General features: G+C 38.0%; 7 protein-coding genes and 2 non-coding genes across 9 annotated transcripts; 3 read left to right on the top strand and 6 right to left on the bottom strand.

Moving 5' to 3' along the window:
- Positions 1 to 584: 584 nt before the first annotated feature.
- Positions 585 to 15,016, bottom strand: LOC139718216 (phospholipase B1, membrane-associated-like). Its single transcript, XM_071629695.1, is given in 12 exon segments — positions 585 to 671; positions 1,091 to 1,156; positions 2,647 to 2,742; positions 6,277 to 6,381; positions 6,707 to 6,779; positions 8,148 to 8,239; positions 8,746 to 8,944; positions 10,746 to 10,860; positions 11,538 to 11,581; positions 12,295 to 12,362; positions 12,681 to 12,739; positions 14,944 to 15,016. Coding segments are annotated over 12 exon segments (1,077 nt in total).
- Positions 15,017 to 22,879: 7,863 nt separating this feature from the next.
- On the bottom strand, positions 22,880 to 64,487 carry LOC139718184 (ADP-ribosylation factor 1-like 2). The gene is made up of 4 exons (XM_071629664.1): positions 63,721 to 64,487; positions 37,056 to 37,232; positions 24,983 to 25,120; positions 22,880 to 23,734 (listed from the first exon to the last, which is right to left on the bottom strand). Exons 1-4 carry the CDS (start codon positions 63,827 to 63,829, stop codon positions 23,517 to 23,519), a joined length of 642 nt encoding a protein of 213 aa, XP_071485765.1. The 5' UTR covers positions 63,830 to 64,487; the 3' UTR covers positions 22,880 to 23,516.
- On the top strand, positions 43,989 to 44,060 carry Trnad-guc (transfer RNA aspartic acid (anticodon GUC)). The gene has a single exon. It is a non-coding gene; the product is annotated as a tRNA-Asp (tRNA).
- A 6,643-nt stretch (positions 64,488 to 71,130) lies between the features above and the next one.
- On the bottom strand, positions 71,131 to 94,479 carry LOC139718185 (uncharacterized). Its single transcript, XM_071629665.1, has 4 exons — positions 94,024 to 94,479; positions 81,018 to 81,194; positions 76,160 to 76,297; positions 71,131 to 72,477 (listed from the first exon to the last, which is right to left on the bottom strand). Exons 1-4 carry the CDS (start codon positions 94,112 to 94,114, stop codon positions 72,293 to 72,295), a joined length of 591 nt encoding a protein of 196 aa, XP_071485766.1. The 5' UTR covers positions 94,115 to 94,479; the 3' UTR covers positions 71,131 to 72,292.
- A 5,144-nt stretch (positions 94,480 to 99,623) lies between these two features.
- Trnad-guc (transfer RNA aspartic acid (anticodon GUC)) lies at positions 99,624 to 99,695 on the top strand. Its single transcript has one exon. It is a non-coding gene; the product is annotated as a tRNA-Asp (tRNA).
- A 1,811-nt stretch (positions 99,696 to 101,506) lies between these two features.
- Positions 101,507 to 104,822, bottom strand: LOC139718217 (uncharacterized). Its single transcript, XM_071629696.1, has 4 exons — positions 104,747 to 104,822; positions 104,423 to 104,605; positions 103,148 to 103,285; positions 101,507 to 101,667 (listed from the first exon to the last, which is right to left on the bottom strand). The coding sequence occupies exons 1-4, from the start codon at positions 104,820 to 104,822 to the stop codon at positions 101,507 to 101,509; spliced, it is 558 nt and encodes a 185-aa protein (XP_071485797.1).
- A 4,254-nt stretch (positions 104,823 to 109,076) lies between these two features.
- On the bottom strand, positions 109,077 to 112,228 carry LOC139718218 (uncharacterized). The gene is made up of 4 exons (XM_071629697.1): positions 112,153 to 112,228; positions 111,633 to 111,803; positions 110,470 to 110,607; positions 109,077 to 109,237 (listed from the first exon to the last, which is right to left on the bottom strand). The coding sequence occupies exons 1-4, from the start codon at positions 112,226 to 112,228 to the stop codon at positions 109,077 to 109,079; spliced, it is 546 nt and encodes a 181-aa protein (XP_071485798.1).
- Positions 112,229 to 116,244: 4,016 nt separating this feature from the next.
- On the bottom strand, positions 116,245 to 119,336 carry LOC139718219 (uncharacterized). The gene is made up of 4 exons (XM_071629698.1): positions 119,261 to 119,336; positions 118,735 to 118,911; positions 117,665 to 117,802; positions 116,245 to 116,402 (listed from the first exon to the last, which is right to left on the bottom strand). The coding sequence occupies exons 1-4, from the start codon at positions 119,334 to 119,336 to the stop codon at positions 116,245 to 116,247; spliced, it is 549 nt and encodes a 182-aa protein (XP_071485799.1).
- A 4,226-nt stretch (positions 119,337 to 123,562) lies between these two features.
- LOC139718186 (uncharacterized) lies at positions 123,563 to 126,411 on the top strand. The gene is made up of 4 exons (XM_071629666.1): positions 123,563 to 123,678; positions 124,593 to 124,769; positions 125,292 to 125,429; positions 125,847 to 126,411. Exons 1-4 carry the CDS (start codon positions 123,585 to 123,587, stop codon positions 126,020 to 126,022), a joined length of 585 nt encoding a protein of 194 aa, XP_071485767.1. The 5' UTR covers positions 123,563 to 123,584; the 3' UTR covers positions 126,023 to 126,411.
- Positions 126,412 to 144,179: the final 17,768 nt, after the last annotated feature.

Here is a 144,179-nt window from a genome sequence, read left to right on the forward strand (position 1 = left end):
CGACTTAGTTGAAAATAAATGTAGTAGTTCACAAAATAGAGTACAGAAAATATCTACATGAGTAAGCATATTCCTTTACTTCTTGTTCCCCGAACGTCAGATATTTTGTTCTAGATCTGTGTAAGACTTCAATTTCGCGATGATATAAATGTACTGCGATGTTCCTTCAAGGCTCCTGTACAGTTGGTTGTTGAATGCAAATGGGAACCACTGTGTACTACCAGCTCCCCTTTCACCTCAATCGATTCTCCAACAAAGTGGGGGCCATACTCATCTGCGCAAGCTATATTGCAGGTCATCGTACAAAATAATTATATGAGTTGAGACGATAACAGCACTTGATATTGTTATCGCTCTGAACAACGGGATAGTAATTCAAATAATGGCTTCAAACTTCTTACATTATTATCTTTTTATTTTTTTTTCACATATGACCATTTCAATCACCTCTGACTATACGGAAGAGGAACAATTGTATATACCTGTCTCAACTTACACAAGGATTTTGAATTTGTGTAATGAATACTTAATAAGATAAACGTCCCGAGAGCTCAAAACACCATGGGGATTGTCCATCAAACCTCTCACTTCCACGCTGGAGAGGAACGATTGAATGGCTGCCACAGGAATCCTGGTCGGCTGTTCACGTTGGTATACATGAAGGGGAAGTCCTGGAAAGATATGAATAATGATAATATTTTAAGATTCCTTAAGATGTTTCATAATAGCACAGTATCGCCAAGAACCAGTGTAACCAGGATTCTTGGAATGTTCTTGTTTTGATATTTGTCTATTAGACTCATAAGCCCATGTCGTTTATTGTCTTATCTTCTGGTGTTCATCTACATTAACATTGATTTTACAAACTTAAAAGAGATTGGAAATCAAAATGCTTCTGCGTTGGGACACTGATGATTGCTTGATCAAGCAATAAGAACATTCAAAGAAGTAGTAGTAATTGTAAAATATTTGATACACTGGAAAATACAAAGCCCGTATCATATTAAAAAAAAAGTTATATTCCCGAACTGCATTTTCTGACTTTTTTTTTTCTGGAGAAGAACACAGAGGGTCAAGAAGAGGGTCTTACCGTTGACGGACAATCTAGCGTTTCTCCTGGAGAGTAGGCCGGAGATTTGGAGCCAACTGGCTGAAACTGCAAAGTGGTAAAGGATTGTGATAAGTGAGCCTACTTTGCATATTCATAACAACATACGTTTTATAGCTTATTTAATCATCTTGAACGTTTAAGATTGCGATCAATAGTTTCTTCGAAACTATTACGATGAGAGCCAGTAGGACCCAAAGTCGACCGTTGCCGTATGGACGGAGATGAGGGGGAGGGTTTTCATATCCCCTTTTCTTTAGAGTCGGATTTTGTAAATTTTCAAATGATTTCATCAGTAAATAAGAAAATCACGCCACAGAATACATATTTTTCATTTCAATTTCCTTATTACATTCCCGTTATCCTATTTTGAAAATAGGACCTATACATAGCATTTCATGATCTGTCACCATTTCATTCACTTTCGTTTACTCTGTCATTGCCAGTGAACGCTATCTGCCTCCATAGACTTAATGAAGACGCACATTATAGTACGAAGCAAGAGGTTACAGATGCATGCAGTATCCCCCTCCCACATCCTCCTCCTGCTTGTTCGCTGCAGGCGCTTGATCATCATTCTTTTTTTTTTAATCGATCAGTAAGAAGATCACTAAAAATAGCGAATGTAGTTTGTTCTGCATGGGGCTCATTCTTGCAACGTAGACACAATGTATCATCTCACTGTTTTCATTGACAATTTTGCAAATATTCTACCAAAGGAATGGAAGGACACTGGGATTAGATATACTCCCACATCTCTCCTCCAATTTCTGTGCATACGTAATTATCATGTATACATTTTCAAATAATGTATTCGGTAAATGGAAAAATCATAAAACAATTAAAGAATGTATATTGCCGCTTTTATCATTTAACTTGCATATATTTTAACCAAAGCATCGTCTTACTTTTTCTGATTGAATGTTTTCCAAATATTCCACCAAAAGCGCGCACCAGATCGTTAGATTTCAAATCTTTAAAAAAAGTCCCTTGTGCGGAAAGGGGTATCCCGCAGCCCCTTCCGCTTGGTCGCTGCAATTACAATGTACTATAAGTGAGAAAGAAAATCACCTCACAATTACAGCATGTACTTTGTTTGGAACTTTATATTGCAACGTATAAAATAACGGCTGTGAGTCTTACTCTAATGATTGACAATATTCTGCAAATATTTTACCATTAGTGTGCACCACATGATCGTCTGAGTGTGTGTGTGTGTGTGTGTGTGTGTGTGTGTGTGTGTTCATCCGCCTTCAGCGATTTGATAATGAATTTTCATCATATTCGACATGAATATTTTGTCTAAGTAACTATACACTTGTGAATGACTTGTAGTTCAAATAACGAAAACAATAGGGCATTGAATTATTTTGAAGGGTTCTAGCTACACACACACACACACACACACACACACACACACACACACACATGCAACTGCTTGTTATTAATATTAAGCATATTACTGAAATGTTACTGCTTAGGAATTATTGATATGTTATCCTCGCACAGCACTGAGAAAATAAAACCAGCATATTTACCAAGGAGTTCCAGTTGACGATGGCTTGGGCCGAATGCCCCTTCTGGCTGAAGTGAAAACAGTCCGGCGCAAAGTAAGATCTGTCTACACTACCGTCCTGAATGCCGCAACGTTGCCAAGGGAACCGTAAATAATATGGAGGAAATCGAGGAATGATTAAGATTGAAAGACGCAATGTGTACTGAATCCTATTAGAGCTATTGTGATTGAGGGGGTTTATTTAGAGGGATACAATCGTCACATTAAGCATTTCACTTTACAGGAATAAAACGTTTAAAGCCGTCAGTCAACTCGAAATCATTTCTTAACGGTAGGCTAGTTTAGCAGTCAAAGTGGGCACATTTCCTCCAAGTAGCTAGGAGCATTTCCATCCACCTGCATGCTATCATAGCACTTCAATACCTGAAATGCACCCAGCATGCGCTCGATATTACCTTTTCGGCAAACCTCAGGATAGTCTAGCACCGTGCGACATTAAAATACGTCTTAGGGTGGGATTTCACGGAGCACGCGAACGATTTGCGAAGGACGCGAATGACAAAATCCAACATTCGGAAAAAGTTTTTCTCCGAATGCGTTCCGACAATGAAGCCGAAAACTATTCTTGCGCAATTTGTGCGAAGTTTCCACGACGTATGTGCGAATGTCGTGTGTATCATTACTAAAGTACAGCATGTTACGTACACGAAGAACACGCGACGGAAATGCGAACAACGACAATTTTTCAATAATCATGGGATAAAATGTACCCAAGGAGAGGTGGAAGCTGTCTTGAGTTGATTTTTTTTTCTTTCCTCTATTTCTCCTTTCTTTTTTCTCTCATTTTCTATCGTGTGCTTGCCTACATTTTTTCCCTAGGACCTATCTCCACTAGTAAAGCATTTGATTTTTTTTTTTTTTTTTTGCAGTTCCTCCAACACATAATCTCTATAGTTCAAATGAAATTTTGCATACTTTAGATTAATATTAAGTGTATTCTGCGGGTTTTTTTTGTGTATATCAAACATTTCTTTCTCTTTGCTAGTCTTTAATTTCTTTTGTTCCTGTAGTTGTTAATAATTGTTTGATGTTTAGATGTATGCTACGATTTTTATTTCTAGAAAACGTATAGGTCATACATCCACCAAACGTGCGCTAAACGTTCGCGAGAATATCTCAAAAGGTACGCGAACAGTTTGCGATTACGTCGTAAAATGATCGGAAAAACTTCGCAGATTTTGCGTAACATACGCGAGACATTCTCCAAAGTTTCGGAGTCTGTTTGGGGTTTCACGAACATTTTGCGAACATCGCGCGTGTCTTGCGAAGGTCTTGCGCATATGACTCAATTCAATTCAATTCAATTCAATTTTTATTTTCCACTCATGGGGTGGAACACCCTCGTCAGCCAAAGGCTGGTTTTCAGAGGGGTCCACACATTGATTAAAAATACAAACATTATACGTACAGTATGACAAGGATATGACGAGGCTTTGAAGACACTTTCGAGAACAATTCACGAGCAAATCACGACCAAGCGTGCGGAAAAGGTTCGCAAAAAATTTCAAACTTTTTTGAAATTCTCGCCGAAGTAAAAACGACATTCGCGAACAATTGACGACGCTTCCGAACCATCACGTTCGTTTGGCGATCTTTTGCAGACTAAAATACGAATGCTGGAATTTACCATTCGCGTCCTTCGCAAATCGTTCGCGTGCTCCGTGAAATCCCACCCTTAGGGTGGGATTTCACGGAGCACGCGAACGATTTGCGAAGGACGCGAGGTTAGGGTGGGATTTCACGGAGCACGCGAACGATTTGCGAAGGACGCGAATGGCAAAATCCAGCATTCGCATTTTGGTCTGCAAAAGATCGCCAAACGAACGTGAGGGTTCGGAAGCGTCGTCAATTGTTCGCGAATGTCGTTTTTACTTCGGCGAGAATTTCAAAAAACTTTGAAATTTTCTGCGAACCTTTTCCGCACACTTGGTCGTGATTTGCTCGTGAATTGTTCTCGAAAGTGTCTTTAAAGCCTCGTCACATGCGCAAGACCTTCGCAAGACACGCGCGATGTTCGCAAAATGTTCGTGAAACCCCAAACAGACTCCGAAACTTTGGAGAATGTCTCGCGTATGTTACGCGAAATCTGCGAAGTTTTTCCGATCATTTTACGACGTAATCGCAAACTGTTCGCGTACCTTTTGAGACATTCTCGCGAACGTTTAGCGCACGTTTGGGGGATGTATGACCGATACGTTTTCTACAAATAAAAATCGTAGCATACACCTAAACATCAAACAATTATTAACAACTATAGTAACAAAAGAAATTAAAGACTAGCAAAGAGAAAGAAATGTTTGATATACAAAAAAAAAAATCGCAGAATACAGTTAAAATTAATCTAAAGTATGTACAATTTTATTTGAAGTGTGTATAGAGATTATGTGTTGGAAGAACTGCAAAAAAAAAAAAAAAAAAGATCATATGCTTTACTATAGGGAGATACGTCCTAGGAAAAAAATATAGGCAAGCACACAATAAAACAATGAGAGAAAAAGAAAAGAGAAATAGAGGAAAGAAAAAAATTCAACTCAAGACAGCTTCCACCTCTCCTTGGGTACATTTTCTCCCATGATTATTGAAAATTTTTCGTTGTTCGCATTTCCGTCGCGTGTTCTTCGTGTACGTAACATGCTGTACTTTAGCAATGATACACACGACATTCGCACATACGTCGTGGGAACTTCGCACAAATTGCGCAAGAATAGTTTTCGGCTTCATTGTCGGAAAACATTCGGAGAAAAACTTTTCCGAATGTCGGATTTTGTCATTCGCGTCCTTCGCAAATCGTTCGCGTGCTCCGTGAAATCCCACCCTTAGTACGAAACGTCGGAATAAAGGCGTGGAGAAATCGGGTGATGCTCGTTATTCCGAAGGTGTGCTACATCGAAAATGAGATAAGCTTTGCAATTCAGACATTTTGTGGCGTTGTTCGGACGGTTCGTTATTCTGAAGGTTCGTTAAACCTGAAAATGAAAAGTTTTTTTTTTAATTCGAACATTGTAGCGTTATTCCTATAAGGTTCGCTATGTTTACTCTTAATGACAACAATAGGCTTACCAATAATGAGAAAAGTGGTCATATTTATCCAGGGGAGCCTCTCTATGAGTACTGGCAATGCATGATGGGATCGCTAGCATGCGACTTTTTGTTAATAGCCATAATTCATCTTTTTTGGATCATCAATAGATGGCGCGATTCTAAGGATCTGTTGGCAGGCATCGGTGTGGTATGCATTTAGTCGACTACTAGTAAACTATTAATACCACACCGGCCAGCAGATCTTTATGATAGAATCACACCATGCATGAATTGGCAACCAAAGAATGAAATAATTTTAATGGCTAAACAGACACCACATGATAGACTTTTTTTTCACCAGCAATGTCATGTTTGCTAGCTACCCATTATTCTACACCTTGGTCAGGCGGAATATTGTGGGGAAAATATCTTGTCTAAAAACGATGCATTGCATGTATGTAAAATACAGAGGAAGAGAAGAGTGAGAGAGAGAGAGAGAGAGAGAGAGACAGACAGACAGACAGACAGACAGAGAAAAGGGGGATATGGAGAGGGAGAAATTTTTACTCACCGGTGATAGAGGTGGGACAGAGTTCTCAAAAAATGGCTGGTAAACTGCGGCGAAGTCTTCTTTGTCGTCGTATTTACCACTCTGAATTGTCGTCCGAAGCAAATCCTATATAATATTGAAATGAGAAAAGAGTATATATATATATATATATATATATATATATATATATATATGACTTGTCATTCCTTAAGCTATTATGCCTATATGTTGCTTGGCATGTATACAATCATGCACGGCAGCACCTTGTTGGAATGTCGTTATCAGGAACTGACTTCGCGGTGGGTCAGAAACAAAGCCGAACAATGGATCCTTGTTGCTCATGTTTCCTTTTCCTCGCCACGCAAATATATATATATATATATATATATATATATATATATATATCTATAACAAGGTAATGATGTGGAAGCTTGGTGTCAGAGAATATTACCTGATATTCCTTGGTCTTGAGGTACAAGAGCTTTTCTGCCTCCGGGCCTCCCAAGATGCAACTGCAAGACAATCTGTTGTGACTCACGAGATAGACAGAGAGAAAATGGCGGGAGCAAGAAAACATAATGAAGTGAAAACGTAGTGTCAGTAAATTATCTTAAAAAAACATATGACGCACAGAAACACGTACATATCTACAACAACACACATACATAATCATTATTGGGCATGACAGTTGGTAAGCAGCGGTAGAGTGCTCTCCTGCAGCCTACGTCGTCAAACTGTGCTGAAGCTGCTACAACTGCTTCATCCTCCTTCTTCATGTCCGTCCTGCCCCACTACCACTGGGTAGCATGATGGAGGGAATAGTACTCTTCTGGGGTTGAAGCTGTCCCATAGCAAATTAAACAGATGGGGCCTCTTCAAAGCCAGTACAAGGAGCAGCATCAATAGTGGGAACAAGACCACGTTATGAAGACCTGGACCCTGGACCGGGATGTACGTGACTTGGACCACGAGTGGAGGCGACCCGGTGCCAGCACGTACGCTCTTAGCAATAGTCACGTGGCCTCTAAAGTGTTTCCAATAGCGTCGCGGAGTCGTCGTCGCATCGTCGCCGCAACGTCTTCTCCGTCCTATTGGCCTCCAGCACATCTCAGAGACGTCGCGGAGTCGTCTCCAGGACCTCCTGAAGACTAGAAAAAGTCTCACAAAAATCGAAGTTGTTTGAATTTTTTGAATTTGTAACCTTGTTGATTTTCCTTCAATGCAAAGGATTGATATCCCTCTGTCGTTGCCACATGACTTCCTCATGTATGAGGTGAATAATGGAGACGTTTTTAATTCGTGCGGGATGACTCCTTGTGTTCTCATGGCCTTGAAGAGCATTGGTAGCTTGTCACACGTCTGGGGGCCACCATGCTTGTAGACCTCGACTGGATCGAATGCAATCTTTAAGGGGCTTTACCTCTCTACATCAGTTGGTCTATGGCTTTGTCTACTTCAGGCAGCATGGGTGGGTTGTCTAGCGCGTGGACATAAGATGGAGGGGTTGTCTAGCGCCAAGGTGATGTCCACCTTTGGTAGTCTTGCGATGACTTCTTCATGAATGTGCGATGCCCTGTTGAGGACATTCTCAAAATGCTCAGCCAATCTCTCTAGGATTTGGGATATCTGAGTGAAGAGTGTTGTTGCTGCCATGGGACCCAAGTCCTGTGGCCTTGGGCGAGCAGCAAGCATGGCAAGTGGGGATCTATTACTGGAAGCTGTAGCCGTGGACCTACACACATGCAAATATCAATAGTCACGTAGTACAAAATGTACTAAGATGATAAATAGACCAGTCCGACATAATCAAATATCCCTTTGGATGATGTAAATGAGCAATGATTGAAATATACGACATTCTTAGGTGATTCATAACCCTCGACGAGACTAACCCTGTCATGATGTTACAGGTGTAGGGACCCCTGAGTTCTGACAACGTGCTGACGAGTGGAACAGTGAGCACGTTGAGAAATGTTCGCGGAACCTGTGTTAAAAAGAGAAATGGGTGAGAAAGGTCTAATGGGATGGTATAATTTTGGTTGAGATGGGAGTTGAGATTCTAAGTCTTTGCGTGATAATTACCAACCACTTATATGAATATTAAAGAGCATACCATTCTGAGATAAATCAAAAGTTTATTTGATGAAAATCGGTTTACAAATGGCTGAGATATCTAAAAATAAATGAAAAACAAAGTGCCCTCATAAAAGGTGGGACCCACCGTTGAATAGCATTTTATTACATGCTCTTTTTTTAATCCCCCCCCACCTCCAATCCCCGAAAAGTTCATATGTCTGTATCACAGATAGCGCCGTGCAAGCTCTTATATGGATGCCTCTTTACAAAATAGCGCACGAAGCTCTATGTCCACACAACATGTTACGTAGTCTCCTCTAGCTCTATTAGTAATGACCTGTAACCAACCTCTTTGTTCTCTATACATGTAATACTATATATATAATATATATGATGTATATATATAATATTTACCTCATCATGAATCGTTTGGATGGCGCTCTCCACGTCCTGGACGAATTCCTCCGCTGTATTTTCGTACGATGAAATGCAACCACTACAAAGATCGTTGCCCCCAATGAAGAGCGTGATGAACTTCCAGTCCTTCTCGAAGTTCACCGAATTGTCAGCTTTCATCATCGTGACAAGTTCTCTCGCCTGCTTCTGTACGTCTCTGTGGAAAACGATGTCAAAGAGTAGCCATAGGTGTTATTTAATAGGGAGTTGACCCTGAACATGTATATATGAATGCAGAAATGATATTGGAAAAATACATCAGGGAAGTTTGAGAAAAACCTGGCTATCATTTCAATAGTTATGCGTAATTATTTTCAAGTTTTCGTTAAATCCATGTGCCGTCAAAGCTGGCAAAGAAGTTAACAACAGTTAGTGATGGCAAAGTAGGAGAACATGGTAAGATACAAAGAAAATATTAATGGTAAAAAAAAAATCCACAAATTGACGTCTCAATGAAAAGGACGTTGACATAATTCGTTAAGGAAAACATCTTTATTACCCCTGCCTTCAGAGAGAGAGAGAGGCAAGTCATGTGCTAGAAAAATTAAAATATGTGGAATTCTCTTTATACTTCCTCTAATTCCCCTATTGTAACATCAAGTATTTTTGTATAGCCTATATCCAGCAAATGACAGCACACGTTTTTTCTGCATTTTTAATCAGCAACTTGTTTATAAAATCAATAATGGATAATTCGATATTTAGTTTGGTTCAGAATGGCTTATTTTTGCATTCCATTTAAGTTCAGTACAATATACAACAGAATTTAACAAAATGTCATGATTTGTATGAATTACTCCAATGCATTAATGCACACTTTGGAGTTCTATCATTAAGGAAGCATACAAAGAGAACAAATGTATAGAGCAATGTCAACTTAAAGGTATACTGTAATGAGAAGAAAGCTTCGAATTTAGTTTTGAGAAAGAAAAAATGTACATAATTGGAAATGCAGGCGACCATCTTCATAAGCAGAGATTGACTATAGGAAGATGGCCCAGGTATGAGGGGCCCACATTCTACAAGCTTTGTCTTTTTAGTGGGCCCCTCCATTTTTCGATGCTTGCGTATTGTTATTTCGTCTTTATCACTTCTGTTCTCATGACAACGTGTTGTCAGCTGCTACCAAAGACAGTTAAATGTCTATGTTCTTTTCGAGAAATGAAATAGAATTTGAATTGAACTGAATTGAATTGGAGCTTACGACACAAAATAAACCGTCACAATGTCCATGAAATAATCTATCATAAATATCTCAAACTTTATTGGAGTTCTGCTAATATTTCTGCATCCTCTGAACCCACATAATAATCGGGAATAAACAGATAGCAGAAGCTGCAAAATCAACGATTCTTTGCTTAGATCTGACATTGATTTAAAGACACTTTTGTTTTACTTTTGATGTTTTTTTCCAAGAGAATGTGTTCTTGGAACATGGTGAATCCTTATGTCCACGTTTGGTAAGCCTTTATACATGATATTAGCTGTCCTTTAAAAGGATTGTGTTCACACCATGTTTCCGGAGGAGAGCGATAACGTCAAAAAAAAAAATGAATAAAAGTATCCTCCGGACAGAGGGATCTTTCCAACATTGCACCTATACATTACGTAGTATACAAATAATTTGAACTTCATGAAATCACTGTCAGCTAAAATAGCACCAGATAGTAAGAAATATGGATCGAACTCGCAGAAAAGAAAGAAAGAAAATAAAAACACTAGCCAACAATAACCGGAGGGCATTTTTTTTTTTTTTTTTTTTTGTGATGTTTTCTGAAAATCTTGGCCGGTCATTCATGGGATCACTTTCATATCAAAGAGACAGAACAACCATGCAAATATAGACATGACACATGATAAATTATATCTTTTCTACTGTAAAGTAGCATCAGGTATATTCCTTTTGCCAATGAAAATTTATACTATATATTATTATTCAATTATCATGTTCTACTAACCTTGCTACCGCGCCGGATTTTGCAACATTGAATTTTTTATTGCTAGGATGGGTATAGACCCTTGACCGCCCAGTGGAGAAACCGTAGATGTCGCTGTTGTACTTTCTGAAAATATCTGAAGAGAGTTGAGAAGGCATTGGAAGAGGCAATTTTGATGGGACGATATTCTTCCCACGTTTGAAACTGCTGGATTAGGTGATAAAAAAAACATACTGACGTCTGTATGTCATGTATTGTGAATAACTCAATTGTTGTTGTTTTTGTCATAGACGCTTTACTCACATTATTACGAATATAACTTAGATTAACCATCCTCATGTGCACTCATTACATTCAACATTAATTAGTGGGGAAGGGAATAAATGACGTATTACAGAAACAGCAAAGTAAGTAGTATCTATTTCGAGAAGATTCAGTCCAAAAAGTGTGGCAAATGCTTATAGTATATATCGAGTAAAAGAATCCAACAACAGATTGGATTTTAAGAAGCATGAAGACGTTTACGTATATAGATAATGCATAACATGTCTACAGAAATATCCATGCCAAGTGAGATACATGTACTTTATGTCACCTGATATGATTTGTCAGAGAATGCGAAAGATCCATACTCTTTTGTTCTCTACAAAACAAGCCCGACAAATAATTTTTGTTATTTTGATATCTGCACTCAAATGAAAATCAGTTGACCGGTCTTCTGGTTACCGCATAAATGCACTGGTGCACTTTTTAACAATGAGTCAAGCGAGGACGACAAAAACTCTCAGATAAAATAATATCGATCACACTTACTTGGTAGTGTAATGACTTCTTCGAGATTTTTGTTACCTCCAATGCTGGGATGGAAGGGAGGGAGAGAGATAGAGAGAAAGAGAGATTATGTCTTATCATACACAAGTTAGCATAACTATTTGCACTTGCAGCAACCACAGCTATGGGTTTCACTCATATATATTTAGTTATTAAATATTATTCATAATTATCTACATATCACCCCATCATAATGCATAGAGCGAACTTACGTTTTGTCCAAAGGTTCGTTGTGTGCATGCTTACTTCTGAGCCCATCTAATTTCTGATACATCATACGTATAATACGTTCAGACAGGTAGACTGACAGACAAACACACACACGCACACACACATAAGCCTACCTACACATACATGTCAATGTGTATTTTTCTGTAAATATTGATATAGATCATAGATAGATAAACAGAAAGACACACACACACACACACATATATATGTATTCATATATATATGTGTATTTATCATACAGTGTACAAAAATAAATTGACTGATATATAGGTAGATAAAAAAGTAGATAGATAGATGAAAGAATCAGAACAAAATGAAAAGGTAGATTTGTGTAAAAAGGGATTGACGTGTGTCAAGTTCAAGCAGTTGCTATATTCGAGACCCACTCCCTACGTGTTCAAGTTGGCATCTCACCGCTGCCACTATAGTGTAACGAAAATGGTGAGCTACTATACACAATGTAGGTCAATTTGTGCTATTCTTTTCTTCGAGATTTAGCGCGGCTTACCTCGCAGAAACACCAGGATATTCCCAATACACCAGTTGGAAGGTAGAAGCTTTTGCGGCGTAACCAGCCTGAGGCAATGGATCAATATTAGGAGGAAGAAGAAATTCAGGATTGTTAGGTGTGGATTCAGTTAATATCAAGAACACATCAGTGAAGTTTGAAGAAAATCGGATGATTCGTTATAAAATTTTTGATTTGTTTTGTTTTGTTTTTTGTTCTTTATACGTTTTGACAAATCAATGTTTCGTCATCACTTGATAAGAAGGTTACATCATTTCGTGATGTCAGTGGAACAGTCTGAGTAAAGTTTAAAGGGGAAAACAGTATAATGACAATACCCAGAAGAAAGACAAAAGTTCGGAAACATTCGAAACGGAGATACCAACCGTAAGTGAATCACCCATCGCCGCTACCACTTTGATGTCACCAGGTCTCAAGAGATGCACTGAATGGTGTGTGGTTGTAACATAAAAGCAAGCATATATAAAGACACCAATCAGTGTAGCATCGGATTATGGCACTTTGCAGATAAGAAGCCATTAACTCCTCTAGTGCAATATATAAATGTAAATATGAACATAGATATAATGTGATTAATATAGAAATATACTATATCTTTTTTTTAAATTATTCTGTCAAAATGAACGAAAGTTAGAACGAATATTTCCATTAAAATAATATTTAATGATATCACAGATAGCAGCCAGGTTGTTCAATCCCGTTCATAAACTGATTCACAATTTTGGAAGTTTGCTTATCATGATAATTGTGAATCAGTTTTACGTAAATTCTGCTAAAATTTCATTAAATCATGTTTATGTGAATTAAAATGTGAAACTATTCGTTTACTTTCAAATTGCTCCCTGGCAATGAAGAGGGCCTACATAAGTTTCGCAGTACTGTAATGATTTGATGGCTATGACATATACCTGGGCCCCGTTGCAAGACACTTCGCGTATACTAGTACAAGCAACTCGAGTTCGTCTAGCAACGGGGCCCAGAAGTTGTCATGAATGTTGACATTTTGATCTGCGTTAGTCAGAATATTCTACCATCTTCTGTTCTCTGCAAAATCGCGTATATATTAATGGGAAAACATGCGTTACAGAGTACTTATATCTTTTTATGAGTCTGTTACGATGTAAGTCTAAAGTCTGAATGAATATAGGCCTACTCCATCGGACACTACTGAAAGTCATTATCGTAATTGATGTCATAATAATTATAACAAGGAAAAGTAGAAATTACGCGGTGCGTAATATATGTCCCCGGCGGAAGTAGCATTTTGTAGCAAAATGTACAATACAGGTGAAAAATCAAGGTCAAAGGTCTAAATTCCGTGTAGAAGTTTTGAAGCCCTCACCTAGTGCCATCACATAAAGCAAACGGAATCGAAATTGGGTTAGAAATGGCGAAGGAGTAGCATTTTGTAGCAAAATGTATAACATCGGTAAAAAATCAAGGTCAAAGGTCAAAGGAGTCAAAGGTCAAAATTCTGTGTAGGAGTTTTGAAGCCCTCATCGAGTGCCATCACATAAAGCAAACGGAATCGAAATCGGGTTAGAAATGGCGAAGGAGTAGCATTTTGTAGCCAATGTACAATATAGGTCAAAAATCAAGGTCAAAGGTCAAAGAAGTCAAAGGTCAAAATTCTGTGTAGAAGTTTTGAAGCCCTTCACTAGTGCCATCACATAAAGCAAACGGAATCGAAATCGGGTTAGAAATGGCGAAGGAGTAGCATTTTGTAGCAAAATGTACAATACAGGTCAAAAAATCAAGGTCAAAGGTCAAAGAAGTCAAAGGTCAAAATTCTGTGTAGAAGTTTTGAAGCCCTCCACTAGTGCCATCACATAAAGCAAACGGAATCGAAATCGGGTTAGAAATGGCGAAGAAGTAGCATTTTGTAGCAAAATGTACAATATGGGTCAAAGGTCAAGGTCAAAGGTCACAACTGAAATTCTGTGTAGCAGTTTCAAAGCTCCCATGTAGTGCTATCATATAAAGCAAACAGAATCAAAATTGGCTGATAAATGACAGAGAAATAAAAATAGAAGATTTTGATCAAACACCGACGCACACACGGACACACGGACGCACGGACGGACACACACACGGACACACACACGTACGGAGCCCGTTTCATAGTCCCCTGCTCGAACTCGTTCGGCGGGGACAATAAATGGGGCCATAAACGTTCGCTTGTCTGTGTGATGTCAGGGCCTTGCCAGGTTGTGGGGTTAGGATGGGGAGTGCTCTTTGCCTGGTCATATGGGATAACTCTCTCCTCTTCCCCCTCCCACCCTCTTCCTTTGCTCGGAAGAATCCCGAGGCAGAACTTTTGGCAAATCAAAGGAATTTCTTTCTTTTATATGTTTCTTATATATCTTGGACTTGTCACAGGACAACTCTCTCCTCTCCCTTCTCCCCCCCCCCCCACCCCCACTCCCGTCCTTTGCTCAGCAGAATCCCGGGGCAGAACCTTTGGCCAATCAAAGGAATGTCTTTCTTCTATATTATATATGTTTGAAATATAATTGTTATAATGATTATCCATAACATATTATCAAAAAGTGTCTGCGGGGGTCCGTCAATCCTGTATGTCATCATGACTGTATAGTGTAAAAGTTTCAAGACATCATCCGGGCTTACCTGATGTGGGTATTGTCGGCGAAGTAGAAGGCGGGCAAGAAAAGTTGGATCCAATCTAGGCGATGCCATGCATGGTGATGATAATGATAATGATGCAAATTATGACTTGGTAGCAGTGTATCTTAAAAAATGACAACCCCCCCCCCACACGCACACACATCTACGATGTACACACACACACTCTGGTGTTCAGAGCAAACGAATTAAATTGCAGGTGGTCGAAATCGTTATATTTGACAGTGAAGGCAATTTTCACATCCTTTCAGGCAGTCAGGTAAGGTAAATTAAACAAGGTCAGAATCAAAATTCTCTTTTTCCAGATCATGTTGTCTGAATTCATGACGACAAAGAATTCGCCATCATTTGATAACATAAGCATCCTTTCGGAATATACTGTTCATTTACAGATACAAATCACTCATTTCCTCCTTGAATCTGAACCTCAGTATGCTCAAAGATTTCAATAGGTTATAGCAGTCATAGGACTTCCTTTAACATTGATTGGTGCTGTAAACCTTATTGATTAAAGGTATTATTTACCATTTGCAGATGAATAAAAAAAAACAGCCTTTACTGCTTCAAAATCATTTTAAAATGATAGTTAGGTATAGAAACAACAAATGTAAAATTGTTAGATATACAAAATGTTAACGATAGTTATAATAAGATTATTCATTCCTTATGTTAGGCTTTAGTGCGAAATTCTTTAGGATTTTTTGTGATTCAACTGACCTATATACACGTATGCACCAAAATGCGATAACATTTTCTTAAATCACTGCTCCCGATGGGAAACAGTAGGCTTAATATCAGTAAAGAACAATTTTGTGTTAATTCTTTCAGAGACATCACATTTCTATTCCTTAACCTCACGATGACTCCAAGTGAGATTCAACAGATATAACAAAATAAACTCGGAAATATCCTTGACAACTGCTCGAATCTTGGGCAGATTAGTTCTTTTCCAAGTACTCGTATCGATGTGATGCCGCAGGTGATCAGTGTTAAGTGACGATAAAATTCTCACCTCCTTGACATCAGCTCTCGCTTCGCTCTGGAAATGTGTCAAGTTCAAGAAGTGCTTCTCTGCTCTCTTTAGAGCTTCTATAAAGCCGTCACTCAGGTTTTGTTGGGCTGACAGACAAGAATGACGAGATAAAAAGAAAAAAATAAAGGAAAGCCTACCGCATTAACTTTAGAAAGTTACCGAACAGTCTCCAGAGATGTGGTGGACTTATAACAATCTATCTATCTTGATTTATTTATTTATTGATACGCACAGTAGAAAAAACACGGTGAACATCAGGGGTGAACATGCATAACATTATTGAGTTCATGTCATTGATTAGAAAAGAGATCAAAACATCAGCCATCTCATGTACGACTTAAGGTATACACCGTGAAAAAAAAAAAACCCAACAACTCAAGACAACATTTTGGCAGTGTCGTATCCGTCACATCTCCCCACGGCCCATCAGAACCAGACAATAAATTAGAATAAACGACGCAGGTGAGATCCTGTTACACGTCGCTTCGCGATGTGGTAGGTGAATTAATGTTTCCACGCTGAAGAGAATCATTGCTCATAGACGTAGATATCATGTCGTGTCTTATGACAAGTCTCATGTTACTTCTTGCAAAAAAAAAATCAAAAATGAAACAACACCAACAAACTCCTTAAATATAAAACTTCCAACAAAAGAAATTTGTGATACTTTACGCAACGGGGCGTCAAAGGGCGCCACGTAATCCTTGAGCCTTCTTACCGAGATAAGCGCACTTTTGTAAAGGCATCACTGGTGTATTATAGTTTTAACACTCTTGGAATCAGTGGATTACAGATGCTGCAAAGTACTTTCACGTAAGAAGAGAGAAAATGGAGTAGAAGACGTTAATTTTTTCCCTTTACTTTTCTTCTCATCTCTGTACTTCTCTTCTCTTCTCTCTGCTTTTCCTACTCGGGTTGTCCTTATTCTTGTCACTTATTCCCGTTTTTTTTTTTTTGGGGGGGGGGGGGGATTATGGGTATCTTTTTGGGGTCTTTTTATTCCACCTTGTATTGTCCTTTTCGGTCAAATGACATTTAAAATACTTGAAAGTTTTATTTATTCTATATGTGTATGTGTTCTGTTCCTTCAGTTAAAAAAAAAACAAAAGTAGAATTGTTCCAAGCCGTAATGTTTAGAGGCCGTTGTCCAAGTCAAGCGATTTGCTTATTGACAAACGGTCTCCTCCACCTGTATATACTTAAAGATTTGTCGTCATGAAATATATGCATTATTCATGTGATTATGCACTGAGAACTCCTGTTTATAATATGTCCATGACTTGTGAAATTGTTTGATATTGTCATACTTATTTTTGTTTAATATAAGTGGATATATAAAATGTACTGAAACTTACACTGAAACTGAAATTGCACGATTCGCAACACCTACTACTAAAGTCCACTGGTCTCTGAATCTTACTACCGCTCCCCTTTCTCTTTATTCATATCACTTCACTTTTTTGTCGGGGCAAAATGGAGGATGGGTTGGATAGAAGGGCTGAATTATAACTTTCCAGTGTCATTTGTCTGCGCATCATTCTTTGTTACTTCTCCCGGGCGTTATTGACAGTCATCGATATCTATCAAGTTTTCTCATGTCGTAAACTCGCCCCCATATTCCAAGAGAAATACATTTGCATTTTGCAAAGGAAGCACGTAATGTTTATTAGGTCAAATAGTTACTGGGTGGTCTTGAATCAAGTTTTATTTACTGTTTCTGATTCAGAATACTAGAGACATATATAGAAGAGAGAAAAATAAGTAACGTCCTTCAATTATCACGAAAATTCTGCTTAGTGCCCATCTGACCAGCAAAAGACGACAAAATCCAGATTGCAGTTGCAATGCGGTTTATACTGTATGTGTGCAAAGTTGATCAGAGCATGCAGAACTATCACTGGCCATTACAAAAATCCGAGGTGTGTAGACAAGAACAAGCATAATTTTGTTGATGGAATATGGGCTTTAGTGGCAGTGCTCATTGTGGAGTAGTTATTTTTGGCTTGGTTTGTGTTTCAAGCTTAAAGCAAAGCCGCAGCCTGAAAACTACTTCATGTACTTTGTGAACATTCTCGCCGTTTTGCAATGTCCCAAAGATAATGTTGTGTTTCTTAACACTTTTTATACCGCTTTGCGCTAGATGGATCAATTTCTCGTTCAGCTACAGGGATTGGCTTTTTGTGGAGTTGTAAACTTGAGTCTCACTTCGAGACGAACCTAACTAAAAAGATCGAGTGTTTCAAAAAATCATTATACTTCTGGGGAGCGGAAGAGAGATCGACTGATAGAAAAAGACTTAATTTGTCACCATAAACATAATTTTTTTTAAGACTATATATACTACAGTCATTAACTGTATATTCTCGAAGCAGCGTATACTCATCTCCCTGGTATAAACAAATCATTGTCTCATCATCAACGAAATTGAAAGACCTTGTAACTGTGTTTCCTCCTCCCTCTCATTCTCCTTTCTCGTCAGCTGCTCGTCATCTTCTTCTACGGAAGGTCCTTCACGGTGCTTTCGTTATTACTCATAGCCCTTTATTTCAATTTACATCACTCTCTAATTTGAAGAAAGCCCATATGAATGACTCTACTCTTAACATAATATCAAATGCATAGTAAATATCTATACAGCAATCAAATTATCTCTTTCTTTCTTTCTTTTTCGAATGCTGACAATAAAATGGCGCTTACCTGCAATATCCAGAGAACTTTGTGACGATGGTACAAATACAAGTAGAGGTATACCAATCTTTAAAAACCACTTCACCGCCATGTCAAACTTTCCTTGAACGCTGTAGTATGCCCACAGAACGAATGGATTCTTACTGCTTTTTTGCACCTGTCGTCTCTGGCCGGTGGCCCGTCTTATAAAAACAGGGAGACCTGCAAGAGTTATCTATTCATTCACGTCGTAATTTGTCTTGTGAGCAGCTTTCAGGTTTTTTTTCCCCTTAAGTCCTATTCGAGACTCACCATGCGGGCTTTATAACACGCATACAAAGGGTCTAGATACACAGTCAACCTCACCTAGTCCACCCCACCCCTTACAAGTCGAAAAATTGGCTAAGTGAAACATCTCTCCGGATGAATATTCGAAAAAAAGGTGGTAATTCTATTGTGTAGGTCGAAATTCACGTAAGTCAAAGGTTTTTCTTCAGTTCTTTAGAATTCGATATATAGGCGAGGCTGACTGCGTTATATAGATCCGATGAAGCCAGTAAAGGTGCGGTCGTCTCGATTAAGACGATAAAATCTGTAATCTATTTCGATGAAGGGCTGGCCAGACTTGGGATCTTGATCGTCTACTGGCTGCATTCACCAAGGTTGTGCGTACCCATCCTCTTGAAGGAGCCCCAACTGTTTTTTCTCCTTGTTTTTAAGTTAAATCGGGGACACCGTGGTGACACAAGACATTTAGATATAAGACTCCGAGTACTCGCTGAAAAAAAAATAATAGCAAAATTGATTTTAATATTTTTGTGATTTAGGGAAGAAGCGAAGCACTGAAAAGAAGGGTTTAAGCTTCTTTTAAACACGTTGAAGTGGGCGATTCTGGTGCACGGGATGGTATTATGACTTTCATCTGACTTTTGGCTGTTTTCGCCTTCTTTTTTTTTCTGCCCAATGAATGCTCCAATCATAGTCTCGATACATTCATATTCACAGTATACAAAGTATCACTATACGGGCATTTAGAAACATAAAAACGTCCTAGCTCATATATGTCAAATGTACAAAGGAGAACTCTCTACAATCAAGGGGGGGGGGGGTCCGTCACAAGGTTAAGGGTGATCACAGGTTCATGATAGTAATTACACGATAGACATGCATCACACCCACACACGCGCTTAAAGGCACAAAATTACAAATATAATATACACGGCTTACTTCCTATCGTATAGTCTATAAAATTACGTATACTCCACAACCAGTGTGTTCCTATAGGCGTCACTCTCCTCTCCTTTATCCCTGCCACTGCCATCGCCAACCTATAGTATACAATTTTAAGGTTGTGGGCGTGAAAGGGTTAACGGCCTGACACGTGCATCATGTTCATGTGTGCGGGCGTCCACGTGATATAAATATCCTTTGGTTCAAGAAGACGCCATCAAAATATATATCAATAATGTATACTTTCAGTACACATGGCGTACTGCTGCACTTTCAACTGATACCTATTTCAGCTCTTTATCAAAGATCACTATCACGTAAAATGCAAATGATAGTTGGCTGCTTGCGTATGATTACTTCTTGTTGTATCTTTAAAATTACGTATAATATCTAACCACTTTCGTGTGTAATGTTAGCAAAAGTAATGCAGACATGCACTCAAACTCAAAATTCAAAGTGACCACGCCGGCAGAATACAGAGTAGACAAAACACGATATTTCTTTGATATTTAAACTGGTGAATGTTTTAATGTTCTTATCATCAAGAGTTGCAATTACACAATTGGCATCTGTCGTCGTTTTCTGAATATTGAACATTCTTTGAATGAAATGTATGCTTCGTCACAAGATTGAAATACTGCTAAAAAACCACGGACCAATTAACCTGCATGGCAAGTGTTGAATATAATTTTTTTCATGTCATTATTATGACTTCCTCTGTGATCGAGGACCGAGGGAGACCAATATGGAGACTCAGGTGGACATAAAACATGTACGTTGTATACATTAATTTTACTGAGAAAGGGCACTGGTCTCTTGGAGACGCAAGACATCGCTGAGATTATGAAAGACAATAGAGAATGCTGGAAAGAACTTATTCAGGGATCTCGTCAGTTCTACATGACTTAACTGATTGATTGATTGACTGATTGATTGAATGGCTATAGTACGCAACATCTCCGAGATCAAGATAGACAATTATAGAGACTGCTGGAAAGAACGTATCTATGGATCTCGTCATCAGTTCTACTCGACTTAACCGAGTGATTGATTGACTTACTGGTTGATTGATCGATTGATCTGTGATGATTTTCGAAGGCGTATGTGCTGGTATCTAGGTCATGAACAATACCTTGAGGGTAATTCTAATTTGAGCATCGGAAATTAGAACAAAGGAATGAGACGATGAAATCATTGTAAGTTGGAGTTGCATGTCTCTATATTCCACATGTAGCATCCACAGCTCTGCCTAAGTATTTGCGTTTTGTATGTTCCTCTCTATTCAAAGGAAATTGTCCATGGGAACAAGAACGAAAATGAAAAAAAAAAACCAAACAAACACGCAGTTATGAACTAATCTCACTTGACACTAACATTGGATTGAAAGTAAAAAGAAACGGAAGCATGAACAAGAGGAAAGATCTTACTACCTTTTGAAAGAACAAAAAAAAAAGTTAATCCTGCAGTGGTCATCTTGTTGTTGTGTTAAGAGACACATTCTTTTGTCGGTACAGAGCAGCACACATAGACTCTGTCTGAGCGTTCAAAGCAATAAACCCAAGCTCCGTGTGTTACCCCTCCGGTAGGTAGGGCCTAAGATTCGAGTCTTTGATTACACACTTTGACCACTCCGCTTCAAAGAAACAAATAAAAAAAATCAACATCAAAGAGAAAACAAAACCCTCTAAAACATAATTATACTTACATCGTAAGACAAATCCGATATTAGTCAATCTCATTCAGGAGTAGATCTTAACATAAGGTTGTATGTACAGCAATCAAATCTACTCTTCGTCTATTTACAGGTAAACAAGCAGAGATCTCAGATCCACGAACAGGACAACAACATATATTATTTGAAACATAAACGTGCCATTCATTTCACATTTACTCGATGAGATCGAGTCCGTACAATTATTCCTATAAAGTTTCTGAATCATACTCCTCACTGAACACAGAACTACACGTAATGTTATGCAGCTCTTGCGCCCTCTTGTGTTAGAAATGATAATACCATCGATGAGGATGCTTTAAAATACAAACACACAACAGATGACACTCAGTCTGGCGAACATTTCTAGGTTAGAATGAATGTAAGAATACTTTCGCCACGATTGTCTGGTCATCACTGAATCTGGTCATCTCTCTCTTCATTCTTTCTATAAAACAACAACAGCATCACTGAATAACATACGACAGTATTATCAACACATAACGATCACACATGGCTTATGATTTTTTTTTTTTTACTAAGTATGAACTTAATCGAGGGGCACCAATTTGTAAGAACTGACAAAGCAGTTGAACCCACTGTTCTTCGACTGCTGTGTCATTCTTCACGAGGCCTTCTATCTCTGACTGAAATTTCTTGTTGAACTAGAACAGCGCCCAGAGAGCACAGACCTTCGTCAAGTAGCTCAATTTCACCCATATTATAATTTCCACCCTATATTACAACCCTACATTCATATCATCTCCATTGTTAGATTCCTTGACAATGAAAACATACCCCAACTGCGGACCAGCCGTCGCTGCCTCCGCCGAACTTTCTGGCCAACAGCGCAGAGGCTCTGAGGGTCGCAAAAGCAAGTGCGCCATCTAGAGTTCATTTTGCACCCTTTGGCAATTATAAACAATCAATTTTAAAAAAAAAAATCCTGAAATGAGACAGTTGATCCGGATCACTACCAAAATCTAATTATCTGCTCCTTGTGTCATTATCAACCTTTTCCGAAAATTTCATCAAAATCCGTTCATAACTGTTTGAGTTATTTTGAAAACAGATGACATAGCCAACGCCAGCAAAAACATATTATAACCATTTCGGCGGAGGTAACAAACTTATGTTTCCGCCCCCGTCCCCCCTCCTCCCCCGGGCCCCCTTCATACTAGATTGTGGGGGCGCAACGATGGCGTTTGCACAATGATGGCGCAATCACTGGAGGACGTTTTCTCTATGAATGCAAATCTACCTGTAGCATACAGTGATAACAGAAATCCATATTTACCTGTTAATATCAGACAATAACACAGGGTGAAATGAGAGCGAGTTTAAAATGCTAGCTCCCTTCACGGTACAATGTATATTGGAAGAACTCGATGCGTTTTGAAAGAGTGTAGTTCACAAAAGGCAACAATACATTGCACGTATATGGCGAATCTAGACTGTACACGTCCGTCGAGGCCTTTCAGTAGGCCTACCATTATTTGTGAATAGCCGACATCAGACATGCTGACAAGGCCTAATAAAGTCTGCACTTCTAGTGAGTGTTCCATCATCATAATGAAGACCGCTTGGTGTAATGACTTTCACTTCCGGGTTCTTCTATCGCCATTTCCATTCCAGACTCTCCCTGACACTAAACAGAGCCAGGTGACATGCAATGCATAACACGTAAAACCTCCGGAAAGTCCCGAGGCAATTCGTCTCTGAGCACAAACACAAGGTTTCTACAGACATGTTCATCTCCCACTGTTGTCATCAGGCTGTTCCATCAGCAGGGGAAAAAAAATAGTTTGAAAAATAAAGATGAATATTTGATATTTGGAAGTATTGATTTCCATCTCGTAGATTGCTCCTAAGACTTGTCTGTTTTAATGAGTTTGTCCGAGAATTTTCGAGCCACTATCAGACTTCTGTCGCATCGGGTCCACTTTCGTGTCGGTTTATCAGCTCTGCCTTGGACAAGTCCTTGTGAAACTGCTTGACCATCCGGGCGAGGACCTTGAACGCGTCGTGCAGTCCCACGCCTGTGTTTCCCTGTGTGGGCTGCACGTACCACGGGTGGTTTGGAGAAAGTCGTTTAAGGTCCATTATATCCGTAATCTCTGAAGCACTCAGAGCACCTGAAAATATTCAAACAATGAAAGAACAAAATCATGACATTCGCATTCACGCAGATACATCGGTTTGACAGTTCTAAATGGAAGAGTATTCTATATATAGCTTAGTTTCAACTGTACAGTGACATCAGGATAATGGGCGAAAGACAACAAAAAGTAATATCAGTAAATTCTCACGGAACCAGTGCGGAATTGAATACATTGTTTGAATCGATAGTTTAAAGGCCACTGGAAGACGCAGTAGGAATTGAAAAAAAAAATCAGTCATGATAATATGTTGAATTCATCTGGAGAACTGGTATCTAGAAATCTGCCACTCTCTGATCGGAGGTATAGATGATAACAATTCTATAGTGCGGAAAGCGTAACAAAGTATCAAGCACCTACTTTTGATGTCGTGTGCTGCAACAATAGATCAATAGCGATGAAGAAGGAATGGTGATTCGATTTGTGAAGCAAAGCAACGTATGCCAAACGTTTCACTTTCATTGTTAGAGTTCAGTGGGGGGGGGGGGGGGGAGGGGGAAATATAATAATCCTAACATTCACCTGCTATAAATCAGGAGTACGCCTCTTACCTGTCTTTTGTCTAAACCTATACAAACCCCCTAGAAGTATCTCATACATGCCATATGAAGAAAGAAAAGCGATACCGAAAATGCCAACTTTAGTACAACAGAAATATGCGCGCAGCAGACTTTAGTCAAGCTTTGAGGGGAAGTTTTGATACGTGCACGTTCAGAATTTGCGCATATAATTTATCATCTCCAGAGTAGATGTTTCCTTTCACGTTTACAAATAAAATCATTCCTTTTGAATATTCAGTGTATTACTTCAAAAATGTATTTGGCATTAAAATACACCTGTTTCTATTCAAAAGTAAATGTACAAATCGCTGCACAATGTCCATGTACTCAGGCTACTTTGGTCGCTATCCTGATTTGATGTGTATTTTTTCCACGCCAATAGTAACTGGACGTGAACTTTTGGGCATTCGTTCATTGGTTCTACGATGACCACAGGGATTGACTCTGCGTGGAGTAGTGTGGTGCATTTCATTTGTTATTTTGTTCCATTTCTTCTTCACGGTCGTTTTTCAGGGTGAAGGGGAGGGGGTACGCAAGATTGGGGCGAGATCTAGCAACAAATCTCTTCACATAATTCCACAAGAACCAATGTCTCAAAAATGGCACGGCTAGTCTACATTAGGATAACATTCGCTCTGGTATAGAGGTGATGTCGATGACGTACCCGGAAGATCTTGTTTGTTCGCGAGCACGACCACTGGAATACCAGGCGTCATGTAGGGATTGGTTAGCGCCCTCATTAGTTCGTCTCGTGCTTCCCATAGCCTCGCCTTGTCTGCGCTGTCTACCACGAACACGAGCCCTAACATGGGGAAAAATATACAATGTACAAAATGTGATAAAATATACAATACATCTGTGGAGAAAGCTAAAGAAGACAGTGTACTTAATCGTTCTTTTCAATGAACAACTGGACAACAAAAATCAGTAACTCAAACTTGAGGGATTTAGAAAGTTGCATGCATGTGGCATCATTTTGTTCCAATGTCAACTTTGCTATCAGTTTTTGTTTATACATGTATTTGGCTTGAAACATACGTTATTGTCGGAAGAGATATAACAGTGTCAGCGCAGACTCTAAAAGCAGATAAATAATCTGCCACACGTGATAACATTTTCAGGAAAAGAAATTCACCAATGCCCTTAACATAAGGACAATCACGAGTTGTGTACAGGCTTATATACGAGCCCCTGACACGGTCAGTGACATCAACAGATTATCCAAAATCAGCGGTTCACGCTTCAGGGACCATTGCGTTTGCACACAAAAAAAAGAAAAAAAAATGAGTCGGACGGATAATGAATAAACTTGACTCGTACCCACAAACAAGCTTTTCAAACCCTGCGCTAGATCTCATCACCACATCCGGAAAGAAAAAAAAAAATCATCATAATTTGTGAATGACCAGAAAAACCCACGCACTGCGATGATAAGCATGTAGTATTATCTTGGTTTGATAGAGTGATTACTAACACGCGCAATGTAGTAATGCGTAATAGATTGGAGTATAACGATACGAAATTCTGTGTCCATAAAAGTAAGTCAGTGTATAGGCCTACTGTAGTCGAGATCCAGTTCACTAGAAAATTGATTAATGTAACGTGAGTGTATCTGCGAATGTGTGCCATTGCTCTTGTATAATATACACGCATTATGTTGATGACTGTGTAGTAAAGAGACCATTTTATCAAACAAACAAACAATCTAAGCAATAATGGAGGGAAATCGTACATGTGACTGGTGTTCACACCCGGTTCGGAATTGTTTTGATTCACTCGGCTAGTGAAGCGGAATGTACGGCGGAAATTAAGACACGCTCATGCTTTATTGCACCGCTCTTTTTTCTCTCACGCTATTTATTTCATATCAGGCAACTACAATAACGACACCAGATGAAAAGAGGCAAAGACAGTATAAGGAACACTTATTACGTAGGCAACGATTGAGATTTTGTTTTTCGGCACAGAAGCTACAGGAAATTGATGCGGGAGTGTGAATCTAAAAAAGAAAAAATCCAACAATAACAAAAGAAAACTCGAATTTCAATAAGTCAGACAAACGACTATTACACATGAAATACGCCTCCATCATTTATTTGTGTTTAGCTATAATATGGGATAGATGACACTCCCTGTTTAGAAAATAGGCCTTGACAGGATAAACTGAAATAAAATAAAATCGATTTCATGTGTGTCACATACTGTACAATCTGGTTCCGAAGGATACTTTTGAGGTGGAGATTTTGCTAACACTGATATCTCCCGGATGCGTACCAAGAAACTTTTGAAACAGATGCACAGTAATGATCTAAAAGTTGATTGCTTTTATAGTGCATATACTAAATAAAATGCCTACGATACTAAAAGTCAGCTCCGTGTTACCATTGAATGCTAGATCTGCTACAAGCAGACTTACAGCATGTGTATTTGACAAGTTCACCGGCAGGAGCAAAGGGGGTTTCTAGCATCGCTTTTAAAACATTGCTCACACAGCATGGGCGTTTGAGAACATGTGGTATCGTACTTTTCTCTTCTCAGTATGTGGCGAATACTGCGGTCGTGCTGAATTACTACAACATGCAATGCATTTCTTTGCTTTGCTGTATACAGGATACAGACGGCCGGTTACTAAAACCATAATAATTATTTTTCAAGAGGTCATGACTTTTAAAGGGATGGTAGGGCCTACAATTTTGGTTGAAATGAAGATTCAGCTTTTAAATTTTGTGAGATATTATAAAAACCCATTTAGTCCTAAATGAATATTAAAGACCATACCATTCTAAGAGGAATTAAAAGTTTGCTTCATGAAAACGGTTTTGAAACGGCTGAGACATCCACAAACAACACGAGAGTTCATTATCATTGACATATTTTTATAGTAATTGTGGTGGTCTCATGTATCGAATAGCTGTAGATGACTGTCCATTACTGAATCGTTACTACAGCCGGGTCCGTGCTGTAGCAAAACCCTCTGCTATATTATAGTCTGATGCTTTGTAAGTATGTTACATTGGTTACTATTAATTAGTATCTTGCTTCATCTGAAGTTCACGGGGAAGGAAAAAAAAACTCGGGCCGATGTCTAGATATTTGTTCTAGAGTTTTATTTCTTTGTCGCTGGGTATGATGAACTACTTTCCATACGGGAGCCATTACTTGTTGGATGTCTCAGAATACGAGTTTGCTCTCTCGTAAGGGGTGTATCATACACCCTGGGGATGTCTTCGCTCAGCCATGGGTGTAGGACCTTCAACGGTCGGGGTAACTTGGCCTCGGCGAGTCGGAAATGTTCGTTTCCCATCGTCAACTATCGAAAACGATACCATACGCTGGTATGTTCACCTCTCTGTGGGGTCAATTTGGGGTCACTTAAATGGTAATGTGAGTGTGTGTGTGGGGGGGGGGGTGGAGGGGATTGCGGGACGGGGCTAATGACTGAGTATGCATGAACAATTTTTGTATAGAACGGACGAGGATAACCCCATTTCATATTTTCTCTGAGGGGAAAATAAGAGAGCTCCATATAGCGGACTACCTTCCCCCTATGGCTAAAGTACAACTTTTATTTAGGGCCTACATGAATTCGACTGTAAAGATGAATCCATGTATATATGAGCTTATTGCTCTTTTAAATGATACAATGCAAGTGCTGTATTGAATCCTGCAATTTTGGCAAGTGAGTTAAGAATGTAGATGCCGTTGCTGACACAATGGAAGCCAAGTTGTTCCCATACGTTTCAGATGACTACAAACGTACAAATTGAATTTATAATGTTAAAGCCACACTTGAATCAAGTAAACTTGAGAAAAAAAAATAAATAAGAAAGACTGAACAGTTTTTAGAGCTACTCTAATGAATTGAAAGGAGTCGACAATAATAACAATAGTAATAATAATAAAAATAATTATAATACTACTACTACTATTACTACTACTACTACTAACAATAATAATAATAATTATTATTATTATTATCATTATCATTATTATTATTGTTATTATTTATTATTATTATCATTATTATTATTATTATTATTATTAATATTATTATTATTATTATTATTATTATTATTATTATTATCATCATCATCATTATTATTTCAATTAGCTGTTGTAATGTACCGTTGTAAGCCTACCAACGCATTGTAAATACATTTTCCCAGAAGCCCCCCCCCCCCCCCCCCCCCCGGCCCATCCACAATGTAGGGATCTTTGCATAAAGGGACATTGTATTTCCATATACAACGACTTCAGAAAATGTAACAAATCTTGATCCAGCACTGTACGTTAATTAGTGATGATGACAAGGGTGTGGTAGCATCACCCGGCTGCTCTTGTATAATAAATGCCAAAAGATACCAAAATACCCTCGAAGCCTCGCTCCTATAATGACTCACAGTCCCAAAGTAACAGTGACAACAGCTGGATTCCTCAACACGACTTTCCGACCAGACTACATGTATTGTCAACTCACTACATCACGAGCACTGAGCATGCTAAGGCCGAGCGATTAGTCGATAACCCATTGACCATTCAATATGCCATTCGACAGTGTATTGGTTTTCAAATTTTACATTTTTGGCCGGTAGCTTGCAAAAATAAAGGTAATAGGTAGGCCCCCATAGGAATATCTTGAAACATATTACAACTTCTTATTTCAAAACTGTCGATTAAAACCATTCCCACCCACCCACTCCCCCTCCCCCCCCCCCCCAAAAAAAAAGAACTGTTATCATAATTTCCATAATTGCAATAACCCCCCAAAAAAAAGAAATTGGGGGGACTAAAGCGGTTAATGAGCAAAACTTGAAGTATCTCCCCTATAATACGAAGTCGTATTCACACAAGTTTCATGAAGATAGTGAAAGGCATCAGCGCAGTATCTGTTTGGTATTCATCCGACGCTATTACTAGTATATTTCCGCGTCATCGATCAGCGAAGATGAATTGGATTTTGTCGCCAGCGATCTGAACTGAAACTTGCGCTTAGCCGAGATAACAGCTACAATTTATCTAATATGACACACTTTACATACAATTAGGCCCTATCACGTGGGAAGATCATCATTGAATTTACAAGCCCCGTCCAAAGCTAACAAATCAGTTATCTTGATAACCGGAGTGGAGAGCCAACACAGCCTCCTCGAATGTAATCAGTGCATTCTCATGTTTGGAGGATGTGAAATGTGTAAGGCATCAAAACTTGGCAAGTGCTCATTAATCGGATAGGATTGAAGTGTTTCGATGCATAATCATGGTGTATCGGTATCATCAGACACAGTGGCGTATCTAGGGAAAACGGCGCCCGGGGCAAGCGCGAAAATTGCGCCCCTAATTTCTGAAAAAGACTAGTGTTCAACCCCAACGCCATCCCGGTAGGGACTTTAAGCAAAGTCCACATGATATGCTTTTCAAGCCCTTAAAAGGGGTCTTTTTGAGGGTGATTTAAATGTAATGAATTTTGATACATTTTGGCGAGCGAGCGCAGCGAGCGAGCCGAAAATTTTTGTATTTCAGCTGACAAAACATGGCATTCTTGTCATTTTTTGCTTATCAAATCTTACAATTCTAATCAAGATAGTGACGGCCTTATAGATAACGATTTATCTATACCAACAAACTGAGTACTTTAAAAAATATTCTAAATGGGGGGGGGGGGGGGGGACGCGCGAGTGAGCCGAAATTTGTATTTTTATTTCCGCGTCATCATCACGTTTTGTTCTTGATAAATTTTGGTGAGCGAGCGCAGCGAGCGAGCCGAAAATTTTTGTATTTCAGCTTACAAAACATGGAACTCTTGTCATTTTTTGCTTATCAAATCTTACAATTCTAATCAATCAAGATATAGTGACGGCCTTATAGATAACGATTTTTACCAACAAACTGAGGACTTGAAGAAATACTCTAAATTAGTGAGCCGAAATTTGTACATTTCCACGTCATCAGTACGTTTTGTTCTTATCTTGTTTGATTTTTTTTGCGCCCCCCCCCCCCCGTATGTTCGAAACCGTTGGCGCCTTCTTTTGATCCAATTGGCGATCGCTTCAGAACGAAAGAAATTGCAGCCGCTGCTCCGTGAAACATTTTGCCTGCTAAATATAAAATGACATGTGTGAACACAATAGACATTGTCATTTTGTCCGCGTCATCATCTCATTTTGTTCTTACCTTCTTCTTCTTTATGAAATTTAGAGAGCGAGCGCAGCGAGCGAGCCGAAAATTGTTGTATTTCAGCTTACATAACATCGAATTCTTGTGTGAACACAATAAACATTGTCATTTTGTCCGAGTCATCGTTATGTTTTGTTTTTATCTTTTTTTTATTTCGTTTTCTGCCCCCCCCCCCTTTCGGTGAGTTTCTTCTTCTTCTTCTTCTTCTTCTTCTTTTCTTTTTCTTTTCTTTTTCTTTTTTTCTTTTTTTTTCTTCTTCGTTTTTTTTTTTGCGCCCCCAAGGAGTGGCGCCCGGGGCACGTGCCCCCCTTGCCCCCCCCCCCCCTAGATACGCCACTGATCGGACAGGTACGTTATCAATCAATCAGTCATAGGCATGTTTATAGAGTGGGATGCAATATCTCCTAAAGGTGTCCGAGAAATATTGATTTACATCCAAGTGAAGTAGATCTGAAATCAAACATTAATATATCGTACAGTTTCTCTCCAAACATTTATAGCAAGTTACTTCGCTTGTACTTATGCTGTAGTAAAAGTTCCACATCGTGATTGCCTATTGCCAACTGCGATTATTAAAAAACGAAACAAAACAAAACAAAACAGTTCGTTAAATCATTAAGAGAAGTCGGACAAAATATCAAGCATTTTCAAAGCATTTGTAATATCTGTGATTAGGTTGATGGTATATGAGATGAAGGTGATCACAACAGCCCTCTGGAATGTGTTTTGAAGAGATGTCCTACAGTCTGTTTTAATGAAAACGAGAAGATTTCGGCAACAAAAAATGAACAAAAGACTACATTTTCTTTTACCGAACTCCCGAAACAACTGTCACATTTTATTTTGTTCAACACAACTCATTGCTCATTCGATCAGAGTGATATATGGATGTTTAGACTTTTGACAGGTTTTTACATCTTGACTTACTCATAGTCTATAGGAATTATATTCTGCGAAGACAGAAAACAGCAGAGAAATACCTGACAGCTGCCTGATAAATTTGTTTGTCCTGAAATATAAGCTGCAGCGTTGTTTCAAGCGATGATTTTTCCAGTTTATAACCAGACATTTTATGTCATAAATGACATTTGCTTCATGATCTTCGAATTTCTTCGTTTTGGCAATTGTGTAAAACGAAATTAAGAAAGGACATCTTGTTTCCAGTAAGTAGATTAATTCAGTTATGTATAGACGAAAGAGAGTGAAAAAAAAAAAAAAACACAGCGTATTTGGGTGACAGCATGGACCTACAACGAGGTCCATGATAGTATAAAGAGACCCAACTCCTCTGTGCCTGTCTCTTTAGCAATGAAAAGTATTTGCCTAATTTTTTTTCCTTAAAAGTGCATAATGAGGCCTTCCAGTCTAATTACAAAAAAAAAAAACCAAAAAAAAAAAAAAACCACACAACTATAGAATTGTAGAAGTATTCATTAATACATGCACTATTTCCAATGATTTATAGCATCGGTTCATCTTGTAAAACTTCAATGAGGATAGTTCCATAATTACATAATAATATACAACAGACAAGACAGGTACAATACATGCGTATTCTTATGTATATGAAGAGAAGACTAAACTCTCTATATAGTTTTAGTTCATTATGCAAACCATATCTCCCTTGTTTGCGTTTACCGCAGTGGATTCGGTGTCCAAACATTGAGTCAGGGACGAGGGCGTGTGCTTGCTCTCAAGTTCCAGTTCATACTGGGTAACAAAACCTTTATTTTTAGACACAGACACACAGATACACACAGACACACACGCACGCACTGTGTCTGCGTGTGTGCTTTTGTGTAGGAAAACGTAAGAGGATGGTAATAAATCAGAATACCGCAAACCAAACTGGCCAGAATGTCTGGGTGATATACCCAACGTAAACTCCACGTTCTAAACAAACTTTATCGTTTGGTTTCTGTTTTGTTTGTTTGTGTACATTTCCATGCATCATAAGGACAAATTCCTTATCTGTGAACAACAACATGAAGTTTCTGTTTTCTAACAGTAACAGCAATTTTCCATGATGACTTACAGGCAATTTGTATTTTCTTTCAAGAATTGTTTAGCGTAAAATCAGAAATTTTCGCGTGAATGAAATCTTCGCAAATTTCGCGAGGAGCCAAGATTCGCGTTAAACTGCACGTGAAAGTTCTTGTCTGCACTCTATGCACTGAATGCCATGGCAGTGACAACTCGCGAATATTCCTGGTTTTACAGTATGAGATATCACACCGTACCGACATCATTATATTTCGTTTCGTTTCATCTTTGACCTCTTCTGATGTCTTTGAAAATTAGTGAAGCACTTCAGAGGGCCTACATATCAAGGATGGTTTATTTCCGGTCAAGACATTGACCGGATGTGATACGTGCTGACATAAAGGGTAAAATAACTCTACCTTGGAATGGACCGATTGCACTGTTATCTGTCCATATTGTTGAAGGTTTCCTAGTTGACGATACTCATCTATTCCGCGCTCAACATTTGTGACAGTAGAAAAAAAAAAGAAGAAAAAATAATAATTCTCATTGTAATTTTGGGTGCCAGACTACAAACAAGCAGTGGTGTGTTGTTGTCTCCATATATGATGTGCTTATTAGTCTTTGTTGTATAAATGTTTCACTTAAGATTCTTTTGTGTTCATGGCAATATCCAACCCTTTACCTTCATAACGATGAAAGTCACGTATACCCCCCATGAAATATAAAAATCAAACAAATGAATAATGAATAACGGAATTGAAAGTAATTAATTAATACAGCTTTTGGTGTATATATGCTCGCTAAATTTTAGGATCAAGATATCAAAAAAATAAAAATTCCTGGAGGCTCCCTATATGGTCCTACAGTCAAATGCGACAAAATAAGAATACTGGTATTTTAGATGTGACGAAATAAAGTTATTAGTACGAATAATTACGAATGCCACTCAAACTCATTGCAGTAGAAACAACTGTCCTTCTGAAAATGACCCATCATGATCAAGCTTCTTTTGAAACGACTGGCAACAGTATCTTTAAAAAAATAATTTAACGGTAGAATACTAAAATAGGCCTAAACCCTCACGACAGTGAATATCTAGCTCGGCTCTGTCTGTGAGATTAGCAGGGTCACAACATTGAAGTGTCTGTGCAATTACCGCCATACAGAGATATCCCTCCCCTCCCCCTCCACCCCTCCCGACGTTCTGAAGAAATATTGTCTCCGGTGTATGGATTAACATTTATCATGCAATTTAAGACGCGAATAGGCGAAATTAATAAGTAGAGGAGTTAAAAATTAAAAGACATTGCAAAATTAACACAGACGATGCAGTAGGACAATCATTATCTCAGTTAAGCGTACGTGGCGCTCATGAACTCTTGGTTGACGAAATCACTTCCCGGCAATTTGCCAAGTGATTTTTGACAGCGCCAAACTCATTTCTTCGTGATAAAAATACGAAATGACTCAACTGGCTTGGATGACAGGTAATCCCCTCTTTCTCCTCCATAACTGATCCCAGACGTTTAATATTTGGACCCGGGCCTCGCCTATACGACAATGACAACCCGAACAAACCAACCAATGACCTTGTTACTTCCAACCGTAATTAAAAGCGCATTTTCCTCTTCTTTCTCTCCCCCGTTTTTGTGTAAGGTGGAATGGGGGGGGGGGGGCATCGAGTAAATTGAGAATGTAGAGTATCGTGACAGAAAAGTACTGATCTAAAAGTGTCACGTCCACACGTCATAGGATATTGTCATGCATCTAAACGTGGTCGAGATGCGGTGTAACATGGATCCCTAAATGTCACGTCAACATTTTTAACCTCCCATTCAGCTGTTCGATCTCGACAACATATCGTTTACGGGAAACAATAAAATGTGTCGTTTCTCATTTGTATGTCTGAACACAGCGAAACTTTCATTGCTGTTGTCTTTCTGTTGTCGCATATAAGCCTGACATTGACAACATCAGCACAAATCTGGGGTTCAAACGGAAACCGGCATTTCCGAGAATTCTTGATGAACTCCGCCATCTCATGGCACCCGTAATGTTCTTTCAAGTTCCCGCTGGTAAATAATTGCGGAAGACAGCAAGAGGTTCCGACCTCCTACATGTAGCTTAGCGTGATAATTTCTTCAGGAATTCACGGTTTTACTGGTGTCAATAATTCGACGCGAACTTGTACTAACATGCTTGTACGAAAGGAAATTTATGACTGTAACTAAAAAATGAATAGCATGAAGTTTTTCATATCACTAGGGATTATAACAATGAAACTAAATGAGTTTCAAGAAATAATTGTAATATGTTTCAGAAAAAAAAAGATGTTTGCTCAGATACTTGTTTTCTTGATATGTTCTGTGACACGACAGTTCATTCTATGTTTCCAACTGCCTTTTTTGCTGAATAGAAATATGAAAATGTACATGTATTAGATGTTTTGTACTGATGAAAATTACACCTTGAACAGTGGCGGATCCAGAGGGAGGTGCACCCGGCGCACGCCCCCCTACCTTTATTTCTCGTCAAAAACAAAAGAAATAAAAAGAAAAAAAATGAAATGAAACCCGAAAGTGGCACTACAAATATTAGTTGCGCCCCCCCCCCCCCCCCTTTACAGAATTCCATTCCTGGATCCGCCCCTGTTGAAATAGAATGACGAATATCCCAATCGGAGAGAGAAATAGTATTGTGATAATATCAAGGAGCAAACTAAACAACGTTGATGTACGTGCGTGCTTACGTATGTGATTCTTTGCGTGTGCATACAATCCATTACTCTTGCTCTTAAGTTTTAGTCCATTTATTGCAGATCATCATTGCATATTAAAGTGTTGAAGTATAAGTTGCTTTAAAGTGCAATTATGTAATTGGATGTTCTGAGGTAACCATTCGCCCACCCAATTGTTTCCATGTCTCGTTCTGTCTATACCCTATAAAAGCACACGTTATATCTACCAATCTACTCTTGTTATCTGCATAGTTTTTGTTATCACTTTTCTTCTAATTTGTACATTTATATGTCTATGCATGTGTATCCATTTGATATTTCTCTCGAATTAGCAAAACAGTGACCGATATTGTCATTTGTTCCTGTATCATTAATCAATTTCTGTTCATCTAAATACCTCCGACATCTATCCCCATACTTCTGAATGTATCTCGCATACATCTGAAATCTTTTGTGGCTTTTCCTTCGAAAGGAAAGCGCTCTAAAACAGTGTTACGAAAGGTCATGGGAAGAATGTCTGCTACGGTATAAAAAAAAGAAGAGCAAGGGGCATCTGAATCTTCACCTCGACATATTGTTTTATCTTTTCTTTCTATTTTTCTTCCAACAATGGCATTATTGAAACAGAAGGGCACATTACTTTTTCATCAGCTCCACTCATATATTTGAAAGGCATGTAAAAGGGGGATAATCACCCTATGACAGGAAGCCTTCGAGGAATTTATGGGATGTCTTCAACAAGGGGTAGGAGGTTTATCCAACATCAAAGTTGAAACGCCTTTGACTGCAAAATTCCAGCAGCCGATTGTTGGCACACTTTTCATATCATGATGAGGGGGGGGGGGGGGGAGGTCTTATGACGGTGAAGTTCGTTTTGCCGATTAGAGCCGAGGAGGTTACGAAAAGTCACACGTCAAGAAGCCTCAAGCATCCAACATTGTTTGTGCCAAACATTCTATCTGGCCTGCGTCATATCTGGTTTATTTACTCTTCAGTAATCGTCCTCAAGGGGCGCATGTCTCCGATGTCTGACCCTTGAGAAGAGTTCAAGCAAAGAGGGGAGGAGGGAGGACGGCATCTCCATGACGACCAAACGACACGGAGAGAGGAAGGGATCAGTGTAAATCAGGTATGGTGTAAATGCTGTAAAGAGGGTGAAGAGATGAGGACAGAAAAAGATGAGAACAGACTGAGGGAAGGAGAACGGGGACCAGCAAAATACTTGGCTAAATGTTGGAGGAAACAGAGGATGACAAGTTAGATGAAGAGGAAGATATAACGAAGGGAAGAAGAAGAAGAGGGGGAGAAGGAAAGGAGGATTTAGCAGAATGGAGAAAATTTGTGGAGGAACAAGATGACAAAATAATGGTAGAGGAAAAATACAGGGGAAGAAAAAAAGATGAAAAAAAGATGGGAATAGGATAGATATAAGTGACGGCAAAGCTGAACGTGTGATTGTAGCTTCTGTCTGCCTAGGAGGAGAAGGACCGAATTTGGAGCATAAATGGAGCAAGATACACAATAACGAGAGAGGGGGAGTTAATGGACTCAGATTCCTACTCAAGCAGCTAGCATGTTGTATCCTCAAAGGATGCAATGACATGAATTATCATGGTGTCTTAACAAGAAGGTATAAACGTGGTTTATTACGATGGAAGACTCGTGTTCTGGGAGATAATACTTGTCAATATAATTCTCAGTTCCCTTTGCAGTCTCAACATTATGCAGAGAGGGTAACTGCCACGATCTTGGTGCAATAACACTGATAGAAAGATGGTAAAATAGCAAAGATTTTATACTAGAACGCATGACTGAATGACGGAGTGAAGTGCAGTCTTACCATGTGTCTCGCAGAAGTAGTGCTGCCACAGCGCGCGAACTTTCTGTTGTCCGCCGACATCCCACACGCAGAGTGTGACGTTGGGTACAGGTGTGACGGTCTCGACGTTGAAACCGATCGTGGGAATCGTCGTCACGGCCTCGTTGAACTTGACTCGATATAAGATAGTCGTCTTCCCTGCGAGAAACAATGAAAGACAAACATGATATGCACAGTGTGGTCCTGCAGCTCCATAGAAGAAATGTATCATCGAAGTTTTGTTTTGTGATTTGTTTTTTTTTTCTTTCGGAGGTATATCTATGATATACTTTTCATGTATATCATGGATTACACTCATTTCATGGTAAAAAAAATACTGACAAAATATCCTCTCTTTTTTTTAAACTATAGGCTCATGCACAATAAAATGCATTTTATCACTTGACCACCCTTCCACTCTTATGTTAGCACTGTGAATAGTGTGTCACCCTCGACACTTCCGTCCAACAAAGACGGATTTTGTCCACGTTTGTAAAGAATTGACAAACAGGCCGACTTTTGTGGTCGTAATTTAACGCCGATTTTAGAAAACGAACGCTTTGATCTTTAAAACCGCTGATAGGTGCCTTTGCGGTATGAACATTTAATCTTATAGTACAAGGAGAACACAGAGAACATTTTTATGTGTATCCCTTCAAACTCTGTGGGCAGATTGTAGCCAAAAGGTGGCTTCTTATCTTCTATAGCGTGTGGTTACATGTAAGTTGTACAGTGCCTCCAGCACTGATATCCATATGGTAGGAATATATTATGACGTATAAACTGTACCATCGTTATTCATATCGTCTTAATTATTATCGCGATTTTTAAGGGTAAGCCACAAAGTTGAAAGGAAATCGGGGCTTGCGAAAGAGGGCAGCATCCTATCGGGTGGCTTTGACCTCGGCGCTGAACAAAGAAGATAAATGGCGTTGTGATCACCGCAGATAAGCGCAAGTTCTGAGAATATTATGAACACCTTCCTCTTTGTAAAACAAAGGAGCAGGAAGCTCATTAACATGTACATTAGTGAGCAATTTGTTTCGTTATTGTAAAGGCGTCAAGGTTTTGCTACGCTGCATTATACATTCTCAAAGGGGGCGGGTACAAAAATATCTCGGCAGACTATCCAAAATAATGAGACAGACGCCAAGGCGCAGTCTGGGTGATTCAAGAGCATTTACACAGACTATCAGATTGCCTAATTGACAATGATGTTGATGAGGCTAAAATGTTGTGGAACTGTTAACAGTTCAGGTTCCGTAGCTTTCTTGCCGTGCGTCCGATTTTGTTGAAACTAGCATCATTTGGCTTCTTCGATTTATGGTGCATTTTACTGCATCTTACAACGCAAATTTGAACATGAAGTGGAACTGCATTTAAATTGTGCAGAGTTCGGTATGGATTGAACTGAATATTGACTCGGTTGGGATTAGTAACGCAGCAAGGAATCTGTGGACCATTTATGAATCAAACACGGTATATAATCATGCGTGGCGTGCATGGTGTAGATTCAACAAGCTGAAAATCTTTTGATTACAACTTATTTCAATATGATTTGTTCAGAAGCGCGTATATAGGTAACTGGAAGGTTTCAACAAGTGATCATGGAGATTTCGGGCTTAGCACTAATATTGTCATAATACTGATCGGTAATAAAGTGAATAGCCCTCGTCGCTAACGAACATACTAAAGTTCGACTAACTCGCTATAAAATGTCAACGATCGGTATAAATATGCCAGTTTTGGCGTAGCCCGAATCATACATTTCCATCACCTGCTGCACGTGTTACGGAGTCAAAATGTCGGGCAGCTGTAGGGACATGCGCCTGTCGATTTCCCGTCTTTCGTCTCAAGACCTCGAAATAGAAACTGAAAGGTGGCACAGGTGACCTCAATCTACCCCTGCCGCCACCTCTCCGGCGGCTATGACTCGCCCCCGGCGCCCTGAGCCACCAGTGATATGCACCTGCAGAGCGACTTATAGCTCTCGCGGTATTTCTGAATCTCGATGTGTGTGTTTAATCTGGGAAAGAGCACGGATTTAACTCCATTTGTAGTCGAATGAAAGAGGACATCACGTACCTCAAACAAAACAAAACAAAACAATACAAAACTACAAAACTACAACAACAACAAACAGATTAAGGTGATGAAATCGCTCCGAAGCTAAGCAGTATCATATGCTTTCATTGCTATGAAGAAAAAAAAGAAACATAGAAAAGCATTGCTTTTGTGTGTAAATGACAATTTATTGTGTTCGTTAACGTATATTCATAGTGTGCAGCAGCTGTTTGTAATTTTGTTTGAATGGACTGCGATACACATGATCAATCATGCATCGAAAGGATATTTGCATGACAAACTACTGTATCCAGACACAAATTCAATCAACATTAGCGCAACCGAAACAATAGTGCGTGACCGAAACTTTTCATGATGAATGAGTTGACCTCTGCTACTTTTAAAGGAAAATCATATACAGCGAGCATGAACTGAGACTCAGTCATTAAGAAATATAATGACCATTTTCCCCCTCATTAGATTCCCAGATATTCCTGGCACTGCGTGGTATATAGGCCTATATAGTTTGATGATGGTAATTCGCTTTGTAAATCTCCTATCATTATCCTGTAGTAAAACAAAACAACAGAAAATCTAAATATTATTATATCAAGTGACACTGGCGTTTGTGCATCGCAGCGTATGTGAGAACAGAATTCAAAAGAGGGCCTTTCGGCTTCACGATAATTCATGACAGTCACAATGTTTGTCTGGCGCTGTGCTTTAGGACATAGCCAATGAGAACACGCAGTTATCTCTCAAGTCACGTGATGATCTATATCAAGATCTTAGAAATGTTTTTTTTTTTTTTTACATTTTTAAGACTCTGTTAGCTAAAGTTATAAAAAAAACAAAAAACGAAACAGTTATATTTGCCAAGCTTTTCGATGATTTTGAAGCTGATGAAGAAACCGGGAATACACTAGTACCAGATTCTGGTAAACTTACTGTCACTGTCATTATACCTACCACTAATATCACCGTCCTTGTATAAGCCGTTATCCAACATGGCTTTTCCTAACATACTAGTATCTGTCTTTGGGAACACTGTTGAGCACAGCGTATGTTCACTCAAAGATTTTCAGTACTTTGACTCATTGCAAAATCATTTTAACCGCTTTTTTTCCATTGTTCATTCTCATGCAATATTGGAGACAATCAGTGTCGTGCAGCTCAGATTTTTTCCCACTAGAAACATTGTCAAACAATAGCTATTAGCTGTCTTTCTCGATAAAACCTGATTTGAGTGTCAAAACGAAACATGAAAATGCACATTCCATTTTTATGCTTTATAAGTTTAGCCCATAACGTCAGCTGCATCCCCATGCGTACCCCTGCTAATGCGGTCACAATTCATAAAACCGTATATAGAGCACAGACCTATTTCACTACTGATTTTATAAGCTCGAGATAATCTATGCAACTGGTGGTGGCAATCATACATTGACAGAAACCAAGGTTCAACATTGCCAACTGGTGCCTGTCATGTTACTGTTCAACGATAAAGTGCCCGAAAAGGAAACCCACGACAAAACGAAACAAAATAGGCTGTCAAATTATCAACAATATGTGTTGCTACCTTATCTCACTTCGCCCCCTTCCTCCCCCCTCCCCCACAGTACAGAATCTGTAATGGATGAGCACATCGCTGGCCTTTTTGTTATAATAAACATGTTTTCACTGAAACACATCATTTCACCCTACTATACTACGTTAAAGGCATAATTTACCATTTGCATATGAAACAAAAACCCAGCATTAGTGCTTCAAAATAGTTCTAAAATGTGAGTTAGGGATAGAAACAACCAATGTAAAAATACGAATCCGTATATTCAATGCTAAGTATTGTTAAACATACAAAATGTGAACAATAGTTATCATACAAACGTTTCCAGACTTAACCGTCTACAGTTATGGTTTATTGAGAAAAATAGTGATATCTCCTTATAATTCAGGCTATATTGCAAGATTTTTATTTAGTAGGATGTTTTGTGATACAACTGACCCACGTATATAGCTGTATCAAATGTGGTATCTCAAACATTTTATAAATCACTGCTGCCAATGGTAAACAAGACCTTCATGTACATCAAATTACATATTATGATTCAACATACGTATAATTATTTCCTCTCTTTTGGTAGGGGAGGGGGCATCAGGCCTATATTCTGTGATCGACAGATTCACGATAGATAACGAATATGACGTCATAACGTCTTTGTTCTGATTTTACGGGGTCGTTTTTAATATCGGATCAGACACAACGAACGCATAAGGAAGTTATTCGAATTTGCTATCTTTGAAGGACTGACCAGCTTTGTAGTTTTCGTTTTGTTTTGTTTTGTTTTGTTTTGGTTTTGTTTTGTTTTGTCTTGCTTTGTTTTGTTTTTACTTGTGTTTCACAATTTGAACTCAGACACGAGGCTGGAATATCACCCTACTCTCATTGTCGGTTTTTGTTTATTGATCCTATCCGCAATTAATCTTCGATAAATTTAGATTATTCGTTTGATTGTTTTGTCTTCTAACCCTCTAATATAGTTTCGTTTTCGTATTTCGAGGAAGCTCGATCTATCACTCACTTTCCAGAATACATAAAAAGATACGCACCGTACTATACTGCATTGACTACATTGCAACATGAAAGAAACGAAAGAAACACACAGCACAATTGTCATTAGACTCCATTTTAGCTTCCTCATTTATATGCACGTTTGCCATGAATATGACTATCGTGTTTACGTTTGAAATAGAACATACATAATAAATTATCGTAAAAAAGACACCACACGACCAAATAGGCACGTTGAGTCATTTTGCAGATACGTTCCAAATTCCCATCCCATTGCTAGAAGAAAGTTGTATAAAAATACATCATGTTAAAAAAAAACCATGTATGATTTATGAATGTGTAAGCAAATAAAGTGTATTCATGTTTCAGATACTTTAGACGTTCTTAGTTTTTCTCTTATGAAGAAAATTACACGGAAATGTCCGCACACAATTACGGGGTTAGGTGCTCATCATAATCAAGGAAGTACCTTCTTGTTATTCAATTCATATTCGATTCAACATCCCTTTCCCATCATAGAATGAAGCAAGTTGAATATCAAAAGCAAGGTATTCTCTTCGAAAGATGAGAAACGACAGCTTCAAAAGATGTTTTCATCGCTTGTTTTGACAAACGTTCTGGCATATGTGTGTCGATTATTTTGTTTGTTTGTTTGTTTGTTTGTTTGTTTTTAGGAATATTACCGATGTGGGTCCCGTTTTATAAAAACTTTTTATCAGTAACAACTGCTACATTTCTATGACAAATTTGCTCTCAGCCAATCAAATGCAAGGATTTCAGTAGCTTATAACAACTATTGTAACTTGTTATTGACAAAAAGTTTCATGAAACGGGGCACAGATCTTTTTGAGAGAGGCTTATCTGCTTTTGGTGTTTGATGAACTGATCTGGCCTTTCTTCTTCCTTCAAAAATATTTTGCGCGATGACCACACGCAGGAAGGCCTCGGGATAGTTATTTTTTCCGGCAGCATGATGAAGTTAGCTGGATGGTACTTTTTTTCAGCTTTATAGGTCGATTAGTTTGATAAAGTGTGGAGCTCCGCAAAACCTTTTTCCACGAAGTGTGAATCAACATAATTATGTTATTCAGTAATTCCTATTATGGCATCTAACATCTAAGAATACATTGAAAAGACATGAAAAACACCTGTTGCAGTTGACTAAAACACTGTTGAACTTTTATTTGTAACAATGATAATCCACATTTCTAGAAAGCTAGAAGCTGCTGCACGTCCTTCCAATCTCATGCATTCGAAGTATTTAGTTTCTGTGTGGGGTAGGGCAGATGAAAGATATTCTTTTAGTCACACACGGCCGGATTTCGAACCGGGTCCATAAGGAATTAAAACCGTATCGACCCGGTTTGAGCCGTAGATATCCGCATAGACCCGCACCGTAACCCGTGTCAATTCCTGATGGATTCCGGAGCTACGATACGGCGGTAAAAAAGAACAAAAAATTGTCATGTTCAATTCCGTATTGATATCCGAATTGACCGGTTCGAACCGCACTGACTCGCATCGACCCGCTGCAACCCACAGCGTAAACCCGTATGGATCCTTGCCGTATATATCGCATTGCCTTCATGCAACGGATGATGACAAGGTTTACATCCGGGTCGGTACGGGTCGAAGCGGGTAGACACATGGTCGATAGGGGTCGATAGGGGTCGAAAAGAATTCAGTTAAGGATTTAAAGCAGATTTTTACACGGTTCTATACGGGTCAACACGGGTCTCTACGGCTCGAACCGGACCCGGTTAGAAATCCGGCTGTGTGTGACTGTAGCATAATTTACCCTCCATTCCGGGACTAATCCGGCTCATATTCACCCGCATCATATCCATTTTGTGACCATGCCGTGTGTGACTGTAGCATTACTTTATCTTGACAGAGTGTCCAACCTGAAAACATGGTTACAAATAACAGGTTAATTTTCATTCAGTGCATGCATGCGCATTATGTAGTATATTAAACATCATTATTTGAATGACAAATATATAAAATTTGAAATAACGATGAACACTCTTCGTCTTGTCCCTATGTTATACAACTGTATAAAGTTAGAACATCAAATACAGTTGTACCAAGAAAAGTCATATAATAAGTGGGTGAGGTATGTAGAAATCTCTGTCCCCATTTAGAATGGTATATACACGAGAATCTCACCACCTTAGATCTATATGCAGGTTGTGTATTACCGCTCTTCATTCTCTGTAGCACAATCAGCGATCAGTGTTGAGTACTGCCCGCTTTACTGCATATTGGTAAATCAACAATCCTTGGTAGTATAGTGGTAAGTATCTCCGCCTGTCACGCGGAAGACCGGGGTTCGATTCCCCGCCAAGGAGAACATTTTTTTTTTTTTTTTGCCACGATATTTTGGTGTCATAAGATCAACTACATATCTCACTGGTTACCCCTGAATGTCATCATCATGATAAACATCAATCTTGTTTGAAGGGGGAAATTTGAAAGTATAGTTATTGTAAGTGTGTAGGGCCTAACCTTTAGGTACGTTATTTACTGGGGAAGAAATGACAAATTGCGCAAGGAAAGGTTTATTGCACCATTTTGTCTCGCTGACGGTTCATTGTCGTGTCATGAAGAACTTGTTTACCTGTCTTTTGAGAGTGTCACGTGATACAGCCCTTTCTGGACGTGTTAGACATCTACATTATTGGTATGTCAAGGCCTGCCTTATTGTGTGGCGTTGTTTATTTAAGAGTATTAGCACACCTTCGCAAACAATAATCTTCTGTATATGACTTCGATAGAATCGTCCAACCGTGGGACGTGGTAAACAATATCAGTTCGGGGATGGTGAGTTACACCGTCAATAACAAAATTGTATGTGTCACCACAAGTTACATGAGTTTATTACAGTCATATTCTACTACAATGGCTTTCCCTCATTTTTTATTAGTCTGATAATCATAATCATAACAGAGACTGTATGAACACAGGCAAAATCGTTACAAGTTTTGAATCTGATAGACTCCACACTATCAAATTTCAACGTTTGCAGCTCCAAAAGTGGTACATGTATAAATAATAGTATCATGTTGTGTGCTTGTGCGCGAAACAGAAGGGAGTGCGTTTACATGCTTGTGTGTGCATATATTATAATGTGTGTGTGTATGTGTGTTTATATAAACATATTGTTTGTCAGGCAACATACCACATTGGCTAGGCGCCACGCCATTGGGATATCGACAGGGGATATAATATCGCGGTCTAGTCAATCTCACAGTCCTCTGCAAGCGCGGCGATATATTGCAGATGTGATTGTCATACAGTACGTGCAACGGTCGATGCGTTTTTCGCGCCTAAATTACTTTCTCAGACAAATCAAGCTCGATGCCGAAAACAGGCAGGCAATCGGCATTGCCTACAGTGTGACCTTTTAAAGTTTGAATCTGCCTAATATGTATGTGATATTACATAAGACATTGCCTTTTTAGAGGTGTAATATAACACTTGGCATCAGTCCGCGGGAGTTACATTTTCCCCAAGAGATCATTGTCTCCAGGTAAATATATTTTCCCAGGGACTGTACAAGGATAGACAAGGCGATATTTGTTATATCATAATCATGAATGGTCTACATATTATGCACATCATCATTCTAGCGTCGGCAGCACCGTTTCATGAAAGTGTGTTGGCCCTGACAAGTTGTCAGGCTCTGACAATTTCAGTAAAATCCGTGGTTTTGATTGGCTGAGAAGCTCTGGTCACTGACTGTTACTATATGGTAATTGTCAGAGACTCAACAACTTGCCAGGGCTGACGACTTTCATGAAGCGGTGCCCTGGAGTTATATCACCTGACGTGACGTCACTGCTCGCAACATAACAATTGCGATCCTCGCTGCATAGGCAAGTGATAGCATCATGACCAATCACCGACCAATACATGAATTATGAGGGACCTAGTGGATATATTACATGCATAATATGTTATACAGACATGTCTTATACATACATACATGATCATGATCATATACTTGCATACACCAAAAATGAGAAAGAAATCATACAACCTAATAGTAATCACTCCAATGAATAAGTAAATCATCTCCGCATAGTGATATTAGCAACGATGACATGATATCAAAACACGTCACTTTCGAAACTCATAGGCCACTTCAGTGACAAAATTCTCGGAAGAGATCAAAACATTCAAACCCACTCCCACTCATTTGTCAACATTTTATTCTCGACCATTGAAATGAGAACGGAATGAGCGACAATTCTGAAAACTTCATCAACTTTAGGTCGATGTACATAATGGTGCATATGTCACAAAATTGGGTTGATGACAAAAGACCTGGTCTTCGAACCATCGGACCGGAAAGTTTCCGCCGAAAATCTCCTCCCTTTGGTGGACTATGAGGGTTAACCTAGTTTTGAATCCTCATCCATGACAACTGAAACTGTACGAGGCCCATCAAATTTCATACCTGGATGTATGTATCCTTCCGATATATATCATTATCAAAGCTACTTACGGGCTTTACGTCAACGATAGCTATATATAGATACACCGTGTCCTTACGGCAGAAGAATTCCATGGAACTGTGTTTGTTTGTTTGTCGATTGTCTGTCGATTATGTCACTATGATAGCATGCAAAAATACAAATAGCACACATTCAACTTGAGATATATCATACTTGATATACATAGTGTTTGCAGCTTATATTCTCCAAGAAAAAGCTGCCGTTTTACTTAAGTGTACAACCATGGCACTGGGATTAAAGAGATTCTGTCTTTCATTTCTTTCTCTTTGGCAATCCGACCTAGGGCCTAAATACAAACTCATCCCCCCCCCCCCAAAAAAAAAAAAAAAAAAAAATAAAAAAGAAGAAAAAAAAAGATGTTTGTATTGTGATATAGCAGACATCTGGATGATTCCACACTCTGTGCACAATCAATTGGCGGGAACACTCGACTTCCACTATCAGCAGAGTGCGAATGATTGCTGTTCGTAATTATACGCTGCAGCAAAACACACATCACTGCATGCGCTCGAGGCATCTTGCCCACATGTCATTTTCTATGTTTAAACGTAGAGCTCCATGGCATGCTTTCTCTTCGCTATTTTTTGATGTAGGAATTGGAGAATTGGATTTCTTTGGGGAAAATATTCATACCTTAGTCATGGAGATCCATTCTCCTCAATGTAACTACAAACATCGGAGCGTCAATGTTGATTGAACAGGTTTACAATATAAAGTTGTTGTTAACAGCCTAGCTGCTACAGTTCCTTATCCCATTTGGTGTTCAATCTAATTATGCAATGTATATCCTTCCTACACTGAAAGATCGGCTTGGTTGCCCACTTGAAGACTGATGTTATTTCTAATGATAAATAAGACAGTTTCTTTTATTTCAGCGGACGAGTACCAACATGTTCATAACGAGCATCACAATTCAAACTCTGATCAACCGCTCGTTTAGACTTGCGATGTCGCGGTGGTTTTTATACTCATAGACCGGAATTTTATATCTGAAAAAGAGAAACACCACAAAATAAGACGGGTGATTAATAAAAAGCTATAAGACGACAAAAATGTAAAAGCACTCAAACACAACTGCACTTGATTGTCAAATTTTGCAGACAAAAGACAGAAACAGAAACAGACCTCCTGGAAGTAAGACTTGACGACAGACATTTAACCATCAGAAGGTTGACGTAGGCCTATCCCATTTTAGAACCTAACCACAACTACTTAGTATCCTTCTCGGAACCTCACACAAAGCTGCAATATTATTTCAGATGCTGATTCAAGGTATAGCTCAGCAATCGTTGCCTTTTTTTTTCGTCACATTGCTAGGGAGATTAAGGCGAGAATTTTCACATGATTCTGAAATATCATGACTTTTGCATTATAGTTATTGAATATTGTTGAGGTATTGTTTCAGCTTCATTCTCATCGAAATCATACACTACGTTTGTTATTTCTATTTCATACTTGATACTTGATACTTGATACTATTTCTGTTTTGAACTCCGTCAGATTAACTGAAAAGGAAGGACACGTTTCAATAGTATAACCATGGCCTGTTAAACCAAAAGTAATTTGATGAAAATGAGCCAACGAGGGTTACACAGGTCAGCCGGTTTGGCAGATTATTGGTGAAAGCATTTGAAAAAAAGTCACTTAAAAAACGAATACAAACACACACACACACACACACACACACACACACACACACACACAATCGCACATTCTCACATACACATCATCAGACTGCAGGGGCGGATCCAGGAATTCCGTAAAAGGGGGGGGGGGGGGGCTTTACAAAATCAAAGGGGGCGCATGCTTCCCCCCTCCCATTTTTTCTTTTTATTTCTTTTGTTTTGACAACCAAAAAATAAGAGGGGGTGGCGGCGCGCCCTGTGCGCTCCCCCTGGATCCGCCACTGGACTGGAAACTCCGCATCATTTTGAGGCAGACATGCCTGGAAGCGCCATCGCAAAGCACTGCCAAGGTCTCGATTGCTGTTGTGACGAGAACACCAGGCTCCTGCGCTTGTCTCATGACTCGTGTCGTCTGCGGAAAGATTCTTATATCCCGAGGATGATGACCCATTAGGATTTAACCGAATTCCGATGCGGGAGGAGCAAGATAGAGGGAGATTTTGGCCCGACATGACTTCCATAATTATTGCGGATGATGGGATAACACGATATTGGGCACTGCAACTGCAACTCTATTCTCTCTATTTAATCAATTTATTTCACTTAAATCAAACAGTCATAACATTATGGACAAAGACAAAACTCAGGACTATTACACAAAACAGAAGGCAGGCATTACTTGAGAGATATACGTGTCTGGGTTGAAACAGCCTTGTTTGGTGGATGACAGTTTCTTCTCTACTGAATAACTGAATTACAAAGAGTACGGGCAGCAAGGTAATGGAAGAGCTTATTCAGGACTGAAAGATTTCAGACTAGCAGATAATAATATAACAGAGATAGAGTTTTTCAATACGTCACAACTCGTGCACAATCCGCCGTTCAAAGTCACAATCTCTTGACTACGTTCAATAGTCAATATATATATATATATATATATATATATATATATATATATATATATATATATATATAATTATATATATATACATGTATATATATACATGTATATACATATATATATATATATATATATATATATATATATATTTATTTATTCATTTATTTATCTATCTATAATACAAACATTTTTCTATTTAGAGGTAGTATATTATAATCATGCAAATTGTTCTGTTTCCACAGCAGCCAGATTCTTCAAACTGGTGTCTGAGTAAAAGAGACTAGCTAGTACACCTGAAGTTGAGTGAACTTGATTTCAGACTTTTTTGTTGGAACGCGTTTGATCTTGGAGCTGACAGACTATCCGAGCTGCGCCTTATCCACTGATACGGATATCCGGATGTCATGAATCATCTTTTGACGCCTCGAAATCTAATTATTTCCCCCCGCGACCTCGTCGATGATAAGTTCATTACTTAGAGAGAGGTATCATCTATACCATTAACGGTCTCAGGTCTTTCCTGCTTAATACCTCCTAGGATTGCAGGCAAAGACGGGGGGGGGGGGGAAGCAAGATGCTGACCTATCTGGAACATGGATGTGGTTATGGGAGACTATCATTATTTTCAATATCACTGAAAATAAATGTCCGCGAAACACGTTTTCCATACTTTCGTGTCTTTCGAACATCCTTAAAATGTGATGGTCTGATCGAGAATGAGGACGAAGAGAAGAGGAAGAACAAAAAGTGGAGCAATAAAGATAAGAAGTCAAACTATAATGAAAGGAATACTATACAAAAAGACAGAATACACTTACATAAGTTAGTTATGAAAATAAAAAAGAAAACGTGACAAGTTTCCAGATGAATTTTAACACTGCATTTTGAAAGTGAGTCTCCTTCCCAAACTATACACAAACATACCAACAATAAAAGTATGAATATGTCTAAACACTAACCCATAAATGCTTGTCGGTCTGTATAATAATTTGATAGGTGTACGTTTTGCCAAAGCCGGTAATGTTTATTTCTCAGAAACATAGGATTAAATGTCAGAGAGTTCAAAACACGTCTAATTGGTTTCAAAGAGTTTACCAGGGCTTTAAAGCGAGATAACTCGTCTTGTGTGATGTGATTCACCTCGGAAGTAATTACGCGCGCTAGTCTGGCGCGGATCTGATTACGTCAAGCCAATGTCAAAATAACGCGATGCCATGATCATGACGAAGAACGTTGCGTGTGTTTGTGTGTGTGTGTGTGTGTGTGTGTGTGTGTGTGTGTGTGTGCATAATATTGTATCGTGAAGTGCTCTCTCTTCAACTTTTTTTTTCCTCTCTCCCGCACACACTGAAGAGAATAGATACAAAGATTTTGCGAAGTAACCTTGGCCGCAGTTGCGATTAGAATACATCCTGCAGGAAATTTTGACTCCCCCAAGAAGCGCCTTCGTTATGATTATATCCGACGAAGTGAGTTTAAAAAAAAATCACCACACACACATACACTCACACAAACACCATACACACAAATACACGCTCACACACATACAATATATATAAAGGTTTTTATCATATATATATATATATATATATATATATATATATATATATATATACATATATGATAAGAACCTTTTTTTTAAAGATCTATTGCCATTTTAGGTTTTTATCACATATATATATATATTACATATCAACCAGATAAACAAACGAAATTCCAAAGTATAGGCTTCTCAAATAGGATGGATTATCAAAACGAAGAGCGATGACAGGAAATAATAGGTCTTTGGATAATCGCTTCAGCTTCATGACGTCACTGACAAAAATAGAAGAATGTTGATCTGAGCATGGACCCTCCATGATCTGAGAATCTCAAGAGGTTTGCATGCCGGTTAGAACTTGCAGAAATTCTCAGTCATAAGGTGACTATACCCTGCCAGTTTAAACAGTAACAGGTTTTGTTCTTGTGACGGGTTATTGTGACAGCCATGTATTTACTCAACCCGTGGGTATATCCATCTATCGCGGAGTAGTGGCGAACTCTGCGGCAATCGTGACGATTACTTCGTTATGATATGCGGAAATGCTAAAAATATTTCACTATTGACTTTGCTATTTGACACTCTGCCTCCTTCCCTCTCTCTCCCACTCTACCTGCCTACTTACATACTTACTTTAATCTTTCCCTTCTTCTATCTCTCTCTATGATTAATAAGTGCGGTCAACATACATTGTAAGACGTCACAGAGAAAAAAAGAAGCAAATGAACTATTACGCACTGAACGTATTGTTTCTTATTCATACTCCTCCTAAGCACCATTTAAATTTTTCATTCATCAACAAACGACGCGGTGTCTATTGCATGACGTCACAATGACTTGACTCGTGCGGTTATTTTGAAAGGAATACAGACACATGATACAATGACACTGTCACTATAACAATATCATTATAGATTCCCCTCATTAACTGTCTGACTCTACATAGCTATGACAAATCTGGATCTATCAAGTAGCATCTACCACGTCAACTGAAGAAAGTAAAGGCATGAAAAGATAAATTATAGACAAATTAATCACTTAATGAATATGTAAATGAATGAAAAACACACGCGTAGATAAACCAAGTGTATCTTCAGAGTCATTACTGTCCTCAAAGTGCAAGCATTACGCACATTGCATACCTGCTTAGCGGTACAGAAAGTACCTTTTACTGTATCATAAGGAAGAGATTACTCTACATGACTGGAAATCGACTTCTATCATTAAGAATAACGCCAATCAAAATTAATCGCAAAAGGCTTTTTTAAACACATATATTTGACACATGCTATAGACTGACGCCAGATCTCAGTGTCAATTTTTAGTCTACAAGGAAATTAGGACTGCGAGTAAGTTTACGAAAGGGCTATAACCATTAATAATTATGTGTGGAACACAGACTTAGAATATAAGAATCGCTTCGCGTAGCTCTCGTATTCTTTACGTGACTGCATTCCAGTAAGCTTGAAGATCTTCGTAGAACTCATGAAATGATTTGATATGGCATCGGAGGGGGTTAAACCCAATCTCGACGCCGACCAGTCTTAGATTAGGCTTTGACGTAATACCGATATGAAGTTCATTCATGTCACGACATTGCCTATCAATGTCAAAAGCTATTATCTTATTCAGTGTTCATGGGTTTTTTAAAGATAATAATGATGCAATATAATGTGTCCGTTACTTGCCCTTAATGTTGGGCTTGTTTGGACTTCCGTTGTTGTCCTGATTCATCACCAGTGACGAAATTGTGTAGAAGAAATGACGCTGACCAATCGTGAAGACGGTATTCATCCCAAACCTTCCCGATTGACCTTATTAGTCAGGGGGTTTTATTGTACATTTTTCGTTGTTGTCTTGTTTTAGAATTGTATGCCTGTGTTTACCTAACCTCCATCACTTTTCATTGGAATTTCACGCCCTTGACTTTTTGCTCAAACGCCTATTGAAATCTGCTTCACGCTTGAATGCCATCGGGGACGGCATAATTACCACACAGCAGTTTTCTGTTTGGCCTGGTTGAACCACATTTTCATACACAAGAGCCAGTTGATTTTGCCTCTTTATTTTTTCCATAAACATTAACCATGTCAGTTTTAGGCACACGTACGATTCTCTCAGTCCCACATTATTGTTGCCTGCGTATCCTCGTTGTTTTCACATACATTGGAAGCCGCAAGTACTCAAACCGGAAGCGTGAACTCCCCCTAGTTTAGAACATCACTCTAGCAGCTGAGGGTGAAGTCAAAGGTTTATGGATAAAACAGGGGAAAAGGGGAACAGAATATTCATTCTTTCGAGGCTTGGATACTGTATGGGCTGGGCCAAAATCATCTTTTCATATCGAGGTCGTGACCTCTTCTTTCTGAGATGATGATAGCAGCATATTATGACGCGCTTGCACCCTGTGAAATGACACGAAACCGGTTTGAGCTCAGTTATCTGGATGTGGCAAGCTTGTGTCGTCACAGAAAGCTGCATTTATATCGATTTATACTTGGAAAGATATAGAGTCCATGTTTAGGAGTCTTTGGATAGCGAGAGGAAGTTGAAAATGAAAAGTATTAACCACATCAGTTGGCATTGTATCTGCGAAGGTTTCACATACAGGCTGTATAATAATATTAATATACTATCTCTCATTCGCAGCTATTGTGCCCTCACAAGTTCTATCATAGAATGTGTGTGATCATTGTATAACATCACCGTATAAAATACAGTAACAATTAACCGTAATAATTTGGTTTTAACCATTGCATTATCGAACATTCATCATATCGATTGTATCCTGATTGTTTTCTCATATAAACACTGAACGAATCATGGCGCACCGTATTCTCTATAACTTAGTCGATTACCACAAAAGTGCATTGATACCGGATTGCATTGCATGAGGCCAGCAACGGGAAACCAGGTGACCGGATATCCGATTACACTGAGAATGAATCCGGCTATTAACTGGGAATGTTTCAAATTGCTTAGCCGCATACAACGAATGGCAACGCACATTGATTCGTTGTCGTACCTTTTATCTACTATAGTTCCGTCATGCTCTGTAAAATCTATGTTATGTTACTGCTCCATGGACGTAAAAAATAGGCCTACATTTCACAGACTTTATTATTCACAATGTCGCTATACGCCATGTACGCTCTATAGTTTCTCATGTAAGTTTCTGTTCAGTACTTTTCTATATTGCTAATGACACAAATATCAATATCATGTAGAGATAATGTTACGATAATGGTGAATAATAAACTCCACGAGAGGGGAACTTTACATTATCAAAAAAAAAAAAAAAAAAAAAAAAAACCAAGAATGTGTTGTGACGGAAGAGCAATAAATTTAAGGAGTACCAGTATTTTGACCAAAATTGATCACGCAGTATCAGTATGTATACATGTATATACAACAAGCACGTGTTTATGTTGAAGGGCGTGTACAGTTCTGGTTGAGGTGAGGATTTAGCCTTTAACGTTTTGCGAGATATTCAGAAACCACTCTATGAGATGTCAAAGAGCCTGAAATTCTAAGGGGTATTAAAAGTTTGTTTGATGAAAATCGGTTTTGAAATGGCTGAGATATCCAAAAACAAGGTGAAACAAAGAGATCCTAATGAAAGGATATCTCAGCCATTTGAAAACCAATTTTCATCAAAGAAACGTTGAATCCTTCTTAAAATTACATGCTCTTTCATATTTCATAAGAGGTTTCTCATTATCTTACTTAGGAATGTTCAAAACATGAATCCCCACCTCAACCAGTGCTGTACAGTCCCTTTAAGGATGGCTCCTTCAGCAGCTATGGAGTTAGCAGACAGGAAAAATGATTTGACCGAAGGCCACGTCCTTGATGTCTGTGCCATGCATATAATAACCATACTTTCCATCCATTCCCTACAGCCAGTGACCGACTTTTAAAAGTGAGCTCTATATTTATTAAGTCGGATCGAGTCGGCCTCTCTGTTTTCTTTCCATTTCAGTCTGCCTTTTGAACCGGACAACGATCCGCAGGTGTCCAAGGAGAGAGAGAGAGGAGAAAAAAAAAGTGACGACGTTTGTGGTGCCGAAAACGCCAGTCCTCTTCACGTGTGTTTGTCCCTATAGTGTGTACACAGTCATTGTGGACATACGGTAAACAGATGTCAAGCTCTTGTACATTTCCTGACAGGCTTGAATTTACCATCGATGAATTTACATTCCACTGATGTACACCATTGCATGCACCGTCACTGCATTAAAATGCGGAAATATCAAAAGGCCTAGCAACTCGTATAAGGTGCGATGTTGGAACATACTCGCCGCTGTGTAAAAATCGAAGTAGGGCCTACATGTATACAGGACCTACATTTCAAAGGGAATTGTACAGTTTATGCAGTACATTATGACAACATTTGGGAAAGGAGATTTTGTTGTTGTTGTTGTTGCTGTTGTTGTTGTTGTTGTTGTTGTTGTGATTGTTGTTGTTCTGCTCATGCTGGTATTATGATACCATACTCATAATATTATACATTGTGTGTTCACATGAAAAGTCTCGGTTACCTCCCCCCCCCCCCTTTCTCTCTCACTCTCAAAAAGCAAAACAAAGCATAGAGAAAGCACGAAAATAGCTCTTGCTCAGAGATACACAGCCTTCTGAAATTAAATACAAAGTAAATGAACGAAAAGGAGGAAGATCTCTTAACGGTAAAGCTAACGTTACTGTCATCGATGCTGTCATGGGATCACAGTTCGGCTAATTATGGCAGGAGAAAGGCAATCGAAATACGTTGGTTGCCAACACGATGACGGAGGAATGACGTGCTATATTTATAAGTAAAGATGACATGAAAGGAAGAGTAACAGTTTTCTTGTGTCAGGAAATATATTCAGTTGATATTATTTTAATGACCAATACATAGACCCCCGCATTCCCCTTGGTTCTATTTTGATTTCTGGTTGTTATCTTTTGATATATAGGCCCTATATTGTTTTGGATCTTGTAGACAGAGATCTATGCGGAATACGAAAGAAAGTTGGTTTAGGACGAAAAGGAAAATAGAGCATTTTCAAATGCGGCCGAGTATTATTTGCTAGAACTAGCACGCAATTTCCACAATCTTGTACCGATTAATGATAGGAATGTATTCGGGTTAATATCTAGTATTACAAGACGAGATAAAAAAAAACAATAACTCATGACACTGTTTGGATAGAAGCATTGCGGAAACGTTGCTTCATGCGGAACATTTGAGTGAAAAGCCGGGGAGAGGAGTTTTTTGGTTGGGTTTTTTTTTTTCAATACTTAAATTGTGCCAACCGATATATAAAAAGTCTTTTAATCTTTGAGATCGTCATACAGTATTCAGAGGACTGAAGGTCTGCATTAGTACATGTACCGGCACGTGTTGCTCTATCACCATATTGCGACGCGAAGTAAGGGTCAAAATTGTTTTGCAATATTTTGACATTCTTGCTAAATCGAATGTGAAATGGTCACTCACTATCTTTTGTAGTAAAAAAAAAACACCCAATGCAATAAATGGCACACGGGCTCGAAATGTGTCGATGAACTGCACTGAAACAGAAGGGGTTGAAAGTCTCAAGGCATGCGATTGTTTGTTTTTTTACCCACCGTGAATCGGCAAATTTAACTTCATGTCAATTCAACACTCTGATTTTTACTGGCCGAAGCTCACAGCTTTCTCCGATGGGAACTTATCGCTAGTGATAGAGACTTGAGATTAGGGCTCATCACTTCGTATATATGACTTTATACGTACATGTGTATTAATCAAAATCTTTAGAAAATATCAATAATCCACACACACACAAAAAAAAGTTTGTAAATATGCGAAAGATTCGAAGTATTTTCGTTTGGTTTCGTATATACACCAAGTAAGCTAACTTCATTTACGCAATTGCTATAACTGGGGTCCTTAGTTATTTCCCTGTCTGCCTGGGTTGTTTTTTCATTCATGCTCAATCCCACTTAGAGCTTTCTAACGGTATGTAAACCACTCAAATTTTGCACTTGTCTTGTGAATTCACGCGGCAACAAGTAGGCCTACACCGTAATATTTTACATCCCTTTGAAGTTAAAGGAGAGCACATCATGCCGCCAATATAAGTAAATATTTGGAGATGATTATTTACCTTCATCAACCACTGCAAACACGCTCCCATCCAGCTGGCATTCCTAATATTGAGAATGAACTTTTTTAAATTGTGATATCTTTGTTGGAGCTGGAATAGGGTTCAGAAGGGTCTACACCGCTTTGATCACAAAATTCAGACAGACGGTCGAATTATATCACCAACAAGGTACTATACAAGGCGAGCTTTTGATAGACCGTCTTGATTTCACAACATTGAGTAGTCTCGTCCTACTTGCGTTGTCAGCTAAGGAGCAACTGACTAGTTATCGCTATCATAGAACATGATGGACCATTGGACGGAATGCTACAAATCATGATTAATGTTCGGCATCCTGCCGCAGCCATGACAATCTTTCCCCACATTTACCACTAATCTTAACCCAATATATCCCCCTCCACGTCTCTCGCTCCATCTAGAGTAATACGAAATCCTTTCCTAATCTTTTTCGGGACCATCATCTTAAAATACCAATGGATTGACATTGTATAACCAAGGAGGTGGGACCACCTCCCTGGTATAACACAAAGTTGTCTTCGATTGTAACGACAAGACATAGAATATAGACCTTCAGAGAGCAGAGTAGAGCACATAAACATATAGACAAACGAGAAGATAAAAATGTACAATATTGTAGGCCTATATCCATGTCCGAGGCCTGCTGTTCACCTGAGAAAAAGACAGCACGTTTCAATTATAGTCAAATCTATAATGGACAAAAAGAAATCTGTTTTACAAGGTGTATATTTGAAAGTCTGTTAGCAGATTTCGCTTAAAGGTCTTCGACAGAGGGGTTCGGAGAAAAATGGACCCAGATGATTAAAGATTAGCGATGCTCTCCGATCAGGGCCGAGGTCTATTCAACCGCCTACAGAGATCACGAAGGATCAGACGGAATTAGTGTCCATATTATGAGCGACCCTGGGCCATTCGGCGCGCCGTGGTTTATATCGCATAAAAAATAAAACCTGATGATAATTGCCAGTAAGTCCTTCCTGTCCAGATCTCCCTACAGTATGCCGTACATCCCTCAAGACTGGAATTCATTCTTTATTACATCCAAGAAAGTCGGCACAGCACCGAAGTTGATGGGACTCTCTCATTCAGTATGTGCCTGGTGTCCGTAGAAGGAACGAATTCTTCAGTACTTCACTACCAGACCTGTGCAGAAGTTGTGGGGATCAGGATCTAACTCCTTTCCGAATGCACCATGTTCCACAGCCTTTTAGACAAGACATTTATTTTAAAACAAAAAAAAAAAATCTACTCTAAGGAGCATATTGAGAGCCTCAGCCTATCACAATAATCATGGCAGCGGAATACCCCCATGAAAACCGTTGACATGCTTGAACGAAGGTTAATGATTACGAGTGGATATGTGTTTGAGTCTCGAAATTGCGCGAGTAGGTGCCTGAGCTCGGAGGCTTACTGCTTACTCGAATAGGATTAATTTGGTGCTTATACCTAATACTCCTCTAAACCTTAAATACTGTCGGGGCTTCTCTGAAATCGTGAAAAGAGGGCACTGAAACCAAAGAGATGACATTTTAGAACTACAACATGATGTGGGAACGAAAATAGTTCGACTGTTCGGATACTCTTATTAAAGAATTAGTTTCCGTGTTTTGGATAACGCGCTCTACGGCTCTATAAGAACCAGACTAAACAATCATGGATTACATCGTTACGTGGATCTAGGCATAGGCCTATATGTCCGATAACCTCAACCGGACCACTACTTAAACTGACCATTGATTATTTTTATGACATGTAGGAACTATGTAGGACCTTGTAACAGTCTGATATATTATGTAGAATTAGATGCATTATATTACAGGTGCAGTTTGCTTTTCGCGGGGTATCTAAGATGATTCATAATTGTCGTTTACTATAGCGACTCCAAGTTGGGAGTCTTCATGGCCCGTGATACATCCGTTTCTATGGCATCCCTGCAGACATACAATGAGTAAGAAGAACACACAGCATACACACACACACACCCTACATCTCACCACACACACACACACACATGCACATGTCACGCATGTTTGCGGGCTACGTGATCGATGAGTACTCAATGAAAGTAGGCGTTGGTTGGGTGACGCCAAAAGTTGAGGCCACAAAAATAAGTGAAATTTCTCTTGACAAGACTACAGTACAGGTTGCAAAGGACGAAAATAGCACTAGACTCATCATAGCACAGGCGTCTGGGTCAAATTCTGTCAAAGAAAATTTCTCGATTTATTAACGACGATGATGTTTATTTCCACAATGAGCCTTTATAGCGGAGTGATGGTACATTGTTTGGTTTGGGCCACTCGTCTCCTAGCCGTCCTACTTGTATTAAGTGAAGTCGTCAGACTTCTTAGTCGTTTCCATTAGTTTCAATATGAAGTGTGCCGAGTTCGGTTTCCGTTCTCATCAACGTACGCCACCTGTTGGGCTCCGTCCAAGCGCTGAGGGAGTGTGCTGAAGGACCATGGTGAGCGAATGGTTACAGAAAAGTCTAGAAATATGGAAAACTGCCGACGTTCACGAAAACCACCAGCCATGATAGGGCACGAATGTGTAAAATTGGCAAACACGCAATGATAGAACGTACCTTGAAATCATTACCTAATGAGCCCAACAGTCCCAATTCAGCAAGATCAGTCATAATTACAATAAAGTGTGATCACGTATGGATAGGCGTAAAACGATATCTTGACTTGATTTGGGATAAAGAAACAATACCTGGCTAAACTTGATACGGTTAAAGTGATGGTTTAAAAGTAAACAACATTTACTGTGAAATACTTCACGCACAGTACACATAATATCAGAAGAAGATATTTGTTTTCATGCTAATCTCAGATTCATCGATCAAACAAACCGAACAAATCCAAACCCTTATCGGAATCAGGATGTATCATGTTGTGTGTGTGTGTGTGTGCAGTGGCGGATCCAGAGGGGGGCGCAACCGGCGCACGCCCCCCCCCCTTTATTTTTTCGTTCAAAACAAAAGAAATGATAAGAAAAAAATGAAATGAAACCCGGAAGTGGCATCAGAAATATTGGTCACGCCCCCCCCCCCTTTACAGAATTCCTGGATCCGCCCCTGGTGTGTGTGTGTGTGTGTGTGTGTGTGTGTGCCGTATACACGAGCAATCATTTATTTGCGCTAAAGAAACTGTCACGACATATCGAAGCAGCGACTTTCTCTTGAAATGAATGTTAGTCACTAAAACCTACGAAGGGAGGGCTTAAAAAAAGCGAACCCACTTTCAGGAGTAGGGCCCCCATGGAGGAAGCGACGTGTAGTGATTGTTTGTATCCTTTTGTCCGATAAAACTTCACATCTGTCGCCAAGAGGAGTGACCAAAGCCGATCTAAACACATGCAAACTCTGACATCTTGCACAGAATGATATCATAGCCAAAAGACTGAAGTTTTCCCCCTTTTTTTGTCCAACTGGTTAAATAGCTCGCTGAATGGAAATGAGTGGTCTCCTCTATATTTGTCTTTCCATTCAACAGCAATGTTCGGACACAGTTGAGTTGATGTAGCAAGCAATTTGCTATCTGATTCAAACCTTATTAAGTTAAAGTTTAATAATCAAGCAACACCTAGTCACCCCTCCCCTGCTATGAATCCCCTCCCCCCCCCCCGTATACTTTTAAGTTCCTCCAAGCGCATGTTTCGCATAATTCAAGGTGGCTACAATAGAGCAAAACGTATGTATTTGTGTGTGTGTGTGTGTGTGTGTGTGTGTGTGTGTGTGTGTGTGTGTATGTATGTGTTTGTATGATATATATGTAACATCAAATCAAGGTATAAAAATTAAAATAGAAACTTATTCTTCTCATCAAATTTAAGTTCTCGTCAAATTGAAGTTCTTGTAACTCAATAATATTTGCTGCTAGATTATCGACCAAAATGATATACTGTGCACAAACCTGCGAGAAGATTTTGAGCTGATAATCTCATTATCTCATCGTTTTTGCACATTAAATGACTGTGGTTGCGATCAAGATTACTCTGTAATGAAAACATGTGAAATTTGATCATTCCATACCCTCATAACTTTCACATCCGATTTCGATGAAACCTGTGGTATAGTGTTGCACTCCTTGCACTTTGTCAAAGTCAACTTGAACTCATGTTTACTTGAACTCAGCATGGAATCGCACTTGGACATTTTTTCAAAGTGTCAAGAACTACCTGTAAGATTACTCTGTATGTATACCATGAAGAGTTGCCGCATGCAATACTGCATGGTGATCACCATGAGAGTCATAAAGACAAGTGTTGCTATATCAGATTTCAACGGATGTCTCGAAGACAATGTCATAGACCAACCTGCTGGCCGATCCCTCTCAAGTGAAATATCGGCAGATGTGGTTTAGTGAATGTGATTGTTTATCTGAGATTTTGTGTTGATGTCTCCCAAATTATCAATTACATTTTCGTCTCTTAAACAGGTTGTGAAGCATACCATGAACAGTTTACTGTCCTTAAAAGTCGCACACTAAGTGGATACTTCTGTGGATGAGTATTGGCGTCCAGGCAATAGAAAGGAAAAGTATACAAATCAATATTGATTTGATGAGTGGACACACAGTACATTTGGAATGAATTCTCACGTGAACTGATACGTTCTAGCACACACCTTATTTTTTTTTCCAATTAAGACCAAAGTGTGTCCTTGAACGCTGGAACACATCGTTATCTGGCATTGTACTTTGTGAAACAACTCATAAAGTTGTTCCTAATGAGGTAATCCAACCCATTACTATCTACTATAATAGATCCAATCGCTTTGACTCTCAATAATGGCAGTTTATTCCTGCTAGAGTCCTTGTCAAAGAGAATCTTTGATTACTCATAATTATAACTGTAGGAACGGTAAAGGATAGACGAGTAAAGATGTGCTATATTAGCGATTAACAAGGATACAAAGCCAAGTTAAGGGAAGTATGGAGTCCACTTCCTATACCATGTAGCTGTAACACATGATTAAACTAGCATCTGCGAATTTTTCCCATCGTGAATTCCGTCAGAGTAGTAGATATTAAACAGGGAAGAGGAAAAGAGAAAATGTGAAAGTTGCCTGTCGTTTCTTTTTCCTCTTTGAGAAGCGTACAACACGCATGTAAATATTGAGAAGGAAACCACTTTTTGTGGCGGATAGACAATAAACTAGAATGTATTCTATTGACTGCTTGCTCTTGGACGGCTAGACTGCTGTTTAAATGCAAAGTTGTGTATATTGGCAACAATTTGTCTCCCTTTCGACAGGTGTAAAAGAACTGACTTGGATGCAGGGGTGCTAATGTTCAAACATCTAGGAAGGTTCCAATACGCCAAAGCGGACTCGGGGAGATACTTTAAACTTGTATCTCGGATGCACCTCAATAACAGGCGGAAATACTACTCAGATCAGGGATACTTTTTATTCTCATGTCAGGTCATGAAAAGACATCTAAGTTTCCAGGTAGCCCCCTACATAATCATATACGCGCATCACAAATGGTTACGAAGGCATATATAGTACGAATCTCTAATTTGGCCATAACTTAAAGGAACAGTAATCAGTCCCATGGGCAGTACACCTCATAACGATGTGTGTTGGCATTACATATATTGATATTGCCTCATATCTATTGTGATATCGTCGAACGATAACTTCTTGAGAGCTAAAATTTGCTCGAACTCGCTGCAGTGTCACTGAAATGAAAGCTGTGTGCCATGTGCTCGGCTCAGAGATGTGTCTATCTCACCTAATCCTCTGGTCTAGCACATTAGTGACAGCATAAACGAATGGATATCTCACTGTGGGATGCCTTTCTCACACCGCAGATCAAAAATTAGCATGACAAAACGCTGACATGCAGGTAAAAACTGTCGCGTTGTCCCGCTTTTGCAAGACTTCTCTACCACCTACTCAATCTCTTTGTTGGCACCTCAGTTTGAGCTGAGCCGAGGCGCTTCCAAAAGAAAGGCTGCGATTATGTCCGACACCTACAGGGCTTCCCAACTCACACCTACAATAGAAAGACTAAATGAAATTGTCCAGGTACGACGCTACCTTCATCCATGCTTCTATTAGCGGGTAGCAAAATTGTCTGCTTCTTCTCCTTCTTCTTCTTCTTCTTCTTCTTCTTCTTCTTCTTCTTCTTCTTCTCGGAAGACGTATAAATCAGTATTTTGATGCTGCGTGAAAGACTTTTTTGGTGTGTGCAAGCAAACGTGCATAACATTGCATTCCCTGTACATCGTATAGTCGGAGAGATAAACCTTATTTTTACTAAGTTATTGTCTCTGTATCTACAGGAAGGCAGCGCTCTAATTTCATGCATTTGAATAAGGCTGCGCTGGTACACTTGTACTAGTGTTTGTCATAGCTCTTTAAATGTTTACTGACAGTATCTTGATGGTCGTTCCTATACTGAAGGGACACAATCTTTTAGAGTACTTCTCAAACACTGTATGCACATTTTACGACTTTAGTTTTAATGTCTGTTTATTTCAACATGCTGCATAGTGAGATACAGCGACCTGATCACACAGGTATATAATACACTCGCTGAGACACCCACACACACACACATGGTCATAATTATATATATACATATATATATATATATATATATATATATAGGATATATATATATATATATATATATATATATATATAGGGGCCGATTATATCAAGGGGATATCACACACAGACGGAATATTTCCCGTTTCTTCGTCGTGCACATTCTGACCTGATGCATGCAGAAAGTAGATTATTATTCTAAATAGTGATATAGGTCCTAGCATGCAGAGTTTAGCATTATACAATCGATGATGAAATTAGATTCAGCACGAAAGATCAACCGACTTGTGGTTTTCGATATCCAAAACATGCGTTATGAAGATATGCTAATTGTCTTTTTTTTTTTCTTCTTTTTTGATCGTGATAATTATCATGCTTCTATCGGGGATAGATAGGGATTAGTTTTCAAAGAGGGGAAAAAGCATCTACTGATCTAGTGACAATTCTTTGATATCTGCGACCTTTAAAAAATTTACACTTTTGTAGGAGATTTGCTTTCAAACCCCAAAGGCATGCAAGGCCGGCGTGAATTTTTTTTTTTCTCATGAAAGCCAGGTAATTCTGTACCCGAAAAGTTACGGACACTTCCGTGAAAAATATCAAAACAACAACAAAAATTGATACACAAACAAACCAATAAACAGTGAAGACTGGGCTTTACAATAATGATTACAATCCTATTACTGATTTTGATTGAGCTTGATTGCTTACCTGCCGCGTCGAGACCCAACATCAGTATCCTCGATTCGCGATCTCCATTTATTGGGAATCTGCAGTCCACACTCAAAATATCCGATAATTTTCCCATTACGTGACCCATGGTGAGTTAATCTCTTGCTTGGTTCGACGATGACGAAGTGAAGTGAAGGCTGTGGAGAATATTTCAGAAATATTCCTTCCTAGTTTCCGGACATCAGGGCTGACCTGACCTGTACACAGCTAGTATCGAGATGGGGCTCATGAGAGCTATAAAGGGTTCCCACGAATCAGCACCGCTTTTTGAAAAACTTTCCTTCGACTTCTTATACCTTCAAATGCATTAGGGAAACGACACTGTTAGTGCCCCTTTCACTGCTGTGGCTATTTCTTAGACTCTTTGCCAACATTTCTGATCGCGGGAAGTCTCTGGACTGCTGAATCTGACAGCTGGACGGTCCTGGACAGAGCGGAGAAACACATTCAACCTTCAAGAGATCCACCGACTGTTTCTTGTTCAGGCAGACAGCGTGTTAAACAGGCAGTTTTCTGAGCTTCTGCTGACCAAGTTTGGGCTCGAGCCAACCGCGGATCGGCGCAGAAATACAGCGTACCGTCAGAACTAACATGTCAACCTTCTTCAATCACAATAATAGTGGTTACCACGGCAAATGTCATTCAACCAGAGGATGAATGCTCTGACCAGAGCATTTTAAAAAGATTACTTCGGAGCTAACGGTTACTACAGCACGCACCGCTAAATATATCCGACAGGATAAAAACTTCTGTAGCCGTGTGCGATACGGTCTCTCTGTAGAAATCAGTCAGATTTCGCCGTGCCTCCGCGCGGGGTAAAAAACCAGATCTACCTGTCTGCACGTTCCGTTGCAACAGCTTACGAGAATCGTTGGAGTGGTACGGTTCGGTGCTCGGGCTTAGCTGTGAGTAATCCTGGATTTAGGTAGGCCGCGTTTCGGCGGAGCCCACGCTCGGTTGCGAAATACATCAACATGACCCCAAAGGTAATATGTATCACTTCCGTTTCGGAATATCTGAGATAGAAAACCGAGATGCAACGTTTATTCAGTGAAAAGAGGAGTTTTATTTCCACAGTGCACAGAGGGATAATGAGACAAAAATAGAGTGCGTCATGATTATACTTGGGCTTAGGTGGTCAGGGCTTTTCTCATGCACAAAATTATTTAAACCCCCTCCAAGATTACACATATCTACACATACAACAGGCCTAGCATTACATTACAAGTGCTGTTAACTATAATTACGTGAACTACAGCCATCCTTTGCTGATGATATGTGCACATGTGTAAACAATGTTTCTTCATGATTTTGAGGCGCATGCGTACAACTTACAGCCAATCATCGCAGTATAATCATTTCCTTGATATCGACGAACTACATGATAGAAATCTGTGTCTAAATCTGAAATACTGTTGTAACAATCCTAAAATAATAGAGACTTGCGTAAGGTTAAGCACACATACGCACACACACACACACACACACACACACACACAAATATTGAAAAGAAATATCAACCATATCTGATGGATAACACATAATATTCGAAGTAACCAAGCAGGATGTTCCTATTCTCTTCAGTTTTCCTGCTTGTCTTAATCAACGATACATGCATCCATGAAGCTGACCTTCGTGTAGAACCCTGCTGTAGATATATTGTTTCTCTATAATATTTAGATTTGATTTATTTTTTCTTCAAATGTCATTACATTACATTAATTCACTAGCCAAATATTGATTTTCAATCGTCAGAATGGTTTCGTTGCGGATTTTCTTTGCTTTTCTTTTCTTTTCTTTTCTTTTTCAAATCTCTCAGTTGGTGTTGTCCAACCATGTCTATATATGTATATATACACTGTAAAAACATCGGTGTTAGATTTAACACCACGGGTGTTAAATCTAACACCGATCAAACTTCAATAAAGGACCACACCCACAGGTGTTAAAAATGCACTGTGATGGTGTTGAAAAGTGTTCACCTGACACTTCGTGGTGTTGATTTGACACTGTACCTGGTGTTATTTTGACACTGTACTGGTGTTAATTAAAAAATGACACCACATGGTGTTGATTTGATATTTGCTGGTGTTAATATCAATGGTTTAACACCCGTCCAGCTTCAATAAGGGACCACACCAGCTGGTGTTACTTTGGTGTAAATTTATTTTCACATTTTTTCAAAAATCTAGTATTTTAATGTAAAATTCTTGATCGTCTTGTTTCAATTGAAAATCAACAAGAAGTGCAGTTACTAAGAAACTCTTCAAAAAACAGTTTAAAATTTGGAAATGACACCCGTAGGTGTTAATTTAACACCATAAATAAGCACCGAAAATTTAACACCAGCTCGGTGTTCACTATTTAACACCGGACTTTTTGCAGTGTATATATATATATATATATATATATATATATATATTATATTATATTATATATATGTGTGTGTGTGTGTGTGTGTGTGTGTGTGTGTGTGTGTAGTGCGGGGAACAAGGTAAAACAGTGATGATAAAAACGATCTTTCTTACCAAAAATAACTTCTGGATTATTCTCTGTGGTCACGACATTCCTAATGGATCTACAGACATACACGCAGCAAGAGTCTTGCCAGGTTGTTGAGCAAACGTTCGTCCTTCACTGCAGAACTCTTCAACCACAGTCTCTCGCGATCAGTCCCGTTTCCTTTGCCTTGACCAGTAGGGGGCGTTCTCTTTCAATTTTCCTATTCATACATTAACTTACAAAATCGGAGGCGTGATGGTGGTTTACGATGTTACCTGCGACCAGTGTACTTTACTCATTTCAAACTCCAACGTGGTGTTGCAAGAAAGTCGAGTTGCGATCGAGTGCAAATCTAACTATCGCAAACTTTGCAATAGATAGATCAATTGCACCTTGAAATCAATCGCAAATCCTGCAATGGATTGTAAATTTGCAATCAATTCAGGATTTGCAATTGATTTGGGGGAGTTGCAATTGATTGCAACTTTCTTGCAACACCCCCGAGACTCACGTGGAGGTATTCGGCCTAGACGGACCTTGTATACCTCCTTGGCCAGATCGTCATTCGAAAAAACAAAAAACCAAAAACGAAAAAAACAAACAAACAAACGACAGTAATATGCTAGTACGTTGTAGTGCATTCTTTCTAATATAAACACAATAATGCATCTACAAACATCTCATTTTGATTTCCATATCTTGTGCTTCTGTTGATTCGAGATGTGATGTCATAAAGCAGAACAGTATGGGTCCTTCATGCAATATGATGTGCTAAGGGTCCATACTGTAATAACGAGATTCGGATGATCATACACACATAGCCAAGACGCGCAGATGCCAGTTCCATCTCCTTGCTGATACCAAAGGTAAGTAAAAGGTGAGAGAATTCATCCGCCCATGGCGAGATTGTGTCGTGTCTTCTGCAAATGACAACATCCTTATGCAAATGGAATAACACGCTCTACTTTTGCTTCCTCCCCCCCCCCCCTTGTAAGTTGGTATAGGTGTCTAATAATAAAACATGTTCTGTATTTCTCTGTCCTTCTTCACACTAATCCCTATGATATGTGCATTTGATCACAAAATAAAACACAATCCATCCTCATACTCTGTTTCCATGAGATGTATTCTTCAATTTTATTTCGTTTCATTTAACTTCGAACGTAAATATAGAATAAAAATCGAATAAATCTGTTTACTTGAGACGCTGATGCTTGCACTATTAAGAAAATAATTATCCCATTGATTTCAACTGTTTGCAAGTATCTATTACACGTCATTCCGTCAATAGACACATTTACCGACAAACGCAAGACTGGAATGCTCCTCAATGTATCGTTGTAATAATGCATTTACGCCCATCAGTAGTTTATAATCCCCTGTATTTTTAGTTCAGAAGTTAAAGATATACTTCTCTTAGCAGTCAATATCAACCATCCTTGTAATTTTATCACTATCTCACCGTCATCCCTGATTTAAATTCAGTTTTCGCATTCGTCATTCACTGTTTCACCTTATACCGTCCAATTTCTATTTTGGCATGTTTATCTCTCTTCCATCTCTAGCTCACATCAGATGTAACGTCACTAAAAAAAAGATACGGTCTTCTTATTGGTTGCCTATAATGAATGAATAACATGTAATTTCGTTATTTCTCTGTCTCTGTGGAGGTTTATCTAAGTACAGTGTATTCTGTTTGTTTCCAATCTCACTAGATTAATGGTAAGTTTTGATGTGTCTCATAATACACCCATTATTATTATCGTGTTTTGTTCTGTGCAGAACAAATTTCACCGAATGAAATTTTGATAGAAATTAGCAATCTCTTATTCTGGCAAAAAAATATCCAATACTACGTCACCTCACCTATTGCACAGACATGAGCTCGCATCTTACTTTGGAACCTATCCTTGATCTAAAGGCAAAATAGAAGAAAAAAGAGTTGACTGAACTCTCATACTATAATCGTGCACACGCTCAGTTGATCTGCTTTTTGTATTCTCTTCTCTTTTGTGGTAGAAAGTCGCCAAAGGTCGTACGATTAAATTAGCTGCAAATCCCCGTTGCACATCGATGTCCAACACAGTGATTAATTTTCTGGGTTCAAAATAAATATCAACACATATAATATACGCACACACACACACACACACACATATATATATATATATATATATATATATATATATATATACTATATATGTATGTATATATATATAATTATATATATATATACATATATATAACACCTATAATTATAAGATTATGGTAGTTTTATATAAATGTTGATATCAGAAAAAGCTTTTCATATATGTATATAAATATATATGTATGATATATATATATATATATATATATACACAATGTATATGAATTATATAAGTACATGTATATGTATATAATAATATCATGTCTGCAAATAATATTGTGAGCTATATATTAAAATGGGTCTAGGGCAATTACCCCAGACCCTTCCCCTGACCTAGAATCCTAATCCTGAACCTAATCCTAACCCTAAACTTAATCTTTACTCAAACCTTATCACTAACTAGTATTTGGCAGGGGGTAATTGTCCGCGGGGGTAATTGCCCTGATACGATTTAACGTGTCTTTTTTTCCGACTAAAATTTACATATACGACCATGCCCTTGAAGCCTATTTCCTTTCTCACTTTATGCAGCATAAGGTTAATCCTTGAGAAATGTTTGCGTTGCCCACTAGGTCAAAGAGGTTTTAACAAGAAAGACATAAAGGTGTGACGACAAAACAAATAAAGGCATTATGTAGACATGAAACCATACGCTTTATCTAAATCTGCAAGCCATGTTCGGTCATGACATACAACTGTATTTATTTTTTCTTTGGGTCCTTTTTATCTTTTATTTTTTCAGGCAGCTTTTGACGCAATTTCCCAACAACAAATGAAGAGCTTGCTTCCAAAAAGCGCTAAATCCACCATTTTTCAATAGATTTAGCGCCTTTTGGAAGCAAGCTCTTCAAATAATGTGACACTGTTCTGTCAATTTGCAGTTCTTTTTTAAACCTTTCAATACTATCATGATGATACAGAAATGATATGCTCAGATATCTTTAATGAATTGAAAAAAAATGTCAATAAGAATGACAGATAATACAACGACACAATATACAGTGTATGTACAACGTAATATTTATTCATCATTAACAATATTTATGTAACATGATTATATAACTGTAAATTTCGTAAATATGCATTTTCAATTATTTCACAACGTCATAGATTCCCACAAGCATGAACACGATAAACTGATGATCGATGACGTCAACAACAGCTGTTATTATGTCCGACGCAATAAGTTTTAACTGCCTCTAACCTTCATCACACGCGGATTTGAATGCAGAATACGTTTTACCAGGTATTTTTTATTCTGATCTTTGGCAATCTAGAGAGCATTATTGTCTAGATATTCATGTATTCAATTCAATTCTATCCAATTTCATATATGCTTGTACATGGTCACCAAGAGCGGAGAGATTGAAAAAAAAATGGCTCGAATAATGTAGTCCTATAAGCCAGTTTGGAGTTAGCTTATGGGCGTCACATTTGTCCGAATGACCTTTCTTTTTTCCCAGTCGAATAGGGGCAATTCACTTGTTTTCAGAGCGACATAATGCATAAGCTTTTCGTAGCAATTTATGAGATTCATCAACCTTGTTCAAATAAAGAATGAACTTGCGTAGACTAGATGACCAAAATGATCCGTTGGGAAAGCACTTGGGAAAGCATCCATTTCATTATTTCGCATTTAATGTATTAACAATCTGTTTCTATTGATATTGCCAAATACCACTTTTAATGTCAGGCGGATGTGCTGGCAAGCAACCTTTATAAGGATTACATGAATAATCATTACACCACAGATGCTTATCCCAGTGAATTTAAAAGCCAACATGCTTGTTGGTACGAATGACCCTTTTCTGCTCATGCGCAAGCAAAGTGGAACTCCGAACTGGCTTATCGGAAAACACATCTACACTTCGGCTACAGAGGGCGGTAAACGTTTTGATCAGTTTCTCACTTGATTAGTACCACAGAACTCTTAGTTCTGTGATTAGTACTACTAACTGTCAATCTTAGCTCTGATAAACGCCAGAAACACAGAAATAGAAATAAGCATTACCTTACCTCAGATTCTAGACTTAAAGTAAATTCATACAACGGCTGACATAAGGATAAACAAACAGGGTTACCCCTTTGCCTTGATTTTCCCAAGTTACAAACTAATATATTGCGCATAATGCAATGTAAATATAAATGATTTATGCACGTCAATGTTAGAAAAACAAGTGCTGTTTGACGACAATTTTAAGACAGATTATAGTTTACGAGAAATTAGAATACACGTACCTGTTCCATCTTCCCATATGTATGACAGTAATCTTAAGTTTATACAATCATTAGCAAAGCATGTATACATTTATTACAATTTTCTCAATCACATTAATTCATAATAAAGAGATTCTTATGTGCAGCTACACTTAGTGCAGCTGAGTCCAGCTGTTCAAATCGACCTAAAATGACAGTTTTAAATGAGCTTGAAATTATTCAACTTCATGAAATTCTTCCGTCGAGATGTTTTCATTGCAACTGATTGACAAATTGCCCTACATCGACGTAAAGCTCGGTGGTCTAGTGGAGATGACGCCTGTCCGGTGATCAGGAGGTCGTAGGTTCGAATCCTGCTCGAGAGCTTGATATTATTTCGCGGAAACTTTTGCAATATCATTTTGAAAATAAAGACACTGCTTTAAAATGTTGCTTGACGTTGAAATCAAGAGAGAGACAGAGAGAGGGGGAGAAAGAACTAGCATGTGCGGTTCGATTTAAAGTGAAAAATAACTGCATGCATTTTGGAGGAGTCGTGATATTTTTGTTTATGTATTGTGACTTTCTTTATGCTTTATCTTGCCGCGTCATACCAATCATACGATTTGGTCTGCTCTTGAAGAATTTACGTATTACTGGAACCATGAGCGTTAAAGTTGCTTTCTTACTCAACCATAGAATAAATACTATTAGACGGTTATCCTAGACGTTAAAATACCAGACCTGCTGTGTAGAGTGAAGTAGTGACTTGTCTAGGGTATGCCGTCACAGACATTTCCTGATTATCCGCTTTATACAACGTATAAGTATATAATATGTGAATCTACATTGCGTTTATCTTATTGTATTTATTGATAAGCATATAATATGTTTATTATTTATCATACAAATTTTCCTGGTGGAGTCTGCTATAGACTTCACCCCATTTTTCTGCGATTTTTTGTTGTTGTCAAAATCTCAACTTAAAATCCAGTAAATGGCAAATGTCTGTCTGGGTTTTTTTTTTTTTTTGGTCCCTTTAATGTATGGTGGCGTTCATCGCGTGCAAATATCGTGCATTCACCTGACTTCTCCTCTTTATCAGTGAAGCGGTACAGCACTGCTACAAAGTTTCTGTTGTCCTGCCGTTCGTTTTCCAGAAAGAAAACAGCAATAGCTGCTGACAAAACTAGTATCCAAGGATGTCTGGCAATGTACTGATCATATCCATACAGACTCTGAAGAATACTGATATGAAGCTGTGACGAGCCTGGTTACTGGTTCCAAACTGACCCTCGTAGAACGACCATCGCAATGTTTGTGCAATCTACATTACACACACATCAAGTTGCCCATGGTAATGATCGATCATACGTTCACATTATATCTGAAGAAATGCGATGTCGCAGATACGTTCATTGTTGCTCCAACAGCTAAGTCAAACATGCCTTTTACCCTTTCGGTCCTAATCAGTTAAATGTGCATAAATTTTACACACAAACCTATGAGCAGGTAATATAATGCGGCACGCAGAGGGTTAGGACACGAAGTCGCCTTCGCCTTATTGGCAACGACAGTGTTGTTCAACGCCGAGCAGACTTGACAAGCAGTGTCACATCAGTTGGCGACGGGCAAGGTGGACCGAGCGCCAACCGGACGGGCAAGACGCGAGGGCAAAATGGGCGCCAAGAGAGATCCAGTCGATCATGATGCTGCTTGGTCCTTCTTCGTGTTATCCTTCTTAAACTGTTTCACCATCTTGGCGATGGCGTTCATGCCCTCGTAGAGGCCCTCACCCGTGATCGCCGACGTCGGCTGGATGTGCCACGGGTTCTTGGTGATGCTTCTCAGATCGAGAGTGTCTGCCAATCTTTGTACAGGCTCGGCTTCTACCAAACAAACAGTGGAAAAAAACATACACGCATAAGCTATGATAATTGGGATCTTCTATTGTGCCATGATGATATTAAGGGGAAATCCAGTCCAAATATAAGTTAGTCTGATAAGTAAGAGTAAAATATTACGAGTTCAACGGTATAATTTTGATCAAAATCGGATGAAAAATAAGGAAGTTTTGACATTTTGAAGCTTCGCTACTTTTTCGGGAAACAGTTCTTGAACAGTCAATATGAATATGCAATGAGCAAAGTGAGCATGTCATCCCCTCACAACTTGCCATATAATTTGTACATAAACTTGTGAAATTTCCAGTTTTTTATTCAAACGCAATTATGCCCGAGGCTCAAATCCTCGTACATCTAACTGATCACTATTCTGAAGTTATTCAACCAGGAATGACATCATGTTTCAGACTTCATTGACAGAAACAATGAATTTTCGTCATTCTTTTAACACAATCAATGGAAAATTGTGAGGTTATGACATGGTTAGCTCACTCATTTGCATATTCATATTCATTGTACAAGAACTGTTTTGCGGAAATTAGTAAAACTTCAAAATGTCATAACTTCCATATTTTTCATCCGATTTTAGTCAAAAATTACCATTGAACTCGTAAGATTTCACTCTGTTTTATCAGACTAACTTACAGTTGGACTGTTCCCCTTTAACATGAGTTTCAGCCGAAACGCAACTTTATTGATTCCGTCTTTCATTAGTCATTGCAGGTGATATTTTCATGATCTGGCCATACCAACATTGGGTAATGTGAAACATATACCTGATTATGTTCATTCTAAAAGAAAGATAAAGCGGGAGAGAGAGAGGAAATAGAGAGAGAGAGGGAGAGAGAGGGGGGGGGAGGAAAAGAAAGAAAGTAAGTAAGTAAGTAAGAAATAAAGAAAGAAAGAAAGAAAGAAAGAAAGAGGGGAGACAGAAGTTCTACATAAAATATAGTTTCTGGCTTCTAGCTCTTCTAGATTTATGCAAACGAATATAAACGTGGGAATTTTCTCCTTCCCTTTCCGATTTCCATATATAGAGTAATCAAATAACAGTTTGGGGTATTCCTTATCAAATACTGTGCAATTTGCACTTGCATTTGCATCAATATTCTCGTACCAATGCTGAATCATTCATGGCATGTACATGACTATTGTACAATCAATATTTTGACTGAGTAGTTTTCCATGCGACGTGTGTGGGACCTATAATAATATATAGCTCCGGTAAATATGAATCTCTACCGCGAACGAAAGTGTTGTGTCATGGCCACTGCTGATCGCCACGTGACCACCGGCCTCAGAGGTGTGACATCAACAGGTTAATTTATGTCTCCCATGCAGCATAATATAACTACCGATGTAAATGTAGTCTACGTGTCAGAGAGTGAAACTAAAAGTGTGAAAATTAGCAAATTACAAATGAGCAGGCATTGAAAGATAGGCGTTGATGTCATAACTGCTCTCAAACTGCTAGTGTGTATACTACTATTACTACTACTACTACTACTACCACTACTACTACCACTACTGCCATTACAACTGTACTTCTACTACTACTTCTCCTATCACTACATGTACTACTACTACTACCACTACTACCACTACTTCTACTACTACTACTACTACTACCACTACTACCACTACTTCTACTACTACTACTACTACTACCACTACTACCACTACTTCTACTACTACTACTACTACTACCACTACCACTACTACCACTACTACCACTACTTCTACTACTACTTCTCCTATATACTACTACTACTACTACTACTACTACTACTACTACTGATAATAATGATTATCATCGTTATTATCATTATTATCAATATTATCATCGTCATTATAATGATGATGATGATTACCATTATTATCATTATTATTGTTATTATTATTATTATTATTATCATTATCATTATTGATGTAGCTGATGTCATTATCATTGCTCTTTTGTATTGGTATCATGCTCACGTATATGAATTCTTTGCTTTGTGATTTATTTTTTTTTTCCAGACGGATCGACAGGAAAGCAGTCAGTTCGACCATTCCCTCTCTTGTAAGAAGATATTCAAGGTGGTTATAATAGACAGGACATGTCTGACTTCTTCTCTGTTACGTCATATCCACTTCCTCTATTGTAACCTTCTACCTGTATTCTTATTCATATCCGACAAAGAACGAAATATCAGGCATACACTTCTGCCTGTCGTTGGTTTGTTGGTTTGTTTTTTGCTCATTCCTTCGATCCCTACGTAACTGACTCATTCGAAGAAATTAAACTCAGATAAGTGTCAAACTCATTTGTGTCATCACCTGCCTATGCTGCGAACACCAGTGAGCAAGTTTCCCCAGTGGTTTCAGTGGTCTGTATAGACTATATGCCACAAATATAGTTGAAAGGCAAAATTGATTTATTCCAATGATCTAATTCGGCTAGTGAATTGGCTGCCTGGGTCCCCGACAGGAAATGCGGCCTGATACTGTCACGTCACTTGGAACGATATACAGTATACCGGTCACTCTGGGCACATGTGATGTAGATAAAACATTCTAAAACTTTCGGACTATCACCTAATTCCCCCACCGCCTGAAATACGTCCGCCCACCAAAAATAATACATGCCTTATATACTTCTTTGTTTTCGGCGTCACTCGTTAAGTTGTGTAGTTTTGGGTTTTGGGATTTGTTGTTGTTGTTGTTGTTTAGTGCTTATAGCGTCTCCCAGATGTGTTAATGAATTATTCTCTATTTCCAAAGAAATAAAGGAAAAAAAGGAGAAGAAAAAGAACAAGAAAAGAAAGCACGGGCTTTTTGAAAACGAGCACGCACTTAGGGCGAACGCGCCTACAACAGTGAAATTATATAGTTCCTTTGAGAGATATCATAAAGTCATGATCAGATGCCTTAGTATCCAACTTGGCAGAAAGTATATTATAAAATTCAGTTTTATAAATACACATTTACAAGAAAATTCCTTTGGTTTTGAACTCAGAGGTGAAAACACTCCATGGATTAATGTTGACTACACACTGAGATCTGGAGGCATCATCTTTTTCAGATATCCTTTTTAAACCTTGTATGATTCTCCAAAGTAATTATGGGGGCGCTGTGGCAAGGTGGATAAGACTCCAGACTCCCGATCAGAAGACCCGAGTTCAAATCCCGCCCAGTGCCTACGTCCTTGGACAAGATGCTTTACCCATCATGTCCCTTTCGACCCAGGTGTATAAATGGGTACCTGGCAACGCTAGGGTAATAATACTTAGTAATGGCAGGACCCTCTGGTAGAGCAGTGGTAACACTGAAGAGGCTACCCTGGGTAAATAAGACCTTATTATTATCAAGACATTGGTAGACGGGACAGGACAAAATACAATGGTACTCCGTAACCATCGTTATCAACTACATAGTGTTTGAATTTCGGTGTCTGCAAAACAGAATCACTGACTTCCACTCTAGCGTAGGTCCTAGTCTGGCCACCCCTCTCCCTCTCCCCTTCCACCCCTCCCCCCCCCCCCCCCCCCATGAAAAAAAAAATCTGCGGCAGGTCATTGCCTCCCCCCTCTCCAGCCTTCCAAAGTTCTAGTTCAGCCAATATTTTCAATGTTGTGTGATCTAAAAAGGGTCGTTCGGAATGAAGAGGGTGTATATCAATTATTACCAGCCATGTCCTGCTTGTTGGCCAGAATAAGCAGCGGCGTGCCGTCCAGTATGTCGCTCGATCTCAACATGTTGAAGAGCTCCTCTCGCGCGTCCAAAAACCGCATCTGGTCAGCGCTGTCGATTACGAAGATGATCCCTGAACAAAAGACAATCATGTATATTTATATATGGTATGAATATGAACTCACATAATAAACATACACAGGAGGGAGAGATAGAGAGAATACACGCTCACAAACAGTCGTTTAACATCATGAAGATAGGTCAAACACCTTCAGCTTACAATATGTTAATGATCTCACCGGAGTCTATCTATAGTCGTATTGATTGGTGAAATCCTTACTTTCTTTCTATCTTTTCATTTCTTTTTGACAAAATACCCAGAATTCCGCTAACCTGGAAACATCTACTGCTGACCTAGAAGCCTATATAAATGACCGTGTTAACTGGAACATTGTAACTGGATGATGAGTGCTGCGATATCAATACTATATTATATGAGATTTTTCCGCAAACCCTTACCTATCTTACTCCCAATAAAACAGTAACTCGGTCGAGTTGCGTCGCCATAGATTACTGGGTAAAAATCTGGAATGAAAATGGCCTCTCTGCTCCATTTATGATGGAGCTACAGAAAATCATAACGAATGTATCCAACATAGTTACTATGACGTTATGTGAGTTCAAAAACCTACATCGTCCGATGCCTTTATTGCTCTGAGTATAGAGTTTTAGAATATTGCCACTTAATTTTTCGAGGTGGTTGTTCTATCGCTACTGTATAGTGCTTGTAAGTGGAGTTTGACATGGTAGAATTTTGCGGGAAGTGAAACTGACCCAATTTTCACCGCCTATATGATTTAAGCTTGCACACTTAAATAAAACGCCCACAGTCCTGGTGGATGCTTGAACATGTTGTAATTTTACCCATATAACTGTGCAATGCTAAATGTGGCAGCAATATTGATAGAAGTAATCTACATTAGGTGATTCCACACTGCTACTATACATTACTACTGCAATATCTGTGGACTGTACGTTCAAGTTGCTTTCTGGGAATCATTCTTAACCCTTTCGGTCCAATGAACTTTGGACAGTGTGTATAGGTAAACCGTGATAAGATTTTCTGTGCCAACCGGCACTTACAGACTTCATGAAGGCCTGAAGATGAGTAATTAATGGGAAAAATGAGAGATTGATTAATTTTTTTCATGATCGATCATTTTCTTCCCATATGGCGTAGCTATTTGACGGCATTAGGCCTATATTCTCACCCAACTCTTCGCTTTTTTGGATAAGAGGTTATACTGTGTTTTTACCGGTATTTATCACTTCCCTTCTGTTAACCGGGGAACTTCCGTTTTCCCAGTTTCAATCATATAAGTTGAGTAGGAAGCGACCAGATTATGGGATCGAGGTACGCGTAATGGTGCTCTAATACACCTATAGAGTGTTCTTCTGCATGTGCATGCTCTATGATGCATGGAATCCAGCGCCCACTACGTACCTGTAATAAGAAATTGATAATAGTGATGTCTCCAACAATACAAACACTTTATTGAATATAGCGATACACCAGCTTCCTTTTAGCGCAGTGGAATGAATACACGGGGGAGAATCCCAAACAAGACATTTCGCAAGTAAGACTGAAGTGGTAACAGGAACGTCTTCACACCGTAGTATACGTAATCTTGGATCTCGAACCTATTAGTAAGTCCTAATGACCACTTGAATATCGTAGTAAATTGAGACGTTTCCTCCCCCTTAAACTTAGTGGTATGTTTCCAATCTGTGCATGTAATGTAAAAGAGGAAATGAACATTTGTAATGCTATTGCATTTAATTTGGATATCCCTGAGCGAATTTTTACCATCGTGTTGGGATATCAATGAAGTCAGTATTCACAGAATACACCTCCGAATATAGAATCAGCATTTGCTCGTTGATAGTGAAGTGACAATGCACTTATACTTTCGATTAGGATTTTTTTTTCTTCGTCGTGAAGACTCTTATGTTGCTGCATGTGACAAGTATATATACATTCGTAGGGATATTGTGATTTAGTTTCGTATACAGGCCTATGACAACGTACTTGGCAATAATCATCTTTTACTTGATTTGCACAAACACATACTCAAGAGAAATTAAGTATTCATCGATGGTGGATATCTTGTCCAACTGATGAACGACCAGGATCATCCCACGTGCTCGACATTTAAAACAGGTCCATGAATCCATGAATACAGCCCACGAGCTTGACACTTGATAGGCAAATAAGGCCCACGAGATCGACTCTACGCAAATGAGGCCCACAAGCTAGACACGAGGGAAAAAGGCCCATGAGATCGACACTTACATTAAGCCCCATGATTACATACCGGTCTTGTGGGCCTTTCTTGCCTCGAGTCGAGCTCGTGGGACTTGTTTGCCTGGTGTCGAGCTGGCGGACCGTATATCTCGTGGGCCTATTTTACTTGATGTCGAGCTCATGGGCCTTGATCATATATTTTAGTGTCTAACTCGTGGGCTATATGACTTGTGGTTAGTGTGATTTGTGGGCTGTTTGACTCATGGGTGTCGAGCTCGCGACGTGCTCCCCAATAATCCCTCCATTTTCCTCTCCCCCTCCTCACCCCACCTCCCTTTCCCCAGCATTCCCATTCGACAAGTTTCCCTCCCGTCCATATAGCAGTTAACAAAATCTGAATTTTGCAATGGTGAAACTTGGTTTGGCAATCTATCTCTAAAAAAAACCCCTCTTTGATAATTATGTTAATAACGTAAATGTTATAAGGTTTTAACAATGAAAGCTGTTTGAATAATCGTGATGCTGTCATCCGGTATTACATCATTACCAAACCTGTCAGTAATATCATCACCACTTTAACAGTATAGTGTAAGCCTCATTTGTATAATATCGTCGTGTTCTCAATGGTTGATGTGGCTAGCCTACTTGTCACTGCTGCTGTGATCATCGAGATGATCAATTTTGAAAGTATTCGGTCTCAAGAATACTAGTATAAAGTCGTATACGAATACACCAACTGGCAAAACTAAATTCGAACACTATATTACAGCATGTTGCTCAATACAACTCATTCATGATAATGTGGAAACGCCTTTCACTGATACATTATTATAAAAAATAAATTACATTTACCTAAGAAATCCTTTATTTACGACGTCTCATTCTAGATCGGATTTTAGTGTTTTAACTCTTCATGTTTATATACTACATTGTTTCATCTGTTATATAGCCTCGGGTATTACTTGGGAAACCACCGCAAATTTATTGCTATCCCACAACCTCATAAATGATGCATTATGCACACACGAATGATGGTAGCATGTTTAATGTGGAACCCCGTAAACGAAGCGGTGTCATACTATAATCTCACGCTACAATTTTCATATTGGTATTTTCAAGCGTATGTAGTTTCAGCTCGTTCTAGAATTTGCCACTTTATACATTGTTATACAATCAATAGTGCTTGAGCATTTGTATACCTAGTGGCAAACCTATCACAGGAAATCCAACCGAAGGTCTTGTCAAACCATGTTTTTAAAAGGGCCCTGATTTCAGTCAGTGTATATTCTGATTTCATTGTGTGTACACTGCTAAAACTCCACTGAAGACATGCAAGTATTGCATTGTGTTGTTGTTGTTTTTGTCGTTGTCATTGTTCACAGAATTCTTTACAGATTTTTTTTATCTTCAGGATTAGCTAAATAAATGGGGCATGATATAATCATAATCATTATAAGCCGTCTGATGACGTTCGATGGTCGCACGTCACCCTTTAACGGTCTCAACTGCCCTCACGTCCGTCCGAAATAGAAACCGAATCCCCCGTACATGCCATAAGTGACGCAGAACAATGAGTAAGAAAGAGAAGTGCATTGACAATCATTGTCTGTCTATAGCACGGCATCGTCGCTATGTAGGAGACCGAAGGCGGATGCGATGGCAGCAATACTATATCACGCTAGAAACAATTTAGTGATATAAAGCAGTAGTAATAGTAATAGTAATAGTAATAGTCATGGTAATAGTTATAGAGTAATAGTGATACTAGTGATAGTCGTAGTGGTAATAGTAGTAGTAGGAGGAGATTGTAATGGTAATAGTTGCAATAACACTGATACAAAAAAAATGGAAATAACACTTTATTTATTACGTCCTTTCTGTTATATGGCATTATGATATGCCGCCAAGCGTTGCTATGCTACGTGTGAATTCTTAGCTTATCATTAAATTGAAGCCTCTTAAATCTTAATAGTAATAGAAATGATACAGTTATACCTGTCCAGCACTAATGCTGATGACGTGAGAGATAATACTAAAATAAAACCTTTGAATTGAATTGAAATTGAATTGAAATTGAATTGAAAAATTGAATACTACTACATTTAATGATAACACCTTTGCGGCAACAACATTCTTGAGTCTTAGAAACATGACAAGGATCTCAAATATGTACTTGACACTACAAAAGATACCCAAAGTGAGCATTACACGCGGCACCGATTTAGATCGAGGCAACATACCACGCAATGAAATCTTTGAGAGGTTAACATCTCATGTAATGTCATCACTAACAAATTCTGATAACTTTTCCCCAAAACTCGCACAGAAAACCTTGTGTCACCTCCCCCCCCCCCCACCCCCATGCATGTCTTATTGGGTGGGGAATATGCAGACAGAGGTAACACTTGGTCTGCCGATTAGTTATTTACACAAAAAGAACTGAATCTTATCTTCCAGCGAACGAAATCATTGATAACAAGAATTTATTCCTGGTCGTGATCATTGTCGACGTCGACGAAGACGTCGGCGACAACAACATCCGTCTCACCCTCTGTTCCTACGAAATAATGTCTCCAAAGAGCTCGTAGACGCTCCTGACCGCCGACATCCCACACGGTGAAAGTCAAGCCGGGGACTGGGGTGATGGTCTCGACGTTGAAACCTATGGTGGGTATCGTCTGCACCGTCTCATTACACTTCAGTTTGTACAGAATAGTGGTCTTGCCTGCGTAGGGAGAGGGGGAAAACAGTTGGAAATAGCGTTACCGTGATATTCAAGGGCACGAGTGTAATTGTTGATTTATTCTAATCATTATTATTGCATTATGATTATCATATTTTGTTTGTATTACATTTCGATGCAATGTAGAGTATGAACATTATTTTATTTGCAAGATATATTTTGTGCTCTTATATTCTTTGTTGAAAATGGAAGTAAATAAATGAAATAGAATAAATTGAATTATCATCATTATGTACAAGTGATCTAGCTGAATATCATGTTATATTCTGTAATGTCATAGTTACCATAACTACATCATCATTCTCCACGTTATTGTTAGCTGTATCAGTGATCATTCAGAGTTTTCTCATTATCAGTATCGCTACCGTGACTATAAATCCACCACGATAACAAAATTGAGCAAATATATACAACTCTTCCATAATAGTTTCGTCTGCATCACAGGTATATCGCGACACATCGAAAGCCCATATCCTGTCTTGTGTGTATTATCACAATCTAGTAACTTCAAAAGTAAGATAGGGCACAAGACACAATGGTCATCACTGTGATGTACATGTAGTTTTGATCTTACGCCAGGGATATTGTGGGCAAATATAAAGCGTATCTCTCTATCAATCTCTTCCTCTCTCACCTCACCGCTCTCCTAATTAAAGAACGAGTAGGATGTAAAAACAACCGAGATAAAGGCCCAAGTACTTAACAACTTTTCGAAAGGGTCATTGATTGGGAGAACCATAAGTAAGCATGAACAACATCGTTTATATTTTACGTGTATTTTCTGTTCGTGCTTTTTGCACCATCACTGTCAAATTCAATTCAATTCAATTCAATTCATTTATTTTCATACTTCTCATTTATGAACATTACAACAGAAACCAGACAAGTTCTTTTACCTTGTGAACAATGTGCAGAAAACAAGCAATATACATGGTGATAACACAGTAATTACATGTAATGATAACTGGTCAAAATCGAAATCGAAATGGGGTTGATCAAAGAGAAGTATGACGGGACCTACATGAAAGCTAGCTTGTTTGGCTGTAAGCCCCGAGTAATCAGTGTTTGTGAAAAAGAAACGGAGAACGGATAGAAGATAAGACCAGAATGATGATGTAAGGTTGCCAAATTTTATGTAATAATAAAGAAGAAGAAAAAGAAGAAGAAGAAAAACAAACAAACTATACATTAATATGAACTTACTGTGACCGAGCCATCATTATTATACTGCCTACTTTGGTATATATACTATGAACTATTGTTGCATTAAAACTTTCACCAGGATATGATCAGTAAGACACAAAAAGTAACATGTACAACTATTAAGCCATTTGGTGCCTGCCGTCAAGCTCTGCATAGAAGGTTAGAGAGGGGTAGAGGGAAAGAGGAAGAGAGGGAAACGAAGTAGAATGTGGAATTGCTAATGATGAATTCAGAGAGCCCGATGGCAAGACCCTAAATGGAATCTGCAACGTGTTGACAAAATGTTTGATTGGACAATAACATACCACAGTATTACATAAGACATTACGACTGTTCAGTGTCTGCAAAATATGCACTCAATAAAAACTCTTTTAATTTACGTTTAAAGGAATATAAGGACGAGCAGCTTGTTATTTCGGGGGAGAGGTCATTCCAGTATCTAGGGCCCGTATACATTATCGTTTTTTTAGCGAAAATTGTTCGAGTACGTGGAAGGTGAAATGCGTCACTTTGGCGGGTAGGATAATTATGAATCAAATAGTATTTTCTGAACATGCTAGTAGAAACACCCGGTAACTCGTTGGCAGAAAATTTGTACATAAATATGCCGACGTTGTAACTGAACAGATCTGATATTTTCAAATGACAACTCAGTCAAAAGTTGAGTATTCACTTATTACACTGTCATCATTTTGCTCATCGGCTTCTTGAAAGGGTTGCAAATTTTACTCCTGTTGTTTCTTGACTGAATTATTTTTCTAGCTATATCTTTAATTGAGGTTTCATTCCCCCTTTCTACTTCTTCGTTTGTTTGCATTCATACACCACACTCAAACTCAGTGAATGGAAAAATATTTTTAAGATCAAACTCCTCGTAAACATAACAAACACAACCATATTATATACGGCACAGATATTGATATTTTAGAAGTGAAATTTCATATTTAGCATCCCCGAGAGATTTTTTTTTCCCGAAGAGATTAGACTCTTAGCACTGAGAGAAATATATTGCCTTGTGGGAAAATGTAACTCCCACATGAAAAGAACTGTCAAGTCAACATTACAACTACAGACAAGAAAATAATTGTTATGTTAAGTTATGTTATGTTATGTTACGTCATGTATATTATGTATACATTGTATTATGTTATCTTATGTTATGTTACGTTATGTTATGTTATGTTATGTTATGTTATGTTATGTTATGTTATGTTATGTTATGTTATGTTATGTTATGTTATGTTATGTTATGTTATGTTATGTTATGTTATGTTTTGTTATGTTATGTTATGTTATGTTATGTTATGTTATGTTATGTCATGTTATGTCATGTTATATGTGATCCACATGAATACGCACATTATTTCATTCTAGCCCCGTGGGCAGCCAGTCAAATTCCGGAATTATGTTACCTGACGTGACGAAATAACTGCTCGTAACAAAACGATTTCGATGCTCGCTGCAGTAGTCATGTGATTGCATTACGACCAATCACCGAACAGAATATAATGCAGAACAGTCAATATAATTATGTAGTACACTTAATAATCGTGAAGTAATCTTTTGATTAAGCAATGGAGGGTCTAGGAAATAGATTGCATTGCACATTGAGGTCAGGGAATTCAGTTGAGTTTCCTATACTAACTCACAGAAAATCCCGTCACCTCTGAAAGGAGAAACCAATGGTGTAGAGTAATTGTCTTATATCGGATATGGAGCAAGTGAAAACTTCCGGGATCGTGTGTGGTAACTGGTTAAAAGGAAATGAGACAAGTTAAGCTCTCTCTGCCTTACTGTGTGGGTGTGTGTATGCGTGTGTGTGTGTGTGTGTGTGTGTGTGTGTGTGTGTGTGTGTGTGTGTGTGTGTGTGTATGTGTGTGTGTGTGGGACTGCGTGTTTGTGTGTGTGTTTGTGTTATTGTGTGTCTATAAAAAAAGCCCTAGTCTCAAATACTAATACAAATACTATAACAACAATGGTATATCTGTCTGATCTTTATTTCGAAGTTGAGTCACAACAAGAATATCACGATATTTTACTCCCTCTAAGAACATGAGCCTGTGGCTTTGTATATTCTAGAAAGAGAACAGATTTAGCGCATTATCTTTATTATTGTGAAGGGCTGTTACATTAACATTACGAATAAAAAATATAAAAAGTAAAAAATAATAAATACATCAATTATAACCCCCCCCCCCCAAAAAAAAAAAGAAGCTAGATGAAAAGCAACTATAGGAAAGATGTGACACAGACAGGTTCTAAACGAATCCTCAGAGAAGAGTAAGGGGTTGTACCAAGATGATAAAGTAGTTTCACGCATTCTTGTCAATTGCACAATTTTAGATTCATCATTCCAAAAGAAAAATTGGCATCACAGGTATTGCTTTTGAATGTGGCTGGTAAGGAAGCAAGCAATTCATCAATAGTGGCAGCTAGGTCCATTCGCTTGAATTCCTACGCAAGAATATCATGTCTATTAAGGAATAAAGAAATGAACCGTTTAAATTGTTGCAGGTCTGTTACACATGGGGACAAAACACCTTTAAACGATTTTTTTTTTGTTTCTGTTCATGCTTTGTTTTGTTTTGTGGGGTGTATGGTTTGAAAGTTCCTCACACGGTACTAATACCTCAGTACAATCAGGAATTTGTAACATCACCAGAACTCCTAAAAATAGATGAAATGAATCAAATCGAAGGTAAAGTGTGTTTCCGTGGTTCATCGACATTACCACGATTACTCCATGCTCTGCCCATACCAACGGACGCTATCAAATAGACGGAAATGCCTCGCAATGGAGAAAGTAGACCCTATCTGCGGCTACTAATCACGAGTTCTGAAACTTTTGAGGTCCCCACCCCCCCCCCCCCCCCCCCCCTCACAAACGTGACATTTCGACTGAAGTCCACTGACACAAACTCCAACATCTTCATTGATTTCTGCAATGTTAGGACTGGTGACGATCCCCATCATTTCCCATGTGAATCTGTAACCACTGATCGAAAAGAACAAGAGAGTTCATAATTATATCATGATCATATAAAGAAGATCTATTTCATGCTATAGGGGAATCACTGTAAGTGGTGCACATGCACACGAAGAAAAATGAAACAAAACAAGTCCGCAGCTATACAAGGGAATCTTTTAATTAAAAAAAATAAAGAAATTAAAATATAATGACACAAATAAACAAACAAACAAACACTACACTATAGTTGAGTACATATATCATGTATAATCTAGTGCAAAGAAATAGGACAAAGCAAATGTAGTTTCGATAAAAGTCACGGAACAATAGTAATAGTTCATGCGCTGCGCGTGATCTTGTACTTGTAAAGTGCATTAAGTGTTACGTGATAGTCATGACACTCTCAGTACATCAGTGATATCGGACTCTGAAAGAAGACCTCCGATTCAGTGAAGTGCTTGGTTTTGATGCAGATCTATGATCAGAGTCCTGTCGCATGGACATCAACCATTAAATTCAAAGCTTTATATGACCTTAAGACATAGGAATCCAGAGTTTTAGCCGATGATAGAGTTTTGGCCGATGTTAATGATTTACTTACTTTTACACAACGCACCGTTTTGTGAGGAAGGGTACCTACTGTTAGTTTTGGATGATTATTATGTAAACACTGAACGCACTTCCCTTTAACCTTATGTATAATATGCGATTTACCTAATTCTCTTGGCATGCCTTATCCAGTTTTTGTTGATTACCGGTATAACAATGTGCAAGCTTGATAGTTGTCTATATACGGCACCCTAAATTCGAGTTTTAGGCTCTTCAAAAAAGACTTGAAAATTGTAAAACTCGATGATAGGTTTTGGGGAGAATCGCCTGGAAAGAAATTCACTCAACTTTGTAACTGCTTTTTGAAGTTTGCAAACCCTATTTTCTGCCACGCACATGTATGATCACAGTTACGGCGTGTGTGCCAGGAATGCAAATGAAATAAGGATCATGAGACGTTACGTTTAGTAGTAAGTAAAGTTAAAAGTAAAATTATCGAAATCAACCCCTCTTTTCCCTCCCTTCATCCTCCGGAAATACTATATTGTGATCGTTAATACAGACAAGATAGTTTATTAGACAAACTATTCGGACCGCATTCGTTGTCTGCCATTTTTCTCAAATTAATGTTCTTTAGCAATCGGAAGTCCTAGACCATAGAAAATTACACCATAATTATTATCACCATCATTAATATCATGTTTATTGTTATTGGCATTGATTTGTTTATTGTTATTAGCATCGATTTTTACTATTACGTTTGTTTAAATATAAATGACATACAAGGCTCAGATTTTCACTAACCTGAAAATCAAAAATCTAATAGAAATTCCTGTTCAGTTGTTAGAAGCTATAGAATCAAGATTGGAACTGAGATATTTAAGAATATCATATCAATTGCATAGAAATTCAATTGCATAGAATCTAGTATGCATTTAATGTTTATAAAAATACGTTTTAGAGCATCTTTTCGAGTTTATAGGGTGACAACATCATCCATAATTTGGGCAGTACGTTGTGCCCACGACAAAACATATTATTTCGTGGACATCTGCATGAATGTGATACACAAACCCTTCTTGTCAAGAACTGAGATGTCAGAAGCTGAATGGCTGATAGCAAACCAGCTAGCAAGGAGCTAGTGATACTTTTTTTTTTCACAAGGGTCCCCCGATCATTATGTTATACCGTGAAAGAGTTCTCAAATCAATTTTTTCCCCTTGGGTTTTAAAACTTTCAAGTCTTGAATAGCCTAAAACTCAAATTTAGTGTGTAATAGACAACTATCAAGTTTACCCACTGTTGTAATTAACAATGACTGGGTAGGACATGGCAAGAGAATTAGGCAAATCGCACATTTACATATATGTGGTTAAAGGGAAGTACGGCCGGTATTAACATTAACTATAACCGTCCAAAACTAACAGCACCCGGCTGCACAAAACGGTGCACAGTGTTTATAAATCAATCATTAACATCGGCATTGAGTCCTAAAATCCTGTATTCCTATTGCTTTTAGGTCAAATAATGTTTTGAATTTGATGGTTGGAGTCTATGCGACAGGGCCCTGGTGATAGATCTAAATCTATAGCGCTTCACTCAATCAAGGTCGTCTTTCAGAGTCAGACATAATATTATTACTCAGCCCCCGTTCCACTATCACGATTTGGACCCCGATCTGTCCCGATCTAGCAGATCGGGAGAGAGCGGCAAAAGCGTACGGGGATCGGAAGCATCGTAGCAGCAGCGTGTGGAGGTCGGGGTTGGAGCGGGCAGTTTTTCAGATCTCGATCTCCCCGATCAAAATTGACATATTTTTAATCGTACGGCAAGCGGGGAGAGCGTAGTGACAGCGTAAACGCAGCGGGGAGAGCGTAATGACGGCGTAAACGCAGCGGGAAGAGCGTAACAAGGTCTTTCTGAGCGTAGTAACATCGGCACAAGAACGGGAAGTAATTTTAGCTGTAATTTTCGAAGAAGAAGAAGAGATGAAGAAAAAGAAGAGAAGAAAGCAGCGAAGCAGCTACCCAAAAGGCGAAGAAAGAGAGACTGCACGTGATGCTGAAAGAGGAGGAAGAGGACATAGCAGAATTTTGAAGAATATGAAATCATCTACAACTGGAGGAAGACGGACTATAAAAGCAAGGACATCAAGAAAAATCCTTTGAAAAATCAGCACGTCTTTGTTTATACAATGCATTGCTGCAAAAGAACCGTGAGTTGAGGAGGCTCTTCAAGTTCAAGTTCAAGTTGATTTATTTCACTTCCAACAAACAAATAATAAAAAATACAAAGAAACGCTCATAATACACAGACGTCATGAAATCAGTACCACAATGCGATGAACAGAATAACATTGTAAAAGAGATACAGGCAAATTATCAACAGAGATACAAATAACAGTTACGTCACTGTGGTAAATGCATACAAAATATTGCTGGAAATGGAGGGGACTGCTAAAAAGCAGAGCTTGTAGTATTAGAATGCAGTCCCCTCATAGAGAAAAATATCTAATTGCAAAAAACAACAACAAATTTCCCTAAGCGGTAGCAAAAAAAAAAAAAAAAAGACAGACAGAGTAATACACACATATATGCACACATACGGACGCACATTAACAAACACATGGCGGCTCTCTTGTAAGGAAAAACTTGATGAGAGGATAGAAAGATATAGTAGTGAAGAAGGTAGTAAGTCCGAGGTGGACAAGGGGGGGGGGGGAGGAGGGGAGAGGAGAGGGAAATGGTGGGTCATAACCAGGGCACTGGAGGCACAGAAGCACGGGCTCGCTGATGAAGAAAAGTGAGAATAACGAAGCAACAACAACTTTGAAAATCAAAAGTAAAAAAAGAAGAATGAATCTTCGAGGTCCACAGTATATTTCTTCGGTTCTGCATGCTAATAAGTTGACTGACTGCTGACCCACAGTCGAATCGGGGTACATCGGGGCACATCGGGCACTTTTCAGGTCTCTGAACGGGGTAACAGCGTGATAAAATCGTATAGATCGTTCAGAGCGTAGATACAGCGTGCATTGATCGGATAACATCGGCAACATCGCACTAACAGCGTAGCTACATCGTTCTAAAGCGTACCGGCAGCGGCAGAGATCGCGATGTCTAATTCCCGATCATCGTAGTAAGAGCGTAGCAAGCACTTGGTAGTCGTAACTGCAGCGTACTTAGAGCGTTCTAACATCGTACTGTGTCCAGATCGGCTCAGGTTTTACCCGATCCTTCCCGACCTGAGAAAATTGTCAAATCGTAGCGAGAACGGCATAGTGGAACGGGGCTTAATGAAAGTATCATGACTGCCACGTAACATTAATTATGCACTATACGAGCACTAGATCACGCGCCGCGTATACTGTTACTGTATATTGCTCCATGGCTATTATCAAAACTACATACCTATTCCTTCACACTATAGATTATACATGATTTACACACTTGATTAAAGTGTAGTGTTTGTTTGCTTGTTTCATTTTTTGTTAATCCATCTGAGAAGATGGCTGGATAGCCCACATTCAGCCGCACTATAGCTGGTCTTCCATGAAGTCTAGTTGGATATAAGTTGGGACCACTCCAGCGGGTAATGCACCCTGCTCTTTGCGATGAATGAATGAAACCGTCCTTATGATAAAAATGTATGAGTGTGACTCTCTTACGCACACGGGACCTCCATTTTATGTTTTATCCGAGGAACAGAGTGTTTTGCCTCTTACTAGAGTGGATGGTATGATTACACACAATATTGCCCGGTTAGACTTGGGGATCGAACCCGGGGGTCCTTTGGATCTGGAGGCAGACTTCTTACTGACTGAACCAAATCACCACCACCGGACCCTATGCTGAAATGATCTCAAAATACTCCAATGGATGATCAAGCTCTATTTTTCACGTAACGCTAGCAAGATATCCTGAGGTTGCTGTTGCTTTGCTACCACAAATCACATTCATTTTAAAGCCAACACATACTGTGATATAGTTTTAGAAGGACTCAAAATTCATCTTCCACCATCTAAAATTTGCTTGCAATACATCGAAATGGTCTACGAAGAAACTTACCTGGCTGAAGCGATTTGCCAGGAAGATGAGTTGTTTTGGAGTATTTTGAATTCAAAAGTGTAGAATAATTTCGATATATAGTGTGCATATGACTTTTATTCCAGAAGAGCCCTCCCCGTTCAGCATTGTGGGTATAGGTAGAACGTTACCTGGCGATCGATCGTGCCCTAGCAATCATTTTCTTTTTCCAACAAGCTCCATGCAATTCACAGAGCGCAGAAGATCGGTAAATACATGCTTTTCACATCTCGGGATTTGCTGATTATAGATAACCGAATATGAACAAATTACGTAGCAACCACGATTGGATATGCTCTTAGAATGTCGTATTACCGAAGAACCTTCAATATTTCGCATTTCGTCGTTACCCAACTGAAATCGTGGTTTAGCGCGTTATTCATGATATTGTGCATTAAATGTGTCCAACTATAATACGGAGCAAAAATTGACAATTCTCTCCAGACCCTCCAGAAGTAATGTTTTTGACGTGCTTCATCCTCAAAGTCCGAAAATGAAAGAAAGTTCGTTATTCAAATCCGAAAATGAGAAAAAGAAAAGCATACTAACGAACCTTCGGAATTACGAATCTTATTTCGCTTTCGAATTAACGAACCTTCGGAATAATAAACCGTCGAAATACCGAACTGTACCTAAGCTTCAACAATTGCGCGGGGGGGGGGGGGGGGGAGGGGTTGAAGATGAAATAGAAACTGACAACCTCTCTATAACTCAACGATCGTAGTCTGTCGTGTTTTAGAATAAATATGGTAAAAACGTAAAACTATTTAACGTCAAATATAAAACTGAATTTGAAAAAAACTGTAATGCACATTTAAAAGGTCTTCAAGACGATTGTGATGTTGTGAAGCCATAACGGAATAACAGGACAAAAGTCGGAAGTTTTCTTTTTAATATCATGCACAATATTTTGCGAAGGGAAATAAGGATAGACCTAGGGCCGAAGCATCGTTACAGTGTTTACATGGATAGAAAACTGCTGCAAAATCAGCATATTTGGCAGTTCTCTGCCAAACGATTTCCTTTTTACCCGAATAGATTGATTGATTGACTGATTGATTGATTGATTGATTGATTGATTGATTGATTGTTTATTACTTATATATGCATTTATTTATTTATTTATTTATTTATCTATCTATCTATTTATTTATTTATCTATTTATTTATTTATTTATCTTCCTATCTATTTTTCTGTCTATTTATTTGTTATTCATTCATTCATTCATTCATTTATTCATATGAACATGATTATTTATACTGGATAAGACAATCAGATAACAGCTGTTTTACATCGAAGTCCTGTATGGACACATGCAGTTCCCTACAAAGGCGACTACTGTAAAAAAAAAGACAACAGCAAGGAATCCATGATCCATAGATAGATGATTCTTTTTTTAGTTTGAAAATGGGCGTTGTATACGTTGGGTTTGTTCCTTCAATACCTGCCACTCCATCAAAAGATGAAGTTTCAGTTACATTCATCATCATATAAAAAGAAAAAACAAAACAAGTAACGAGTAAATTCATAATTCTCATTTCAAGTTTGGACTTTGATTTCGAAACAAATAAACCCCATTAACAATAATCTTAAACTTGTAAAAGTTGAAGTCGCATGACCAACATGACCATTTTGGCCGATGTCATTACCAAAGAAGTGATTATGTTGAAAAGTAGGTGTCAAGGGCGTACAAGAAACCGTAGAAAAACAATGTTTATTTTTTCCTTTTCTTTTCTTTCCAAAAGTAAAGTCCATACTTGATTTTGGTTTGATCAAATGGTACTCAAACCATCACGATCATCATACTTAATTGTATTTTCCGGTATGTGTCACGTTTCAAGAGGATACTCATTGGAGCTGTACTCGTGACACTGTTTTCGCTTTCATTCCTGTTGTTCTCGTACTGTCTTTATGAACAAGGTGGAGATACTCGTTGAAAGCTACACTGAGCTGTTGTAGTATTTTAAGACATTCATTTCTCATCATGTCTTTTAGTTTTCTGAAAACTGGCCTTTGGCTAACGAGGGGTGTTCCACTCCATGATATGATTGGAAAATGGGGAAAAATGAATTGAATTGAATTGATGTTCATAATCTTTATAAGGTCAGCTAAGGGCGCTGTTTTCGCCGAAATCAAATAAATCTCTATTTCAGGCTTTCTAATTAATGTAATGTAGACTTCTAGCAAAATATCCGAATGTTTATTTCAGGTGCACATTTGACTATATGCTGCAATCTATAAGGGGAAATGATGTTTAATGTTACATCAACTATCAGTGACAGCAGTGATTGATATCATCATGCTTTGTTTGATTCAGTTCTTACAAACTAAAACAAATTCCCCTTCTCATAGATGAACTCTTCATTCATTTATTTTATTTCAGCACGGCACAAGCTTTTAATAGCCATGGCTGTTCTTCAGTAAAATGTAATGATTCGTAGTACAATGTTATTCTAGTGGAGGGACGTTGAGGTATTAGCAAAAAAAAAAAAAAAAAAAAAAAACTTTTTACACGTCTTAAAGATCCTTTAACATTGGTCTCCAGATCAAGTTAGTGGTTATTACAGTGATTGGGCATTTTCTATCAAAAGAACAGCAAATGAAATCACGGCACTCGAAGTCTATGTTACATTCTATTTTGCTATCATAATCCATTTTGAATTGACATCAACGGGGAAAGACCAAATCTAGTCCAGGAGGGCGTATCCGGCTCTTCTATGCGTTTTTATATCGTTAAGGTTCACAAAGATTCATGAAGGTTACCTTAGAGGTTTATGAAGACGGCTATTAGCATCCAAAGTGCATGCGTCAAATAGCAGGAGGAGCTGATTCCCGTTCAGTTTCGCCAGAAACACGAGTGGATAGTACATGTTATAGCGGTTCTTGTATCTGTCTTTGGAAGAGGCAAGTTAATATCCTGAAATAAAACCCCTAAATGCATTACTAAGTATCTTGATCCCAATCTGAATTGAATTGTACTGGATTGAATTGAATTGAATTGAATTGAATTGAATTGAATTGAATTGAATTGAATTGAATTGAATTGAATTGAATTGAGTGGAATTGAATTGAGCAGAATTGAATTGATTGAGTGGAATTGAATTGAATTGAATTGAGTGAAATTGAATTGAGTAGAATTGAATTGAATTGAATTGAATTGAATTGAATTGAATTGAATTGAATTGAATTGAATTGAATTAAATTCTGAATTACATTTACTATGGGTGATAATTTTGTAAGTCTGCACAGGCTACTGATGCAGTGTTCTACGAGTAGAAAGACCAAGACGGAAGAAGTCTATCGATATTTATATCTCGGGTGTTTGTGCGTTATCGGTAATCGGTACAGGAATGCTACTGCGTATGAATTATGACAATACCAGGTACGTACGAAGGTCACGATATTCATAGTTGAATACCTACTGACAAAAGGGATTTTACGAGAGGCACGACTACTAGACCCAAAAGTCAAAACACGTGTGCAATCACTTGAAAGACACGGTGAATGACTCTTTGAATGAGCGCACTATTATAAGGGGATTCATTCCCATTATTAAGTTGTGCAAATGACAGTATGGGTACACAGGAGAGCAATGTTAATGATTCTAATTTTTGTTAGGTTCCTCCTTGGATTTATCAAGGCACAAGACGCAGGGAACAAAATATGACACCGTGCAGTTGCCGAGTCTCCGGCTGTCAACCCAACTTGAGTTTATCCACAGTGCAAACATGCTGACTGACTCTTGTAATCATTTAACACTTATTGCCGTGGCTACGTAGGAAGGAAATCGTCAAACTTTTCTGAGCTATACATAAAAATGTTCGAATGACTGATAAACAAGATCCCAAAACCTAATATGCAAATGGTTTGAAAGTTATCCTATCAGTATCAATATGTCTGAATATATATATTATATATATTACTTGCATAGAGGCATTTATGTATGTCGTACTGAATGTGAGATCGTCAGCCCCATACAACTAGTTTATGGCGCTTGATCCTTACCCGCTGCGTCCAATCCCACCATGAGAACCCGAGTCGGATTCTTGGACCAATCTCCGAAGGCACTGCTAATCTTCGTCATCACCTGGCCCATGTTTCGGTCCCTCACGCCACGGGTGTCTTTTAATATCCAAACAGAAAACGAAGAAAAAGAAGAAGAAAAAAACCTGCGCTCATATACTACTGAACCACTGATATTCCAAACTCAGTCCTGTTCTGTCATAAAGCTCGCGGTAGTTTCGACATAGACCGGAAGAGACAGAGCTGGAGAAAAGCAAGACAAAATATTGGTTTGTCATTGCTTCACGGGTTTTCCCCCCTTTTCGGTCATTCTGCGCGCTGGTCCACCTTCATACCCAGCTTTTCGACGCCTTGAAACTTTACGTGTGTTTCTGCCAATTGTGGTGTTCTGTCGAAGACAATACACACGGCGTGATGAACAAAATGTACAATCAGGCGTTGACACCACACAGCTAAACTACTAGTATGGTACGCTATCCTTTACCACAATAGCTAGTGACAGACCAACTTCCTTCTTTGACTCTGGAAAAGCGATATCTCGTTTAGCACGCTGCACTGCTGTCCCAGATTGTTTCCGCGTAAACCATGGGTCACTGAAAACGGAGGTTCAGATTGGCCTATATACCGCAAAGAAACGTTGATTGATGAAGTTACCCGGGTCAGCATCAACTTCAAATTCTCACATATACTATATCATCACGCATAGCTTTCAGATCATAATGTTTTCTGTTTTCGAATTGTGTAGTTTTGCTTTCGAACGGTTGTAGTCAACCAAATTCCCTATAGGGATTGATATTTATATACTACCTCATTATCATCAATCAATTTATTTAGCACATTAGTTTTGGACGGTTTGTCTCAAATTGTACGTTTAGAGACTCTGTACAGTCTTCTTTAATTCCAGCCATTATCCTGCAGCAATCTAAAGACCGTGAAACCCGGCTTACAGTAAGAATATCGCGAAGACTTTGATCATAGTCTGCTATAATACGCTGTACCACAGTTTCAAATCAGAAAGATCGGAGGGCGTTCTCAGAAAGATATCCCCTGACTTCGAAAAGTTGTATGTAAGTCTGTAAACATTGTATCAAACATCAAGACATGAAGTTTTATTAACAACACCTGAAAAACTACTTGCTTCCCAATTGGTCAACTGTTCATCACGCGCGTGATATTCACTGAAGAGTGCCAGCGAGCAGCTTTGACGTAATTATGGGTATCATGGCTCCCGCTTAATCGGGAGCGGTCGGAATTTCCATCACAGCACAAAAAGTCACGTAGCCAATGAATAGGCATAAGTAGTATCATGTAGTTTTTATCTATCTGGGATTGGATAGAGAATAATCCTATTGGTATAAATGAAAAGGAAACCTTTGTGATAAAATTCTCAAGATTTAGTTATAATTTTTAGGCATTGATAAAGGACAATTATAGAAGCCAAAATATGCCCAGATAAATCGGTTTGTGGTTCAGATTGAGCGGTGAAATAGCAACCAAAAGTTTCATACGTTGGATTTTGTTGCATTTAACCAGTTCAAGTGGTTCCGGATTATCGGATGAGCGCTGTACTAACAGCACATTCATTCCACATAGGACGGGCTCTTATCATACGCTTTTTTGGAGGGGGGGGGGCACCATCACACTCTTCTGACGACTCAATATAACATACTTTTTTGCAGTTATTACTGAATCTTTAAAAAAAAGTAGAAAAATAAAAATAAAACGGAACAGCATTATTTCAACTCGGATCTTGCGAAAAATGTGTCTTCCAACTCAAGAATGCATAATGATTATATGCTATCATATTTCCCAGAGTTAATAATTCGACGAGCACAAGCTAGTTTAATATCCGATCAAGACGGAAATAATAAACTATAATTATACTTTGTGTTGTGCACTCAACTTAGAGGAGAACAAGCCTTTTCTGAGGTGGCCAATACTAAAATCCAACTGTTTTGAACTTTTAAAATCTCAGTTGAATCCATTTTATTTGAAGCCAACTTCGTGCAGTGTATTAAGTGCATCTTCTATCATGTCTATCTGTTGCATTTCTTTAGTCTATATTACCTGCATCACCTTTGAAATAATCTACAATCCAGCGTGGAGAAAGGTTAAGACAGCAATTGAACAATACCAACGTAACCATTGTCAGAACAGCAGTAATATTATGTGATCACTGTCATTGTAATAATTATCAATATCATTAATGATGTTGAAACTATTATTGCGTCTGTAAATTGTAACTTTGCAAAGACAACAAATAAAAGCAATTTTAAGTCAGCGTTCTTCCACTCCCGCTAATATTCAAAGCAATCTGTTATACTTATACAAAATCAATATCTAAGAATGATAGTGATGTGGGGGACTCTAGAAGAGGAAGTACAGGCAATTTTGTTTTCTTGTCTGAAAGCATGGATACAAAACATTTGATTGTAAGATACCATGACCACTTGGTATTGCATGGCTAAAGTGCAGCATAAAGAGCTTTAGTGTTGCATGCCGCGATGTGATTGGTTACTGTTTCCGAACACGAGAGGACAACGCTCTCGCAGCTGAATTGCAGTTTCAGGATAATAAAGTCAACGCGCCATCATATAATCCATGATTAAGTATTTATATATTATGGTTCCCGGTCGGTTTCATGTCGTGTGTGTGGACAGTAGGCCTACTTGACAACACTTGACATGAATAACGTTATTGTGACATCCCTTTGAATTGTTCCACCTATATTTCGTCCCCCAGTCTCGAATCATCAGCTAGGGCACATTGCAAGCCGAAGCAAATGTTATGCACCATGTTGACGGCGAACATTCTCTTCCTTCTCTTTTTTTTTCTTCATTTCCAAGAGGAATATATGTTTTTTAACAGAAATTGATGAAATTGATGAGTGCTCAAAAGTCCATAAGGCACCATTGACCAGGTAGATGGAACTCATTGACTGATGATTTTAGACGCAGTTCTTCTTTAGAATGTTTTAAAATCATCCTATTAAAAAAAAAAGAGAAATCTTCTCGCAATTGTGCTTATTATTATGCTTACAGATTTATTTCACCCCCCAAATTTTTGTTTATTGTAAATTGTTACTGTTTAAATTGGGAATTTTTAGACAATATTAGTTCGTTTTGTTTTCCTCTATAAAGCTCCCAACTCCTGAACACTTAATATCGCTTTTCTACCCTTCCATTCTGTTCTCTTCCCTCCTCTTCTCTTCTCTTCTCTTCCCTTTTCTTCTCTTCCTTCTCTTTTCTTCTCTTCTCTTCTTTTTTCTTTTCTTCTCTTCTCTTCTTTTCTCTTCTCTTCTCTTTTCTTTTCTTCTCTTCTCTTTTCTTTTCTTTTCTTCTCTTCTCTTTTCTTTTCTTCTCTTTTCTTCTCTTCTCTTCTCTTTTCTTCTCTTCTCTTCTCTTTTCTTCTCTTCTCTTCTCTTTTCTTCTCTTCTCTTTTCTTTTCTTCTCTTCTCTTCTCTTCTCTTCTTTTCTCTTCTCTTTTCTTTTCTTTTCTTTTCTTTTCTTCTCTTCTCTTTTCTTCTCTTCTCTTCTCTTTTCTTCTCTTCTCTTTTCTTCTCTTCTCTTTTCTTTTCTTCTCTTTTCTTTTCTTCTCTTCTCTTCTCTTCTCTTCTTTTCTCTTCTCTTTTCTTCTCTTTTCTTCTCTTCTCTTCTCTTCTCTTTTCTTTTCTTCTCTTCTCTTCTCTTTTCTTTTCTTCTCTTCTCTTCTCTTCTCTTCTCTTTTCTTTTCTTTTCTTCTCTTCTCTTTTCTTTTCTTCTCTTCTCTTTTCTTCTCTTCTTTTCTCTTCTCTTTTCTTCTCTTTTCTTCTCTTCTCTTTTCTTTTCTTCTCTTCTCTTCTCTTTTCTTTTCTTCTCTTCTCTTTTCTTCTCTTCTCTTCTCTTTTCTTTTCTTCTCTTCTCTTCTCTTCTCTTCTCTTCTCTTCTCTTCTCTTCTCTTTTCTTTTCTTTTCTTCTCTTCTCTTCTCTTTTCTTTTCTTCTCTTCTCTTTTCTTTTCTTTTCTTCTCTTCTCTTTTCTTTTCTTCTCTTCTCTTCTCTTCTCTTCTTTTCTCTTCTCTTTTCTTTTCTTCTCTTCTCTTCTCTTCTCTTCTTTTCTCTTCTCTTTTCTTCTCTTTTCTTTTCTTCTCTTTTTTTCTTTTCTTTTCTTCTCTTCTCTTCTCTTTTCTTTTTTTCTCTTCTCTTCTCTTCTCTTTTCTTTTCTTTTCTTTTCTTTTCTTTTCTTTTCTTCTCTTCTCTCTACTTTTCCTATTCGGGTAACCCCTTATTCTTGTCCCTTATTCTCGCTTTTTTTTCCCTGTTATATCCACCTTGTGTTGCACTTTTCTGTCAAACGACATTGAATTTACTTCAAACTTTTACCTTATTTATTCTATGTGTATGTGTTCTGTTCCTTCAGTTAAAACAAGAGAAAGAATATGTTACAAGCCGTATAATGTCTTGAGGCCTACATAATCCAACTTTATTAGTTTCATTTTCAAACAGCACATCGAACGTCATGCATTATTTTGCTAGTAATAAAGCTTTAAGTGTATTAATCAAATTTCTCACAATTCTTTTGTTAGTACTGGAAACGCTGTAAGCCTCTGTGAGGCCAATGCGTTTTAGTGTCATATTGTAAACTTATATCCATTATTTTTTTTAATCAGGCAGCAAAATAAAATTATGTAGATTTAAAAATATTAATTACACACACTGTGCCCGCCGCTTCAAACAATGGTACAAAGCTGAGGACAGCTTTGCCGCTGTTAATATATATATATTTCAATTTTTATAGAGTTTGGATGACGTTAACAGAGACAAGGCAAAGACGAGACAAGGACAAACAACACTACTTCTCAATAGGAAAGAACAACAAAGAGTTTAAGAGATCTAGATGAAAAATAAAAGAACGCAAGGAATCTTTGTGGGCACAAGCAAAATAATTTTACCTATAGTCTTAATCCGTCAATATTCCTGTTTCAATTTATTTCCTCCTATGTGTAGCATAGTATTGTTTTGTTTTGTTTTTACTATCACTATTCAAGGTCGGGTGTTCGAAAAGACCTACCACAATCATGAAGAATTTAGCGAATAATAATGTTCTGCTCAAGAGACTTGTGCAACGTAGATGGCGCTCTCTATGATTTAGATAATGCAACAATGAGTACAGCTATGTCGATATTGTATCTCAATGAAAACACACAAATAAAAAAAACTTTATTGTTGAAAAAATATTAATTATTTCATTTTTTTCTTTTCAGGATTTATAGTTTAAATCCTTTTAGTTTATAAGTATGTAAGGTTGCTTGGAATTGGATGGGTGTGTGTCTTTTTTCTTTCTTTCTTTCTTTTCTCCCATTATGTTCCACGTTACCTGTGAAAGGTATATCATTGAAGATAAAGAAAGTAATAGGGAAAGAGTAATGAGAGGGAGAGAGAGAAGGAGAGAGAGGGAGAGAGAGAGAGAGGGAGAGAGAGAGAGAAGGATCAGCTCGCGAAAATGCAAAAGTGCCAGCCTGTATACTGGTGTCCATGTCATCTGAGCAGTAGGGGACAAGCAGCGTTTAATTGTGAACTAAAAGCGACTCCTGGATTGTGTGCATTCCTTGGTAGTATAGTGGTAAGTATCTCCGCCTGTCACGCGGAAGACCGGGGTTCGATTCCCCGCCAAGGAGATACATTATTTTTTTAATCTTTCTTTTTTATATCACAGCTTATGAGACACATGGCACACACACGCGGCGGGTAGGTATGTGCATGTATGTATGTATGTGTTTTCTTATGTACAATATATATAATACAAATGCATATACATACATATATTAACATGCATGTATAACATTAATATGTATAGAATCTTCATATATCATATATATATATATATATATATATATATATATGATTATATATATATGATATATATATTATATGTATATATGATATATATATATATATATATATGTATATATATATAATTTATATATATATGATATATATATATTATATATATATATATATATGTATATATATACATATATAAATCATTCTACATAATAGATATATATCAATACGATGCATAAAACGACAAACACATTGAAATACGTACATACCATTCCTACATTTTACCACCAAAATGTGTGTTTCATTGCATCTTTTTATTACTTACATTATCATTACGTTAATTCAGTTATGACAAGCAATACCCGAATACATGCCTTTAAAGGACACGATCCACATGGCAAAAGTATAAGATATCAATTAAGAAAAAAAGATGTTTTTGTTCAATTCATGTTAAAGGTTGCACTTGACGTCCAAAAAGCTTGTCCGAGACTCTGATAATGTTATTCGTATAGAATGCAAAAACAGATAAACACAATTCATATAAAGTAAGGTCATCATCAAAAAGAGAAAATGAACTCTCTTTAATGACACTTTATAATAGTTACATAACAAGAAATAGTTTAAGAAACATTGAAGATTTTATGAAAATTATCACAAATATCTTAATTCTTCTCCTTAATACTTACGTGAATAGTGAATTGTGAATAGTAAGTTCGATATTGTTATATTTATTTCCTGTTATGTACAAGTGGGGATATAAAACTTACTGCAACTGAAACTGAAATATAGAATTGGCTGAACAACCCCTGAAGTCATCAATTTAATTTTTTTCCTTTCTTTATTTTTTTTCAAGGACAAAAACTGTATTCTTAGAAGCAGTATGTTATTCATAATTGTTTGATACATGTGTTTACATTCCATTTTGATATTACGTCGAAATATTACATATAAAAAAGAATAACTTATTTCTTAATGCAACAAATACAGCAAGAAAAATATGGATCTCATTGTATATCATACAAGGAGAATGAGTACAGGAAAAAAAAAAGAGAGAAACGGCAGATCAATATTTATGAGAAGGGGTGAGAGAGTGCTGACCATGGTATACAGGAATAAGGTGAGAGAGGAACGGGGGGGGGATGAGGAGGTAATGGGATTGTTCCTTTCTTCTTCTTTTTTGCCAAAAGGAACAAATTCTGCTGACATTTTCTTGCAAAGTTTTACACACTCTCATTAATAAGAGGTAAAGCTAGCATTACTTTATTCTGTCTCGAAACAGCCAATATGATGTTAACAACACTAACCGTTAAAATGGTACACACGCACATATTATAGCTCGTGAGTGGATGACACACACGTCGACCATTACTGGCCCGGGCCCTGTTTTATGAAGAGTTATGATTTTTTATACAGTTGATTTTCATTGTAAGTCTATGGCAGCCTGTGTGGTAAGGAAATTTGTAACCGATTATATCTTTTGATAAAACGGGGCTCAGATGTCTCTGTTTGTATAAGTCTCTTGCCTGTTTATATCTATCTCTTTTCAAATACCGCTAATTCTCTCGCAGTTAAGTTCATCCATAATAGAGTCTTCTTGTTGCTATCTTAATCCCGATGATCCAGACTGTCAGTGGCTCCCCGACATTCAACGTCTCCTCTTAATCTCACGGATCATCCGTGACAGTTCATCAAGTCCTTTGTAGAGACCATCACCTGTCCTTGCGCATGCGCCTTGGATGTGCCATGGATTTGCGACCAGTTTATGCAATTGCAGTTCGTCGGTGAGTTTGGTTAAGTGAGAAGAGCCTAGTGGTTGAGACGATAGTGTGAATATAAATGTTATGCTGACGTAAATATAATGTATTTATAGCAATGAAATAAATTTCAATTTAAAAAGTAGCCATCATACATTTTTGATAGGAATTGACCTGTATATTGAAAAATGTTTGTTTTATCAAATACCATGTCTATTAACTTTACTCCAGCTCGGGTGATGAAAGATGAAAGCGATGAGTGGCTTTCCTCAAGGACGTCTTCCAGTCTAATAAAGATGGACAGATTTAAAATACTTTAATATGGTGATGGATTCAAACTACAGCGAGATTTTTAGTAAGAAAAGGGAATGACATACAAATATAAAAGTCGAGAGAGTGAATGAAGCTATTTCGGCAGAACACATCAGCGAAGTTTGAGGAAAGTCGGACAATCTATGAAAAACTTTTGAAACTTTCTTTTGAAAAACTATGAATGTTTAAAGTTTCCGTGCAAACATCGCTGAATGAGAAGACTGCTATACAATTCGTGACGTCACGTATCTATGGAAAACGACGTAACGAAAATATACAAAGAATTCCGCGAGATTTCATTATTTTTTCTTCCCATAAATGCACTGGACTTGTACTGTCACTACCTGGTAATTTGTATGTATTTTATCTCCTATGGCGATCAAGGATGACATCTCATAGCGCTTTGTATCGAGGGGAAAAGGCGCTCTAAAATTATTGTTATCATTATCATTATTATTATTATTATCATTATTATTATTATTATTATCATTATCATCATCATTCTTATCATTTTTGATTATTATTATTATTATCATATGAAAAGTAATAGGCTTACACATTCCCTCGACATTTTACTCACATAATTATGTTACAAGAGTAATATTATTCCTCCTACTTTCTGAAAGAGGCAAGTCAAGTGCTCTTTCCTTACGCTAAAAAAAAAGAAAAAATCTGTTCAATTTGCTTCATAGTTTCTTCATTGCAAAGTGTTGCCATCTTCTCATCCAGTGAGGACAGCACAAAAATTTAGAACAATTTAATGGATAGGCCTAGTCCGGTTTTCCTCAAACTTTCACTGATGTGTTCTACTAATAAAGCAGCAGTCCATCAATTCACATCCGATACATGTTTGGGTTTCAATTCTCCTTTAACCCTGAAAATGCTCATTAAATTGCAAGGAGGAACGTAAATGATGAAATACTATTCTACATCATGGTCATAATGATGTAGCCAGCAAGCCTTTCTGAAATATATTCATACTGTCTGGAAATGGGATATCAGGATGCAAACCCCATTTTACTTGATTTGCACTAATTTACTTAAAGAACCATATCTTACATTGACACACTTCATTTTTCACTTATGCAAAATTCTAACGTTTTTTTTCGTTCTGATGGACAATGAATGCAAAGAAGATATAGTACAAGATTTGGCTTCTGGTTGCGATAACAAACCTCTTCAGTCACGTCATTTTCAATCAATCGAAAAATAATCCTTACCTTCTAGATCTTGTTTGTTCGCTAACACAAGGACGGGGGTCCCGTGTGACAGCTCTGGGGTCTGCAGAATTGAGAATAGTAATTCTCTGGCTTCGGCCAAACGTTCCTTGTCCGCGCTATCCACCACGTATATGATACCTATGAAGATATTCATTGTTTATAGTTAGTGCATGCGCATAGAACAGAGACATACGGCTGTCTTGTATCTATAACACAAAAGGACAGTTTTTGATTAATAAGTAATAAAAAAAATACATACGCTATTTATAAAGAAATAAGAACTTTAACTTTTGTACCCTGGAAAGCAGCAAACATAATTATGTTATCCATTCTTTGACATTAAACAGGTTACAATTCTACACTCTAGACTGACAAATTTGAACTGTAGATACGACAATGTATGCCAAATGACTAAATTGAATGGACTTTATTTGAAAATCAACGACGAAAGACGAATTTGAAAGCAAGACTGGCCTATTCCCGACATCCCGCGAAGAAATTGAAGTAAAAAATTGTGAAATTGAATGAAAAAAGTTTGAAAATGAATGGGAAAACCTATATTATAAGAAACTTTTTCTATTGATATTGTCAGATACCGGGCTTATACTGTGAGGTAGATGTGCTGGCGAGCTGATTGCAAGCACAAGAATTACAATCACGAATAATCATAACACCACAGATGCTTCTTATAAAGCAAAGATATAAACCATTATGGCTGTTGGTACAGATGACCTTTTTTTTTCTGCTCATTCGCAAAGTGGAATGACGAACTGGTCTAAAATGCTTAGCAGTATGGATGTTTACTCTCTGAAAAAAATCAAGTGAAAATATTCACTCTTGAAGGAGGGAATACAAAAAAAAGAGTGAATTTAGAGTGAAATTGGAGTGAATATTGAGTTAAAATGTTCATTTTCACTCGTTTTAGAGTGACGTCAGGGATCACTCTAAAATCTTCGAGTGATCCCTGAGAGTGAATATTTTCACTCGATTTTTTTTAGAGAGTATATAAACGAGGGAGAGAGAGAAGGAGAGGGAGAGAGGGAGGGAGGGAGGGAGCGGGAGAGAGAGAGGGAAGGGGAATAAGAGAAAGGAAACAATGCTATACATTGATGTGACCTTCAATTATATATTCGATATACCATTTCCGGAAATGCCAAAATGCTCGTTTGTCATTATCCTTGCTGTTTCTCGTCTTTTTACTATCTATTGGAAACGAAGGAAAGATTCTGCAAGCGTCTTATTATCATGGAACAGCAATAGAAAGGTATTTTGTACCAACCGTGTTGTAGCAGTAATGGCGCCACAGCCGTTGCAACTTGTCCCCACCAGATCCGACAACCAAGATGTTGAACGATTGACCATCACGATTAGTTGTGACCATCTCCACACCAAATCCGATTGTGGGGGTGGTCTGCACGGTTTTGTTCAGCTTTAACCTGTAAAAACAAGTAGTTTTTCCTGTAGAACAGAAATACAAAATTTTCTTGTTAGTGCATGTACGAGCAGTCAAATGATCTGCCATTATTGTGAAACAAGTTCAATTTTATAATTCCTTATATGGGAGCATTCAAATCCAGTTTTGACCTACTGAAAAATTACCTGTTCCGTCAAGTCCCAGCATAAGAAGTCTGGGCGGTCTGCGCTGGAACCATTTCCGACAGAGACACTGACCCATGTTATCCACCGATGTAAATCCGTTCGGGAAAGGTATTCTTTATCTGAAAGGTTTAAATGTCCGAGAGAAAAATCTCTTTTAACACTCTCCAAACAGAACAACAATCCACTCTTAAAATCACAAGAGAACGGTATCCGACGAAATGAAAATCTGTTCCAGGACTATTGCAGTATTTCTCGATTTTGTAGTGCAACTTGTGCCGAACGAAGCAGAGTGTTCCGTTTGCGCGATACCTTCCAATTTTTAACGAGAGCAGTGCATGTTACTATAGTCGATGTCTCGTTTGTATACGTGTAGTACAATGTAGTTTGTTTGTAAGTTCTGATGACTGTGTTGTGCCTCGTGTATGCCATCAGCATCATATCATACTGTAACAAGTAACCACAAGGATGAAGGCTATCATCATAGCACTGCCGAACCGGACAAAGCCTAGCCCGGATGTACAGCAACCTCTGATCAAGTTCAAGTTCAAAGTTTATTTCATTTTTCAACAAAAAACATATGTTTCACTTCATTTTGTAACAGAAAATAAGGTAAGTAGAACATAGTGAAATAAACAGAGTATAACAATTGAGGACCTAAAGTAATCATACACTGTATTGCAAGAAAGAAACATAAGTGATCAAAGCGAAATACATGTATACCGTTGTTTTAAATGCGAAAAATGGAGGGACCCACTAAAAAGACAGAGCTTGTAGTATGTGGGTCCCTCTGGAGAAGAACATCAACGAAAGATCCTAAAATGAACCGTCGTATATACAAACAGATAACAAAGTGGAAGAAGTCTGAAAGCCCACTAGAAATTAGATTAACAAATAAATACATTTACATAGACGCGAACTAACATAAAACAGGACTAGACAGCAAGACAACTACTAAAGAAAAGGTTGTAAAGGACAAAACGGGATGGACAAGACTGACGAACTGAAGACAAAATAGCAGACAAGAACGCAAACAAGAGACAGAAACAGTAACAGAACAACAGAAACAACATAAACATAAACAGCGATCTTCGGCAGAAGCATGCCGAGAGAAACAGAAGATAGTTGCTGGGGAAAGCGAAATTTTGACGCCTTGAAGAAAGACAAGAAAATAGAAAATAGAGGGATATATGAACCGAAGTAGCACACGGAAAGTCAGCTACTAGACTCTATGGGTAAAAAATGGCATAGATGACAACATTGCAAACCTCCAGGGGGAAAAATACCGTTAATTCTTCGAAATGGGGACAAAGTAAACAGGTTAGTATAAAAAAAAACACAAAAGGTTAATTCAGTATTGTAGAGTCATACGATTGCAATAAAAAAGACTTCAGTCTCCTCTTGAAAGAGTATATGGATGGAGCATCTTTTAAGTCATGATTCAAAGAATTCCAATAATTTGGGCCTACATAAATAAGTGAGTTTTTAGCAAAAATCGTTCTTAAAAGAGGTAAATGAAATTCACCAGATCGCCTAGTGGGATATTTATGAAATGATTGATTTTTGAGGAACATAGAATCAAAAATAGATGGAAGCAAGTTATTACAATACTTGTACATAAATTGCCCTAAATTAAACAAAAACAAATCTGTCATTTTTAAGAGCTTGTTGGAGGCAAACAACATATTTGTATGAGAACATACAGAGGAATTACAGATAACACGAAGAGCTTTCTTTTGTAAAAGGAACACTTTGTCTAATAAATTCTGATGGGTGTTGCCCCAAACTAATACTCCATAATTAAGATGAGGCAATATTAACGACGAATATAACATAAGTAATGATTTTTGTGAAATATAAAATTTCAATCTATTTATTATACCTATATTGCGTGATACTATATTACAAACATTATCAACATGTGATTTCCAGGAAAGTTTGTCATCCACAATGACACCCAACAATTTGGTATGTGAGACTCTTTGTAGATGAGAGTCATCTAATACTATATTCATACTTAAACTATCAACAGTGTTACTAAAAAGCATATATTTCGTTTTTTGAGCATTGAGTGATAGCCTATTGGCCCTGACCCAATTTGATCGCTAACATTCTTGCGAAACACGTCCCGTAGTAGGCCTATACATCCCTCACGAAATACATGTGGGCCCTATCTATTTTCTGCAAAAGTTTTTGTTTCTATATCTATCCAAGATTCTCTCATGAACTTTAGATATAATAATACGCTAAATAATAATGAATTATTACATAGACTGCAATATTAATTTCATTTGATACACCCTCTGCGCAGATTATAACACCAAGGCCCCGTTGCAAGAAAGTTGCAATCAATTGCAAATAATTGCTAATTTTGAAACAACCATTCTGATTGGCTCAGGGTCTGCCCAATAAGAAGACATGCATGCAACAATGATTTTGATTGGCCAGTGACAATCAGTTGCAAGTTGCGTTTAAACGCAAAGTTTCTAGCAACGGGGCCCAATTCTCTCAAAGTTCTCGAGGTGAAGCAATAAAAATTTGCTGATGTAAAACAAAATGCGTGACCGAAATTACAAAAGAAAATAAATACAAAAAACAGAAAAAATGCTAAAATGACTTAATCCAGGAAAAAGTCGATGTTTCAATGTAATTACATTCAATTTCTTTTAAATATCAAGATTCTTTCAAATACATCAATCACAAAAAGTCCATGTAGCATAACACAGAACATACATTTTAAAGCGGAAAAGAAAAATAGGCAAGTGCATAACTTCTATTAAACTATTTGAACGAAATCATTGTGTGTGTGTTTGTTTGGGTTTTTTTTTTCTTTTGTAATATTCTCTTTCTTGCTTGCATCAGCTCAACTCAAAGCGCCCCACTTTCCAGTGAGGCTGCGATGTGTATATGGTTTGATTCTTCTTATTTGAAATCGATGTAACAATCTCATTAAAATGATTTAAAGTTTAGTTATAAAGGAGTCCTGAGGACATGAAAATATCTATTCTGAAATACATGCTTATTTTTAGCAGAAAATTGACTTAATTGCCCAAATTTATGGTTATTTCCACATATTTCCTAGTTGTTGAAATCATGGTCATTATAGCTTTTGATGATAGATGTATATTAATTCATTTCATTTCATTTTATTTCATTTCCGACAAAAGTATACAATATGACATTTGCATATATAAACAAAGTAAAGTAATATGCGAGTGTGTATGAATAATGATGTAACATGTTTATGGTTGCTGCATGTTTCTATACGAGTGAACACAATGTATGCATCACATACAATTGCATATATTAAGTGTCGGTATGCATATATAACTTTGTATTTTTTTATGTTCCTCCGTTTCATGTTAATGACTTGTTGGTGTATTCATTGTTATAAATAAAAACTTGCTTCGAATGTCTTAGAGTCTGATACCCCTGTACAATATACAACAAAGAATGGACTGAACAAATTGGTGTCATCACTCTAAGGTTTTGCTTTATTCATTTCTTGTTTAAGGACAAAAACTTTATTCTTAGAAACAGTTAGTTACTCATAGTTGCTTGATTTTTACATTCCATTTTGATATCACGTCGAACTATTACACATAAAAAAAACACCTAACTTATTTCTTGAAAATTAGTGCAAGCATTGCAATGAATATACAGCATGGAAAATATGGATCTCATTGTATTGTAAAAAGAGAATCAGTACACGAAAAAAAGAGGGAAACATAAAGGCGGATCAAATGAGAAAGGGTGAGAGAGTGCTGACCATGGCATGCAGGAATGGGGTAAGAGAGGAAGGGGGGGGGGAGAGGAGGAGATAATAAGATTGTTCCTTTTTTTCGCTAAAAGAACAACTCCTGTCGAGATTTTCTTGCAAAGTTTGACACACTCTCATCAATAAGAGGTAAAGTTAGCATTCGTTTATTCTGGCTCGAAACAGGCATTATGTTGTTAACAACACTAACCATTAAAATGGTACACATGCACATTAGCTCGTGAGTAGATGATATACACGTCGACCACTACAGGTCCGGGCCCTGTTTTATGAAGAGTTATAATTGATTATATAGTTGATTTCGATTGTAAGTCCATGCAGGGAGGTGGACCCCCCTGGTCCATGGCAGCCTGTGTGATAAGGAAATTCATAATCGATTATATCTTTTGATAAAACAGGGCACAGATGTCTCCGTTTGTAGTCTGTTGCCAGTTTATATCTACATGTAGGCCCGATCTCCTTTCAAATACCGCAGATTCTCTCGCAGTTAAGTTCATCCAGAACCTTCTTGTTGCTACCTTAATCCCGATGATCCGGGCAGTGGCTCCCCGACATTCAACGCCTCCTGTTGAACTCCCGGATCATCCGTGACAGTTCGTCGAGTCCTTCGTAGAGACCATCGCCTGTCCTCGCGCATGCGCCTTGGATGTGCCATGGATTTGCGACCAGTTTATGTAATTGCAGTTCTTCGGTGAGTTTGGTTAAGTGAAAAGAGCCTAATGGTTAAGAAGATAGTGCAAAATACAGATGTTATGCTGACGTGAATGTAATGTATTTATAGCAATGAAAATAAACTTCAATTCAGAAAGTAGTCATTATACATTTTTGATAGGAATTGCCCTGTATAATGAAAAATGTTTGTCTTATCAAATACCATGTCTATTAACTTTGAAAAATAAAAACGATGAGTGTCTTCCCTCTTTTCTAAGACGTCTTCCAGTCTAATAAAGATGGACAGATTTTTAATACTAAGATATTGTGATGGATTCAAACTACAGCGAGTTTTCTGGTAAGAAAAGGGAATGACACCCAAATATAAAAGTGGATAGAGTGAATGCGACTATATTCGTAGAACACATCAGCGAAGTTTGAGAAAAGTCGGACAATCCGTTGAAAATGCACTTTAAAAGTTTCGATGCAGCCATCGCTGGATGAGAAGACTGCTATATAATTCGTGACGTCACGTAACTATGGAAAACAATGTAAAAAAAATATAAAGAGAATTCTACAAGACTTCATCATTTTTTATGACAAGTAGGCCTACACATTCCCTCGACATGTTACTGACATATTTGTGTTAAGGGTAATATTATTAATCCTACTCTCTGAAGGAGGCAAGTCAAGTGCTCTTCAATTATGCTTAATAAAAGTGAAAATCTGCTGAACTTGCTTCATATTTTCTTCATATCGTTTTCCAGATAATATGACGTTGCAAAGTGTTGCAGTCTTCTCATCCAGTGATGGCAGCACAAAAATTTAGAACTATTTAACGGATAGGCCTAGTCCGGTTTTCCTCGAAATTTCACTGATGTGTTCTACTAATAATGCTACAGTCCCTCAATTCACATCCGAGAAATGTTTGGTTTTCATTCTCGGGACTTCAACCCGAAAATGCTCATTGAGTTGCAAGGAAGAACGTAAATAATGAAATACTATTCGATATTGTGGTCATGATGATGTAGCCAGCGAACCTCTCTGAAATATATTTCATACTGTCTGGAAATGGGATATCAGGATGCAAACCCCATTTTACTTGATTTGCACTAATTTACTTTAAAAAACCCTCTCTTACATTGAAACACTTTATTCTTCACTTATGCAAAATTCTAAAGTTATTTTCGGCCTGATGGACGATGGATGCAAGAGGATGTTTAGTACAAGATTTGGCTTCTGGTTGTGATTACAAACCTCTTCAGTTACTAAATCAATCAATCGAAAAAAAAATTACCTTCTAGATCTTGTTTGTTCGCTAACACAAGGACGGGGGTCCCGTGTGACAGCTCTGGGGCCTGCAGAATTGAGAATAGTAATTCTCTGGCTTCGGCCAAACGTTCCTTGTCCGCGCTATCCACCACGTATATGATACCTATGAAGATATTCATTGTTTATAGTTAGTGCATGATGTGCATACAGAGACATACAACTGCCTTGTATCTTTTACACAAAAGGACAGTTTTTTATTAATAAGTAATAAAAAAATACGCTAAAGAAATAGGAATCACTGAGACTGGAGAGCCATGCGCAACAGCACAGTTTAAATTGATAGTGATCATACCCGTATTGCAGATTCTGATTATCATTGTCACTCTTGTGTAATGTATATATTACTTGAACAGCAGGTACATATTATAGACATATCAGTTTGCAATTACATGTATTGTAGTTCATATGTACATGGGTACAAATGGCCTAATTTTTTTTTCTCAGCTGGTTGGACGCTTCATTCGTTTTCAAAGTGACACGATACATTGCCCAGCGTTTAACAACGCACTCTGCACAAGTTCGACGTTGTTTGAACAAGAATTCATGTTAAAATATAATGAACTTGCGCATAGCAGGTGACAAGAATGGTTTGTCAATATCACTTGAGGGAGAATACATTTCATTGTATTACACTCAGTGTATCATAAGAAACTTTTTTTCTATTGATACTGTCAGATACCGGGCTTATACAGTGAGATAGATGTGTTGGCAAGCTGCTGGCAGGCACAAGGATTACAATCACGAATAATCATTACACCACCTTTCCTAAACCAACATGGCTGTTGGTGCAAAAGACTTTTTTCTGCTCATTCGCAAAGTGGAATGACGAACAGGTCTAAAATGCTCAGCAGTATATGGATGTGTATGTAAACGACAGAGAGAGAGAGAGGGGGGGGGGAGCGGAAGAGAGGGGAGGGGGTTTGAAGGGGAATAAGAGAGAAAAAGAAAACGGTGCTACATTGGTGTGACCTTCAATTTTATATTCGATATACCATTTTCGGATATGCCAAAATGCTCGTTTGGCATTATCCTTGCTGTTTCTCGTCTTTTTACTAATTATCGGAAATGAAGGAAAGATTCTTTAAGCGTCTTATTATCATGGAACAAGAATAGAAAGCTATTTTGTACCAGCCGTGTTGTAGTAGTAATGATGCCACAGCAACTTGTCTCTAAATCCGATATCCCAGATGTCGAACGATTGACCACGATTAGTTGCGATTGTCTCCACATTAAATCCGATTGAGGGGATGGTCTGCACGGTTTTGTTCAGCTTTAACCTGTATATACAAGTAGTTTTTCCTGGAGAATAGAAATACAAAATTATTCATTGTTAGTGCATGTACAAGTAGTCAAATGATCTGTCATTATTTTGAAACAAGACTTTAGTTTACATTCATAATATATGGGGGCATTAAAATCCATTTTTAGTAGGCCTAATGGTTTTATTCGTCCCCATCAGGGAGGTGAGACGAAAACTCACCTCCCTGTCCCTGTCATAGGCCTATACCCGACAGTTGGTTCCCGGCTCAATTTGTTACTGGCTCTGATACTTTTCTAGTAAAACCCTGAAACATAACTGAAATGATAATGGCCTGACCATCACACATAATTATGTGACCGACTGGCTTTTGACCTGCTGAAAAATTACCTGTTCCGTCAAGACCCAGCATAAGTAGTCTGGGCGGCCTGCACTGAAACCATTTCCGACAGAGACACTGACCCATGTTATCCACCGATGTAAATCCGTTCGGGAAAGGTATTTAAGCTTTTTAAGCACTTTCCAAACAGAACGAAAATCCACTCTTCAAATCACAAGAGAACGACATCCGACGAAATGAAAATCTGTTATAGGACTATTGCAGTATTTCTCGCTTTTGTAGTGCAACTTGTAGTGAACGAATGAGCTATATACCTTCCAACTTTTAGTGATAGTGCCTGTACAGTCGATGACTTGATCGTTTACGTGTCATTATAGTCAGCGTGTAAGGTCTGATGACTCGTATTGTGCCTCGTGTATGCCATCAGCATCATTGCTGTGACAAGTAAACACAAGGATGACGGCTACTATCAGCACTGCCGAACCGGACAAATCCGAGCCCGGATGTACAGCAACCTCTGATCGCTAACACTCTTGCGAAACACGTCCCGTAGTAGGCCTATACATCCCTCACGAAATACATGCGAGCCCTATCTATTGTCTGCAAAAGTTTTTTGTTTCTATATAGATATATCTAGATATATAATACGATAAATAATAATAACGTCCGTAGCATAACACAGACAAAAACACTTTAAAGCGGAAAAGAAATAGGCAAGAGCATAAGTTATGTTAAACTATTTGAACGAAATGTGCTTGTTTGTTTGTTTTTGTAATACAGGTACTCACTTTCTTGCTTGCATCAGCTCAACTCAAAGCGCCACACTTTCCAGTGAGGCTGCGATGTGTATATGGTTTTATTTATTCTTATTCAAAATCCGTGTAACAATCTTATTAAAATGATTGAAACTTTAGTTATAACAGTGTCCTGAGGACATGAAATTAGATGAGATACATGCTTTTAGCAGAAAATCGTCTTAATTTCCAAACATTATGGTTATTTCCACATAATTATTTCCTAGATGTTGAAATCATGGTCATGATAGCTTTTGATAATAAATGTATATTAATTCATCTCATTTCATTTCATTCCCGACGAAAATATACAATATGACATTTACATATGAACAAAGTAAAGTAAGCAAAGTAAAGTAATATGTAAATATGCATGAATAATGATGTAATGTGTATGGTTGCTGCATATTTCTGTACAAGTGAACGCAATGTATGCATCACATATTGCATATAATCAAAATGTCGGTATGCATAGATAACTGTTCTGTTTCTCTGTTTCATATTAATGACTTGTGGGCGTATTCATTGTTATAAATAAAAACTTGCTTCGAATGTTTTAGAGTCCGATACCTCTGTACAATATACAACAAAGAATGGACTGAACAAATTGGTGTCATCACTCTAAGGTTTTGCTTTATTCATTTCTTGTTTAAGGACAAAAACTTTATTCTTAGAAACAGTTAGTTACTCATAGTTACTTGATTTTTACATTCCATTTTGATATCACGTCAAAACATTACACGTAAAAAAGCACCTAATTCATTTCTTGAAAATTAGTGCAAGCATTGCAATAAATATACGGCAAGGAAAATATGAGTATCATCGTATCATACAAGAATATTGAGCACAGGAAAAAAGAGGGAACACAAAGGCAGATCAAATGAGAGAGGGTGAGAGAGAGAGAGAGTGTCGGAGACATTGACCATGTTGACCATGGAATACAGGAATGGGGTAAGGGAGGGATGGGGGGGGGGGGGTGGGGGTGGGGAGTATATAAGTAGACTCCCGTTTTAACGAAGTCCTCGGGACAGGCAACGAATAAACAATAAGGGGTAAAAAAAACATAGATCCGATAGTTTTGAGAGCTGGATTTTTATTTCGCTGTAACCGGAATTTCGTTCTAATCGTGTTCGTCATAACTGTAGTGCACTGTGGTGACATTGTTCCATTTTTTTTTTCTTCGCTAAAGCAACAACTCTTGTAGAAATTTTCTTTGAAAGTTTTACACACTCTCATTAATAATTTAAAGAGGTAAAGCGGGGTTCCCACTATCGTACGATCTATTACGAACGTCATGATTGGACATTGGGACGTTCGTAACTGATCGTGGAAGTTTCGTTGAACTCGTCTGAAATTTCACGCCTTTGCATACGAGGTTATGCGAGACAATACGTGTTGCTTCGCTTGGATGCGATATGGTCACGATTGGTCTTTTTCAAGCAATAAGATCTGTCACGATCTGGTCTCCCGTTCAAATACGATCCGATATGATCGTCCCGATTGAGTCCATGACTGGACCCGATCTACCACTATCATTACGATCGGGATCCCCGATTTGGTGCGTCCAGCTACGTTCTGATACGTTCCAATACGAATACCGCGAACTAATGCGGGTTGTTGAGATAAGATACGATATCTTTCACGATCGGGATCAAAAGCGACCCCCCATTTAAGGTGCGATTGGACCCGAATGGGAATATTATAGTCCGGCTGACGATGGATTTCATTGTTTCCTCAACTTCTGCAGAGTGATTAGGCCTACTATCCACAACCACTGATGATGGCAAGGGTTGACAGGTTGAGGATGATGAGAACGTGACCTTTGCAGTATTGCGAATGACGATTATGTTATCATGAGATAGAAAACATCACCTTGGCCAGCCACAACCTCAGATAGTCCCTCCTCTAATTTAACCTAAATAAATTAATAGATTATTGAATCGACGTGCTCATCCTCCCCCCCCCCCCAAAAAAAAAAAATAAACAAGATCAGATCATTGCCCCATCTTCTCAAGAAAAAAAGATCAAGACAAATGTTTTCACCTTTCTTTGAAATACATGAAGAAAATAATTGTGTATGATGAAATTGAAGCTAAAAATGAAGATGGGACCTTTTTGAATGCTAACTTTTATGTATTATATACGCTCAATATAAGAAAGTTGGCCGAACTGATGGCATATTGTGTGTTTGATTTCATATTCGCATAGTATGTATCATATGCATTATTATTTCAAAATGTCGTTATCTCATGGGGTATTGAATGTTTGGTTGGTTTGGCTTGATTTCTTGTTTTATTTAACAGTGTTTAACAAAACCGACATACACACAACAGAAAGGTAACTCCCCTAAAATAATGTCACTTTTTAACAAAAAACAAACAAACAAGTCTTAAGTAAAATTATTTCGCAGGGGTATTACTACGCTTATTGACTAACTTCTATTTAAAAAATAATTACAGTGACCTTTATAGTCATGCACAAGTGACCTTACATCCACGACAATGGTCACTTTTCAAAAGTCACAAAAGTTACTTTGTGGGGTATGTAAAACATTCTGCTTCTAGAGGGTGCTTCAGTGGTGTTGTTATTTTATATATTGTGCCACCCCTCCCTTATTCAACCTCGCGGAATACAAAATATATACGATTTGCGAGTAAGATAAGGGTAAATGTGCAAAATAAGCAGAAGGAAAGTGAAAAAGTCGATCCCGATCAACACGATTAAGAAGCACGATTAGATAAGATTTGCTGCGTTTTGATACGATCCAAGACAATCTGATGCGATGATCACGATCAAAAAGTAATCGTGTTAATCGTAGAAAATATTTGAACCGTCCAAAAATTTTCTACGATTAACGCGATTGCCACGATTGACCTCAAGATCTGATACAATCTAATACGATCTGATAAGATCACCACGATTGCTTCACGACTGAGACCACGATTTCAATCGTGGCGCAAATCGTGATAGTGGGAACCCCGCTTTAAGGTTGCATTCGTTTATTCTGTCTCGATACAGCCATCACACGCACTATAGCTCGTGAATGGATGATACACACGTCGACCATTACAGGTCCGGGCCCTTTTTTATGAAGAGTTATAATTGATTATACAGTTTATTTCGATTGTAAGTCTATGGCAGCCTGTGTGGTAAGGAAATTTATAATCGATTATACACATATCTTTTGACAAAACAGGGCTCAGATGTCTCTGTTTGTAGTCTTTTGCCTGTTTATATCTATCTCTTTTCAAATACCGCCGACTCTCTCGCAGTTAAGTTCATCCATAGCAGAGTCTTCTTGTTGCTATCTTAATCCCGATGATCCGGACTGTCAGGGCTCCCCGACATTCAACGCCTGTTGAACTCCCGGATCATCCGTGACAGTTCATCAAGTCCTTCGTAGAGACCATCACCTGTCCTTGCGCATGCGCCTTGGATGTGCCATGGATTTGCGACCAGTTTATGCAATTGCAGTTCGTCGGTGAGTTTGGTTAAGTGAAAAGAGCCTAATGGTTAAGAAGATAGTGCAAAATACAAATGTTATGCTGACGTGCATGTAATGTATTTATGATAGCATTGAAAATAAACTTCAATTTAAAAAGTAGTCATCATACAATATTGATAGGAATTGCCCTGTATAATGAAAAATGTTTGTTTTATCAAATACCATGTCTATTAACTTTACTCCAGCTTGGGTGATGAAAAATGAAAACGATAAGTGTCTTCCCTCTTTTCTAAGACGTCTTCCGGTCTAATAAAGATGGACAGATTTCTAATACTTTACTATGGCGATGGATTCAAACTACAGCGAGTTTTCTGGCAAGAAAAGGGAATGACACCCAAATATAAAAGTGGATTGAGTGAATGCAACTATATTCGTAGAACACATCAGCGAAGTTTGAGGAAAGTCGGACAATCCGTTGAAAATGCATTTTTAAAGTTTCGATGCAGCCATCGCCGGATGAGAAGACTGCTATATAATTCGTGGCGTCACGTAACTATTGAAAACGATGTAAAGAAAATATAAAGAGAATTCCACAAGATTTCATTACTTTTATGACAAGTAGGCCTACACATTCCCTCGACGTGTTACTGACATAATTATGTTAAGGGTAATCTTATTCCTCCTACTCTCTGAAAGAGGCAAGTCAAGTGTTCTTCCATTATGCTTAAAAAAGTGAAAATCTGCTGAATTTGCTTCATATTTTCTTCATATCGTTTTCCAGATAGACGTCGCAAAGTGTTGCTATCTTCTCATCCAGTGAGGACAGCACAAAAATTTATAACTATTTAATGGATAGGCCTAGTCCGGTTTTCCTCAAACTTTCACTGATGCGTTCTACTAATAAAGCAGCAGTCCATCAATTCACATCCGATATGCGTTTGGGTTTCGATTCTCCTTTAACACTGAAAGTGCTCATTAAGTTGCGAGGAAGAACGTAAATGATGAAATACTATTCTACATCATGGTCATAATGATGTAGCCAGCGAGGCTCTCTGAAATATATTTCATACTGTCTGGAAATGGGATATCAGGATGCAAACCCCATTTTACTTGATTTGCACTAATTTACTTAAAGAACCATATCTTACATTGACACACTTCATTCTTCACTTCTTCATTTTTCACTGCAAAATTTTAAATAAAAGTTGTTTTCGTCCTGATGGACGATGGATGCAAAGAAGATATAGTACAAGATTTCGCTTCTGGTTGCGATAAGCAAACATCTTCAGTCACATTATCAATCGATCGAAAAAAAATATTTACCTTCTAGATCTTGTTTGTTCGCTAACACAAGGACGGGGGTCCCGTGTGACAGCTCTGGGGCCTGCAGAATTGAGAATAGTAATTCTCTGGCTTCGGCCAAACGTTCCTTGTCCGCGCTATCCACCACGTATATGATACCTATGAAGATATTCATTGTTTATAGTTAGTGCATGATGTGCATACAGAGACATACAACTGCCTTGTATCTTTTACACAAAAGGACAGTTTTTGATTAATAAGTGATAAAAAAAATACATACGCTAAAGAAATAAGAATCACTGAGTGGAGAGACATATGCAAAAGCACAGTTTAGATAGTGATCATACCCGTATTGCAGATTCTGATTATCATTGTCACTCGTGTGTAATGTATATACATACTTTAACAGCATGTGCATAGACATATCAGTTTGCAATTATTGTTGTTCATGTGTACATGGGTATACAAATAGCTTTTTTTTCCCCCTCAGCTGGTTGGGCGCTTTATTCGTTTTCAAAGCGACACGATGCATTATTGCCCGGCGTTTAACAACGCACTCTGCACAAGTTCGATAGTTATTTGTCTGAACAAGAATTTATGTTTAAAAATGATGAACTTGCGCAGAGCAGGTGACAAGAATGGTTTGTCAATATCACTTGAGGGAGCATACATTTTATTGTATTACACTCAATGTATTATAAGATACTTTTTCTATTGATATTGTCAGATACCGGGCTTATACTGTGAGGTAGAGGTGTTGGCAAGCTAATGGGAAGTACAAGGATTGCAATCACGAATAATCACTACACTAAAGATGCTTCCTAAGTAAAGTTACAAACCAACATGGTTGTTGGTACAAATGACCTTTTTCTGCTCATTCGCAAAGTGGAATGACGAACTGGTCTAAAATGCTTAGCGGTATGGATGTGTATGTAAACGACAGAACGACAAACTACATTTTCGGATATGCCAAAATGCTCGTTTGTCATTATCCTTTCTGTTTCTCGTCTTTCTACTAATTATTGGAAATGAAGGAAAGATTCTGCAAGCGTCTTATTATCATGGAACAGGAATAGAAAGGTATTTTGTACCTGCCGTGTTGTAGTAGTAATGATGCCACAGCTGTCGCAACCTGTCATGAAATCCGATATCCCAGATTACGAACGATTGACCACGATTAGTCGCGATTGTCTCCTCATTAAATCCGATTGTGGGGATGGTCTGCACGGTTTTGTTCAGCTTTAACCTGTATAAACAAGTAGTTTTTCCTGGAGAATAGAAATACAAAATTATTCATTGTTAGTGCATGTACAAGTAGTCAAATGATCTGTCATTAATGTGAAACAAGACTTTAGTTTACATTCATAATATATGGGGGCATTAAAATCCATTTTTAGTAGGCCTAATGGTTTTATTCGTCCCCATCAGGGAGGTGAGACGAAAACTCACCTCCCTGTCCCTGTCATAGGCCTATACCCGACAGTTGGTTCCCGGCTCAATTTGTTACTGGCTCTGATACTTTTCTAGTAAAACCCTGAAACATAACTGAAATGATAATGGCCTGACCATCACACATAATTATGTGACCGACTGGCTTTTGACCTGCTGAAAAATTACCTGTTCCGTCAAGACCCAGCATAAGTAGTCTGGGCGGCCTGCACTGAAACCATTTCCGACAGAGACACTGACCCATGTTATCCACCGACGTAAATCCGTTCGGGAAAGGTATTTAAGCTTTTTAAGCACTCTCCAAACAGAACGAAAATCCACTCTTCAAATCACAAGAGAACGACATCCGACGAAATGAAAATCTGTTATAGGACTATTGCAGTATTTCTCGCTTTTGTAGTGCAACTTGTAGTGAACGAATGAGCTATATACCTTCCAACTTTTAGTGATAGTGCCTGTACAGTCGATGACTTGATTGGTTACGTGTCATTATAGTCAGCGTGTAAGGTCTGATGACTCGTATTGCGCCTCGTGTATGCCATCAGCATCATTGCTGTGACAAGTAAACACAAGGATGACGGCTACTATCAGCACTGCCGAACCGGACAAATCCGAGCCCGGATGTAGAGCAACCTCAGATCGCTCACGCTCTTGCGAAACATGTTCCGTAGTACTACATTCCTAACGAAATACATGAAGGCCGTATCTCTTTTCGGCAAAAGTTTTTGTTTCTATATCTATCCAAGATTCTCACATGAACTTTAAATATATAATACGCTAAATGATAATAATGTCTCAATTACTTTTGTGTTATGTATTTGTAATTGCAGTAAGTATTTTTAAAGAAACTCTTGAGTGGTCCACAATCTATATACAAGCATTGCTTTTTAGTGGACCTCTCAGTTGTCTTTCCCCCCTCTAGATATAACTTCGTATTTTCCGGTATGTATGCATATCTTTATAAGTTTGTTGACTATCGTTTATTTTTCGTAATGTATATCGTATTATGCTTATGATATAAAGAATTCCTCATTCACTTTGCGTTATGTTTTGTTGGAAGAAAATGAGAATGAAATAGATGAAATGAAATGAAATGAAATGAAATCGAATTATCAAAAAGGATGCCATACTAATTTAATTTGATTCACCCTCTGCACAGATAATTATAACACCAAGCCTCTCAACTCTCGATGTGAAGCTTTGAAAATTTGATGATGTAAAACAAAATGCATGCATGACCGAAATTACAAAAGAAAAAAAGATATTAAAGAAAGAAAAAAATGCTGAAATAATTTAATACAGAAAAAAAAATCGATATTTCAATTTTATTAAATTCAAATTTTATGAATATCAGGATTCTTTCAAATACAATAATCACAAAAAGTCAATGTATCATAACACAACAACATGAATATTTGAAAGCGGAAAAGAAAAATAGGCAAGTGCATGACATAATAAGCTATTGGAACGAAATTATTGCATTATTGAAAGAGAGAGGCTCACGTAAAAGACAAGCTTGCAAAGATGCTGACCACAAAATCAATTGGAATTACAAGAGAGAATAGAGAACTTGCCTATACTTGAAAGCCCATTTTGAGGAAGTGAATACAATGAAAATAACAACAACAACAACATATGGGTCAAAACAATATCGAATAGTTGTGCGTTGGTTGTATGAATTTCCATTTGCATCTGTTTGTACAGGGTCTTATTTGTTTGTTTGTTTGTTTGTTTGTTTGTTTGTTTGTTTGTTTGTTTGTTTTTGTAATACTCTCTTTCTTGCTTGCATCAGCTCAACTCAAAGGGTCACACTTTCCAATGAGGCTGCGATGTGTAGGCTAAAGGTTAATCCAAGAGCCACGTCAGTCTTTCGAGGCTCATAGGAGTTATTGCTATCTTTCGTTTACTCTTTTTTTTTTGTCCAACGTGGAAATCCTCCTCTCCTATCATCGCGCCTGTATATACTAAAAAAGGGACTTCCCCTTGCTGGAATTCTAATTTCCATGTATACGCTCTTTTGTTCATAGGGGAATATTGATGTACAGATTTGTTTTTCAAGGGGGGGGGGTACATACAGTTTGGTATTTGATATAATCCTCCTTCCCTCCACCCCTCCCCCAAGAAAAATGAATCAACGATTCTGAAGACAGCATGCAGTGTATTTGAAATCTGCTAGAAACATAGAAAATAATAAGATAGTATGGGATATTTTCAATCATAATTTTAAGAATATTTCCTATTTCTTTTAAAGGTGATATATAACTGGACATGTTTTATTTTGCTCTATATCTGGTGATGGACTTATTCTTGGATATGTTAAAAATGGCGCTTAGCCCGTGGCATTTTGTGATCAATCTCTTCATTAGTGATATGAAATTATTATTCTTACAGACCAATCAAATTAAAAGGAGCTCTGAGGCGACATAACGTACAATATTAGTGCATGTCTTGTGAAACCGGATAATTCCTGAAATTTGGCTATTCATAATTTCATCAAATATTTTACATCAAGTTCTTCTCCTTTTATGTTGATGAAACATCTACTGATTTGTTTTCCTGATTCAGCACTACCAGTTAGAGTCCTCTGACACCCTCCTCCGTGATTCATGTTCCACGCCACCCCCCCCCCCCTCCTTCCCTAAAGAGGGGGTGGGGAGATATGAAAATCTCGATTATACCATCATAAATGACACGATCAGGCTTGCGAAGAAATGGATAATTGACTCATGACACATCTGGGATGTGAACGCACGCTTTCGAACACAATCAGCATAACAATGGCACACTAAAAATACCGCGAGCGGAGCTATTCGTCAAACCCCATGACGTGGAACACCTACGGTACACCTTGCTCGCACTGTCGCAATAGTTGCCTTCATCTGTAGTCTTGTACAAGACCCATTGATTATCCTTGATGGTGGATGTGGGGCACGCGGAAACTTAACCCCTTGTCTTTAAATTTCTGAACAGCAAATCACCAATCTCCAGGTTGAAAAGTTAACAATAGCCCTAATTTCTTGTTGTTGATTTCAGAGAACAAAATTTAAAGCTCTCCTTCCATTCACATAATATTCCCGATTGATTCCCGATTGCACAAGCGTATGAGCGTTAAAGACTATATTTTTCGGCTCGGATTGTTATGGTTTGCACGCTTGACAGGACGGCAGGGCAACAAGCAACAATAGTGACAGGGAGAGAACAGAGTGTCAAAACTCCTGTCAAACTCACCACTCGCCTTGCCATTAATTTATATAATATTATGTTTGAAGATCATTCATTTATACATTCTAGGGTTGGATATGCTCTCGGGCCAACTGAGCCTTGATAATCAATCGTATTTTTTTTTCTTTTTTTGGAATGATATATTATGATTAGAACAATATTAGAAGTAGTTATATCGTGTATTTTGATTTAATTTCTTTGCCTCGTAATAATTGATTAATTAGAAACACCTGTATTAAGCGCTCTGTTTGTGTAAGTTACCATCATTATTACTACATTTATCAATTTTGAACATAATGTATGGCAATTGATAAAGTTGAGCGAGAGAAAGCTTGATTTTGAGGGAGAAACATGCAGCTAGAGAGGGGGAGAAATTTGAAAAGATTTCGCGAAATCGGGCCTCAAAGTGGGAGATATGTACCGCCAAAAGCGAGATCAGTTGGAGTTTTTGACTCTTTGGCATATATTGCTCATTTCATGTAAACATTTCGATATTTTCCAATTTATCTATTCAAACCACTTTCATGGCAATTGCCGTTGCGCACGTCGTGCTCTCACAACCAAGTGGTATATTAGTGAGCTCCGAAGTATAATTTATACACCAAGCATCCATGTACCATTTTAATTACAGGACGTTATACCAGCCTCACTTCTTGCCAGTTTAGCTAATGATTTCTTCATGATTGATAAGAACTGATTGATAGGCCCTATCAATGTTATCAGCCCCTACTGAGCGTGACAGCGTTTTTGGTTGATGTAAAGATAGAACGTGAGGAAATAAAACATGTTTTTATGCCGTCAGCATCATTATCGCCACGTTTGATAAGATTTGTTTTGTGCTTTCTCCACTGGTTGAAATTAGCATTTTCTTTGCTTCTATAGCCACGTATAGTAAAATGGCATGATCTCTCATCCGGGTACTCTAACATGCGCGAGCGGTATAGTATAATGCAGACCTATAATACAGAATGAATATAGGAAGGTGTCCTGGGTATCCGCTTACACGTGGCACAATTCGCATCATCAAATTTTAGCGCGGGCAGGAGCTCAATAAATAGGACGGTCCGCCGCGTTCGGCATTCATTTCCCGAGGTCCACTTGGTTCAGGAATATACACTCCTAAAGATTACTATTGTAACACCCTCTGTAAAAAAAAAAATACCTGCAGAGATAACCAAACCGGCGGAGCTTGATTTTTACAAGGATCACAATATTCAACGTTTTCTTTGCATTCTTGCATCACTTTTCGAGCAACACACCCGGACAAAAAATGGGTCTCCTGATTTCGAAGATGACGACTCTATTTCGGGAATGGTCGGAAGGCAGTCCGTCTAGAGTTTTGATGCTTGGACTTGATGCAGCAGGTATGTCTGCGATGTCTTTTATCTTTTTGTATCTGTTGGTTGTTCTTAGAACTCGATCACCTTTCTTTTTTTATTCTGAAGCTAGACAGATTAATAGTTGGATGTTTCAATTTGTTATGCTTGTCTGTTCGTTTTCAACTATTGTCAACCTTATTTGCTTAAAAAAGAGGAAAAATTCTAAGGAGTGCACAGATTACGGTTCTTAATTGTCTTCCATACAAGATCCTTGGCTTCAGTTGATTTTGAATTGTATCGATCTTTTTACATTACTGTTGAATGACGAATATTCTTTTACAGTTAGATAGCTGGATAGACAAATCGTATCATTCTTTTGCAATATTTTGAGGTAAACAATGTTTTTTTTTTCCTTTGGCGTAGAGAAATATGACATTTCAATGAATGCCATCCTATCTGTTCTGAAAGAATCTGTGTTCTTATACTTGCTCCTGATTTCAAAGCATTTTCTAATGATCGATGATGTGTTGAATCTGTCTAATATAGGGATAGCTATCGAAATCATTGTGAAAATATTGCAAAGGTTTTGTTTGTTTGCTTTTTCATTAATGAATAAAATATTCTTCAAAATACAAAATCAGCAGTTTTGGCAACAGCCAATGGTCTTACGAGAAATTCAACTGTTCCTATAATGGGAACATATAAATAACTGCAGCTTGATTTGGTTGTGATTTACTCTTCGAGATAAAATTGGGAATAGGGCTACTCATTCTTGTAGCATTTCACCCCTGCATTAAGTATCATATCACCTGCTTACATAAAATATTTTTAAAAAATGATAATTTCAAGACACAAACTGCATTTCCATTCTTCCGCCACTCTACTCTCTCACACGAAGTAATTAACCTTGACTGCAGCTTACTGTTTGGATTTTGTCGGATTCACTTTTTTCAACATAGGTAAAACAACATGCCTGTATAAGCTCAAGCTAAACGAGACCGTGACAACGATCCCCACCATCGGCTTCAACGTCGAGACCGTCACGCCCGTCCCTGGTCTCTCGTTCACCGTGTGGGACGTCGGCGGCCAGGAGAAAATCAGGGCTCTGTGGAGGCATTACTACTACGGGACTCATGGTATGTTAATCATTCTCTGTGCTGATTTGATTTGATATAATGATTTGATTATATTGGTTATGAAGACGCCGAAAGAATCTGTGTGTATCAATGCATGAATATATAACTCAGCCTTTTCGAATAATTACAAACTGTGAGGTGACGTAATGTTTCGTCAGGTTTGATATTTTAGACAGACATCATAAAGGGGGAGGGGGCATTTTCCTCTGTCCCAATTTAATCATTAATCATCAATCTTTTTTTTTTAGATCTTTATTGACGTCATTAATAAAGTGTTCTAACAAACAGCGTTAAAACACAGGCAAGCGATTTTTATTTGTAGTAAAACACGAATCATCATCACAGCGTAGACATCATAATACTCTGCCTTCAAATCTGTTTAGAAGTTGATAATTATGTAAGTGAATGAGTGTTCTCTCGGAATTCTTTTATTGTGTGGACAAGATGAAAGCACCAATGAAATAATGGAATTATCACAGTTTAAGGCAAGGAAGTAATTAAGTGATATTCCTTTATTTGCAGGTGTCATCTTCGTGGTTGACAGTCAAGACCGCGCACGTTTCGCTGAGGCCAGAGAGGAGTTGTTCGGCATCGTGAACGCACAGGAGATGACACAGGGGGCTCCAGTCTTGGTGCTAGCGAATAAGCAGGATCTCCCAGGTGGGACAACATTCCTATTCTTCAATCTGGATTCACAAATCTTTAAAAATGATTTATTGTACACACTCAGTATAAGTAGTGTAACCTAAATGATAACGGGAATGTAGAGTCTGATGATGCGTTAGGGGAAAATATCACTATGGAGTAAAATGGACGATGGCCAGATCTAAGCAACAGCCAAATGAGGTAAATTTGATTCATTGCAGGTGGATGAAGGTAATGAATACCATTCCCATTCTAAATTCGTTAACATCAACCGATTTTGTGACGCATCATGTTTAGGGGGCTTTACATCACGGCAGCCTTGCAGTGCTTACATATATTGTGTCAAAGTTCTCTTTTAAATATGATGATATAGAAAACAACTATATTCTTACGCATTCCACACTTTCTCATCATCCTTGATCAAATTATTAGGAGCTTCGGGTGTCACCAAACTCATTGATGAGCTGCACCTGCGCAACCTGACGCGAAACCCGTGGCACATTCAGGGCGCATGCGCGACGACCGGGGATGGTCTCTACGAAGGACTCAATCAGCTGGCGAAGATGATCCGAGAATTCAAAAAGAGTGGTGGGAAGGTGTCACAATGAAACAACCACATCAATCGTTCAAGCAGTATAAAATGAGACCAGTTATAGACGTATAGTTTCCGTTGAAATGGACTGTACCGGAAGTGAATTTCATCAATGCCGGCCCAAGCGACCTCACGCTGGAACACGTCACCAGACCGTAATGTGGCGAGTCATTTCCGTCATAATATTAGGCAGGATTTGATTTGTTTTCAAGGACCCTCCTCATTATTCGTGTACTGAACAAGAAAAAAAATTATCTAAAGGTCTGTTTTGCGGAACAGAGAAAGGATTTACTGGTTTAGCTGCAGTAAGAACGACAATTTTGAATGAACTCGTCGTCATTGCCAAAACTGGTCATGAAAGGAAAGACATTTTTTTTTTTTTGGAAAACCTAAGAAATTAAAGTGAAAAAAATGAGGGAAGGGGTGAAAAAAAGACATGCACATGATGCAAAATTATTTTATAAATAGATGGGCTGAAAGAGAGGATTTTTTTGTGTGTTTTTTAAGACCTCTAATCACAAGAAATATTGTGAATGATTAGCATAAAAGAGACGGGGAGAGAATATAATATTTTGGTGTTGTTGATGCAGACATAATAGTATTGAACCTTGAGAGTACTGAAGAGTACAACCTGTTACAGCATCAAACAGGTTAACACGAAACCTTAGTTTTCAAAAAAACACACGCACTAACTTTGATTTTCCTTCGAACAGTAACAAAGTCTTCATTTTTTTTAATCTAAGAGAATGTCAGAGTGTGAAGACCACGTCAGATCTTTTAATTCTTTATTAGATAAGTGCAATCTGCGATGCCTATTGAGAGTAATGTGATGAATTGTTTCAAGGAAAGGCTGCCCAAATCTAAAGATCAAAGCTTCGCAAGTTTGCTTAAGATAAGGTTTACTATCATGCAAGCAGTGTGGAAATCAATCAAAGGTGAAAAGCAACTTTGTCAATCATTCTCTCTCTCTCTCTCTCTCTCTCTCTCTCTCTCTCTCTCTCTCTCGCTCTGTATAGTATATCTTATGTCTCCACTCTCCCCTTTTATCCTCGTATCAAAATTTTTCTATTTTCTTATTATCTCTCTGTTTCTTTCAGTCAATATTTCATATTGACACTTAGTTATGGTGTTCTCAGACTATTTTCATTGTTTTTGATATGTACGAGAATACATGCACCGACAATAGTCTTTCATTGAGATAACATTCATCTACCTTTGACGGATTAGTGTAGTTTTGAAGAAAAAAGAACATATCTCTTATGTTTCAGTGTGAACGACTTTCACAGATACAGTTTAATATTGTAAAAAGATAAATAATAAAGAGGAAAGAAATTGTGATAACAAACAATCGGTCATTTTATTTGTTTGTTTGTTTGTTTGTATGTTTGTTTTTGTTTTTACTTTTCACATTCATTGCTACACTATACTTTATGAAGTTTGTTAATGCTTCGATTTTGAGACCATAATGAATTCTTATAAGGATAGTTATGTAAAAATTTGCGTAATGTATAATAAATTTATCCGTGGTATATGACAACTGTTGTTGTGTTTTAAAGAAAGAAGAGAGAAAAAAATGGGGGCCCTATACAACAAATAATATTGCCCCAAAACTGTTGACCACTGTTGACCAACTGTTGACCTTTGTGAACAGACGAATATGCAATGCGTTGGGGAAGCAGCCCTTGCTTTATTCTGAAGATGTACATAATAGTTTGTATATTTCTATGCATTGTTTCTGATATTTGCATTATTTTGTTGTAAAATAAAATACCTATTTCAAAACGATTCAAAACAATTGTTGCACATTGCACGCTTTTATTGTTAGGCATACACCTTGTAAAATTGATCCTGTTCAATATGTGTGTGACTGTGTGGGCTTGTGAAAGTAAGTGTGTGAATGGGAGGGGGAGTGGATTTTTAATTTGATTTTTTTTTATTACAGGAACACACTTTGATTAAAAAACAAACCAAAAACACTTCTAGCTGGAATGTTATTACAAGTACATGTTTACGACTTTCGACATTTTTTTTTTTTCGTTAAAAAAAGTCGAGCGCCATCTACTGCCATGGTCGTAAGAAAGTCGATGGTTTTTGCCTAGTTCGATGCAGTCAGAATGAAAGCATGCAATCAATTATTTGGTCTGATGCACACGTTTTGCTTTACATTTACATCATTGTTACGCAAGAGGTAAATCAATAGATTAACATCAGTCACATTAGATATGTTGGCAGGTGAGTAGAAGATGAGTTTGACAATAATTGATGTCTGTATTGTAGTACAAGGTGTGAGTTTCAGTTTCAGTCTATTTCATACCTCTAATATCAGGTTATGTCATCATTAACACATATTCTTGTATACTTTGTCAATAATAAACAAACAAACATACACACACATACACACACACACATACACACACACACACACACACACACACACACACACACACATATATATATATATATATATATATATATATATATATATACAATAATTTGATAATATAACTGGTCGAGATCAAAATTACGATTCGGGTTGTCGGAAAAAAAAAGAAAGAAAATCATATATTACCCGTCATGCAACAAACTGTCTGTTAGAAAATCCTTATCTTTCTATCCCAGCGCAAAAATCTGGTATAAGACACCAAGGACCTGGTGTGTGGAACTCATTGTCGTAGTTCTTCTCTACACTGTTTTAAATCATCCTTTAAAAAAAAAAAAACCTTCTCGCATTAATATCCCTATTTCTCGACAGAACCTTTGCTCACCGATCGATTTGAACTCTGTATGTCACATCTGTTATAATCACTGGTTTACTGTATAGAATGATCATTTTTTAATACAAAGTCTTGGGTAAAGTTAGTTTTGTTTTTCTTGTAGGGACCTACATAGCTCCGACTCAAACAGTGCAACTATATGACTTCTCTGCTCTCAACTTTTCCCATTCAAGCGTACCCCCTTCTTTGCCCATGTGAAGTTCTTTTCTGTCTCGTTATATTCCCTTGTGTTGTCCTCCATCGGCAGCCAAAATCGAAAATACTCGGAAGTTCAAGTTGTGTATCTGTGTAATATGTGTTTGGTTCATCATCGAGTGAAGAATAAAGGAGTATTGTAAGAAACCATATCGCCCATACAGAGACAGTTATCCCAGTCAAGCGCATCTTATCGATACTAGTTCCCTCTACACCGTATGCCTGCCTAATGTATATACACAATTGTAGCTACATTTCTTTTTATTACACTTGTTATTATCCTGATGTAAAAATGCTGATTTTGTCATGGTTTTATTTGTACAAGTGGAGAAATAAAACAAACTGAAACTATAAAACTGAAGCAGTTTCCTCTCTTTTTCTTTTTCTTTTTTTTTATTTGCCCGACATGAAATTTTACATGCCTCGGGCAAGCGGACACTGAGCGCTATAAAATAAATGTCGAGCCCTGTGTTAAATTATGCCATAACAAAAATGATGAAAATCAGGTGGGCCCGTTTCACTGACGCCGGATCTGGGACCCTTCATGAAAGGTAAAGCGAGAATAAGCAACAAGCCAAAAAGATATACAGAAACCCGCATGTACATGGCGTCAATATTTGGTACACGAATTGAACGAAAAAAAAAGAAAGAATAACAACTGCAGCAGCAACACGACAGCAGCAACAACAACAAATATGTCACGTAACATCACGATTTACCATATGACATTAGGGTAGTAACGTCTCTCTCAATTTCTGTTATGACTCCTCATTTTGTCAAGAAAGCCTAGCTCTTTGAATCTAATTATTAGTCAAAAAGTCAACAAACTCTCTCATCATATGGGAACGCCCATCATGGTAAGTGATTTCTTTTCTTCGCATGGAAGCGAGCATAGAGCTATTGCGTTGAGGGTGGACCCAGGCTTTGGAAGCTGCCTTTCTGATGATTTATAATTACTAGTCTTATGCCAGCTGGCCTTCGAACAGGTGGGCGTTTGATTCGAAGCCATCACCCGGGGTAAGTCGGGCGATGAGTCACGGTGATTTAAACAGACACAGAATAATATGCCCATATACATGTATAGGCTAAAGTCAATCATCCAATTACAGTTAACGGCATGGTCATCATCGCCATGATTTTAATCCCCAGAATTTGTAATCATTATTGTCAAGATAATGACTATGGTTACTAGTATATAAAACGAACATCTTCGAAAGTGTGGACACACCCTTGGAATATATAGGCCTAGATCATAATCCGTAATATATCGCCCTCCTTTAATTATGTACGCGCGTAGCACACTACCAGAGTGAAGGGATCGTAGTTTTACGAATTGGTGCTGACAAATTATAAACAGCAAATTCTTGGAGTTGAAAGAAAGTAGCACCGATACCTAAACAAACTGGTAATGAAGCTTATACATTCAGAGTCCAACGAATTAAATCGTCACAATAATTTCGCCATGCCGTTCATCAAGCCCGTTCCGCCTCCCTGCTGAAGCCAAAAACTCCTGCCTAGAACTCATTTACGAACACGACGAACGGACGCATAGTACAGCTTTGACAGGGAATGGCATTGAATTACTTCCGCGTTACGGAAGAAAATAATCGCGTCGGATTCGTGAGAGAATAACCCGGATGTTGGGTGTATACATTAAAATCCATTCTGAGATGGCGTCGTCAACGTGAATGTGAGTGTGAGGGACTGTTCACCTGTCTCACCGTACATCTGATCTTCTCGAACTTGTAAGTACCCTCTCCTATGAATTTGTATTTTATAAATATAATTTATGAGTCCACTCGAATACATGGTAGGAGAATATATCTAACGGAATAAACGCCTGTCTGGTGGAATGTTTGGCGTGTCAACAGGTAAACGAATGTCTGAGACGCTAGACGCGTCACCGCTGTGCTGATGACTATGTAGAACAAGAAGCGATGACGCCTGTTTGATCGAGCATACTGCGTAGTGCTAGTGCCGAACGTGTTGGGATGGTGCAGTGGGAGTGGTGGTATGGTGCATGGTGGTGAGCTGAGAAGTGGGCCATTTATGGGAAGCAGTGCTTGACTGCTTAATCTCCACCGAGTACTTGCTGTTCTCTCCACTGTAGTTTAATGTACTCATCCAATGGCTCCAGATTTTGAGGGTGTAAACCCTATTGACATTTGCCTTATTTGTGTAAAACTTTTTCAAAATACTGGTACAGAGAAGCATCTAGACCTAGAAATCTAGCTTTGACCTACCGGTGGTGGTAGTTTAGAAGTTCTGTTATATTTTGTTCATGTCTGTAGACTTTTTGTTGACGGTAAGTTGCAGGAATTAACCCCAGACCGTCAGCCAGTTGAAAGTTGAACTTGAAGTTGTAACATTATAGTGATGAAAACTGATGAAACGTTAGAAGCTTAAAATATCTCACATTCACAATTTGCCTGAAATTTTACTCATAATACTCTAGTGTAAAGAAAATACTCTTAAATTCACAAGCATGCATAAAAAATGCGATTTGCGGTACTCGCTCCAAGATAACTGCTTCAAATGCGTGGGTTGTTGTTTTGACGCACTCAGTTGCGCCGTAATTTTGAAACCAACACCCCTACCCTCTGATTGACAATACCTGTGAAATGCACGTAAAGCTTTTGAATGTGCATTTTATAATCTATGGTATCATTGTTTTGCTGTTGATCTTGTTTTTTATTGTGTTTTTCAGTAATATTTGGGCATCTTCAAATGCCCACTGAAGAATGCAAAACCACTGCGCGTAGTCCCATGCATGAAAGTTTGTTCTTTACGTGCAATGCTATAGAGGAGTGTCGGTTTCAATGATCAATGACAATGTGTTGGACAGCTACTATACTACTCTCTAGATCTTTACAGAGACTCCAACCCCAAGCACCTTCTGATCTGGAGATTCTCCCGCCTGAAACCCCTCGAAAACGGGAGACTCCAAGCTAATGTGTGCGAAGCGCACATCATGTGCGTGAAGCGTGAAGTTTCTTGCGGCTGGGGTCCAGGGCTTGCTTAAGGGCCCTGGAATCTCAAGGGTTCAAGATGCTCTCTCGTGCTATGTAAGGCTTATTTTTCAACATACAATGGCAATAAGTAAGAAATCCTTTCCAACGGGAGACACAGAGCCAGGGCGGGAGAAATTAAATCTCAAGTGGGAGAATGGGAGATTTTGCAAAAATGGGCTTTCGGCGGAAGATCTCCCGTCGAAAGCGGGAGAGTTGGAGTCTCTGTCTTTATAGGATCCGTGCTTCTCAACCTTTTCTAACCCAAGGCCCACTTTGGTCCCTACACTGCTACAGTACAAAGTTTATTTGACACCCAGCTACATGTGTAGATCGAATCCAAATCTTTTTTATTTTTATTTTGGGAAGCCATTTCATTGCTGCCCATCTGCGAGACCTTCATGGCCCACTGTTTGAGAAGCTCTGCTTTAGACTACACTTTGTGTTTAGGTATGAAAGCATTTTTATATTCAAATTAATCATATGTCAGCAGCTGGAAAATCCCAGTAATGAATTCGCATTGATGGCTTCAGTTAGTAATACTGGGTAGCAATTTCGAAGTGTTTCGCTTTGCAAAAGCAAAGTTATCATGTTGCAAAGTAATTGTTTTTACAGTACTAGTTTGTCAATGAATATTCATCAGACTATTGACTGTTTTGAGACAATATTGTGGCGGGCTTTGGTGACTTTTTAGGTCGTTTGTTGTTGTGTGTATCGCCCTTTTAGTTGTTGTTGTTTGATCGTCGTCGAGGGTGCACTGTCGCCACTACCACAGAATATAATGACCAAGAGTTATTAGTGTAGATGTCGTGTGTTTTCCAGAAGGATTGATCAACTCCGTGGGCGAGGTGTTAAGCCCACATGTCCGAGTGGTAAAAACATATACATAGTAAATCGACCCTTCGGAAACTAATAGTCTCGGTGGGGATGAGTTCTTAGGTCAAAGTACAGTGTATATGACCGAGGAGAGAAGATGGAATGTTAAAGGAGAGGTACAGTGTATATATGTGTAGTGTGTGTGTGTGTGTGTGTGTGTGTGTGTAGTGTATGTATGTACAACGTAGTAGATGTGTAGTAGTAGTAGATGTGTATGTTGTGTAGTGTGTGAAAATAGAAACTAAGTCAAGTGAGTCTTACACAGAAACAAAGAAAGACACAAGGTTGTAGTACTCAGATTTCAAGTTCAACAAAAACAAAAATCAAAGTTTAATATTCCTTTTACAAAGTTCCAACTAAATCGCCACTGTTACATTCTCTTTCACATAAATGAGACTAAACGCCTGAAGTAATTAAAACTATCTTCAAGTTACTAGTATTCATGCATGCCTATACAAACTACTTTGTATATTCTAATACAGATATATACATTTCGTTTGATTTGTTATGTGCCTATTGAAAGTTCTTCAGTTTTCACTTAGTTAATGACTCGCCAGAATTCCTAACAGTAACATTTCCTGAAACTAATACCAAGCATGTCTCTACACTCTAATAGAATTTGAATTTAACAAAAGATCCCAAAACATAAGTTGAAATTTTACATGGGGACATAGAGGGGGGGGGGGGGGGTTGTAGTTGATATGTAGAGGAGTGAGCAGATGCTCGATACTTGGAGTAGAATTCCAAGAGTCTCCTCTACATAGGGGGAGGGAGAAAGAAAGTAGTGTGTTGAGGAGTGAGCAGAGAGTAGCTCGTTACCTGGAGCAGGACTCCGGGAGTCTCCTGACGATCTTAAAAATTTCTCCTGCTTATATACTCTTAATGCGGACGTCGAGGGAAACACTACGCGGAGGTAGCTACGGTATGCGCTAAGCGCTGAACTTGTACACTCCGTAGATTTTGTGCTAGTTTGACGTCGCAAATATCTTATTATCTTGACAAATATCACTTTCCATAGTATAGGATCCGTGTTACAGTAAACTGTGAGTTATTTACCAAATGACCAGATACATAGGATAAACCAAATTTCTCTAACATTGACCAGAATCAACAAAATAACAGTAATTTTTACACACGGAGGATCCAAATCACACACTGACGTGGCTACGTCATCACAGCGATGCGAAGCCAAAGCTCGCATTCAAACTTGCATCATTTTGCGAGTTAGCTTCCGAAGAATAATAAAATTCACTTCTATCACCAAAAGCTAGTTCATATATCAGTAATTGCAACTTATTTTTCTCAGATATGGTGGATTTAGGAAATTTAGATATGAATTAAGATAAAGGGCCAAAGTATCGATGATAACGTACGAGGGAAGGTCCACAACCCTGAATGAACACTACGCGGTACGCGCATCTATCGGCAATGTTTTAGATCCTTCGTAAGAACTTAACATCGTCTTCAAACGCCATATTCCTTCATATTTCTGTCAACATGGGGTAAGTTACCACTCAAATATTCGCTACACATACTAAATCCTTCAATTACCAATATATTCCTGGCTGTAAGTTCATAACAAACGGGTATTCCCTACATTCTTCCATGCCTTAAAGAATGTATGACGTTGCTGAATGCAATGTGCAATAACCGTTTCTATACTAGTAGAGGACCGTAACGAGGTTGGCTCGTTACAATATCATCATATGACATAAATGCATTACATACAAAGATTTACAAAATAGGCAATGTCAATACTGGCCATCTGGTGCAAAGCATTTACAATATTGAAACATTCTGGCTGTAGATATGTTGGTGAAATATAGACACAGATTCCCCTTACAGCCAAGGCTCCAATGGCCCAACACTAATGCAATCTACTACAACTCAACTGTTCCACCATGCCAGATCTTGACCTGAAGTCTCCCCAACCCTTTTAATCTTGAGTGTTCTGATTGTAGGTTTCAAAGTTCTCGAATATGTTATACGTACATTGTATGTGTAATGACTTTACATGAGCAACGAGAAAAGCACTCTGCTCGGAGGGCACTGTCCTATAGATTATAATCTAGGAGGAGGATCACTACCAAAATTTTATAGTCATCTGTTCCTTGAGTCAGTCTGAACCTTTCCTGCTAGTTTCATCCAAATAAGGGTAAGAATAAGGGTCATATTGTCATCATTACATTTGTACATGTGCAGTTGTGTAAGCCAGGTTTAAATTTTATTTGAATGCTGTGAGTGTCCCGGTTTATTTTCCATGCACACAAATTCAAAGTTCGTTTGAACCAAGAAGCTGACCAAGTTTCAAGCTTTCACAGTTACTGTATTATTTTGCTCTAGTGAGACTGATGTTTAAAAATGAAATACACAAACCTCAAACATTCAAAGATGTACACTATAGTGTAATTCAATTAAGTTGAAAAATTAATCTTCAGATTCAGAAATGATTCTTATGGTCACACTGTAGATAGCTATGTTGAAAATACATGGTATCAGCCATTGCATGTACATTGTATCAATCCGTAGTATTGAAAGAAAAACAAAACAAAAAAGTCATAAACAAGAAACTGTTGATGTATCACTAGTGATGAACATACATGTACTTGTGTACATGTACAATCGAGGGAATGCTTTTTTACCTTCAATAAGAAGTCACTCTGTCTATAAAGAGAAGCATGCACTTGTATCATGTCTGCTAACGTCATCATATTATTAAAGAGATTACAGTGCAGTGTGTAAAGCATCGATGGTTCTACAATAACATTTGGAGAAGTTAAAATTCTCATATCAAACTCCACAAAGCGATTCAAATTTGTCATGCAAATGCAGTCATGTGCTAAATTTTTACCTCCGCCAAGGGAGGAGGTAACTGGTTATGTTTTCATTCGGCGTTGGTTTGTCTGAAGGTTTGTCAAAAGTTGTGAACAGATTTGGAAGGAAACTTACAGGAAATGTTGAGAATGACACAAGTAACAGATGATTAAATTTTGGTAGTGATCCAGGCATTTTTGTTGGATTCTATGAAGGATTTTCAATATTTTTGCAGGTAGGGTTAATGAACTTAGGAGTTCAAGCTTCACATTTTTTAGGTTTTCATACAATGTGTGCACTAAAGTGCGTGCTCTAGTTTCTTCTAGGGCGAGGCATGCTGCGCAGCTGAGGGTTTATGACGTAACAGAGGCTTCTATATTGGGAAATCGGGCAATTTTTCAGTATGCATACGCATGGGTGGAAATCACCAATCTCCATGGAGAACAAAATCATTGGTGGAAAAGCAGCTGCTTGGTGGAGGTCGGCGCTCTCAGTGTTTCCTTGTTTGCCATGTTATGAAAATGTACAGCTGTACATTGTATGTTGCTCTGTAATTCTTATTACATTGTATGTCATATATTGTGGCATCAACTTTTGTGTTAATGCATGAGCCATGCCTGCTTTAAAGTGAAAATCCCCACCTTGTTCTTCACTGCAAGTGCAATGAATGCAGTAGACTAAAATCAGATGTGCTGAATGGTCATCATAATTCTAATCTGCATTTAAGAAAACATTTTTGTTCGGTTTCTCAAGTAAAGTAGAGTTTTATATGCAGGTCTGCGGTAGACTTGTGAGGTGATGGCACCATTGCCCCATTCTGTGTATGTGGTTGCATTTAATATCTCTGATTTATGGCTATATACATGTAACAAGGTGCTATAACTTTATTTTACCATTCGCCCGGTCGGGCAAACAGTTTTTCAAATTTGCTGCAAAACACTGGCCCAAACATTAATTTTACTTGCCCGAAAAGAAAGTCCAAAATATAAGGAAATGATATAGAAAATCATGTGTTAGTCAAGGGCCCCAATCATTTGAATAGACAGCACACATTGATTCGCACTATATTAAATACGATGGAGTAGCAAACTTGTTCCAATCAAGTGTTGCTGTTGCATTGCCAGGGGTCGCACTTAACTTTTTTTTTTTTAACTGGCCAGGCGGACTACTTAGAATCAATTTTGACACTGAAGCAATATTTTGGCTAGCCAGACGGACTAGTAACTTCAGAATTTTACGATTTTTAGCTAGTCCGACGTGATTTCGAGTGGCCAATGGCCAGCGGACCATCGCCAATTTCGAACCCTGATTGCATTAGGGCTTCTTCACGTAAGTGTTGAAAAGATGCTGAAATGAAATATAAAGTGTGTTGCATCACTATCTTTGGGGTTCTGTTTGGTTGACTTTGTGGGTTTGTTGGGGGGGGGGGGGGAATACATGTAAGTACCGAATAAAAGGTGGCTTCAAAACTTTTTGCTTGCCATTTGCTTCTCACTAAGAAAACACTTGCCCAGATTGGATTTTCACTTGCCTCTGGCAATCGGGCAAGTGCTTATGTAGCACCTGAGTATGCAAAAGGTATGATTTACAACTCTAATTGGAAATTCCCAGTAGATCAGTAAATCAGTAGATAAAGTGGAAAGTACATTAGTTCTTGTCATGAAGATTATGTACTGCACATGTTGGAATGCCTAGGCAGTATGTTGATGACATCAAGACTGACGTGTACATTGTACTCAGAATATCCAGGGAGATTAGAGAAATCCAGAATGTGGAATACAATGTAACAGCAATGCAGTGGGGCAATTGAATAGAGAGATCAAAGAATCAGAAAACTTCTGATATTTTGTCAAAAAGGGATTTAAATTGTCTAACCATTGTAAATGCGAGGAGTATAAACAAAATGCACAACACAAAACAAGACAGAGCCATGTTGAAGTCTGGATTGAGCATCAGTTTACCATTTTCTTTATACAGTTGAACCTCTCTTATCCGGCCTCCCTTTATCCGGATCTCTCTATTATACGGACGCAATCTCGCCGTGATTTTTTTAAAATAATTACGGGAGGAAAGGGGGATTCCCAACTCCTTGAGAACTCCTACACAAACACACATGAATTACATATTACTTCCAACATGATTAACATACATTACATCAAATTTCCTTCCAAATTGCTTACCTTCACTTCAGACATTTTAACATCCCCAAACATCCCCAAATCATCGCAAGAACATGGACAGATTATGCGCTCGAGTCCTCTCATATCGCATTGCCACATATACATGTAGGTCCATACACAGCCGTCGCCCGTCGATATGACTAGATAGACATGCATTGTTTCGAGATGGATCGAATTTTGAAGCGTAGTTTCGTCGACTCGTACTGTTTATTTTCAAGATCTATATTTCTTAATAATTATTTAGGTAAATCATCCCAAGAATTTATAAAAGAAAATGATTTCATTCTTGCAAACACGAACCTCTATTTTGGGGTCTGTTACTGAGTAGAACAATGAAAAGGTTGCAGTATACACATTACTATATGTGGTACTACAATGGGCTACAGACACATCAGTACATGTGTATGTATGTACACTAGTGTGTATAAAGCATTGAGTCTCCCGTATCCGGCCAAATCCCTTATGCGGATGAGCCCCCGGTCCCGACTTGTCCGGATACGAGAGGTTCAACTGTATTGTCAAATTAGTATTTTGGGAAACATCATTTAAAAAAAAAATGATACTTTCTCTTTCTGAAATGAGATCTGCTTGCAACAATATCATGGCGTGCTTTATGCAGTTTTGAGATTTACACAGCGACCCCAAGAAGTTCATGCCTGTCGTGAGCGTGGTGATTGATGTGTTTCAATTACTGTCAATGGCACATTGTTCAAAGTCAATATGCCGGGTGATGTGTATTCAGCATGTGAGAAATGAGGGTCAAATGCGGCAACAAAGATGCTCAGTCACAAATGAATATCCCAGTCAACGTTTGAGTGCAGAGTGAATGTGTGTTACACGAATTACTTTTATGGTGTACCGTATGTTGGCTATAAAGGAAGTGGAATGCTTTCAGCTGAAGATTCCTGAGTGTGCAGGGTTCGTCCACTCACACTTTGATTGAAAAGCTACAAATGGGAATAGCATGTCACTGTGCTCATACATGGCTAGGTGCTTAATCTCGGAAGGAATTTTAATATCCTCTTTGTGGAACAGGTCCTTCAGATGATCAGAACTACACAAATTCCTTTGATTCTTTATCGGCCAAAGTGAATTGTAACACTTCTGACCCATTAAAAACTTGCCATGATACAAACATTTTGCCTACTGTACATGCATGATATGTACAGTACGTTGTACACTGATTAGTAATTTATACTCACATCGTGTGAATGTATTGTACAATTTTTTTGACGGCATGAATTAATATATGAGCTACAGTGACGTAAAAAGAGCTTTGTAATATTTTTTATACAAGTTCTTTTACTCTTTATTTCTCTATTGTACAGTTCAGTTGTATGATACAAGTTAGAATGTAGAAATGACACTAATATACATTTGTAGTGCAGAGGAATGTAGTGTATTTGGAGTGCTTTTAATACAATAATTCACTGTTTTGATGATGTTTTGATATCTTTGAATTGATTTATCATAGATGATTATTGATTACTGGTACATGTATTTATAAATACTGATATTGTGTCTGGATGTTTTTGTTTCTCACTCTATGTACACATGTGTTCCTGTACACTAGTGTTGATATGGGGGTAAGTGATGCACTTGCACTGATTTTGTAAAGCCTGCTAACAAGTTGCAACTACATTGTGTAATACACTTGCATCAGAGGTGACCATTGTGAAAAATCCTGCTCATTGGACTTCATTCATATGATACTAGAGTGCAACAATACAAAATCATGTAGAGAAGGATGCAAAATTTGTAATTAGTGCTGCACACTTGAATAATAACAAGTGGAATGGGAAAAAAAAAATCCATGCACATATCTTTCACAATAGCTAGCTACAATGTATGTCAGAGCATGATTCCCTTTCATAAATTGTCATGGTGTAGTGCAAACATGAGGTTCATCTGTACTGTAAGCATACTAACCAATTCAAGGCAAATGTCTACTCCATGTTCAACTTGAGTGCAACAAAAAGACGTTTAGTCAAAGCAACAGAACAGTCAGTGTTTGGGAGTTTCCAGGAAACAGACTGCAAATTCACATTACATTGATTAGGCAATGATGCCAATGTAAAGCAGGTCTTTATTTTACGTGTACAATATCATGTACTAACAGTGTCGATATCCAGTTTTTATCATTTTGGTAGGGAATGATATTGTGTTTTTTTTTCTTGAAATTCATAAACAAAAACCACAAAGCAATTACCACTTTAATAAAAAGGCATCAAATTTGAAATTTCAGGAACTTTCTAACACCGTACATGGACATACTTTGAATATTGAGTTTCCCATCTTTTATTCTTGTACCTGTAGTCAATTTGAACATGGAATGTGGTTATTTACTCCTTTCGTTGGAGTTTCACGTGTTGAAAATTTCTGTAACTGTGTGGTTCAAATGTATAGCAGGTTGCAGCTCATCAGACATGTTCATTGGCAAATGGGATTTTCATCATCATTACTGCGTGTAGACTTTCATTTTTATTTGTTTTTGTGTGGAAAATTAGGATTTACACATGTAGCAAGCAGGAAATCAGTAAATTTGAATCATGTTATGGGACACTTTCTGTGTGGATATCATGGGATATTGCAAAGTTCATCACTTACAACAACTTGAAGGAAGTGTATGTATGGCCTACAAGTCAGTCTTGTTTTATTTACAAGCTTGTATATTGGAGGGAGATTGGGCCTCTGAGCAAAGTTTATGAATTCCATTAATTACCTGGTGGTATGCTTGTGAGAATGGCCAAGAACATTCTATAGTACAAACTGTGATTAAGACTCATTTACAATGATGAAATCCAAAGCATGAATTCAGTCACATGTGCAACATGTACATTGTACAATGTACTTACTGTTTAAAATTGAGACTGGGCCTTATAGGCAAAGTTCCTTTAACCTCAATATGCTCAAAAATTTTAATTTTGCGAATCTTGGCGCTCACAAAATTAGAATGCACACAAAAATTCCTCGTTTTACAGTACTATCAGGCGAGGACACACAGTTTACAACATTGCAAGTTTTCTTTTCTCAATTTTGAGTGAGAATGACCCAGGTTACATTTGCGTCACAAACTCCCATGGTCTTTTGTTTAAATGCAACCTTCCAATTAGGCTTGCATGCAAGAGTCCTTAAAGTTTTATACAAATTGCATGCACCAAGGCACTTCTACAAGTGATAACCATTTTAAACCCAGCTTCACCTCTCCCCTACTGTATCATGTTTTAGAGGTCAAACCATCTAAAGGTCCTGTTTACCTTTTGAAGCAGTGATTCAAGATATCACATTTAATGCACATACAACGTGTAGTACACATGTAGGTCTGTTGTATCACAAAACATCCTACCATTAGACATCTTTTGCAATAAAGCCAAAAATATAAGGGGATATCAATATTTCTCTCATTAAACCGTAACTGTAGACGGTTTAGTCTGGAAACATTTTTTATTATAACTATTGTTCACATTTATTGTATACATTTAACAATTCAATAATGTACTTAACATCGATTATACAGATTCAAATTTTTACAGTGGTTGTTTGTGTCCCTAACTCACGTTTTAGAAAATCTATTTCAAAGCACTAATGCTGGGTTTTTGTTTCTTCTGCAAATGCAAATGGTAAATTATGCCTTGAAAGTCTCAAATGAGTATGTACCAAGAATTAAGCAAAGCTGGATCAGAAATCTCTTGTGTACCTTGATTGGCTGTCATGGAAAGTGTAATCTGAGAATTGTGTCAGCGAGAAACATGAGTTAATTTTGTTTATGAATGAAAGTCACAAGATAACTTGAAAGATGATTGTAATTAAGTTTGCCAAAAAAAGGTTCTTTGTAAGTGTGAACTCCCCTATGGGTCATACAAAGTACATTGCAAATTGGGAAGAGTAATGTAGATGTTCTTTTTGCTTGGATTTATTTATTACTACCAGAAAAACAAATGAAGCTGCTTACTTTGTAAATTATTTCTTCCTCTTTGTTTCAAATAGAAAAGCTTGTCACCCAACATGGACTATAACATAGCATCCTAATTGGGAGCATGCATACTACAGTACATACTAAATTCTTTGCAACTGTTGTTTCATAGTACGATAGCAATGAAGTAATACAGTAGTAAAGACATACATGCACTGCAGAAATAGTAGTGTAGAAAGGGGAATGTACACACACACACAAAAAAAAAAAAATTGTTTGTACAGTGTACATGAAGGGGTCTGGTTACAATAACTCCATACTTTTAATCTCACAACTAACAAACTAAACTTTGTACCTTTTAAGGACAATAGTCTTCAGTGTCAAATATTTGTTTATTTTGCTATGTTACTTCAAGGATCCATCAAATTTTGCATCACTTTAATAATAGCAATCATGCATTTGAAGAGCTGAGCATTTGACACCTAGATCAAATCAAATATTTGTATTTTCAGGAACAAATTACCTCTCTTTGTGCCCATGTACAGTGTATTTCAGTGCAAGTTTTTAATATTACTGGAATACTGGTACTGAAGCAAACACATTCCATCCTGTAAACAGATATTTCTGTCAGAAATTTTTCCCTAAAAAATCTCAGCTGATCAAAAATAAAAATCATACAAACTGGCATAGAGCAACACAAGTAGATTTATAGGATAATTAATGTAGATATGATATCTATGCCCAGCTGTACTGTATGTTTCTTTTATTTTTATGAGTTACAAAACAATATTGAGGGGCATCCTTGGTACTCACTATTAAGAGGGCGGGGGGGGGGGGGGGGGAGGGGAGTGGGACTGTGTTTGTACAGTGTACATTGTACATACACTGTATTGTACAGTTGTACTTTATATCCTTTCCCTATAAAGTAAGACCACTTCAAATTCAAGTTTATTTTCATAAAAGGAATGCAGTGTGAATTTCATTGTATAAAGAACAGCAAAAAGTTTTAGCCATAGTGAATTAAAAACCCCAAAATGATCATATGAAATGTTGACCTACAGTATGTAATTTGTACAATGATTAATCCTTTGTTTGAAACATAGACAATTGCTATGCAAGGATATACAAAATGTCACAACTCACTTCTCATGTCTTCGAAATCATTGTATCTGGTTTTCACCAAATTTGTTTTGGTGGTGGCTTTCTTATGAAGTTGAAAAAGTTGAGACAACTGTGCAAATTATGGGATATAAAGATAATAGACCTACATCTTGACAGCTTTGCACAAATTTTAACTAAATGAATCCCTAGCAAACTAGAGAAGCACGCGAGTACAGACCTTGCCTGGGCAAAGCACACACTTTTATAGTGTGCGTATGCATTACATCTCAAAAAATGCGCAGCCAAAATATTGAAAATTCTCCTTCATAGACATTCATAGAATCTTTACCAATTTGTGTATCACTACCAAATTTTAATCATTTGTTTTTTGTGTTATTCTCAACCTCTCCAATTAGTTTCATCCAAATCCGTTCACATCTTTTCGAGTTATTTTGCACACAAACAAACAAACGAACGAATAAACAAACATACAAACGCCGGCAAAAAAATAACCTCCTTTGCGGAGGTAGATAATACAAATATGACAAGATTCCTAATTAATCCTAGTTACCTTGTGATTAAAGCTTTGACACATCGATAGTTTAGAATATTATGCTGCACCTTCCTTTTGTTTTCATTAGAATGTGCATACAATGAGATAATACTCTGAAATGTCAGTATGTTGCACCCATGCACAGTGCTAGTGTGCTGAATATAGTTCAGGCTAATTCTGCAAGGCCCCCGCCCACGGAATTCCAGGCATTACTCACTTACATTTGATTTTGCAGTCAGATTAACAAGGGAGCCCGCCCACAGGTGTTCTATGGACGTCAAATTAAAGTTCTGTGTGACTGTTTCCCGAATCAAGCAATGTAGAGAGTAGGTTGTGTTCATTCCCTGTTCTCACATGATGGAAGTGTTGCAGGTTGTATGTGCAAACAAAACACAGAATGATACCATTGCATTGCCATCAAAATCACTGTTTTCATGATATCACTGAGACCTGTAGAAATATTTTAATTCTTCCACCATAGAAGTACGGCTCGTCATATACATTTTGAATGCAAATATTTTGCGTCATTTAGCAATGCAGTGCTGGACATTACTGCACAAACTGTACAATGTAGTACGCATATTTATGTCATTGTGTACAACAAAATAGGTCATGCAATAGCACAGACTGTTGATACAGTATAAAACTAAATCTTGTTTCTCTATCCTACTTGTTCTTCTGTATCACAATGTGATATTTGTTCATTTCAGAATGTACAATGAAAATATATACAGCTGTACATACAGTTACATGTACGCC

The sequence above is a fragment of the Diadema antillarum genome, unplaced genomic scaffold (genome assembly GCF_040938485.1).
Source record: "Diadema antillarum isolate AM-2024a unplaced genomic scaffold, OU_Dant_1.0 scf00000091, whole genome shotgun sequence".
Taxonomy (NCBI): domain Eukaryota; kingdom Metazoa; phylum Echinodermata; class Echinoidea; order Diadematoida; family Diadematidae; genus Diadema; species Diadema antillarum.

What these genes read in the sequence shown, in the direction of transcription:
- LOC139718218 (XM_071629697.1), bottom strand. Translation starts at nt 112,228, where the DNA reads ATGGGTCAGTGTCTCTGTCGGAAATGGTTTCAGTGCAGGCCGCCCAGA. An exon ending in GCTGGGTCTTGACGGAACAG is followed by an intron (nt 111,804 to 112,152) that starts GTAATTTTTCAG and finishes TCTATTCTCCAG; the next exon opens with GAAAAACTACTTGTATATAC. An exon ending in TTACTACTACAACACGGCTG is followed by an intron (nt 110,608 to 111,632) that starts GTACAAAATAGC and finishes ATATCTTCATAG; the next exon opens with GTATCATATACGTGGTGGAT.
- LOC139718184 (XM_071629664.1), bottom strand. Translation starts at nt 63,829, where the DNA reads ATGGGTCACGTAATGGGAAAATTATCGGATATTTTGAGTGTGGACTGC. An exon ending in GTTGGGTCTCGACGCGGCAG is followed by an intron (nt 37,233 to 63,720) that starts GTAAGCAATCAA and finishes TGTTTCTCGCAG; the next exon opens with GGAAGACGACTATCTTATAT. An exon ending in CTACTTCTGCGAGACACATG is followed by an intron (nt 25,121 to 37,055) that starts GTAAGACTGCAC and finishes TCCCCATGTTAG; the next exon opens with GGCTCGTGTTCGTGGTAGAC.
- LOC139718219 (XM_071629698.1), bottom strand. Translation starts at nt 119,336, where the DNA reads ATGGGTCAGTGTCTCTGTCGGAAATGGTTTCAGTGCAGGCCGCCCAGA. An exon ending in GCTGGGTCTTGACGGAACAG is followed by an intron (nt 118,912 to 119,260) that starts GTAATTTTTCAG and finishes TCTATTCTCCAG; the next exon opens with GAAAAACTACTTGTTTATAC. An exon ending in GAACAAACAAGATCTAGAAG is followed by an intron (nt 116,403 to 117,664) that starts GTAAATATTTTT and finishes CTTAACCATTAG; the next exon opens with GCTCTTTTCACTTAACCAAA.
- LOC139718217 (XM_071629696.1), bottom strand. Translation starts at nt 104,822, where the DNA reads ATGGGTCAGTGTCTCTGTCGGAAATGGTTCCAGCGCAGACCGCCCAGA. An exon ending in GCTGGGACTTGACGGAACAG is followed by an intron (nt 104,606 to 104,746) that starts GTAATTTTTCAG and finishes TCTGTTCTACAG; the next exon opens with GAAAAACTACTTGTTTTTAC. An exon ending in GAACAAACAAGATCTAGAAG is followed by an intron (nt 101,668 to 103,147) that starts GTAAGGATTATT and finishes CTCAACCACTAG; the next exon opens with GCTCTTCTCACTTAACCAAA.
- LOC139718186 (XM_071629666.1), top strand. Translation starts at nt 123,585, where the DNA reads ATGGGTCTCCTGATTTCGAAGATGACGACTCTATTTCGGGAATGGTCG. An exon ending in TTACTACTACGGGACTCATG is followed by an intron (nt 124,770 to 125,291) that starts GTATGTTAATCA and finishes CTTTATTTGCAG; the next exon opens with GTGTCATCTTCGTGGTTGAC. An exon ending in GAATAAGCAGGATCTCCCAG is followed by an intron (nt 125,430 to 125,846) that starts GTGGGACAACAT and finishes TCAAATTATTAG; the next exon opens with GAGCTTCGGGTGTCACCAAA.
- LOC139718185 (XM_071629665.1), bottom strand. Translation starts at nt 94,114, where the DNA reads ATGGGCCAGGTGATGACGAAGATTAGCAGTGCCTTCGGAGATTGGTCC. An exon ending in TTATTTCGTAGGAACAGAGG is followed by an intron (nt 76,298 to 81,017) that starts GTGAGACGGATG and finishes TCTTTTGTTCAG; the next exon opens with GGATCATCTTCGTAATCGAC. An exon ending in CAACAAGCAGGACATGGCTG is followed by an intron (nt 72,478 to 76,159) that starts GTAATAATTGAT and finishes TTTGTTTGGTAG; the next exon opens with AAGCCGAGCCTGTACAAAGA.